This window comes from the organism of the source record quoted next, unplaced genomic scaffold (genome assembly GCF_019419815.1).
Source record: "Pyrus x bretschneideri cultivar Hongxiangsu unplaced genomic scaffold, Pyrus_bretschneideri_v1 Contig73, whole genome shotgun sequence".
Classification (NCBI taxonomy): domain Eukaryota; kingdom Viridiplantae; phylum Streptophyta; class Magnoliopsida; order Rosales; family Rosaceae; genus Pyrus; species Pyrus x bretschneideri.
In genome coordinates this window covers 1699347-1832490 of record NW_025999813.1, presented here as the reverse complement: position 1 = coordinate 1832490, position 133144 = coordinate 1699347, and the positions used below count along the sequence as shown (strand labels likewise).

The window sequence follows — 133144 nt, the reverse complement described above, 5'->3', positions numbered from 1 at the left end:
TCAATTTGTGGAGTTTGAACTTGGTATGAGCATATGGTGTCACTGGTTCTCGCGTCTAAGTAGTAGCATTCCATTCATGAGATCATATCTAAACATGCTTATTAACTCCAGAAATTGCGTTCCTTGTGATACATATATGTGAGTGTTCGTTTTCATATTTACATCAATCTTCTCACATATACTTAGTGTAGGGTGTGTAGTTAGAAAATCTGAGTGAAAATTGAGTGCATATCTTGTAAGGAATTGAGCAAATTCTCTAAGGCATGTTACTACATTCAAAACATGGTCTTAAATGCTTAATTGTGAACTAGTATATGGTGACTATGATTAAGAATGTACTTAAGTGTGAAGATGACTAAAATCTGTGGGAATGATGATTTTTAACTTGTCATGTGCATTGGAAATCCCTAAGACGGTTGTTGGAAGGTTTAGGTGTGTTTTACTTGTTTTGTTTCGTTTCGTTTTGTTTTGTTTTTCTTTCTGTTTTGCTCGAGGACTAGCAAAAGATAAGTGTGGGGGAGTTTGATAGGAGCATATTCATGCGACTTAAACGGCTTGTTCTCGTGCATTTACGTTATGTTTCTCTAGTTATTTTAGTCCTTTATGCTTCTTTTGTGTGTTTTCAGGTTCTAAGGGCTTAAGGAAGAAAAAAGATGCATTTTGGAGCATTTTGGAGCAAAATTGGGCTTGGAATGGATGGCATATGATTGGAGCCAAAATGTTGGACGAATTTGAAGGCCTTGTATTCATTTTGGACATAAAACAAAGGGCCTAGCCCATTCTCTCTTAAACCAAGCCCTTTGCCATGCATTTCCTTCCAATTCCAAAAGCCCACAATCAATTCAAATGCCATGCAAATCCATATTCAACACCCTAAACTACAAGCATGCATCATCTCACCAAGCAATCAAACAAGCCACATGCATGTCCCTTTAATCATTCAACCACATTCCCACTTTCCTAGCTAACCCTACATGCATTCTTTATTCACTCTTCATCATTGCACCACAAATCATTCACCCACATGCATTCATAAATCATCCACACCTTTGTGCCATGCACATTCATAGCTTTCCCAACATAATTCACATACATTCCATTCCATCTCCCACATGCACATTCACCCCTTTCTCCATACCAAAACCGTGCATACACATTTCATTCCATTCATCCATCATTCATCCATCTTCCACCCCTTTAATCATTTAACCCACATACATTCACAACACACTTCACATGCAAAACAATAACCATTCACACACCAAAATATCCATGCCGTGCATCCCCTCCACATTTCAGCTTTCCAAATGTAATTTCATCAACACATGCATTCATTATTCATTCACCTTGCATTTCAACCCACATGCACATTTAATCATTCAACCTTACAGCCACCTTTACACCCCATTCATCCACAAACATGCAACCAACACATTTTCACCAACAAACAAGCATCATTGCCGTGCACTTCACCTTGTGAAATTCCAACATCTTCACATGTATTTCTAGCTTTCCCTTGCATTTCCACCACTCATTCTTCATCATTTCAGCCACCTACATGCATTATTTATTAAACTTTTCATCATTGCATCCAGAAAATGAGCAAGAAAGCTTCCCAAACACATGTTTCTTCAACAAACAAATCAGCCCACATGCATCAAATTCTTTCCTTTGCCGTGGGATCCCTTTGGCCCCCTTGTGAAAATTTCAGCTTTCCACCCACTTTCCTAGTCTTTTATCACATGCATTGCAGCCATATGTTCCCTCCACTACTCCTATAAATACCTTGCATTCTCATCATTCAAGGCATTCCTCATTTTCACTCACAACACTCTTCAAAATCATCCATTCCTCTCCCTTTGGCCGCAAGCTTTCCCTTCCATTTCTCCTCCATTTCTTCCATTTCCATAAATTCCCCAATCCACTCAATACACCAACAACATCCCTTAAACCTTGTGCTACAACAACGAGGAAGAGAAGAGTGCCTAAACGTTCATACAATTCAAGTTTTGAGTTGTTGGAATGTTTAGGTGTTTCTTTGATTTCAAAGTTTCATTTTAATTCTCTTTGTGTTGTATGTATGGAAGAGAAGAGTGCTTAAACGTTCATACAATTCAAGCTTTGAGTTGTTGGAATGTTTAGGTGTTTCTTTGATTTCAAGGTTATGAGGAACTAAACCCCCTTTAGGTAGGGGGTGATTCGAAACTATGTTTATATTTGCAATATGAATTGATTAACTTTCGTTGGAATTTCATAAGTTGTGGATTCAATTTGTTTAACCGTTTGATTGATAGCTTATTTATGAATGTTTATTAAGAATGCGCGCTTAATTTTCATGCATAAATATGACGCTAGAATATAAGTGAATTTCACCTAATCGTTATGAACTTATATTCACAAGTAGTGGAGGTTGCTTATAAACAATCGTGTTAAACATATTCTTGGCACGAGTTTCATGCTCATCATAGTAACGAATGCCTCGTCAACACTTATAGTTTTCATAATGCTTAATGATCTTTGATTGTATCTTTATTGTGCTATTCACGTAAAGGACTTTTGGAGAATGTTGTGAATTGCGTTGCGCATACCCATCCAATTCATTAACTTAAGGAAAACTTGACGGTTAATTTAAGCGGACCTAATTAATCCGGAGTGTTGAGTATCATAATTTATCGAAAGACCAACTGAGAATCAATCTTGTATGTAAGTATAACATATGTGGAGAAGAACCCCTTAGCTAGCTTCCCATCCATTCATTTCCGTCAAATCCATATTCACAATTTGTTTTGTGTCCAAGTATTTATTTTAGTAAATTCGTCCAAATCCAATCCCCCCTTATTTTGTTTAAGTCTTAGTCTTAATCTTTCTTATTTTTAGTTTTGCATTCTTTGAGCATTAAATATTGTTTTATATTGTGTTTTTACGTTTTTAAGTCAAATCCAAGTGATTAACAATCCCTCCAAATCCCCGGTCCAGAACGATCCCTACTTATACACTTCACTACAATTGACAAAAAGAGGGTTTAATTTGTGTGCGTATAATTCTTGCATCACTCTCCAAGCAAATAACACATGGACTCTCATGCCTTTCCCCACCGGCAAGAAGTCCATTGGTTGTAAATGAGTGTACAAATTGAAGCTAAAACCTGATGGCACCATAGAGCGATACAAAGCTCGCTTAGTGGCCAAAGGATATAGTCAAATTGAGGGGCTCAATTACCGTGAGACATTTGCTTCAGTTGCCAAATTAGTCACCATTCGTGTGCTTCTTAGTGTTGTTGCTATTCAAAATTGGCATGTTCACCAACTAGATGTCAACAATGCGTTTTTGCATGGTGATCTTGATGAGGATGTGTACATGTCCCTACCTCTCGTATTCGGACGAAAGGGGGAGACTCGAGTATGCAAGCTTAACAAATCTTTGTATGGGTTGAAACAAGCCTCTAGAAAATGGTTTTTGAAGCTCTCTACAGCCCTCAAAATAGCTAGTTTCAATCAATCAAAGGCGGATTATTCATTTGTCGTCCAATTCCACAAAGGTAGTTTCACTGCCATTCTTGTATATGTGGATGATGTAATTTTGGCAGCCAACAACATACAACACATTGAAGCAATCAAACAGTTTTTATCCAAGCAATTTAAGCTTAAGAATCTTGGTCAACTCAAGTATTTCTTAGGTATCGAGGTGGCCCGATCATCAAAGGGAATTTCACTATCTCAAAGGAAATATGCACTTGAGATACTTGAAGAATCTGGGTTTTTGGGAGATAAACCAGCAAAGTTTCCGATGGATCAAAATATAGGCGAGCTCTTGAGAGACTCATCAACATATAGGCGCCTTGTGAGAAGATTGATCTACCAAACGATTACTAGACCTGACTTAGTTTATCCTGTTCATGTGCTTAGTCAATTTATGGACAAGCCACGAGTCCCACACCTTGAGGCAGCACACGGGGTTCTCAGGTACCTTAAACGAACATCGGGACAAGGCATTCTTCTATCTGCCACAAGCATAATGCAGCTAAGAGCATTTTGTGACGCGGATTGGGCTCGTTGCAAAGATACAAGACGATCGGCAACAGGTTATTGTATACTGCTTGGGCAATCACCTGTTTCTTGGAAGACAAAGAAGCAAACTACAGTAGCACGTTCAACGGCCGAAGCAGAGTATCGTTCCATGGCTACCACCTGTTGTGAAATTACGTGGTTGAAGAATGTTTTGAGAGACTTGAAAATTCAACATGATCAGCCTGTTACGTTGTTTTGTGACAACCAAGCAGCATTACACATCGCTTCGAACCTGGTCTTTCATGAATGTACGAAGCACATTGAGATTGATTGTCCTTTGGTACGAGAAAAAAAATCCATGAAGCCATGATACGAACAACTCATATTCGAACCACAAATCAAACTGCAGATTTGTTCACGAAAGCACTCAAGTCATCACAGTTTGGAGCTTTACTTGCCAAGTTGGGTATCATCAATATACACTCCAACTTGAGGGGGAGTGTTCAAGATAATTCCAAGAAATAAGCTGAGGAATATTGTAAATTGATTGACATTAGTTTCCTTCCTTTTATGTATGTATAGCAGACGTAATTATAGGAGATAGTCTAGGATTCCTATCCTATATAAAGATGTAATACTAGCATTGAGTTGATATAGAGATTTTATTTTTCACCAAATATTCTTCCTATACTTGCTAATGTTAATAATTTCGTAAAATCATTTAGGTCCAAGCGAATATATAACTTAATAATTATTGAAATAAAAGAAATAGAAAATGAAAATTTATAATACATATTAAAGAACTTTTTAAGGTGATATTAGCTCCTCCAAGTAGGACTCTGCAAAACATGGATTATTATGGAGTAGAAATTTTTAGTTTGTACGGTTAGATAGTGAGGGGAAAAGTTAGCCTAATTTCAGATATTTGGAAATTTTTTTGGTTAAGCGCTCTAACAAAAACGATTTAATCAAGAGAGTTTTAACAAAAAGCCCACGGTACTGTTCACTTTAACAAAAAACTACATTTTTACACTAAAAAGTCAATTCTGATACTATTCACTTTACCTTTTATTTTGTCCTTATCATTAAAACTTAAAGTTTCAAGCTTTTTTCATTAGTTTCCCATTGAAGTCATCCTAGTGGCTTGGATGCCAAGAAAAGTATATGGAGTAGAAGTTGATGCAATCTCAGGACAATATATTAGTATTTTTCTTTTTTCATAACAAATGCAGGTATTTGACCGAAGAAAAAAGGAAAAATTATCCATACATTTAGTACAAGATCATAAAAGAATAAAAGAATTTTCTACTTGTTTGATCAAGAAGAGGTAGCACACGCAAGACCATTTGGCACGCAAGTAATGGTGGGCTTCACGTTAGAACATTGAGAGGTAAGAGGCCTTTGTTTCCGCTGTAGATGAGATCGATGTCAGACAATTCCACATTCTAAGCCCTTGCTGCATACAACTTGGATTGCAAGTGGTGTGGCAGATGAGCCCTTAATGTTCTTGAACCATGGGGGCGGACGCTGATGCATAGATTCAAGGCAGCAACAGTTCGAAACCATGGGATCATACAGTAAACAACGGATTAAGGCTCCGATGGCTTGGTGCAACGAGTTCAATTTTTGTGTTTTTTTCTTTTTTTTCAATGACAAAACTTTAATCTGTTAGAAATTTTGAGTAGAAATTTCTTTGTCCCACATTGATCATTCCCAAAAGTTTTCCTCACTTTATAAGGCTTTGTCCCTTATAAAAAGTAGGGGATCCACACACCTCATTTTACTTCTCACACACCTTTTTAATTTTCGGCCATCTGATCGGATGAATTGAAGAAGATTAACGGACAAAAATTATCAAGGGGTGTGTGAGAAGTAAAATGGGGTGTGTGGATAGCACACCCCTAAAAAGTAATTGAAGTGATAGGCTTTGGAGATTGAAATTAGGCTCACCCTTAGGGTTGGGCTTTGGGGTGTACTAATTAATTGGTAATTAATATATAATTATCAAAAGATGCTCTTGGGGTGTAGTAATTAATTAATTATATATTAATTATCAAAAGATGCTCTTTTTCTCTAATAATTAAATTAATTAATTATTATCGGATTTAAGTAATTATTTTTAATTAATTATTTTTTACCAACAGACTCATCTTTTCTCTTTTCAGATGAAGTCTGAAGTGTGAAAAAACGCAGAAAGAAAACACCCCTATGAGAAGATGTCTTCCAACAGATGCATCCCTTTCTCATACCTGTTGCGAACAGGCATAATCATATTATATATACATCTATCTGCATGACATTTAGAACATAGAAAATACAATTCTTCTTGTATAATCCAAAACATCCTTACTAAGAGAACCACATAGAAATTTGCCAGAAGCCAAGTTTTCCGCTACTGGAATTTTGACTTAATCGTTGAATCTTGGTAAAGCAGACGTCCGTAGAACCACAAGCACTGAGTAGGGACGAAATTTCTATTTCAAGGACATTGCGGTACGCAAGTCTCGATCTTCAATATTTCTATTCAATATTATTTCATTGTTCATACACTGTTAATTTCCTATTTGCATTTATTATTTATTAGCATATATGATTTTATCACAGATTGTTGACATATATCCAACATAATCTAGGTATAAAGACAAAACAAACTACAACCGAACTGATATCTGGCGACTGAAAAACAAGTTGATACCATCAAGAACAGATCAACCCCGAAGGACCGAATCTGCTTTGATACCAAGTTGAATATCAGAGTGTGGAACGAACAAAACTACAAAATAATAAGAATATTATTAATAGACAAGAATGCAGGAATGGCTACAAAACCCTAAAATGCTACGTCGTAACTAACTTATTATATCTGAATAACAAAACTCTCTATTTATAATAAACTAACCCTAGTCCCTAATAAGCAAGAAAACGAAAACCTAATTCAAATGGGCTAAGCCCAAATCCAAACAGTAAATAAATAACTATTTTCCTACAGGCACTAGCTGCACTTTGACGAAAGATGGAGGGATGCATGGATTTTGGACATTGATGATACGCTACTTTTGACTATGCCTTGCTACAAGAAACGAAATTTTGGGTAAGACATTGTATGTTTGATTCAAAACTACGAGATCATATACTAATTTTCAGGCGTAGTAATTTTGTAAAGCAATTTCTTTTTGGGTGAGAAGTTGAACCTGACTTCTTTGGAGGAATGGATGGGTTGTGGAAATGCGCCTGCTTTAGAGAACTCGCTCAAACTATTCAATGAGATGAAAGGCAGAGAGCTGCAGATCATTTTGATTTCTTCAGGGAGGGAGCTTCTAAGATCAGCCAGATAACCGTGTTATTGTTGGCCTGGTATTATGGTTGGACAAGCCTTATACTGAGGTCAGTTCTCTCTCTCTCTCTCTCTCTCTCTCTCTCTCTCTCTCTCTCTTTTCAACCCATTGCGTTTTAAGTTTAAACCTCTCCTTTTTTTCTTTTAGTGTAACTTAGAATAATAATATCGTTTGTAATAAAAAATGTTGGCTATTATGGATGGACAAGTTTCTTGAATAGAGACTTCTGTGTCAAGGTACTAGTCTGCTCAAGACATTAATACGTGTCTTCTCAGAGGACGGCGACAAGTTTCTTGGGTAGGGACATCCTGTTGGAATGATTTTTTCCTATATAAAGAAAACCATTGAATTGGTGGAGAAAGAATTCGAAGCGGTGGATGAAACGTTAGTATCTTTTTTTTTTTAGTACATTGATATTTTTACATCAAGAAAATAGAGAGTTCGGTTAAGTCACACAATGGACAACTTAATTTGGTATCGAATTCGCCATCTACGATATTCGATCCTAAGATCTCTCACTTTCAAGTGAAGAAGAATACCACCAGACCGTAGTACTGAATGACAACGTTAGTTAACTTTGAATAATTGCTAATTTGAATTCAAATGGCAGTTATTTATCCCACCACTTGGTGGAGAAGGTTGTGTCTGATAGCAAATTAAGTCTTTGATCAATTTTATGGATTAATCCTATGATTAATATATTGCAACTCTTGATAAAGATTTGTGACCTATTATTAATATTGCAAATTGGTTCAAAGGCTGTATTCTGCAGATTTCGACCAACCCAATTTCTCTCTCTTTGTGCATAATTCAAAGCCTCCTCCATTGTTATACAAAAGCTGTAGACATTAAAAGCTCCAATATTAGTCTCTAGTTAAATCTTGAGTTTTATTATCTATTTCTTTTGAGTGTTTAGTGTTTGTCCTAGGAGTGTGCAAAACTTTGACAAACAACAAGCGTAAGCCCCACTTTAGTATATCCACAATGCTTATTCGCATATCCCTTTGTACACTGAATGTAAGAACAAATAGTGTGAGAGATAGCATATACGAATAGTCTGAAAGCGTATTTATACGTGCCTTGGGTCGCCCCTTTCAGGGATGGACATTTTTTATATAGATGTCTAGCATCTAATTTGTTTTCACTTGTTTTTGTTGTTAGGGGTGTTGAAGAACTGGGAGGAGTGCAAAATTACAAGACTACTGTGACAAAGCAACTGATCGATGATGTTACACCATTTGAGGCTTTGTAGGAGACCAATTCAGCAGCATCAATGGACTTCCCAGCGCCAAATGGACATTCAAACCCCGAAACCCAATAGACTACATATTTTGAAAAATTACGGCATTTCACTTTTAATACCTTGAATTTTATTGCATTTGCATCCAATTCAATTTCTTTTAAGTGAAGAACTATAAATGAAAAGTTGCAATTATGATCATTATTTCATCATTTGTTAAACCGTGAAGGATCATCCCTCAATTATTACAGTTCCAACATCTCAAACGTAAACTAGATACATTACATGCATACATATACATCATTTTGGTACATAGCTTCCATTTTCTTCTACTCCATCTTGGCCCTACCGGCGGCATTCATCTTAGCGCAATAATCGAACAAGCTTCCATCGAAGCAGCGTCTAACGGCTTCTTTCGACAGCAAACCCTCCTCGTCCCTAGCAAGCACATACAATAGCCCCCATTCCAGCTTACTTGTGATCCTGCCAAAATCAGGCTCACGAGTTAGCTAAGTGAAGAACAAAAACTACTTACTCGTATCAATATTATATTTGAAATGTAGCATACTACGGACCAAGAATGCTTACCATCCAAAGAAATCAAGGGCAACTCTGTTCCCCTCGGTCATGGCCCAAAGCTCTCCCAACGTGAACTTGTCAGGCACAGTATGGGCATACTTACTAAACATGTTCTCAATGTTGGCTGGGCTATACCTGGAAAATGATTGCACATAAATTCTAGTGATTTCTTTAGCAGCCAATATTGAAGATGGTTACTTTGTCGCATTTTAACTTATAATTACATACCTTCCTTCTGTGTCATATGCCCCGGAATCGCTACCGTGCTTTGCCTTGTGAATGTTGTAGATGTATATGGGAAAGAAGGGAGAAGGAATCCACCCCTGTGATGAAAATTACAAATTCAAGATATACAATGCAGCTTTAATTAGTCACGCTTTTTCACTTCAAATCGCTTTCTTCTCTACCACATTTACGCTCATTTCTACCACAGTCGCGTAGCACATGATATGGCAGTTAGTAAGTGCTTTTTTACATCATTACAACATCACGTGGTGTTTGGTCTAAAAGTGGAAGCTCTATATTCAACCAACTATCGAGAAATTGTCTTCTTTTTTTTGTGACGGTACCCGAGCACCATATTACAACATCACGTTGTGTTTACTCTTAGACTGGCTGTTAGTAACTAATTAATGGGCTCTTAAATAATTACGGTCCCTTTCTAATGAAAAAGTGTGAAAACAGTATGCAACTTACAGGCAGAGTGGGATAACTCATAGCCCCATTGATAAGAACAGCCATAAAAACGGCGACGATTGGGTTGAAACCTATGGCCCGACATCCTGATTAAAGGGAAAAGAATAAAGCACGCATGAGAAGCGACATTAAATCCACTACAAGGTTGCCTGAGGTTGAATATGTACAATTAATTAAGTAAAGGTACGTTGAAGCCAGCAAGATTTACCGGTAAAAGTTTCCCACGGATAGACGATGCCATTGTCGTCCTGGTCGAAAAACGCAATATGCTGCTGAAGAACACTCATGTTACGGTGCTGATGGCCAACTGTTCCTGTTGGATGGTTTGTGTCTGGAGCAACCAATGCTCTGGGCATATCTGAAGTTGGGGGTGTGTCAAAGATAAAATAAAGAGTGAATTAGTGTCCTGAAAGGCTGTATTAGCATTTTATTTTCTTTCTAACCTACCTGAGCATGTTACAATTTCCAGAAATTAGATAAAAGTTGTGGGGTTTCAATTGGGTACATACTTGTTCAATTTAGCGCAGAAATTCTTAATTAATCCTGTTATATTTTGATGTAATATTATTAATTAAGAAATTCAAAATTTATCTTGTAGAAATTAAAAATCAAAACTATACAAGCAGTGTCTTGCTTTTGAACCCCACAAAATAAATTTGGCCAAGTTGGCAAGAGCAGTGTGCATCGAAGTTTGAATCCCCTCTCAATGATTCTAGTGCAATTACTCTATCGTTCGTCAAATTGAGAGAGAGAGAGAGAGAGAGAGAGAGAGAGAGAGAGAGAGAGAGAGTAACAGAAATGAATTGAAACTGGTCTCACATACATGGTTTAGGAAGTTTGGTTTCCAAGTCACTCCTGACTCTCCTCTCTATAGTCACAGGTGCATATGGAGCTTCTGTTGCCAATGCTTCATTCTCCATCACAGCACTCGCAGCCATAATTGATAAGGTTTTCTGTGATCTTCTCTGACCTCTCTCTCTCTCTTTCTCTCTCTCAATAGCATAAATAAGGGGGTGGTGCAGAAATATAGGAAACTATCTAGGTGATGTATATTTTGGTTATAAAGAGCGGTGGTAGAGAGAGAACTAACATAGGAAAGGAAAATAAGAAAGGAAAGTCGTCCTCCCATACCCCCAGCCAGCTAGTATTACGTTCTGCGTGGCAAGAAATGCAAACACCACCTTATTTTGGGGAGCAAGATGTGGCTCGATGTGAGAAATGCATGCAAATCTTGTATCACGCCCTTCTTACACGTGGCCACACCATGCACGTAACTCTTTCTCTGTGTGTCCGTGTGTGTTGTAATTTGCTCGACTTCAGCTCAGCTACATACACTACCAGAAATTTGGTCTTGCCCGACGAAATTTCAGTCTGAAAATGTGTTTATTTTTTAAGTATACACCTTTCCGACACAAATCATGATTAAGTTGAGATAATCCTATAGTAAATAGAGATATTGCAAAGTAGTGTCCATGGCTTCGATATGAACGTAGCTCAGAACGAATCACCGCAGAGAGCCTTCTTGTTCGAATCACCAAACTGACCCTTAATAAAGAAAGGGAGGAATAGAGGAGGTGGGAAAAAAGTATGGACACCTTCTTCCCATCTTTGCTCATCCATACCTTTTTTTATTATACAATTGATCGGTTTAAATTTAACTAAATTTCAATTAGTTAAATCTTAACAGTTCATTCGTGAAAAAATATCGGTTTAAAAGGTAAGGTGATAAGGTTTTTTTATAGCAATAATATACTTCAAATTCACGAGAATCGAACCTTAAATTTATCGCTTAAAAGTAAAAAAAAATATTACTAGACCGTAGTACTAAATGATAGGTACGCCAATACTGAGACATTTATAATAATAATACAATGACGTATAAAATTTTTCTTCAAACAACATTGTATTTTTTTGGTCGGAGGGTATTGGTTGTCGGCCCATCTAGTTGGTCTCATGCGGGCCTTCCCAACGGGTCCAGCCAGCGCATAAAACCCAAGCCCGTGGATCCTCCAAATATAAAGACCCGATTCCAAAACCGCTGCCTCTCTCAATTCCCCTCCTTCCAATCAACAAAACCCAGACGCTCAAGCGAATCAAAAGGTTTCCACAAGTGACAACAATGGCGACAGAGATTGCAGCAGCGGCGCCGCCACCAGCGGTAGACACAGAGGAGGATATTTCGGCGGCGGTGGCCGCCGATACCAAGATACAGGCAAGCAGCGGTCCCCACAAGCTGGAGAGAAAGTGGACCTTTTGGTTCGATAACCAATCCAAGCCCAAGCAAGGCGCTGCGTGGGGCTCCTCCCTCCGCAAAGCCTACACCTTCGATACCGTCCAGGAGTTCTGGTGGTAAGAATTAGATTACATAACCTAAACCTAAATCCCCATCTCTTCCTCTTTTATTAATTTGGGATTTTTAATTATTGGGTTTGAATATTGGATAATTTAATTTCTTTTAGTTTGTGTTTTTGTATTTGTTAGTTTTGTTGGAGATGTGGGTTTTTGCTGAATTTTGCTTGTTTGTTGATTGGTGCTGTGATTTATAATTAGATTATGTTTGGTTAATGACAACATTTAGTGGAACTTTTCCAAATACAAGTAATGTACCGGAGTCTTTGGTCCCTTTGTTTCCAAAAAAAAAAAAAATGAGCTTTGTATTTAGATTATGTTTGGTTGATGAGAAAATTTAGTGGAGAATTCTGCAAGTCCAGTCCATTAAGTTACTCAACTGCATTTAGTTTCATTGTGGACCTACAAACTCAGATTATATGCAAATTCACTTCATTCAAGTTCTGAAATTTAATCTGATTCGAAATCCCCTATTTGACGTTGAGATGCAATATCTGTTTGCAGTCTGTACGATCAGGTATTCAAGCCAAGCAAGTTGACACCGAATGCAGACTTTCACTTGTTCCGGGCTGGAGTTGAACCGAAATGGGAGGATCCCGAGTGTGCTAGTGGAGGGAAGTGGACTGTCATCAGCAGCAGGAAGGCCAACCTTGATACCATGTGGCTAGAGACTGTGAGATTTTGATTTCCTTATCAGTATTCATGACATTGGTTCACACACACACACACCCCCCCGTATAGGAATGAAGTTTGGCATACTATTGGCAGACATTGAATCAAACATAGGTTTATACTTGATTTCACCTACTTAATGGTTTTGATTGACATTGCAACATAGCATGCCAAACTATGTGGACACTGAATATTACTCTATATATAATTATATATATAGTCACCATATCCTCCTCACCGGTGTGAATGGTTGGTGTTTCTTGCTCGCTGTGGGCTGAAGCGACTGTGTATTGGCCTAAGCACTTTGATTCATGTTGCATTAGGTTTATTGGAAATTTGATAATAATGGGTTCTTGTTTTATTGCGCAGTTGATGGCACTGATAGGGGAGCAATTTGATGAGGCGGATGAGATTTGTGGAGTGGTAGCAAGTGTGCGCCAGAGGCAGGACAAACTTGCACTATGGACTAGGAATGCTGCAAACGAAGCTGCACAGGTGTGATTTGGATGGTTTTGCTATCCTCGTGTTTGTTTGATTTATACTCACTCCTGAATGGATTTTGATCTGCTTTGCTATTAAACAATGATATAGCTAAAGCCCCAATTTATATGCGATATAGATCTCTGCACATCCTAAAAAGAAGCAAAAGCATCCATGAAGACATTGCGACCCAATAATGCTCCATTAATCAACTGAAATATGATTACTAATACAAGATATGTTTGATATATATAACTCGCTTGATCTCTGCCCCATCAGCAATAGTTGGATCCCTATAATTGATTACATTTCCCGTGGTTTTGTTGCAAATTTAAGATGTTGCAAGTGTCTGAATCTTGTTATCTTGTCATGCAGATGAGCATTGGGAGAAAGTGGAAGGAGATAATCGATGTTACCGATAAGATGACCTACAGCTTCCATGTAAGTTTCAGTCGGTATTATTTGTGTTGGAGTACTCTTAATCCTATTTCTCACTTCTTCTGGTATTGCAGGACGATTCCAAAAGGGAAAGATCGGCAAAGCCTCGATACAATGTGTAACTGATTTGGCGCTTGGGTCTTCACTCTCCATTACTAAAGTTGTGAACACCGCGACATTTGTCTACTTATTTTTATTAGTGTAATATGATCTCGTTCCTTATGTTACGATTTCGAAAATTTTCTGAAGTACGCGGATACTAAGTTTTGTTTGTAACATTGAAAATTTCTCTGAGTACGCTTAAAAAGTAAGTTTTGTTTGTAATACACCCATGATTTACTTGAGTTGACAATCAAATGAATCAGATCTGCATGTTTGCTAAGAACTTTCTGCAACCTTATTATCGGTATCGATGTCATGAAAATGGGATCCGAACTTGGATCCAAGGGGTGGACAGGCGATCCTAGTCAACTGACGTAACTTACATATGCGTTTTTCTGTTGATTTAGTGAAGGAACATTGCAACAAGAGTGAGAATGATCATGAAAAGTGCATATATTATGGAGACAAGACATGGAATTCTACATTGTGGTGATGTTTAAGGAATCCCAGCAGGTGGAGACTGGAGAGTATATGTATGTGGAAGTCGTTTAAGAATGAAGTATGAAATCAAACTACAACATCAAATTTCTACTTGTGAAAAAAACGGGAGGCCATCCAAGGTCTACTGATTCTATCACGCCAGGAACCCCAGCCTCTCTCCGTTCTTCTTCGCCAGACGAATCAGTCCTTGCCTTTGTTTCGCGTCTGCTCCTATCGATTTGCAGAACTCGGTAATTACCTGCACGGAAAATAGGGTTTGTCAATAATTCTACAACATCCATATGAGACCACCTTTTTTCTTTGTTTTTAAAATTGTTTTGTACCAACCAATTATGTTTTTAAACATAATTTGTTTTGTACGGAAAATAGGGTTTGTCAATAATTCTACAACTAAAATTGTTTTTAAACAGAAGGCCTCATTTATTCGACAATTTGTTTTGTACCAACCAATTATGTTTTCATCTTAAATAATTGAAAAAGAAGCTGGAAAACTGAAAATTTGATAGTTACTAATTTGTAGCATTTCGAAAGTGATACTTCTCTTATTCGAGCGATATTCTAATTATATTTAAAGTAATCTACGAGAAAGGAGTTCAAATAGAGAAGCACATGAACTAGGCCGAAAATCGAACATCTAACACCAAAATTTTTATATAAATATTCTTAGCTAGACAGAGTCACACAAATGAAAGATTTATATTAATTACCTGCGAGTGCAAAGCAATAGCTTTGCCTCTAATCTGATTGAACCTCTTCTTGCCAACAATGTTACGCGTGACAACAACAAGAGGTGCAAAGACACCTTTGCCTTCATTGACGTTCTTCATCATCGGCTGCGCTCTCACCGCCTTCCCAACTCTCACTTGGTTCGGGACCGCCTTCACCAACGTCCCATAATCTTCTCCGACAACCGAACTCCCCCAACTTCCATGGAACGACGAACTCAAATTTGCAGAAACTGAGGTTGCCATTGAAACAACAGTGCCTCTAGTTTCTCAGACGCTTGTGAGCTTTAATGTTTTTTGCAATGGTCGTTGGTAGGGAGGGTTTTGTTGTGGAATTTTAAGAGCCTTTGGTTTCTTTTAAGGATAGCAAGTTAGGAACCACATATATTTATGGCCTTGGTTTTTTCTGTTCAAGTTTTTTTTTTTTTTTTTTTTCCACGTGTTTTATTTGTACCGCGGCACTGACGGTCCCTATTTGTTGGGAGGACGATCTGAATCTGAATTCCTGGTGGGTTTGGTCCACTTGTCACCTTCCTAGAAGCCACTCTGTCATGCGTGGGATGATCTTAGCCGTTGGTTTTAGAAACCTTTCTAAAATTTTCATACAGGGACATTTTAGAAGGCAAACTTTGAATTATATTGAACGGTGCATAATAACAACGGACTTCATTGGTTTGAACTTTGAACTACACTGTTCAAATTTGTATACGTAGTTTAGGTGTCGGTATGGACAAGCACTCAAGTTCGGATTCTCTTTTTCATAAGGTAGAGTAGGTTAGACTCTGGTATTGACAAAAAGAAGTGACCGTTAGAATTGGAAAAGAAAAACACCTAGCTTCTGGCACATACGAAGTTGTATATCAATGACTGATTGACTTACATGTAAAAAGTGAGACGGTGTTTATTGTGTAATTGTATGTCTACAATTCAACTAATTCCTAGTAGCTACATGTGAAGAGCGTGAATTTTCAACCATTGATGGTTGAAGTCACGAGAAGAAGATTGTGGAAAAGGGTTTTAAATTTGCTTCCCGCGGACGGTGTTTGATGCACACCGTAAGTGTCACTGTTAGAAAAAAGTGGCAAAGCTGTTAGAATTTGGAAGCCACAGACAAAAACAGCATGATTAAACGCTGAGAAAAGTATTTCCACGTCAGTTTTTCGTCTTCAAATTCCACTAATTTAGAAACAAAAGAAAAATCTTTCTTCCCAAGCAAAGAAGAATTTCTAAAACGTATATTGTTATTTCTTTTAGGAATTCTGAAAGGGAAGAAAAAGAAAGTGAAGAAGAAAATCAATCTTACACGAGGGAGAATCTAGAAGATCATACATTTCAAAGAAAGAACACTTCCAGCAAGAGATGAACGCTGAATTTCTGGAACTCGGTAAACCTTGGAAGGTATAACCGATTCCCATGATGCGTTTTTCCAGCTCTTCCTGCACGTTGAAGAACATGTAACGAACATATGTATCTACAAGTAATTAGAATGATAAGCAAAGACAATCAGTTCGCAACCAACAAAACATGATATCTTGGCCATCTCTTTTAGAAGGGCCGTGCAATGTTTCAAGTGATCAGTAGTTCCTTAGGTGAGAACTACACATTCTGTTTCTAGATTGGAGTGCCACTACATAGATGTTTCATTTCGAAATACGAGTGTTAAAAATGATTTGATAGAAAAACGCACGAACAAGGGAAGAAAACCCTAGGGAACATCGTTTCCAAGTACTTTCTGCGTAGAAGTTAAACGGATCAAGATTCAAAGTATCATTACAGACACGAACAAACTGCACCGTAAAGTACTGCTCACCTCCAGTCTTATAGCAGTTGTAGAGTACAAGATGCAGGAATAACAAAAATGAATGACTATTGTTTGAGAAAGCGTAGCAACGTACATATGTTTTTACATACTCGTCATACTGTCACAGTATAATTGCACCCAATCACCGAAGAACGCAAATAACACACGTGCAGCAAAGTTTAAAAAACGAAATGATGACTGAACTCATCTACCTAAAGGCAAAATAATTCTACAACAGATTTAAGTGTAACGGCATAAAGCAGTGATATCCTATGATTGCTAACAACTTAGAGGGAATATATGCCAGTTGATGGGTTTTACTGCTCTTGGCTAAACTGTTTGATGTCTTCTACCTATGGGAAAAAGGTAATTGAACTTTCAAATCTATATATTGGAAGACACAACGATGTAGCAAAAATGTATTCTTGAAAAATTTAATTCGCCAATATTAGCATATATAGCTTCCATGGATTCATTTAGTAAATTTCATCCCAGAAAACATCTTGTTCTATAAAAAGATACAAAATAAATAAGAAAATGAATGTAATACACAAGGAAAACCTCAGTCCAAGAGAGAGAGAGCAAATCTCCTTTCTATAATAATTCAAAGGCTTTTTAGCCAAAATAGTCCATGAGATTGAAAATCAATAGAAATGGTCCCTGAGATTATCCACCATCCATTATTTTGGTCCTTCCGTTAAACTCCGTTAAGTGTCCCGTAGCTCTTAGCCGGAAGTTTGGGCAATTTTCAAAGCTTCGTAACTCAATCGTTTCTTAATCAAATTCGATCCATAATATATCAAAATGAAGATAGGAAGGTGTAGAACAAGATTATACCTATGTAGAAGACCAATGGTTTCCGGAGATAACCGAAAAATAGCCTGAAAGGTGACTGGTCCGCGGGAAAACTGGAAAACTTGCCGGAAACTGGGTAAACTTTAAACGTTCATAACTTCTTCAATACTCAACGAAATCGGGCGATTCAAAAATGAAAATCATACTTCTCAATGATATGAAGAGAATGGTATCTTTTTTGATGGCCAATTATCCATGGTTTGGCCGTAAAATGGATCAAAAGTGTCTAACTCGAGACCAAAATAGCCACTTTCAAGCTGTTTTTAGGCCAAACCACCGCAATTTAGCTGTAAAAAAAGGTACCATTCTCTTCATCTTGTCGAGAAGTACGATTTTCGTATTTCCGCGTACCAGTAACCTTTCAGGCTATTTTCCGGCCATCTCCGGCAACTAGTGGTCTTCCAAAGAGGTATAATCTTGTTCTACACTTTCCTATCTTCATTTTGATATATTATGGATCAAATTTGGTTAAGAAATGATTGAGTTACGAAGTTTTGAAAATTGCCCAAACTTCTGGCCAAGAGCTCCGGGACACTTAACGGAGTTTTTAACGGAATAACCAAAATAATGGATGGTGGACAATCTCAGGGACGAAAGTGATATGTTATGCAAATCTCAGGAACATTTTGGCTAAAAAGCCTAATTCAAATTTGAAAGGGGAAAAATACAGAATGAATATAATATCAATGCATTAGTTTATGTACAAGTATACGTTTCCTTACAAGGTAGCACCAACATTCATATAAATTTCAGCAATGCTTTTCGCCACTGCCACAATAAACTCTAACACTTTGGAGGTCGAGGACTCAATACATACACCTTTATGGGAAAGATGAAACGTCATTGACCACAACAGTCCCCGAAATTAGATCTCCATTAAAAAAAATTTTGTTTGCCTGCATTTCAAGCTGCTATGAACCATGAAAGGGAAGGATTATGGCATCAATGCAAAACTCTTCTTCCAGGATTCCAACTCTATCTTCTCACTTGTGTATATGTTCTATTAAAAGCATTGTCTGGAAGGAGTCTAGACAGCCAATACAGTCAACAGCTTCAATGCAAAGCAGTAGTCTCAGGTACATTGGATGCATGCAATGTCCTTGATCAAAAAGGTTTTCAACATTTAGTTTGTTTATGAGTAGGAAATAGGTGTCCACTCTATAACAAGCCTAGCACAAAAGGTCATCAAGTGATCTGCTGTTATGTGTGAACCATATATACCATATCATTCGATACAGAGTGAGTTATTCAGATGGTATGCCCTTACTACTATCTTCTTTTCAATAGAAATGATGTAGGTGGAAATGGTCATGCATTCCAGATACGGGTATCGGTAATTTAGAAGCTGTACAAATCATCTTTCAACTACCTATCATCACTACTCACCATTTTCGTTCCCAACTCCTTCCTTGGCTTAGCTGAAAGACCCCTTCCTAGCATCTCTTCCTTATACTGCCTAGCCGTGTCTAACATTCCTTTCTCCACCAAAGCATCGATTAAAGCATTGCAAGTAGAACCATCAAGACTACACCCAAGTGTTTCCATCCTATTCCATACGAGACAAATTGGTCTCGGGAATCCCCATCTCCCAAACTTCCTCATAAGCATCACGAAAGTGTCCATCCTTGGCTGAACCCTGTAAATGTGAGTTACTAAAATAATTATGTAAATATATTGTAAATATTAAGAGTCCTTTATTAGGAATGATTTATAGTTGTGTCCTTTATTGATTATTGTTTCCATATAGAACAAGGATTGTATATGTATATATTTCAAGGAAGTAATACAATGAAAAATTATCCCATAAACTTCTAATTGGCATCCGAGCCTAGGTTGTCCTAACCCTAGAATATTTTTCTTCAGTTGCTATGCACGGCCGACTGTTTTTTTTTCTGCAATTCCCTTGCAGAACATCAGGCTACATGTGTGTGTGTGATATTGCCATGTGTGAGTAGGAGTATTGTGGTGTCAAAGTATCCCCATGGGTGTGCTGTTCTGCTGTGTAGTTTCTTGTAAGACAGAATGGCGTCTTTGGAGGATAACGGGGTTCTGGAATTGAAGGGAAGTGCTCGTAACCCAACCAATAATCCAATATTGAATCATATTGTTATTCAGAATGATGTGTTTACTGTACCAAACACCGTGAAGCTAAATGGATCGAATTATCCTCTTTGGTTCGAAGTTTTAGAGATGCACATCGCTGGACGCGGTAAGAAGGGCTTTGCAACAGGGAGTACCAAGGAGCCTGTTAATGATAGTGCTGAGTATAAGACGTGGGATACAAAGAATGCAATAGTAAAAGGGTGGTTGATCAATTCCATGGAACCTGCTATCATGGGATTTTTTATTCACATGCGTATTACTAAAGAAGTTTTGGAAGATGTGGCTCAGACCTACTATGATGGCTTAGATATTTCTCAAATTTATGAATTGAAGGTTAAATCTTCCAGACTCCATCAAGAGGGTCGGTCGGTTAATGTGTATTACATTGACCTCAAGTTCGTTTGGCAGAAGTTAGATCAAAGAAGACCAATCAAGATGGAGTGTGCTACGGATCTCAAGACCCTTCGAGAAGAAATTCAAAATGATCGTGTGTATGGTTTTTTGGCGGGTTTGGTGATAGGAGCATATTTAGGCGACTTACTTAGCTTGTTTTCGTGCATCTATGTTGTTAATTCATAGTTGTTTTAGTAGTTTAAGCCATTTTCGTGTGTTTTTAGGTTCATATGGCTAAGGAAGCAAAAAGATGCATTTTGGAGCATTTTGGAGCAAAATTGGGCTTGGAATGGATAGCATATGATTGGAGCCAAAGTGTTGGACGAATTTGAAGGCCTTGTATTCATTTTGGACATAAAACAAAGGGCCTAGCCCATTCTCTCTTAAACCAACCCCAAGGCCATGCATTTCCTTCCAATTCCAAAGCCCACAATCACTTCAAAAGCCATGCAAAGAACCATCCATTCCATAAAAAAACAATCCAACAATTCACATGCAAAACCACCATTAACACACATGCACCCAAACAAAGCCAACCTAGCTAACCCTACATGCATTCTTTATGCAACTCTTCATCATTCCACCATTCATTCTTTATTCCACAAACAAGTCACATGCATTTCCACCTTCCTACTTCATCATTTCACCACATTCTCCCTCTTTAACTCATTTCATTATTCATTCACTTTGCATTCATTCAATTCCACCCCACATGCACCCTTTATTCTTCATCATTGCAACCATGGCACATTTACACCAACAAAACAACTCCCATGCCATGGCCTACTCATATTCCCATTTCCTTTCCAACATCTCACATGCATTTCCACCTTCCCACTTCATCATTTCACCACATTCTCCCTCTTTAACTCACATGCATTCATTATTCATTCACTTTGCATTCCCTTTGCAATTACACCCCACATGTCCATTTAATCATTCAACCACATTCCCATTAACCACAAAACAAATCAAACAACACTACCCATGATTCCATCCATCTTCCACACCTTTCCAACCTAGCCACACCCTTTAATCATCCCCCCTTTAATTTATGATTTTATTTCCTAACCCTACATGCATTATTTATTCACTCTTCATCATAACAACCACATTCACTCTTAAACAATCATCCACATATTCTCCCATTCCCCCTATAAAAACCCATGCATTCATACACAAAGGGTCATCTCATCTCATTTCACAACACAACACCCCTCAAACACTTCCATTTCTTCCCTTCCCTTTCTCCTCCATTTCTTCCATTTCCATAATCCCCCAATCCATTCAACACACCAACAACATCCCTTAGTCCTTGTGCTACAACGAAGAGGAAGAGAAGAGGGCCTAAACGTTCATACAATTCACGTTTGAGTTGTTGGAATGTTTACGCGTTTCTTTGATTTCAATGTTTAAATTCAATTCTCTTTGTTTTGTAATATGAGAAGAGGAAGAGAAGAGTGCCTAAACGTTCATACAATTCAAGTTTGAGTTGTTGGAATGTTTAGGTGTTTCTTTGATTTCAAAGTTATGAGGAACTAAACCCTTTTTGGCTAGGGGTGATTTCAATACCATGATTATTTATGTAATATGAATTGATGAATTCCGGTTATGAACTCTTGATTCGTGAATGCAATTGGCTTAACTATTTGATGATTAACTTATTTGTGTTTGTTGATTAAGGGTCGACACTTAATTATCATGCATGAATATGTGGCTAAAGTTTAAGAAGGTTTCACATAATCGTTACTAACTTATACTTGAAAGTAGTGAAGGTCGCTTGTCACGATCGCGTTAAGTTTAATTCTTAGCATGAGTAACATGATGTCATAGTTGCAAGTGCTTTGTCAATGCTTATGGTTTTCATTATTCTTAATGATCTTCGATTGTATCTCTATTATGATGACATGTAGGGAACTTTTGAGAATGTTTTGGGTTGTCGAATGATGCCATCCAATCCAATAATATAAGGAAAATCTGAGGGTTAACTAGTGATGTCACGGTTAATTTGGGGCATTGTCGTTCATAATTCAATGAAGGAATAACTGGAAATTGATTCATATGCATAAATATCATGTGTGGAGAAAGAACCTCTAGCTAATTCACCAACCATCTTATTTCATCAATTACATTCTTGTTTCGTTATTTCAATTTTCATCAAACCTCAATCCCCCTTTTGCTTTAATGTGCAATATAGTTAGAAATCAATTTAGTTTGTGTTTTTAAAGCATTTTGATTCTTTTGGTTTGTCTTAGTGTTTTAACGTTTAGTTTCACATTCTTTGAGTCTAGTTTAACGTTTTATATTGTTTTTACGTTTTAGTTTAAATTCGTCCAAATCCAATTCCCCCCTATTTCGTTGAAGTCTTAGTCTTAATCTTTCTTATTTTTAGTTTTGCTTTCTTCGAGCATTAAATAGTGTTTTATATTGTGTTTTTATGTTTTTAAGTCAATTTAGAAGGTTTTAGCAAGCCCTCCTAATCCCCGGTCTAGAACGATCCCTACTTATACTTATACTACAATTGACAAAAAGAGGGTTTAATTTGTGTGCGTATAAATCTCGCATCAAATTTTGGCGCCGTTGCCGGGGATTAGCAACTTTGCTAATCCCTTATCTTTATTTTTATTTTTATTTTTTTTTTTGTTTTTCGTGCATTCTTATTTCAGATTCTTAGTTTGTTTGTTTTCTTGTTTTTCAGGTACTGTGTATGACTCGAAGCTCTCGGCCTATTATAGAGAACATCTCCAACTTTGACGGTGATTTTGAACGCACTTTGAGGAGAACGAGGAGTCAACAAGAGCCACCACAACCTCCACCACAACCTGGGCTTGAAGAAGACGAAGAAGGTGTAGAAGAAAAGCCCACGGATCAGATTTTTGAAGAAGAACAAGCCATGGCAGCAGATAATAGAACCATCAAGGAGCTTTCGGCCTCGGGTTTGGATAATGCATTGCCTCTTTGTATCCAATACCCCACGGCTGCAGAGGGGAAGACTGAGGTGTTTGAACTCAAATCCAGTTTGTTACACCATATTCCGAAGTTCCATGGCTTGTCTATGGAAGACCCCAACAAACACTTGAAGGAGTTCGAGGTGGTTTGTTCGAGCATGACCCCCGTCACTGTGGATGGGAGTATAATGATGATGAAGGCCTTTCCATTTTCACTTATGGACAAGGCCAAAGATTGGCTCTACGAACTAGCCCCAGGAACTGTGACTTCGTGGGAGAGTATGAAGCGTGCTTTCTTGGAAAAATTCTTCCCTACTTCGAGAGTGATTCTCCTACGGAAGAAAATTAGTGGTATTCAACAGAATCATGGTGAGACATTCCCGGCTTATTATGAGCGCTTCAAGGGCCTTGTAGCTTCATGTCCTCAACATCAAATGAAGGAGGAACTTCTCCTTCAATATTTCTATGAGGGCCTCCTTCCTATCGAACGTCAAATGCTTGATGCATCAGCGGGAGGAGCATTGGTGGACAAAACACCAAGGGATGCCAAGATGCTCATAGCCAACCGAGCGCTCAACGCTCAACAATATGAAGGAGTGGGCCAAAGGGAAGCCCCACGGCAACAAAGTGTAAATGAGGTGAGTGCTATTTCTGAAATTCAATCACAACTTGCTAATCTTACTTCTCTTGTTTCTCAGGTTGTGATTGGTCCAAAAGCACAAGAACACCAAGTTTGTGGCGTGTGCTCAATTCAAGGGCATCCATCCGACAAGTGCCCTCAACTAATCGAGAATGGTGGGTGGGAATCTGCCAATGCAATTGGTTTCCAAGGACAAAATCAAAACAACCCATACTCGAACACTTACAATGCCGGATGAAGGGACCATCCAAACTTCAAATGGAGGGAACCACAACAAGCTGCCCAACAAGGAGGATTTAGGCCAAACCCCCCTGGTTTTTATTCCAAGCCGTATGCACCCCAACAATCCCAACAACCTTCGGCATCATCTCATTCAGGTACGTCTTTAGAAAGTAATCAAGCTATGCAATTACTAACCTCTATTTCGCAGGGGTTGCAAAATCAAAACAACCGGATAGAAAATAACGAGAAGGAGATGATGGATATGAAGAAACAAATAGGGCAGATTTCTGAGTTCCTTGGACAGATTAGAGAGCAAGGAAAGCTTCCTAGCTCAACCACAGTCAATCCAAAGGGAGGATTCGAATCCGCCAAGGCCATCACCCTAAGGGATGGAAAAGAAGTTGGGACCGAGCCAAACAATCCCAAATCTGCCCAGAAAGTAGATGAAGAGACGACACAACCTGAGGAAGTGTCTAGCTCACCCACAGAAAGAGTGAAAAACCCAATGTCGCAGGCCCCCAATCACCCTAACTCGGCCAAATCAGGTAATTTAAAATCAAATTCATGTACTTCACATCCTAATCTTCCCAATGTACCTTTTCCTCGCAGGTTCATGCAAGAAAAAAAGGAAGAAAGCGAGAAGGACATTCTTGAAACGTTCCGGAAGGTGCAAGTGAACATACCGCTTCTCGATGCAATCAAACAGGTTCCAAAGTATGCTAAATTCCTCAAGGACCTATGCAATACAAGGAGAAGAAGGGCAAACAAAGAGGTAGTGAAGGTAAGCGAGAATGTGTCCGCTGTTTTGCAACGTAAACTGCCTACCAAGTGCAAAGACCCCGGTAGTTTCACGATTCCTTGTGTGATTGGACATAATCGTTTTGAACATGCCATGCTTGATTTAGGTGCATCCATAAATGTCATGCCTTATTCTATTTATGCATCTATGAATTTGGGTGAATTAAAACAAGATGGTGTAATTATACAACTGGCCGATCGTTCTAACGCGTATCCAAAAGGAGTTTTGGAAGATGTGCTTGTGCAGGTGAACCATTTAATTTTTCCGGCTGATTTCTACGTCCTAGACATGGAGGATTCAGCCCATTCTACATCTTTGCCGATTCTCCTTGGTAGGCCATTCATGAAGACGGCCCGAACGAAGATTGATGTATACAAAGGCACCTTGACAATGGAATTCGATGGGGAAGTGATTGATTTTAATATTTCTGAAACTATAAGATATCCCGTTGATGACCATTCTTGTTTTTCCATTGATGTTATCGATTCTTTGGCACAGGTATACCTTGAAGAATTGAACGAGGACGCCCTGGAAACAACCATCACTAAGGCCATAGAGTGCAAAAATGACGGATTTGGGCCAATGCAAGGCCACGGCAAGGAGGAAGAATTCTTTGCCATGGGTTCTAGTGAAGAAATAATTGAGGTTGTGGCAGCCTTTGAGTCATTGCCACAACAATATGGTAAGGTTCCACTCTCACTTTCAAATTCAGTTTCCACTAAGATGCTACCTTCTGTTGTTCAGGCACCATCGCTTGAACTTAAGCCGTTGCCGGACCATTTGAAATATGTGTTTTTGGGAGAAGGCGAAACATTGCCCGTCATCATTTCATCAAGTCTCACGGCAATGGAGGAGGAGAAGCTTGTGAGGGTGCTGCGAGAACACAAAACGGCCATAGGGTGGACTTTGGCCGACATTAAAGGAATAAGCCCTACCACATGCATGCACCGTATACTTCTTGAGGAAGGGACTAAGCCATCCCGAGAGGCTCAACGCCGTCTCAACCCGCCGATGATGGAAGTAGTGAAGAAGGAAATAATCAAGCTTTTGGATTGCGGAGTGATCTACCCTATCTCCGATAGCCGTTGGGTCTCTCCAGTTCAAGTCGTTCCCAAGAAGTCCGGAGTAACTGTTATCAAGAATGATGAGAATGAGCTCGTGCCTACACGCATTCAGACTGGATGGCGAGTATGTATCGATTACCGGAAGCTAAATGCCATGACTAGGAAAGATCACTTTCCTCTGCCATTCATCGACCAGATGCTCGAAAGGTTAGCCGGTCATGCTTTTTACTGTTTTCTTGATGGATACTCTGGATATAACCAAATTGTGATAGCCCCGGATGATCAAGAGAAGACCACATTCACATGTCCCTTTGGAACATTTGCTTATCGTCGCATGCCATTTGGCTTATGCAACGCACCGGCCACTTTCCAAAGGTGTATGGTAAGTATATTTTCCGATTTTGTTGAAAAGATCATTGAGGTTTTCATGGATGATTTCAGTGTGTTTGGGAATTCATTTGATAATTGCTTGGATAATCTGACCTTAATTTTGAAACGATGTGTTGAATCTAACCTTGTCTTGAATTGGGAGAAATGTCACTTTATGGTGAAACAAGGTATAGTTTTAGGACATATTGTTTCAGAAAAAGGAATTGAAGTAGATAAATCAAAAATAGACCTTATACGTCACTTACCCTCTCCTACTTCGGTTAGAGAGGTACGTTCGTTTCTTGGCCATGCAGGGTTCTATAGGCGTTTTATCAAGGACTTCTCCAAGATGTCCAACCCGCTTTGCCGATTGCTTCAAAAAGATGTGCCATTCAAGTTTGATGAAGAGTGTAATTCGGCATTTAACCAACTCAAGGAGAAGCTAGTCTCGGCCCCCATTATTGTACCTCCAGATTGGAGCCTTCCGTTCGAGCTCATGTGCGATGCATCCGACTATGCATTAGGAGCTGTTCTAGGACAAAGAAGAGACAAGCGGCCGCATGCCATATATTATGCCTCTCGGACTCTCGATGATGCCCAATTGAACTACTCCACGACGGAAAAAGAACTTCTAGCTGTGGTTTTTGCTTTAGATAAATTCCGTTCATATTTAATTGGTACTAAAGTAATCGTTTATTCTGATCATGCAGCTTTGAGGTACTTGCTCACGAAAAAGGAAGCAAAGCCGAGGCTTATCCGTTGGATTCTTCTTCTTCAAGAATTTGATATTGAAATCCGGGATAAGAAAGGAAGCGAGAATGTAGTGGCTGACCATTTAAGCCGAATGATCCACGAGGAGCATGAACATGCCGTACCTATCCCTGAAACTTTTCCCGATGAGCAGCTGCTATCCATTGAGGTAAGTGAACCATGGTATGCAGATTTAGTGAATTACTTGGTGGTTAAACAATTTCCAAATGAACTAAACAAGCACCAACGTGATAAGCTTAAAAATGATGCACGTTTCTATGTTTGGGATGACCCTTATTTGTGGAAGTATTGCTCAGATCAAATTGTACGTAGATGTGTGCATGATTCTGAATTTCACTCAATTCTAAGCTTTTGTCACACATATGCATGTGGTGGTCATTTTGGCACACAACGCACTGCCCTCAAGGTTCTAGAGTGTGGTTTTTATTGGCCGACTATATTTAGGGATGCTAGAACCTTTTGTATGTCTTGTGATCGTTGCCAACGAATGGGTAACATAGGTACCAAGGACCAAATGCCACAAACCCCTGTCTTTAATGTTGAAATTTTTGATGTTTGGGGCATTGATTTCATGGGCCCTTTCCCTCCATCTTATGGTTTCACTTATATCTTGCTAGCCGTTGATTATGTTTCTAAATGGGTGGAAGCAAAAGCCACCCGTACTAACGATTCTAAGGTGGTTGCAGATTTCGTGAAAACTAACATTTTTGCTAGGTTTGGAATGCCGAGAGTAATCATAAGTGATGGAGGGTCTCACTTTTGCAATCGGACCATTGAGGCGTTGCTAAGAAAGTACCATGTCAACCACAAGGTCTCCACACCTTACCATCCTCAAACAAATGGCCAAGCCGAGGTGTCTAACCGAGAAATCAAACAAATTTTGGAGAAGACCGTTGGACCAACAAGGAGGGATTGGAGCTTACATTTAGATGATGCACTGTGGGCATATCGTACAGCGTACAAAACACCCATTGGGATGTCACCTTTTCGGCTCGTCTATGGTAAGCCATGTCATTTGCCCGTAGAGTTAGAGCACAAGGCACATTGGGCCGTGAAGACTTTCAACATGGACATAGATGCAGCGGGAGTTCATAGGAAGCTCCAATTGAATGAACTTGAGGAGATTCGGAATGAAGCCTATGAGAATGCCCGGATGTACAAAGCCAAGACCAAAGCATTCCATGATAAAATGATTCGAACCAAGACCTTCACAGTTGGGCAGAAAGTGTTGCTTTTCAACTCTCGCCTACGTTTGTTTCCTGGTAAGTTGCGTTCTAAATGGATTGGCCCGTTTGTTGTTACTAACGTTTTACCTTATGGTACAGTCCACATAAAAAGCTTAAGGAATGGCGTAGAATTCAAGGTGAACGGGCATCGGTTGAAGCCATATTACGAGCATGATGTGGGGCAAGTGGTGGAAGACATTCCTTTCCATTCCGTGGGCTCAAATAAAGATTGAAGAGAGTATTCGTCCGGCTGCAAGACGTAAAAGAAAGCGCTACGTGGGAGGCAACCCATGCATCCGAATAGAGAAGAACTTGGAAACCCCTTTAAGAGATTTATTTTTATTCCTTTCCTTTTCTTTACTGCCTTTACTTTGCTTTCTTTATTGTATTTGTTTATTTGCTTGCTCTTTTGTGACTTTATGCTTAAAACATTGAGGACAATGTTTGATTTAAGTGTGGGGGGGTAAACAATTTGTTTTTGCATGAATTTCGTGGGATTTATTCACCTATCACTTAGAATGTTGTTTCTTGCTGTTTTAAACGTTTTTAGAGTGTTTTAGTGTGTTTTATAGTGTCTTGGCATAAAACTCCGAAAATTTGATAAAAATTTGAAAAAAAAAAAAAAAATTCTTTTGAAAAACCCAAAAAGATGTGTTTTTAGAGTCATTTGAGTCATTTTGGTGTTTGTTTGTGTCTTAGCGCTACTTGGGAGGCAACCCAATACAGTAAATAAAACTTTTGCTTGTTCATTGATTTTTTTTCGATAAATTACAATTGTGTCTAAACATGGCAGAAAGATGGAGCCTTTACAAAGGTTGTGTACGTGAGGCCCCACTACGTGGCAACACTCTCGGAGCAAGAGGTCTCGGAGCAGGAGGCATCGGAGCAGGAGGCATAGGAGCAGGAGGCATCGGAGCAGGAGGCATAGGAGCGGGAGGCACCGAGGATAGATCATTCAAGGCCCCAAACCTTGGTGGAACGCTGGATGACCCAGGAAAGAGGTGCATCTGGAAGAAAGCTGCAAACCGTTGACGGTCATCAAGCTCATCAAGCTTCCTCTTCATGCCTGATGAATAATTATTTGCAAGCACGTGCAAAGTTCTATTCTCGTGCTTAAGTTGTTTTATCTCTTGCTTCAGGTTCTCCACCTCCGCCATCAATGATTCAACCTGACGGGAGCGAGCAAGGAGGCGTTGGCCCATGTTTGACACAGAACCAGCGCACTGAACGCTGAGAGCCAGGGACTCTTGAACGGCCAACTCATCGGACCGTCCTGAAAGCAGCTGACTATCTCTGGGAGTGAGGAGGTTCCGAGCTACTATCGTAGCTGTTGTGGCGTCCTGCATCACGGAATCTTCACCTGTAAGAGGACCGTTAGAAGATAAGAAAGAAGGGCGCCATACGTTACCTTGAAGCGGCACGCCCGTATCACTGCGGAGACTCAATTCTAAGCTAAGGTTTGATGGGTTTGCCATTTTTTTTAAAAAAGTGTTCAAAGAGAAGGGGTGGACGGAGTAAATTTTCAAAGGGCCGGAAACGAGTTTCAAGAATGGGAAATCTTCAGAGTGTGTAAGTTGGCGGTGATCGATAGCTCTATAAAAAGCCAAGGCAACGCGTCCACCGATTCAAAAAGCCGGAATTTGAGGCGTAAAGTTCGGCGACGCTCCCTCAGCTTTTCAGAAAACGCGTTCAACACGTGGAGGCCATCATCGCAGCTACACGTCTTTAGCCGACAAGCGCAAAGTTCGGCGACGCTTTCTCTGCTTTTCAGAAAGCGCCTGCTCAGAAATCGAAGAGGCGTCTTCAAATATCGAAGAGTCGTCACTATTTCAAAAGGCCGGATTTGCGGGATCAAAACGTTTGTCGACAAGGGTAAGAGAACAGTACCACCACTTGCTATCCCTATATTTGTCGACTTTCATCTTTTATGGCAAGGCAAACCTGAAGAAAATGCCCAACTCTTTCTCACCTCTGAGGGCGCACTCCCAGCAAAGCCTTTCGAAACACTCACTTCTTTCTTCTTCCCCAAAGATGATACCAGATGCCTGGAGTACAGATGACCCAGGAGGAAGCAGCACAACAAATACATGTGCTGATTCATTCACCGCTTCTTCAAAAGCAAAGGTATCTCATATCATCAAGGTCAAAAGCAAAAGTATCCCATATCATGCTCTTTCCCTGTCTTTTCCTTTGTCTTTGTTATTAATCGCATAGCAAAGTGAAAGAAGCAATCAGCCGGCACTTGGAGTCTATCTAGACTCTATTCCCTGGTTGCTTACCTAGCTTTGCTGAGCTATCCTCTAACCCTCTTCAATACGAATTGGAGAGATTGAACAAAGAAACAGATAAGAGAAGGAAGCTCAGACCTTCGGGGGAGACCAAAGGAAGCCTGCTGCCCAGTTCAAGAGTAGCACAAAGGAAAATCAACGATGGGAGCAGCGCAGTTCAAGAGTAAGCCTGTGGAATCACAAAGATCCAAGCCTCACTGCAATCACCAAGGAGAAGATGGAACGAAAACTCCATAACCAGATTTGCATCTCTAAACTCTTCTCTTTGTTAGATACATTCTGCCATGTTTAGTATGTTTAATTGCTGTTTATATGTTTGTTTGTGTTTAGTGTGGTTTTTAACATTGAGGACAATGTTTGATTTAAGTGTGGGGGAGATACTAAAGTGTTTTGATGCAAATTCGTAGGGTTTTATCCACCATAACTTCAAATGTTGTTTCTTGCTGTTTTTAAGTGTGTTTAGTGTGTTTTGACTTAAAAATTCGAAAATCACATAAAAAATTTGAAAAACATGTTTTGAAAAGCCTAAAAAGAGTGTTTTGAGTCGTTTTTGTGTCGTAGGTCACCTTCCAACACAATGATAAGGATTTGGTTTCTAAGTGCATGACTGTTAAAAAGAGTTATAAACATAGAGAAAAGTTTGATTTACTCTTGGTATATGCTTGGTTATGGTTATAATGTATGACTTCACATGCAATCATAAAAGAAAAATTCGTTTTTGTAACATGCTTGAAGGAAGGAACTCAAACAAACGCTACAACCCTGAGAGACTTGAGCCTATAACGTTCTTTGGAGAGTATAATCTGTGATTTCTTGTTTTCTAAAGTCGTTGCATGATCTCATTATTCTTTGCTTGGTTACTACTTAGAAGGCGTTTCATCATATAGTTCCAAATGCTAGAACTCATGCCCATTTCATTCAAAGCATATTATTGATTTGCATAACACATATTCAAGATGAAGTTGTGTAGTGACCACCATCAAAGCCAAAAAGCCATGTGCCCTTAACTCATTTTGTGTTTAAGTTTAACCCCATTGAGCCGTGTTAGCCCATGTTCTTTGTTAACCCACTTTATCCTCACCTAACCTAGAATATGACCGTCCTTACCCTTGTTCTTGAAGCATAGTAAGCAATGAATTCCTTTTGATTAAGGTATTGCAAGAAAATGAGTTTGGGGGAAGGAATGCTTGTTCTTACGTTTATATGTATGTTTTGAGATTCAAAAAAAAAAAAAAAAAAAAAAAAAAAAAAAAAAAAAAAGTGAAAATAAGTAAGAATGAACTCACGAGCGTTGATGGTTGAAGAAAGGGTCCAAAAAGTGAATATGGCCCTAAAGTTTTGTGTGACTTTCCCTTGGGTGTTCAAAGTTGACTTCTGCGTTCTTAAGGGAATTCTAAGTGCCTGATTCAATACTTTGCTCACTATTGCTTTAAGAATGTTTGTTTACCCTTCACCTTTCATTGTTAGCCAATACCCTAGCCCCGTTACAACCCTTTGACTTCTATCTTGAGTGTTATGTATTTCAATTTGTGGAGTTTGAACTTGGTATGAGCATATGGTGTCACTGGTTCTCGCGTCTAAGTAGTAGCATTCCATTCATGAGATCATATCTAAACATGCTTATTAACTCCAGAAATTGCGTTCTTTGTGATACATATATGTGAGTGTTCGTTTTCATGTTTACATCAATCTTCTCACATATGACTAGATTAGGGTGTGTAGTTAGAAAATCTGAGTGAAAATCGAGTGCATATCTTGTAAGGAATTGAGCAAATTCTCTAAAGGCATGTTACTACATTCAAAACATGGTTTTAAATGCTTAATTGTGAACTAGTATGTGGTGACTATGATTAAGAATGTACTTAAGTGTGAAGATGACTAAATTCTGTGGGAATAATAATTTTTAACTTGTCATGTGCATTGGAAATCCCTGAAACGATTGTTGGAAGGTGTAGGATGTGTTTTACGTGTTTAGTGTCGTTTTGTTTATTTGTTTTTATTCTGTTTTGCTCGAGGACTAGCAAAAGATAAGTGTGGGGGAGTTTGATAGGAGCATATTTAGGCGACTTACTTAGCTTGTTTTCGTGCATCTATGTTGTTAATTCATAGTTGTTTTAGTAGTTTAAGCCATTTTCGTGTGTTTTTAGGTTCATATGGCTAAGGAAGCAAAAAGATGCATTTTGGAGCATTTTGGAGCAAAATTGGGCTTGGAATGGATAGCATATGATTGGAGCCAAAGTGTTGGACGAATTTGAAGGCCTTGTATTCATTTTGGACATAAAACAAAGGGCCTAGCCCATTCTCTCTTAAACCAACCCCAAGGCCATGCATTTCCTTCCAATTCCAAAGCCCACAATCACTTCAAAAGCCATGCAAAGAACCATCCATTCCATAAAAAAACAATCCAACAATTCACATGCAAAACCACCATTAACACACATGCACCCAAACAAAGCCAACCTAGCTAACCCTACATGCATTCTTTATGCAACTCTTCATCATTCCACCATTCATTCTTTATTCCACAAACAAGTCACATGCATTTCCACCTTCCTACTTCATCATTTCACCACATTCTCCCTCTTTAACTCATTTCATTATTCATTCACTTTGCATTCATTCAATTCCACCCCACATGCACCCTTTATTCTTCATCATTGCAACCATGGCACATTTACACCAACAAAACAACTCCCATGCCATGGCCTACTCATATTCCCATTTCCTTTCCAACATCTCACATGCATTTCCACCTTCCCACTTCATCATTTCACCACATTCTCCCTCTTTAACTCACATGCATTCATTATTCATTCACTTTGCATTCCCTTTGCAATTACACCCCACATGTCCATTTAATCATTCAACCACATTCCCATTAACCACAAAACAAATCAAACAACACTACCCATGATTCCATCCATCTTCCACACCTTTCCAACCTAGCCACACCCTTTAATCATCCCCCCTTTAATTTATGATTTTATTTCCTAACCCTACATGCATTATTTATTCACTCTTCATCATAACAACCACATTCACTCTTAAACAATCATCCACATATTCTCCCATTCCCCCTATAAAAACCCATGCATTCATACACAAAGGGTCATCTCATCTCATTTCACAACACAACACCCCTCAAACACTTCCATTTCTTCCCTTCCCTTTCTCCTCCATTTCTTCCATTTCCATAATCCCCCAATCCATTCAACACACCAACAACATCCCTTAGTCCTTGTGCTACAACGAAGAGGAAGAGAAGAGGGCCTAAACGTTCATACAATTCACGTTTGAGTTGTTGGAATGTTTACGCGTTTCTTTGATTTCAATGTTTAAATTCAATTCTCTTTGTTTTGTAATATGAGAAGAGGAAGAGAAGAGTGCCTAAACGTTCATACAATTCAAGTTTGAGTTGTTGGAATGTTTAGGTGTTTCTTTGATTTCAAAGTTATGAGGAACTAAACCCTTTTTGGCTAGGGGTGATTTCAATACCATGATTATTTATGTAATATGAATTGATGAATTCCGGTTATGAACTCTTGATTCGTGAATGCAATTGGCTTAACTATTTGATGATTAACTTATTTGTGTTTGTTGATTAAGGGTCGACACTTAATTATCATGCATGAATATGTGGCTAAAGTTTAAGAAGGTTTCACATAATCGTTACTAACTTATACTTGAAAGTAGTGAAGGTCGCTTGTCACGATCGCGTTAAGTTTAATTCTTAGCATGAGTAACATGATGTCATAGTTGCAAGTGCTTTGTCAATGCTTATGGTTTTCATTATTCTTAATGATCTTCGATTGTATCTCTATTATGATGACATGTAGGGAACTTTTGAGAATGTTTTGGGTTGTCGAATGATGCCATCCAATCCAATAATATAAGGAAAATCTGAGGGTTAACTAGTGATGTCACGGTTAATTTGGGGCATTGTCGTTCATAATTCAATGAAGGAATAACTGGAAATTGATTCATATGCATAAATATCATGTGTGGAGAAAGAACCTCTAGCTAATTCACCAACCATCTTATTTCATCAATTACATTCTTGTTTCGTTATTTCAATTTTCATCAAACCTCAATCCCCCTTTTGCTTTAATGTGCAATATAGTTAGAAATCAATTTAGTTTGTGTTTTTAAAGCATTTTGATTCTTTTGGTTTGTCTTAGTGTTTTAACGTTTAGTTTCACATTCTTTGAGTCTAGTTTAACGTTTTATATTGTTTTTACGTTTTAGTTTAAATTCGTCCAAATCCAATTCCCCCCTATTTCGTTGAAGTCTTAGTCTTAATCTTTCTTATTTTTAGTTTTGCTTTCTTCGAGCATTAAATAGTGTTTTATATTGTGTTTTTATGTTTTTAAGTCAATTTAGAAGGTTTTAGCAAGCCCTCCTAATCCCCGGTCTAGAACGATCCCTACTTATACTTATACTACAATTGACAAAAAGAGGGTTTAATTTGTGTGCGTATAAATCTCGCATCATTTGGATGATATCTTTGACAAAGTACGTAGTGATATTCTATGCCCTCAACCCTTACCATCTGTTAATGAGGTGTTTTATGTTGTTCCTCGTGAAGCACAACGACATGCCACTATGATGGGTGGGAGTAACAACCAAGGAGGGTTGTCGTCCATGACCATAGTCTCTCGGCCAGCTGCTGCCCCTTGTCCTAATAATCCTTCTAATCACTTTTTAAATTCTTATCCCTTTACTCGAGAAAATAAAGATGATTTGAAGTATACTTTATGTGGACAAACCCGTCATATTGAGGATACATGTTTTGCCAAGCATAGGGTACCTAATTGGTTTCCAGAATTAAAGAAGAAGCTGCGTGCAAATGAGCGTGGGAGTGTGGGAAATAATGGAGGCCGTGCCTCTTTGGCTATTATTCCACCAAAAGCTAAGGAGGCTGAGACTACCTCCACTGACCCAAGTTAAACTTTGTTGACTCGTCCTCCACCGTAGGTACTGTAGGGCATGTTCTTTTGGCCTTTGATACTAAGCATCATACAAGTTGGATTCTGGACTTTGATGCAACGGATCATATAACATACAATAAGATTATGTTTCAATGTATGACAACATCTCACAGGGAATATATTGCAACTGCCAATGGTACTCGGGCACCTATTGTTGGTGCTAACATTGTGTATCTCACGGCATCTCTCCCTTTGCACCAATGTTTACTTGTTCCATCTTTATCACATCATTTACTTTCCATCCACAGGTTACTGAACAATTGGATTGTGTTGTTCTCATGTATCTGTCCTTTTGTCTACTTCAGGATATTCAAACCAAGGAGATAATTGGGCGTGGCACTAAGAGAGAAGGGTTGTATTATATGGATGATGTCGTTCCTGGCAGAGCTCATGCAATTCGAGTGTTCTGTGATAGTAATCTACAAGAAGTATGGTTATTGCATCATCGATTAGGCCATGCATCTTTTAGATATTTAAGGCGTATGTTGCCTAGTTTATTTAGTGGAATAAATGAATCAGACTTATATTGTGAAGTATGTATTCTTGCTAAAAGCCATCATGCTTCGTTTCCTCCTTGTATGAATAAAAGATCTTTTCCGTTTGATCTTGTGCATTCTGATGTTTGGGGGCCTTCCCCAGTTGCTACTTCTTCTGGATATAGGTGGTTTGTTACATTTGTTGATGATTGCACTCGTATGACATGGCTTTATGTGTTGAAAAATAAAAATGACGTTAGTGTAATATTTCGATCATTTGCTTAGATGTTTCAGACGTAATATTCTTCAGTTATTAAAGTGTTACGTTCTGATAATGGAGGAGAATACATCAATTTTGAGTTGTCAAAGTTTCTCCATGAAGCCACGTGTCTGCATACCCCACAACAAAATGGGGTTTCGGAGCATAAAAATCACCACATTTTGGAAATAGTTCATGCCTTGCTCCTTGGGGCCTCAGTTCCTCAACGTTTTTGGCCTGAAGTTGCTACCTATGCTGTGTATGTCATTAAACGTATGCCCTCTTTGGGGGGGGGGGAGAGGGGAGGTTGGGTTTCAAACACCTCTTCAAGTCCTCACTCAACATGCTCTAGTGGTGTCAAGAAATACTCTCACCCCTCAAGTATTTGGTTGTGTGGCTTATGTTTATATTTAGAAAATACATCGTAGTAAATTGAATTCGTGTGCACTACAGTGTGTCTTTATGGGCTTCTCGTCTCACCAAAAAGGGTATAAATGTTACCATCCTAAGACCCGGCATATGTATGTAACCATGGACGTGACCTTCTCTGAAACAGAATATTTCTACACTTCTGTACCTTCAACTTCAGATCACTAGGTGGAGAACATTGTTGGTAATCTGAGTTGGTTAGATCCAAGGGAGATGTGATTGTTAAACAGTGTGTGGAACCTAGAACTATTGGTGCCGAATGTACAGTGGGTACTAAGTGTATAGACTATTCGGCCAGAGATGTCGTGGCTGATGTTGATGATGTTCGGCCGATTCTGACCTAACTGATAGGAGAATCTCGGCCAGCTACTACCGAGGACCACCTTATTGTTCAGCAGCCTCTTGCCGAGCCTAGTAGACCATCTCTTTCTTTCTAGTTCTGAAGTGTTGCCTAATACACCGTCTCTGAATATGCCTGAGGTAAGTATCGTAAAGGATTGTGTAACTAATCTGAATAATAATGTGAGTACTTATAAATTGCCACCAAGACAAAATCGAGGTGTGCCTCCTGATAGGTTTTCTCCTGAAGGGAAGGTGAAGTATCCAATAGCCAACTATGTATCATGCAATAAGCTTGCACCAGCGCATCAGACATTGGTGAGTAATATAGAGTCTATTCAAGTACTAACTCGAGTGAAGGAAACTCTAAAAGATCCAAAGTGGGCAAAAGCAATGGATGAGGAGATGTTGGCATTATCGAAAAATAATACTTGGGAGGTGATGATGCTACCCGCAGGAAAGAAGACAGTGGGATGTTGGTGGGTATTTACAGTTAAATATAAGGTCGATGGAACAGTAGACAGATACAAAGCAAGGGTGGTGGCTAAAGGGTATACCCAAACATATGGGTTGGATTACCAGGAAACTTTCTCCTCGGTTGCCAAGATGAATACGATACGTGTTCTTATCTCTTTAGCTGTAAATATGGACTAGCCATTAAAACAGTTTGATGTGAAGAATGTGTTTCTTCATGGGAATTTGGAGGAAGAAGTGTATATGGATTTTCTTCCTGGTTATAGCAATGGTGGGAACACCAGAGTATGTCGGTTGCATAAGTCACTCTATGGACTTAAGCAATCGCCTCGTGCATGGTTTGATAGATTTACTCAAGTCGTGAAAAGGAATGGATATTGTCAGAGTCATTATGATCATACTTTATTTGTGAAGCGTAGACAGAATAGAGTAACAACCTTGATTATCTGTGTAGATGACATGTTTATAACAAGAGACGATGTTGACGAGATGTCCAAGTTACAAGGAAACCTTGCGGCCGAATTCGAGATGAAAGACTTACGAGATTTGAAGTATTTTCTGGGAGTTGAAGTTGCTCACTTGTCTAAAGGGATATTCTTGTCTCAACGTAAGTATGAACTAGATTTATTAAAAGAAACAGGTATGTTTGGGTGTAAGCTAGTAGAGACCCCTATTGTTGAGAAGCATCATTTGTGTTTTGATCTGAATCAGAAACCGGTTGATAAAGGTAGATATTAGAGGCTTGTAGGGAGACTGATTTATTTGGCTCATACTCGTCTTGATATTGCCTATGCTATAAGTGTTGTGAGTCAGTTCATGCATTCACCAAATGTGGATCATATGGCTGATGTTATGCGTATCTTGGCATACTTGAAGTCGGCACCTGGAAAATGAGTCTTGTATGGAAAAAAAGGGGCAATTAAGGATTAAGGGGTTTACTGATGCAGATTGGGCAGGTGATGTAACTGATAGACGGTCGATTTCTGGATACTTTACCTTTGTTAGAGGGAATTTGGTGACATGCGAAGTAAATAACAGAAGGTGGTGTCAAGATCTTCAGCTGCGGTCTAATATAGAGGCATGTCTCAAGGAATCTGTGAAATCCTTTGGCTACAAAAACTTCTTTGGGGACTTGGGTTTAAGCTGAAGGATACCATGAAGTTATATTGTGATAACAAGTCAGCAAAAGATATAACTAATAATCCAGTACAACATGATAGAACAAAGCATGTAGAGGTTGATCGACATTTTATCAAAGAGAAGCTTGAAAAGAAGATTGTATCAATATCGTTTGTGGATTCAGAGGAGCAACTTACGGATGTTCTTACTCATGTAGTGTGTAGTCGAAAGTTTGATGACCCACTTGTCAAGTTGGGCATGTGTGATATCTATGCACCAACTTGAGCGGGAGTGTAAACGTGAGTTATTAAAATAAGTATGTAAATATATTGTAAATATTAGGAGTCCTTTATTAGGAAAGATTTATAGTTGTGTCTTTATTGATTGTTGTTTCCATATAGAACAAGGATTGTATATGTATATATTTCAAGGAAGTAATACAATGAAAAATTATCCTGTAAAATTCTATTAACCCTACTTTCAATCATCCTATCAAACAGTCTAAGAATCTCATTTGGCTTTTCTAGATGCTTAAAAATGCAATGATACGTGATCACATCCGACACACAACCCAACTTCGGCATTTGATAAAGCCTCGAGAATGCCTCCTTACATCTCCCATTCTCACACAAAAGCTTTACAACTGTATTATACGTCCCAACATTGGGTTCGCACCCAATTCCTTCATCTCCCTCCAGAGTCGCTCTAAAAAATCAACACGGTCAGAGAGACCAATGGAACGAATAACTGTATTACACGTCACCACATCTAGTTTAATCCCCTTACTCTTCATCTCCTTATACAACTGCACAGCCTTCCACGGCTTTCCACTCTTGCACAATACATCCATAGAGAGAGATTGTGTTTTGCTAGGTTTGTTGGGTATGTTGATGTGTGTACTAGGCTAACTTTTAAATTTTTCTAATTTTTTAATATCCACAGGCTTTTGCAGCACTAAGTCATTGTCGACGTCAAGTCACATGTTAACTACTGTTTTAACTGAAAGTTTAACGGATGTATGAAAATGTCTAAGAATTATCACTTTAGGGCGCCACCAAGGGTAGAGCCAAGTACAAGGCTCCCCTAGGCTATAGCATAGGGAGAGTTTGGTTCTTCAAGCTTAAAAATATTAATTTTTAGGTTAGTTTATGATTTTTAATTATCATATTTCACATAAGAAATGAATTTTTTTATTAGTAAGCCTATTTTTAAGAATAATAAGAGCTAATAGATGTTAAATAAACTCATCACTTTAACCAATATTATATTTAATAGTAATAAATTAAAACTTCCATATCACAAATGGTTCCTTATTTTATTCACTTGAAAGCTTTGAAGGCTAGAAACCTAGAAAACACAACATAAAATTCTTGCTTCAAATTACTACATTCAAGTTTTTACTATTATATAACTTCATGTAGGCAACATAGGATTAAAAACTTGATTTCGTAATAATAATTTTAGCTTAACCCACCCACAAAATAATTTCTAGCTACGCCATTGGGCGCCACGTCACAAGTTAATGGCTGTTTTAACATAAAGCTTAACAGATATATGAAAGTTTCTCAGAATTATCACTCAAGGTATCATACTGGGGTGAAAAAACTTTATGTATGAAATGTTGAAAATCAATCAACTTAAGGCCATCTCCAACCGAAAAAGCTAAACATAGCCCCATCTAGAAGTATAGTCTTGCAAAATATTATTTTTAAATGAACAGTGTTAGACCATACTCATTACCATCTCCAACCGAAGGGGCTAAACATAGCCCTCTCAACAATTTATTAGTCTTAAGTTTATACTTTAAATTTATTAGTTAATTTAATTAAACTACCTTTGGATGTTGTCAAATCTAGCTATTGAATTTAAATCAATCATTGCACCTAAGAAGCTTGACCTTAAAAAAGGGTTAAGAGGGGGCTATATTTGGCCAACATGATGCCCCTTTAGCCAAATAATAGTCATGTGGGCTCCATAGAATTATAGCCCAGTCTTCGGTTGGATATGAATTTCTGGGCAATTCAGGTCATTTTTCGGCTTTTAGACAAATAACCCTCTCAATTGGAGATTGCCTAAAAGTAGTAAACTGAGAATTACCAAAAAAAAAAAAAGTGAAAGTGAAAACTAGGACAACTTTCACCCCAAAAAAGGAAGGATAATTTGTGGTAGACTCGCAAATGGTACTTTACCCAAGTAATGAAAATCAATTGCGGAGGTCGAAAGCATAGTGTATAACATTCAAGCTATTACAACTGATGTGGCGATTGTTTTGTTCGAGTTTGTTTGTTGAGAAGGCAACTGAGCAGCACATTTTGTTGCAACGTTTATTCAAAACTAGAGGTTCTGTTAGATGAGATTGCATTGGTCTTGAGTTTCTTTTAACATCTCGATTGAAGATGTAAACATTTCAATTAAAATTTAAAAAAGTCTATCTTTTGATAAAATAAAATAAAAGTAATGAAAATCAATTATTTATTACTAAACAATTAACCTACTAATGCTATCATTTGTGTAAAAAAAAATTAAAAAAAATTGTAATTTTGTCAATATTTTATGTTTTTAACCTTTTCTGAGAGTAAGGACAAAGGGTAAAAAACCTCTCTGAATTTCACGGCTCTCCTCACAACTTCACAAGAAATCACAACGTCAACGAACGAACGAACGAACGAACGAGGGAACCAAAACAAAAAAAGGCAGGAAATTCACCAACACGTACCAGAAGGAGCAAACACAAGAAATTCAAAAATTCACATGGCATCACTAGCAACCCATTTCTCCGCCTTCGTCCTCCTCTTTCCCATAGGCCTCCGCCGCTTCATGTGCTCCTCCTCCCTCTACCTCAAGAACCCATCTCTCTACCAATCCAAAGCATGGTACTGCTCAGAAACCAAATGGAGAAACTTCGATTTGTACTCTCTCACCATCGCCCTCCCCATCGCCTGCTTCTGTGAAATCTTCCTCTTTCTGGCCTTTTCCGGCCACCACCCCACCTACCGCTTCGCCTTCTTCCAGCAATCCGCCGCTATTTTCATGTTCTGGGCACTCGTACTTCTGATCATCTTCCGTGAAAACATCGACCCTTTGAATTTCAATGAAGGGTTCGTCTTTGCTTTCGCAGCGGTTTCGTTTTTCATTGAGTACTCTGTGATCGGCAAGGGAATTTCGGGTCTTGGTGGCGCTGTGTATGATATGCTAGGTGCATTGACTCTAATTTGTGCATTTTCTTGCCTGTATTTGTCGATTAGGCCCTGTTCGTATTTCGCCGAGTTTTTCTTGTCCTCTGGATTGGTTTTTAAGGGCACTTGGATTTTGCAACTGGGTTTATCCTTGTACACTGATGTATTTGGGTTAAAAGGGTGTAAGAAAATGTCGGTTTGGCCTAACCAGGACAGTGCTGAGTGGAAATGTGACCTTGAGGAGGACGCTTTGAGGGGTTTCGCTGTGATGAAGCTCTTGTTCATCGGGCATGCGATTGCGATCTTGGTATTGAGCTTTGTGTTGTTTGCTTTGTTGGCAAGTAACTGCAACTTGCAGGGTGGCGAGGCCAGTGGTCCATTGCTAGCGCAGCTGGAGCATGTATTGATTCATCCTGGACCTGAGATTGAACTGGAATGAAGTGTATGTTCTGCTTTTGTTAACTGTCAATTTTGGTACAAATTTTCAGATAAAATGGAGATTTTACTCATTTGTTCATTCTTTAACTTCAGTTTGTAGTGTTTTCCTCTTTTTTAATGGCATGCCGTCATTTGGTTTTTAGATTGTCTCCAGTTGAACTTAATTATTATATGGATAACTTCGTTTTTTCGGTGTATCAGTAATCTTCATAAAGAGTTTATGACTTTCACAAATTAACTGCTGCCTTAGCGATCGTTTCTTTTTTCTTTTATTGATGTTTCCACAACTCTAGTTTTGTTTTATTTTCTTTAATTTTAGAGCAAGCTGAATTATTTGGGACAACATGTTATCTGGCTTGTTAATCTGACTTACTGAGAATGATTATTTTGGATTATTCTAACTGCTATCATAAATAGCTAACATATCAGGTATGGAAATAACTTAATTTAGTTCGGTATATCCCATTGAAGAAGAAAACTTTGGCATTTTCAACCATCGTCAATGAAATTGCCCGAAACCATGAATTTTTATCTGCCAACGGATTCTCTTGATCTTCATGCTCAAGTCATCATATCTTCGTTGTAGGACTGCAGGTTTTGATATCTTGATCAGTTCTCTCATGTTCATGCATCCTGCATTTGCTTGAAAGCAAACAATGAGAGATTTGTAACCATTTAGAAAATTTTGAGTTGTTATTGGTCTGAATTAGTTCGGTTACAGAAGTTAATAAAAATAATGTAATAACCAGTCACTATGTCATTGTAAAGATTCTATTTTTGATAACTCTCTAGATTACTCCATTCCATGGATTTCATGGAAGCCGTCGTAAGAATTTTGTTTTTGTCTAATAAGATGAGAGCGGTAATGAAATTAGCTAAGTTCTTTTATATACTTATCGTTGGTGAGCTTGTGAAAGCATACAGGCTTAAAGCACACCTGGAACCTTGTGGCTTCCCTCTTCTTCTTCTTCGACTTCTTCTTCTTCTTCTTCTTCTTCTTCTTCTTCTTCTTCTTCTTCTTCTTCTGTGCTTCGCTTACCCAGGACTGGCAAGCATGTAAAGAATATTGGTTTTCTCGTTGTGTTGGGGTATTCTATTTAAAATGCCTTTTTATATGACAGAAGGGAACTAGATTGTATACTGGTAAACATCAGTCTTGAGTTGCTTTGGTATTTAAGGGTTTTACCTCAACTAGTCCTTCCAAACACTTTCTCATCCTTCTCTGAATAAAACTTCCGGTGCTCTGCTTGAACAAAGTTTTTAACTAAAGATGTAACCGTGAAATTCTTACAAATTTCTATAATAACGCAAGAATTTTCTCAACTAGGAAAAGTAGAAAACCCATAAAAAAATATGAAGATTTTGCCTTTACATGGTATATAACACAAATAGAAATTCAGTAAACTCCATACTGTCTTGTCTAATCTTTTCTATCGACATGACGTGAAGAAATCTCTGTAAATAAGTTGATACCAAATGTATTAAACTGAGTATACCTGATGTTTTATCTCGTATGTGGAAAATCAACCATAAGCTAAATAAGCAACTTAGTTACCGGAAAGTTTATAATCTGTAGTGATTAAGAGGAAAGTTTATACTTTTAGTACTTAGATTGGAGTCTAAGAAGATACCGAAAGAGACAAATCCTCTATATGTTCTCAAATCTTCGAAAGTTCCTCCTCTTAAATCTGGAGCTGGAATGGGTGATCAGCAACAAGGTGGCGCTTTCCTCCATTTTTCAGAACTTCCAACATCCATAAGTTCCTGTCTCCATTCCCCAGAAGGGAATCAAATAGAAAACCGAGAAAAAGAAAATATGAACCAAATCTTGCAAGGAATAGCAAGAAGAGTGATTTCATCAACAGTGCTAACAAGAAAATCTTTACTTAACTGTATCGGTCACAAACCTGAAAGAATGCTGTTACAATAATGACATCTATTTTGCCTTCGAAACGTATCGGGAATAATGCAATGACTTTCTGTGGCTGTCAAAACATGAATATTGTCATTGTACATTAGAAATATGCAGTAGATCAATCAGATCTCAGTTGAATCAGCACTTTTCTTGATTTTGCTAATGATTTCATTGTGGAAATTATCTGTCTAATAATAAAGAAAGGCTCTTTTGGGTGATATTCAAGTTTGAGTGGCTTATACATTCCTTGGGATGTATCTTGAGAGTTGACATTCGTCAACATTTCTTTCAGCTGGGAACTTACCATTACTGCCTGCACGGCAGCAATCTCTGCAATTACCTTCGCAGAATCTAGAGAAAGAACAAAAATAAACGCATGAATACATTGTTAGCATCAACGGTACAGCAAGAAAACTTCGTTATACAGTCATACTGGTTAAATATATGACATAGCTGCCTTCCAATATACTTGTCAGACTTGTTTTGAGACTTTCCCCTTGGCTCGTGGTGTGTTGCCATGTTGACACGTTCTGTCATCTTTATTTAATGCCTGGTTTTAGGGATTGGAGGAAGAAGAAGCTTGGAATTCAAGAAAGCATTGTTAGTGTAAGTGGTTACAGAATTTCATTATTTTGTTTATTTTGTTCTTTTGCTATCAAGGTGAGCATTGATCTGTACAAACTGAAATTCGCAATCATCTCGGTGTGATTCATATATATTATTTATTGGGATGATGTGAACAATTATCAAACCTTTTCCATTTGAAATTTTAGAAAAATCAAGTCTTAAAGTAAGGTGGTATCCTTCTTTTGCAGGTTCAATGATCTCCACAATGTCAGGACGAATTCCCTTTACCATCTGTTTAGTATTATGCGAAATCCCATATGGAAGCATGACTCCCTGGGAAAGGAGCGGGATTGACACTGACGAGTAGATATAATGTGTATCTGATGCTGAAGACTGTTTTATTACACAAAAATCATCAGAAAATATACCAAAATACCTGCTTGGAAACCCATATAAGATGAGGTATTTGTCACTCACAAGTCACAACATATTACTTTCTTCATATATTGAGTAAAGAACAGGTTAAATTCCTAGATTCTAGAATGCTAATATTGCGAAAGGAAGCAAAAAATGAACACTGAACATAGAGATCAATTAGAATATTTCGAATTCAGTTTGCGCGTACTGAGGACTCACCTGGATATGGTATTCCACGGACCCAAATTCGTACAAGTGATGATCAATCTCTATGGACTTGTTGTCACTGTTATGAAAGCAACAATACTAATATCTGAATGAGTATTAGTTTGCGTACAGCTCCAATGTTTCACTATATTGGTTACCAAGTGGATTGATGAAAACCGAAGACTATGTAAGCTTTAGAAATTGTATATCATCTGATATGACCATTTTTCTTCCCATATTTGTTGATATAAATTTTCCTTCTGTTTACAGTTGTGGAGGGTCAACGATTCTGCAACTGTCTGCCAAAGGTTTCGTTAGGCGCTGATTACGATGGATGGAGCTGCTGTTGTTTTCTGCTAGTTCAGCAAATAAAGTGGGAAGCGCAAAAAGTTAACTGTTTTGAACACTTTTCATGCATCCAAACATGAAACAGTCTTCTGCTTTAGATTTTCAACTCAAAATTTCAGTGTGCATATCGCAACACAGCTGTTAATTAACTCTATAACATTTAAGGTAAAAAATTTGTTACAGTACGTATCTCGATTAGGTAATGTAAGCATGACAACTCAAAAGTACTTACCAGTGTCGTTTGAGCAGGATTCCCTTCAAGGCTGGCGATGCCCTCTCCAAGCACGCCCATCCTGACTCCTGAAAACTTTTTACCCGTCACCTCTCCTCCTAATTTCAAATGGGTGGTGGGATGTAAATACACACAATGTCACAGCCAACAACTTTGTGAAGTTGGAGTAAAATTTAAGTTCAAAGTTGCACTCAAGTTTTCCAACATCTGAAGCAACTGCACACACACTCTCTCTCTCTCTCTCTCTCTCACTGCTGCCAACTTCGTGAGGGAAAAAACACGCAGTAAAAGTAATTGTCCGTCAGTTGCTCATTTCTTGGTAGAGTTTGTTGTATTAGTACCTTTGCATCCGAGTTAATGAAATATCTTCTATGCTAAATCCTCGATGCAATCCTCATCGTCTCATGAAACTTCGTTGTGGAGTGAACATAGAATGATTTGTGCCATAGTAGGTTATTCATGGTGTATAATTGAAAGTTATTTGTATATCTTCTACTCTCAATCGTCCACGCATCTGAACAAGTTTAGATTATTGAACAACGCTAAATCCATATACAATGATTGCTAAGTTGAATATACACATGGGTTGTGGTTGGCTATTGAGTATTTGACCATCTGATGGGAATTAAGATTCTCTCCCCTCCTCTTTCCATCCCCTTCCATCCTCTCCTCTCACATTTTCTTATTTTGTCTTTCTCTTGCTATAAAAAAATTAATATAAGATGTTGACGTGGCTTAATCGTAATCGTTCAAATAAGAGATGAGCGAATGAGAGTGAAAAAAAAGAAGAAGAGAATCCTACTCCATGAGAGATCCAATTTAAAGCCATGCGGCCAATCCCATCAGTTCTTGATATTGAGTTTTTGGCCCCACCACTATTTGGAAAAGACTTATTCATACACTCACTCTACCAAGCGCCAAATACAAATTTACAAATCAAAACATAAGTTTATCTTATATATAAAGCCAACACAAAACAGTGATTTTGGTGTCACCAAGTTTCAACAAAAATACCCCCAAGGCAGAAAACTTCAAGGGCATCTCAAAATAATGCATCAAATAAGGCAGGGTAGGGTCATTTTCGTCTCTTTAACATTGTTTTTTTTTTTTTGTGCTTTTTTTTTAATTAGTACCTCACAATAGGCTAATAATAATGTGATTCAATTTCTCTATTTGTAAATACGTTTAAAACATCTTAAGAGACGTGTAATACCGGTTATAAAAAAAAGTCTTTCACAAACAAATACTAATGTGATTAAATTAGTTGTCAAATGATTGTTTTTTTTAACAAACGAAATTATCTACACTAAGGGGGAGGGGGTGGGCTTAGCTTCACAATGGGCTAGTAATAATGTGATTTAATTAGTTGTTCATTCAATGTTATTTTCTCTATTTTTAACATGTTCAAAACATCTTAAGAGTGCGTGTAATGACGATTATAGAAAAGATTTTTTGTACGCAGATAATAATGTGATTAAATTATTTGTCAAATGATTGTTTTATTTATTTATTTTTTATTTTTTTAACAAATGATATTATCAACACTAAGGGGGAGGGGGTGGGCTTAGCCTCACAATTGACTAGTAATAATGTAATTCAATCAATTGTTTATAAAATATTATTTTCTCTATTCTTATTGTAAATTCTATAGAGACCGATTTTATAATGTGAATTTAGCTTCTTAAATTAGTTTATGAGAGATTTCTTCTAGCATGATCTAAGATTATTCATTTACTTCAAATATTTGACTTTTCCTTTGTCAATTTACGCATATAAATACATTTAAAATGTGTAAATCGCGCGTAGCATGTTGTGATTCAAAAAATACCTTCTGCACGCCTGTGAGCACGTGCATGAAGGCTGGTATATATTAACTAGATATTAGTTTAATAGTACTTCTTGTCAATGCTTGAAAATGGTTTCCAATCTCTCACACTTCACGAACAAATGTGTTTCCACTATTCCTGAATTGAAGAAGAAATTGGGAAAGACAGTTTTGTTTTCAGGGTTTTGACTTTCTTCAATTGGATGAACATTCAAGAACTTTCAATGAAAGTACCAATTTGTGAGAGCAAATTTCAGTCTTTGATTGAATTGACATAAACCTACACACACACACACATACACAAAAGAGACAAAGGGAGTTCGACTAACACTAGTGTGGTGTTCGTCTAACTCTGTTCTAACACCAGTGTCGTGTTAACCGAAGGGCATCTGATGCCTAAGTCTGAAAGACTGTAGAAAGTAATAAGAGTGTAGTGAGTGTTCTTTATTACCGGAATACAATGGTTGGCCTGACTATTTATGGAGAACTGAGAAATTAACCTTAGTGCCCAGGTTTGTTAAACCTATTAGTCGAGTGTTACTTAGTTTACACTTTGGGCGTGGTACAAAGAAGAGAGAGTTGTATTGTATCGATGATGTGGCATCAAGGCATGTCAGTCAAGTCCGTTGTGGTGACAGTAACAAGATCAAGACAATTTGGTTATGGCATTGTCGATTGGAACATAAGGAAGTTACTTTTGTCATTATTCAATAATGTTTCAGACTCTAGTCTTAAACTAGAAAATTTTAATTATTTTGTACACACATAAACACACACATATTCAAACACATAGAAATCAAAATGGAAACTACAGAGCGAGAGCAATGTCTAAATTTATACAATTTATAGAAAGAACATTATCAAATGTCTTGCTATTTACATACAAAAATGGTTAGCCTGCTATTCCCCATTAGCAAATATCCTAGTTTTTCTTTAACACTGCCACTTGCAGATAAAACATTTCAAAAGATGAGATTGTTTATATACACAAAAAAAATGGGGAATTGATGTTACGATGGGCTATTCACACGCAAAAAATAAAAATAAAAATAAAAATAAAAATGAAGGAACACTATTCTTGTTTATACAATGGATGAAAATATTGTTCAGTACAGCACCAAATGTTTTTTTCTTGGAGCAACGACTGTAGACAACAGAGTTTGTGTTATTGGAAAAAAAAAAAAAGGGAATGTTAAGAGATATGGAATAAGTTTTGTATATGAATGGATTTACACTGCTGAAAAAATAATAATACAGTAAAACTACCTAGTTTTTCTTCTGGAGAGGAGGGTCTGTTTTTGAGCTAGTCGAGGAGGATTTTTTTCTTCAGCAGCTTGATTGGAACCTGGTCAAAATCTTGCATATCTGCTTTATAAATTTATTCTCCCTCATTACTTTAAACACATTAAAAACAATAAACAATGAAATTTAGATTGGATTGAGAGTAATTTGATAGGTGAATAAAAACATTGTTACGTAGAATACAACCTTTTTTCAGCTGTTGTGAAATGAGCTTTCCTGATAGATTATCTTTTTCTTTTGTGCGATTCTCCAGTTGTTTCAGAAGGAGTAGTGGAAGACGAAACTGTTGTAGAGAAGATTGTGATTTCTCGGCTAATTGACTGCGGAGTTGCTTGCTGGATCATTGTGTCTTCAGAAACGTTATAGATCAAGAAATCATTTGAAATCAATGAATTTCTTTTGCTTCCAAATCGGAGGTGAAAAAATCTTTCTCTAGCCTATGAGTCTAAGAAACTCACTCAGCAACTACGTTTGATCCACCGATCTTTGATTGAAGACTAAATCCTTACAGGTTGTCCCGAACACTTTTTCCCTTGATTTGCCAATAATAAAAGCGTTGATCTCATTTGTTTCATCTTCAATGACTAAAAACACTTTGTACCTTCCTTTAAAAACAAAATGTACATATTAGAAAGTATAAATTGTTTAATGAGTTTAAAACTGGATCTATATAAATTTTTCTATGTTGCAATTTAATTTAACACAAAGCACATGATAAACAAAAGGGTAGCTGCATAAAATTGGTTTTCAAAATTGAATGAATCTGTGGTCAGTTTTGTGGTTGCATGACTAAATGCAATGATTTTATTGCACTTACAATTTGATGTTTGGTTGACTAAATTTTGATAGTATTTTCGTAACCAACCAGTGATCATCAGTTAAAAGGGATTAAGTTAAAGGTGTAAAAATTAAATAAGCAGTAAATGTTAATGCAAGAATGACACGAGGGAACAATTAATTAGTGGAATTGAAATATACCGTTTAAGTTATTACCAAGGAGTTGGAATTTGATTTGGATGTTTTTGGCAAATTAGTTGACCGCTTGTTGGATCCTTGTATATTTGTTTGGCACATGTATGGCAAGTAGTGTACGACCATTCATACCTCGTGTTAAACTGCTTGATCGATGCTTTGCACAAAAACATGTCATCCTGTAAATATTTAGAAAACTATTTATATATGTGATAATTATTAAAGAAATAGCTTTTGTTAAAGACGCAAAAATCGAATAAGATGGCTTTGATTCAATATGACAACTTGTATATACCTTATATAAATCTGGATCCAAATAACCTAGTTCCTCGATCTTCACTCTCTTTCCAGTTTGTAAAATATCAGTCTCATTCGCCTGATTGGAATGAGGGAGTGTTCAAATCGGGTGAGGCCAGTTGGAAAATATGCAATAGTTTAGATTGAATATTAGCTAAATAGGTGTATACAAATAACTGTTTTTGTTTAACCGTGCTAACCATGTTATGATTTCGATTTTATTGTAATGAATGGAGTTACACTGATTTGTACGAATTTAAATTTGGAGTGTCTGAATCAATGAAAAAAAGTGTTGATCCAGTTCTGTTCAAGATAATGTTGTCCATAGAATAAATAAATAAAAATAGTAAAACAGAAATAGAACGTATACACTGCAAGCAGTTTTATATGTATTTGAAAACAAACTGTAAATTTAATTTTACAGAGGTTAAGGATTTTGTAGTTAAGTGTTTTGTGTACAGTCTTAATATTTTGCGAGATAACAAATCATGGTTTACTAAAAAAATAGTAGCACAAAAATTAATTTTCTTAAAATTAATGCAGCTTGTCCAAGGTGTCTATTGTGAGAATGCACTGTTAACAGACTGTTAGACATTCCTGGAAATTTTTTATTTGGTAGAGATTATATCATAGAAAGTAATTTTTTAACCATTGATAAAAACTCTTAAATGTGGCATCCCACATCGCCTAAGGGAGTGATCCTTATATGTATATTCCCATCCCTACCTAGCACGAGGCCTTTTGAGAGCTCACTAGCTTCGGGTTCCAATGGAACTCCGAAGTTAAGCGAGTAGCGCGCGAGAGCAATCCCATGATGGGTGACCCACTGGGAAGCTCTCGTGGGAGTTCCCAGAAACAAAACGGTGAGGGTGTGATGGGGGTCCAAAGCGAACAATATCGTGCTACAGTGGAGTCGGGTCCGGGAAGTGGTCCTGCCCGTGTGCAGGATTTGATATGAATTGATATAATGTGTGATTAGTTATGAGCTATAGTTTCAGCTGTGTTTGATCACATGGTTGACATGTTATTATTTATGATGAGTTATAATCAACCGTACAGGCCACTGAGGTGGATCTGGCTTCTGTGATTTGATTTGAGATGCATCACCTATTATTACCTTTCTGTCATATTCGAAGTATGAACATGGCATACACTTAGTGGTATATTGATAGCATGACTTGAGATATGATTTATGATGAGTATATATGTATATATGTTATTTTTCTGGGAAATTATACAAGTTTTACGGCGAGGGGTTAAAACCTTTGAAAAGAGAAAAGGTTTTGAAAAGTTTTGTTTTTGCCCACTCATGCGTTTTGTTTTTATTGTGGCATCCCACATCGCCCAAGGGAGTGATCCTTATATGTATATTCTCATCCCTACCTAGCACGAGGTTTTTTGGGAGCTCACTGACTTTGGGTTCCATTGAAACTCCGAAATTAAGTGAGTAGCGCACGAGAGCAATCCCATGATGGGTGACCCACTGGGAAGTTGCTCGTGAGCTTCCAAAAACAAAACCGTGAGGACGTGATCGGGGCCCAAAGTGGACAATATTGTGCTACGGTGATAGGCAGGCCCGGGAAGTGGTCCGACCTAGGCCGGGATGTGACACTTAAGGATCATGACATTTGCGAGAAAAAGTGGATAAAAGCTGAGAGAAAAACAATAACATTTAGATCTCATCTTATAATTAGTACATAGCACAATTCTTTGCAGAACAATTGATTCAACAGCAGATAAATATTAAAATTAAGCTGTAAAAACAATCATGACAAACATAATTAATTAGAATAGAGACATCAAGCCAGAAAAAACTACTAAGTTAGAGATGGACTGATTTTTAAAAACAAAGTTAAAACAAAAGCAATGGATATCATACATAAACAATACTGTGCACTAACGCACTATCATAACATAAGAATTTTTTTTTTTTTTTTATGCACCAAATTTTTTTAGCTATTTAGGTAGAGTATATTTTAAGCTATTCTGAAAAACAATTTAACACCAAATAAAATTATCCAATACTGTGTTGCACGGAGAAAAAACCAAATTAAAGCTAATCAAACCAAATTATCCAATACAAAACGAATAAATTTTTTTATTAAACTAAATACCTGCAAATAGCTTGACCCTCAAGCTTGTAAAAACTGCAACGATTGGTTGGGGCAATGCTTCCAGTGAGACAAGAGAAAAACTGTGTACAATGTCTAACCATAGCGTAAGCTTAGCTTCTTCTTTTCTGTGAAATAACACGATTAACAATAAAAATTAAAAACTAATTAAAAGTGTATATAAGTTCTTATTTAAAATGTGTGAAATTACTTTTAAGAGAAGTATATAAGTGTTCAATGATAGACAACAACAAAACAACATTTTGGGTATCTACAATACAAGCATAATTAACAATTAAAACAATTTATAATTTTATTATACAAAATAAATAACCTGATATTTTGCATGAGTACATTTGCGATCAATTCTTTGATTAATTTTTACTGAAAATATGATTTTAGCCCTGAAACTCAAGTTTTTTTAACATAAAACCCGACATAGTCTTTTTACTTGAATAAAACCCAATGACTAGGCACCACATAAGCAAATTCATTAATTATGTTTGACTTTACACATTTTACATTTTCCAGATGCCTAAAATACCCCTAATTACAATTTTAATGTATACATTTAATTCTATGCATATTTGAAGGGAAGGATTAATGAAAAAATGTATTAATGTTTAAATTCATGCGTATTAATATATTATAACAAAATTTTATGTTAATGCTTCTGGAAAAAAATAAAATAAATAAATAAATAAACATTAATGTTATACTTTCCTTCAAATTTTGTAATTATTTTCCAAATTTGCATAAAATTAGACAATTTTAATTTAATCTTACCATTTTCTTACCAAATGGAAATTGAAAGGGAACTATGGAGTAATTTACATAAAAACATAGGTAAATTATTTGGACATATGTGTTAGTAATAAAATATTCCCAGTATGCAAAATAATTTAACTACAAAATAAAAAATTGTTATTTGATTTAATATTAATTTATCTACATTTGATATAATAAAATATAATTGTGCATATATATTACTAAAATGTGCCCAATATATGTAATAATGCATGTAAAATTATTTACGTACAAAATAAAGGTATGTAAGTTGATTAAAAAATAATATATCTACTACTTTTTGTTTATGAATTTTAATTTACCTATTGTGTGTTTTTTTTTATTTTGTTCTTTTTCTACAAACATAATGTACCTACAATATATAATTCCTACTAAAACTAATATACATTTGCACATAGTAAAATGTGCCCGGTATATGTAACAATGCTTTAAAAAAAAATTTACCTACAAAATAAAGGAATGTAATTTGATTGAAAAGATAATATATCTACTACTTTTTGTTTATGAATTTTCAATTTCCTTTTTTTTTTCGAAACATAATGTACCTACAATATAATTTACCTATTGTTTAATTCTTATAAGTAAATAATGTACTTATAATTTACCTATTATTTAATTCTTATAAAAAAATTAATTTACTTATACTTACATATAAATATAGATAAATTATTTTTGACACGCATATATAATAACAAATCAAAATGGCTAGTGTATGTAATAATCTGTGTAAAATAATTTACCTACAAAATAAAAGAATATTAATTGATTCTTGTTTTTTTATCAATCAATATTATTTGATGCAAAATAATTGATTATATAAAGGATCCTTTTTTTCATATGAAAAATGTGCCTATAATTGTTTATGAATATGGGTAAATTAATATATATATATATATATATATATATTAATAATATTTATGAAACAAAAAAGGTAAAATTTCCATATGGGGTTAATTGCTAATCATAATTAGGGTGAGTAATAATATTTATTAATATAATTAGGGTTTTGTGGCATAAGTTGTAAATATGTTGTAATAATTGGTTATGTACTTATCTAGGTGGTAGTCTATTTCAAATTTGGGTTTTATTTGAATGTTTAATATTAGTTGGGTTTTTGTTTGAAAAATAAGAGTTTCAAGGGTCTTTCTCTAAAGAACCCTAATTTTTATGGGCTCCAAATGCTGGACTGCAACTATGTGACCAATAACACCTTCAAATTTGAAAGAAAAAAAAAGAAGAAGATAACTAAGTCATGAGAAAATCTTTTATAAAACAGGTAGCAATATATCTTAGTATACATATACATCCACATACATACACTATTATCTGTAAGGAGATCAAGCTTGTTAAGTCGGGGATACAGCCTATTATAGTCCTGCAAGAAGAATCTATGGCACAGAATGGCAGAAAAACACTTGCCAACTTGTTAAAAACTGTTTTAGAAGTAAACATAATGTGTGTGTTATGTGGCACCACTCTATACTAACCCCTTATTTTGTTAGTGGCGAAATTCATAATTTCTTAGCAACTTCCTGCTTCAATTTTTGGCAATATTATCTCATAATTCATCTCATTAGAAGATGCTTCAATTGCTTGTTGCTTGATAATTCAACATGGGAAAAGGCAAGAAAACGAATTGTTAAATATAGAATGAATAAGTAAATCATGCTTAATTTTGCACTTGAAATAACATGGAAACAATCGTAGATGACAAACGTTAAACAAAAATGTCCGAAGTAAACAGCAACAGTGAAATTATAACTATAATTAACACTTTAAAGGAATTGGATACGCAGAAAAAAAAAATATATGTGTTGTTCAGAGCCAGTATGAGAATTTACTTGACAACAGAAATCAGTGAATGGAAACACTGAAAATACATTGCATAAACTTTTTATCTCAGAAAGCAGAAAATATTATATCATATGTATTAAAAACCAAATAAAAAATTGTTAACAGACAATATCAAATATGCATGAATTAATATCATCAAAGAATGACTGTTCATCTTTTCATCGACCAGTATATAATGCAGTCCTGCATATTTATCGCCTAAGCCCAGATATCTTGGTCTCCATATTCTACACACACATTTTAATTTTCACAACCTTTTTATACGGTATCAATCAATCAAGAGGAGTTGGACCTTTGTCTTCCATTTTAGCGAATCAAACCAAACAAATTTTTTGTAAATTTAGAAATAATCTATACAGAAACCTTGAAACACTAACCACATCATAATATTAATTTTTACATCTGTCATAAATGTAAAGAAAAAAAATTATAATTCAGTTTACACTGATACTGGTTAAAAAATAATTATCATGAAATGAAAAACATAGATACAAAGGGTGTTTAACAATTAAAATATTGCCATGTAAAAGACTGTCAACATCATTTCATCAAATAACAACATAAGTTAAAAAAGAAACTGAATGACTGAATAAATTATTAAAAAAAAAAAAAAAAAAAACCCTCAAAATACAGTCAACTCAATAAAATGTGTACAAAAATTGCTAGAGAGATTGACAAAGCAAACAGAAAAGTAGATAGACTCAATAAAATCCAAGAACACTAACAATCTGAGGCTACAAATTCTCACCCAGGTTTCCTTTGTAATGCCTAAACAACAATACAAACACAAAGAATTAAACTTTACAATACACACTGATATATATTAAAATGTTGCATGGCAAAAAACTCCAAAATACAGTGAACAGAATAAAAAGTTAAAAAAATTGGCAGAGAGATTGACAGAGCAAAGAAAAAAATAGATGCGCTCAATAAAATCCAAGAACATTACAGTCCGCAAAAGGCATCCAACAGTAACACTCTCAAGCTACAAATTCCAGCCTAGGTTTCTTCTTTAACACCCAAACAGAGATACAAACAAAAATAAATAAACTTCACGATATACACTGATATATATTATAACATTGCATAACACCACTTAATTCTGATCGACCAAATTGAAATATAATTACTTATCAGTTTTATAAACTCTAATTATATAAAGTCTACATCGCACCAAATGAGATTAACAATTCTAATACACCAAAAGAAAGATCAATTCAATAGTATCAGTAAATGTATATATTGACAGCTCAATCTAATTCAAACCGTAATTTTCATATTTAAATTAAAGGACTAAACTGCAACAACAAATTAAAACTCAAAACAAGAAAAACAAATCAATTTCAAATGTTTTATTATTATTATTATTATTATCATCATCATCATCAATTTAACAATATGGAAATCCTTCGTCAATTTAATAATATGAAAACGTTGCATACAACTTGTTGAAAAGAAGATAATCTTTCCTTTTCAACAAACACCTCAAGCCATGAATAACCGTGGTATCCAATGTTTACATTCATTACACAGAGCACTTGAAAATATGAAGAATTCCAGTCAACACTGGTGAGAATGCAATAGACCCTTTTTTTTTTTTTTTTTCTTAATCATTTTAATAACATAGAAATCCTTTATCGATTTAATGATATTCAAAACACTGCATATAATTTATTGAAAAGAAGCTCAATGTTTCCTTTTCGCCAAACACCTGATGCCGTGAGCAATTGTGGCATCGAAGCAGTACATTAATTACATAAAGACTTGAAAAAACCAAGAATGGCAGTCAACACCAGTCAGAATCTAATAGACTTAAATTAAGTGCACACCACACCAAATCACATTGATAACCATCATATACTAAAAGAAAAATCAATTGAACACTGCGAGGAAGGCGTCAACTACATTGCCATTCACATGCACTGCCAATAACTATATACAAATTGCTACATTCATTATATAGAGCAGTTGAGAAAACCAAAAATGGCAGGCAACAGCAGTCGGAATGTAATAAACTTAAATTAAACCAAGACCGCACTAAATCACATTGATAACCATCATATGCTACAAGATAGATTAACTGAACACTGTGAGCAAGGCATGAACTACATCGCCATTCATACACACTGCCAATAATTATATACAAATGATTAATCACAAAAAAAGCAAACAACAACTTTTTCTAAAAACCAGAAAAATATCACAATTACGACTGAGAATACCAGGAAACATAAGATTATATAAGACTTAATAATCTGTAATGCATCAAAATTAAAAATCCATGAATAGATCGATGCTTAGATCTTAGACAAATTTTTCATTCAACCTAAAATAGAAAAGAGCTAGGATGCATGGACACGGACACGGATACGGCGATACGACACGATACGACACGGGGACACGTCAAATTTCTAAAAATGAAGACACGATACGTCAAAGATACGGCAATTAAAAATATATATAAATAAATAAATATATCTAAAATATTATAAAATAAACATTCAAATTTATTACTCAAGTTTAAATTTATTTCAATAAACTCCTAACAGTTAGAAAGATAGTCCATCCAACAAGCAATTAGTCTTCAAACTTGAAAAATTAAAATGAAAATCCAAACGAAAATTAAAAAAAGCAAAGTCTCATTCAACTTCCACATTCATGATGTCTCCTCCAGTAACTAAAGTAGTCTCCAATGACGGTTCATCAAGTGAAAGGTTAGCTATTTCAAGCATCCCGACACTTTCTTCACCCAAGTTTTCAAAGCCATCTCCTCCAACATCCCACAATTGGGTAATACCTTCCTTGTAGGTTGAGCTATTCCTTGATAAAAGACGAAGATTATTATGCACAAATACCAAATCCTCAGCTCTTTGTGGTGTAATCTTGTTCCTTCTTAAAGAGTGAATAAAACTATAAGTGCTCCAATTTCTTTCACAACAAGAGGAGGAACAAGGTTGTCCAAGTAGCTTCAACGCTATGGATTGGAGACTAGGTGTAGAAGCTCCATGGACAATCCACCACATCACTGGTTCCAAATGAAATCTATCATTCATAGAATCAATAGCTCCAAAGTCATTCAAGCACATAGAGAAAGAGGCATACTCCACATTGATATTTCTTCTAATTTCCTCATTGGAAAAGTATCTCTCAAAGCACTTTTTCCTTTCAATTGTAAGTTCAACATCTCGGTGTGGAGCAAGACGACTAGGGTCTTCTTGGAGCCATTCTGAACTATAATACCTAAAATAAAAGAAATAACAGTTTAAAAATGTACTCATAAAGCTAAAAATTAATCTAGAAGAATTTATAAGTAAGTTAGCAAAATCATTACCTTGGATTTAATGAATGTGCCAAACAATGAAGTGGTGTGCTACTTTTAGTCCATCGCTCCAATAAAATGCGATACACCGCATCAAAAAAGCTGCTTTTTTCATGTAATGCCTTGCGCTCATTCCTGTATATAGCAGCTTTCACCTTTTCAATCATAGCATCCCACCACTCATACACCAAGTGAAGACAAGGTTTATCTGTGTCAGCCATTCTAATAACCTCATATATTGGAGCTGTAAAGAAAAGAATATAATCAATCTTCTCCCAAAAATCCTCATCCAATATCTTTTGCTTCACCATCATTGCTTTAACCAAATCATCTTCTTTGTACAAAGCCCAATTCAGGCTAATCACCATTTGTTGTAAACCTTCCTTTATTTCCTTCAATCTTCTAAGCATCACAAGTGTGGAAGCAAATCTGAAAAATTTAAAAATTAGGACAACTTATAATTAAATAAGGAAAGAAAAAAAAAAGTGGAGAAAACAAACCTTGTTTCGGCAATGGAAAGTAACTTTAGTTTGCAATGTTCATTAAACATTGACAATCTCATGCTATGGTTCATAATAAAATTTTTTATGGACCAAGCATCACTAGCAATAGTTGAAATCCAATTGCAGTCATCATAGGAAACTTCTGTTTGTTTCGGAGTACATATACTCTTCAAAGCAAGATTAAGAGTGTGAACAACACAGGGTGTCCAAAAGATATGGGGATAGTGGGCCTCAATAAGTAACCCAGCAGCTTTACAAACAGGAGCATTATCGGTGATCACTTGAACAACATTTTCATGACCAATTTCTTTAATAGCTTCTGTAAGAAAGTTGGCAATACAATGCTTGTCTTTGTATTCACCTTCACAATTAATTGCTCTCAAGAACATTGGCCCACTTTCACAAGCTGCCATAATATTAATAAGTGGTCTCCTTTGAGCATCTGTCCACCCATCACTGCAAACACTTACACCTTTAGTGCTCCATGTGCGCTTGATTGGTTGGAGGCACCGCTCAATGTGACTCTTCTCTTGTTGCAGAAGAGTAGTTCTCAGTGCGTTGTAACCTGGTGGGACATACCCTGGAAGTGTAGAAGCACGAACATATGAGTTCCGATAGTGCGGATTTCTTGCAAGGTTAAATGACAAGCCACCTGTATAAAACATCCTTGCAACTTCGGCATCACATTGATCTCGAGCCTCCTTGTTAAAAGCTTTACTGATAGGCCCACTTGTTCCCTTTCTCTTCTTTGGATCAAGATTTGCTTCAGGTAGATCATAACAGAATGAACCAGTATTGGGCAACGAAACATGTTTAGGAGCAGAACTCTTCAACTTGTATTCACACTCTCGAACTAACTTATTCATTTCCGCAAGAGTTTCATAAGTAACCTTGTTGCAAGGCGCGATCCCATTTCCAGACATTTTTAACAAATGAAACTTGACCCTAGAGTAGGATCCTTTATAAGTTTTTTGACAATAATTGCACTCAAATTTAGTATTTCCTCCTCCTCTATTTCCCACTTTTTCGAGCTTTTTGACATACTTCCACAGCGGAGCATTATAATTTTCAACAATCTCATCCAGATTAGCATTATCATTCACATGATTATCAGGGTGATTCATTTTCCTAAATTAACAAACATATAAACAATAAAAGTCAATTCATCGTACAATTGTATAGACAAAGACTAATACATGAAAAATTTATATTAACTTAAGAAATAAAAAATGCATCATGAAAGCATATACATAAAATATTATAATCTAAATATCTAGAACATTGTATTCCCAATTTACATAGCTAAATATCATGAAAGCACAATAATATCTAGAACAATGTATTATAATCTAAATATCATGAAAGACTATTCTAATAAAAAACTGTTGGCTGGAATCCAATAATAATAATATATACAAAAAGCAAAAGGCATCAACACTCATTGAATCAGTCAAAGGCTCAAAACAAAAGCTTTTTAGCTTTGAAATTAAAAACAGTCCTTTCAGCTGCTTTTGCTTTGAAATTAAAAATAGGAAAGCAAGCTTTCCTTTCTGCGCTTTTGCTTCGAAATTAAATACAGGAAAGCGAGCTTTCCTTTCACCTTCAAAAGCCTTTTAGCTTCGAAATTAAAAACAGGAAAGCAAGCTTTCCTTTCAGCTGCAGAGATGGGTTCTGCTTCTGGGAATCAGATTGAGCTTCAAAATTAACATAGTGAAAACGAAGTCAAAAGCTCTTACCAGCAGTTGCAGACGGAGACTATGGAGACGACGAAGCAGTTGGACGGAGACGACGAAGCAGTTGGACGGATACGACGGAGCAGTTGCAGACGACAAGTCTGATTTATGAATTCTGAGGTTTGAGTGAAGAAAAATAGGTAAATCATTATTTTATACCCAAAATCGTTTTGGTTTTAGCCAAACAATCGTTTCAGTTTAGCTAATTGGAATCAATCACGATTTTGTGCGAATTTCTTGATTTATTTTTTATTTTTTTTCTTCTGATTATCCTCTGATTTAGTTGGATTATCCTCTGATTTAGCTGAAAACGTATCCGAAAAGTGTGATACGCGTATCTCGACAGTATGATACGCGTATCTCATCAATAAACAACGTATCCATTCATGCCGATACGTATCGGGCTCGTATCCACACGTATCCTATGCGTATCCCGTATCCCTGCGTGTCAGATACGGGATACGGTGGCTGTTACCCGTGTCTATGCATCTTAGGAAAAGAGTAATAAAAAATTAAAAATTAAAAAAAAAAAAAAAAGACAAAAGAAGAACAATCACATCCACACCCATCAACATGTGCATAAATAACATAAAAACAAATCGAAAGAGCAAAACACATCGACATCATACTGTAAAAATGAAAGTGAATGAATGGTCTAAAATAGTCAAAACGCAACCAAACAACAAAACAAACAGGCAAAAAATAATCAAAACCCAAACACAACACCCAAATCAGTTGATAAACCGTGGCTAGTCAATCTAATAACTGAGAGAGAAGTTGATCATTGAGAGTGCAAACCCTAACCAGAAGACCTTTCAAATGCTGCAAAACTATTAGTGTTTGATTTCTGGATTGAGTTTCTTCAATGGAATAATGAATGCAGAAATGTACAGAGAGAAAAAGATTAGAAAACCATGAAAGCTTCAAGGTTCATTGGATTCCCTTCTCTCCAAACAAGGAATCCAGAGAGTGTAAATTTTCCGTTAGAGAAGTGAACAACACACTCACTTTCTCACATCATTACAACTCAATCACAACCATCCATTCTTAAGTCATCATATAAGATGCTTACACATGTCATGAGTTATGACTCATTCTAATCTAGATGCCATATGGAATATGATCCAAAGGCTCACATTACACCTTACAACTTGCATATAATAAAACCAATATAGCAAATACATTTATACACCAATACTCCATTCTAAATGTTTTGCTGATTTCACTCTGAGTGCAGCTCTTAAGTATTCAAACCGATTCTTAGGAAGAGCCTTGGTAAAAATGTTTGCCAATTGTTCCTTTGTTCTATAGTAGTTCAACTCAATGGTGCCATCTTGAATAACATCCCTTATGAAGTGATATCTCCTATTGATATACCTTGTTTTCTGATGGAACATTGGGTTCTTGGACATGGCTATGGTAGAAGTGTTGTCACATAGCAAAGGTGTAGCCTCCACTTGTTCCTCTCCAAAATCAGATAGCACAAACCTCAGCCACATTGCTTGTGTTGTAGCTTCTATAGCACTTACATATTCAGCTTCTGTAGTAGATAGAGCCACTCTGCATTGCTTAACTAAAGCCCAAGAAATATCCTTAAGCCAAAACTGAATGCATAGCCTGAGGTACTCTTCATATCATCCAAGCTTCCTGCCCAGTCACTATCACAGTAGCCTATCAAAATAGTAGCTTTTCCCTTCACATACTCAATCCCAAAATCCAATGTTCCTTGTACATATCTCAAGACCCTTTTAGTTGTCCCCATGTGTTTTCCTGTAGGCTTATGCATAAATCTTGCTAATAAATATGATGCATACATCAAATTTGGTCTAGTAGCTGTTAGATATAACAGACTACCAACTATTTTTCTATATAAGCCTTCATCAGCATCCTCACTACCATCAACCTTGGATAACTTCTCATTGATTGCAAGTGGAGTTTTTACAGCTTTACAGTTTTTTTAAACCAAACTTCTCAAGTAAGGACTTGGCATATTTCTTTTGATGGATGAATATGCCCTTATCCATTTGAATTATGCCTAAACCAAGGAAATGGTGCATCATTCCCAAGTTTGGCATCTCATATTGTTTCATCATATCCATCTTAAACTCTTGAATCATTTCATCAGGGCTTCCTGTGTAGATAATGTCATCTACAGACAGAGACACAATAAGCACACCTGCATCACTGAATTTAGTATACAAAGTAGCTTCACTTTGACTTTTCTTGAACCCAGACTTGTTGAAGTATGTATCTATCTCATCATACCAAGCTCTGGGAGCTTGTTTCAGACCATATAAAGCCTTTTTCAACTTGTAAACTTTGTCTTCTTGCCCTTTGACTTCAAATCCCTGTGGTTGATCAACATATACTTCCTCATGCAATGTACCATTTAAAAATGCAGATTTGACATCCAATTGGAACAATTTCCATTCCTTTTGAGATGCCAATGCAATTAAGGTTCTAATGGTATCAAGCCTTGCCACAGGTGCAAATGTCTCATTGAAATCAATCTCAGGCTTCTGAGAGTAGCCATTTGCCACTAATCTTGCCTTGTTCTTCTACACTGAGCCATCCAGATTAAGCTTTGTCTTATAGACCCATTTGATACCAATTATTGGTTTATTAAATGGCCTATTGACTAACTCCCATGTGTCATTCTTCTCTATCATTTCAATCTCTGTGAACATAGTTTTTCTCCAAGCTTCATCCCCTGATGCCTCTTTAAAACACTCAGGTTCTATTACACAGAAATTGCATCTCTCATACATATCCTTCAAGCTCCTGAACCTGAGAGGTGTGTGATCATACTCTTGTGGTCCAGTGTGACTCACTTGTTCCACTTGACTTGGACGAGAAACAATAACTTGGTCTTGTTGCTCCTGTAATGGTTCTGTGCATTCTAATTCTTCATCATTCTCTGTAATTTCAACATCACTCCCTTTATCTTCATATACTTCATTTGAGACTGAAATGGGCAAATTCTTTTTAGCACACGATTTCCAATCCCAGCAAGAGTTCTCATCAAATGTTACATCTTTGGAGATTAGTTTTAGGATTGAACAACCTGTAACCCTTCTCACAGGTTCCATCACAGATGAGACAGAACCTGTAACCCTTCTCACAGGTTCCATAACCCTTCTGTCTCATCTGTGATGGAACTTATGCATAACATAGAGATCCAAACACTCTTAAGTGTTTCACTTCAGGCTTCCTTCCATTGTAAGCTTCAAAATGAGTCTTTTTATTCAAGGCTTTGGTAGGACATCTATTAAGAATATAGACTGCAGTGTTAACTGTTTCTGCCCAAAACTCAAATGGAATACCTTTCTCTAACAACATACATTTAGCCATTTCTACAATGGTCCTATTTCTCTTCTCTGCAACACCATTATGTTGAGGAGAATAGGCCACTGTGAGCTGTCTTTCCACACCAAGATCTTCACAAAACTGAGAAAATTCAAGTGAAGTGTACTCTTTTCCCCTGTCACTTCTTAATTTTTTCAGTTTATACCCACTTTGTAGTTCAACGGTTGCTTTGAACTTTTTGAACACACTAAATGCTTCAGATTTTCTTCTCAGAAAATAAACCCATCCCATTCTAATACAATTATCTGTGAAGGTGAGAAAATACTTGTTTCCAGATTTGGTAGATGTTTGCATTGGTCCACATATGTCAGTGTGAATCAATTCCAGTGGTAAGGCAGCTCTCCACTTTGTTTCTTTAGGAAAAGCATCTCTGGAATGCTTGCCAAGTGCACATCCCTCACATACTGTGATATTTTCTTTTAGCTCAGGTAGTCCAGTTACCATTTTCATATGCTTGTAGCTGCATTAAAGCAAGAGCATTCATGTTTAAATGCCTGAGTCTTCTATGCCATATCTCAGCAGCTTGCTCAACACTAGCTTTCATGGCAATTTGGATTCCTGGTTGCAATTTCAAGGGAAAACTTCGATTTCCTTTCATAGGGATCTTGATAACAAGGTTAGAGCATGTGAAATCATCATAGATTCTGACTTCAATTCCCCCAAATACAAGGTAGTACCCATGCTCCATCATCTGTCCCACACTCAACAAATTCTCTTTCAAACCAGGTACCAGCATTATCTCCCTTATATACTTTTTGCCTTGCTTAGTTTCAACCAGTAACTCACCCTTTCCAACCATATCAACCAATTGTCCTGTGCCCATCTCAACTTTGGCAGTGACACTTCTATTTATATTCACCAATAAATCTTCTCTTTCTGTCATGTGGTTTCTACAGCCACTGTCAACATACCAAATATCTTCACCTTGCTTCACAGCAGCTGCCATACAAACATAGAACATGGTTGAATTGTTCTCCACTTGACCGACATAGTTTGCTTGTTGAGTAGTTTTCTTGGACCTACAATCCTTGGCAAAATGCCCTGGCTTATCACAGTTATGACATCTTGGTTTCCTCTTGAACCAACACTCTCCAAAATGTAATTTGTCACAGTGTTTGCAAGGGTTCTTAGCTCCATCAAAAGATCCAACAAATTTCCCTTGCTGGTGCACAGGTCTGTTATCCCACTTCTTACCCTTTGTCTTCCAATTCTTTATGGGTTTTAAGTTTTGATTAGCATTGTAATTGTTCTTTTTGCGGGCTATACTTAAACTAGCAAAAGCTTTCTCAGTACTGTTTTCAGAATGCCTCTCAATTCTCTGTTCATACCCTTTTAAAGTTGCAACTACATCTTGCATATCAACTGTCTCCAAATCCCTAGTATTTTCAATCATAGCTACAATACTATCATAAGATTTAGGGAGGCTGATTAATAACTTCTGCACAATTATTTGATTTCCAAGATTTTCACCATAACTTTTCATTTGTGTAATATGATCAATTAATCGCACAAGATACACAGAGAATGTTTCATGCTCACTCATCCGAGTATATTTAGAATCACGACTTAAACTTTGAAGTTTCACAGATCTCACCTGTTTGTCTCCAATGAACTCTTGCTTCAGTATATCCCAGGCCTCATTTGCCGTCTCTAGTATAGCGATCCTAGGGAAAATTTCATCTGACACAGCTCCTTGAATGATGTCGAGAGCCTTAGCATCTTTAACTATGGTCTCCTTCAAGAACTTAAGATCAGTTGTAGTGAGCTATTCCTCTCTCTTCACCGAAGAACTGTACCCTTTTTCAACCATGTCCCACAGATCGTGAGATCTGAATATGGTCTTCATCTTTATCTGCCAGAAATCAAAGTTTTCTCCATTAAAAACCGGTGCCCGAAGATTAGCACCACTCGATCCAGCCATATTAGACTTGTTATCGAGTAACCCAGAAATTTTCAGAGTTTTCTTCGATCGTAGCAACACCCAATTCTCCTCCGAGTTCCGTCGCTATCAACCATGTCATAGTTTCATGCCCAGATTAAGATCCAACCTGGCTCTGAGGCCATATTAGTGTTTGATTTTTGGATTGAGTTTCTTCAATGGAATAATAAATGCAGAAATGTACAGAGAGAAAAAGATTAGAAAACCATGAAAGCTTCAAGGTTCATTGGATTCCCTTCTCTCCAAACAAGGAATTCAGAGAATGTAAATTTTCCGTTAGAGAAGTGAACAACACACTCACTTTCTCACATCATTACAACTCAATCACAACCATCCATTCTTAAGTTATCATATAAGATGCTTACACATGTCATGAGCTATGACTCATTACAATCTAATCTAGATGCCATATGGAATATGATCCAAAGGCTCACATTACATCTTACAACTTGCTTATAATAAAACCAATATAGCAAATACATTTACAACCATAAAAAAGAAAAAAAAAATCATGGTCTACTAAAAGACTAACAAAAAATAACCAAATCAAACATTCGTGCCTACAATGAAAGACTGCAAACAAAACAGCAAAAAACCCAAAGCTTAAAACCCATTGCACAAATGACAATTTAACAACGGCACAAAGGAAGAAGAAAAACCGAAGGTCCAGAGAGAAATTAACAACAACAGAAAAATGCAAGGAAAGAGAACAAATCTCACAAAACCAAATTTGACTGTGAGAAAACATAGAGGTCGGAGAAAACACAGGAGTCCAAACTAAAATGAAAGTCGAGGGAAAGAAGAAAATAAGGGAGGTAAGCCGAAAAGGCAAACCTCTTTAGATCATCGACACGTGATAAACATTCAACCTACAAAATGAAATAGTAGTTGCAAAGGTTGGACAACACGCGGCAGCAAAGATAATAGAGGGGTAAAGGCACCAATTCACTACACAATCAGGAAAAAGGCTAAAAATTGTTCAGCAACTTAGGGGCAAAACCGCCCGCACACGGTTAATGAACAGTTACCATCCGCTGAGTTTTAGTAAAGAAATAATGTAGTGATTGCACTTTAGCTAAAAGTCATCGTGCTTCATACCAGTTAAGTTTCAATTGTACAACAATATCATTTGAGTTAATACATTATGATGTATAGGGTCCCTCCCATGTTGCTACACAATGTGGAATATGTTGGTTTGTTATATTTGTGGATGATTGCACTAAAATGACTTGGCTATATACCATGAAGCATAAGAGTGATGTTAGGATTTTTTAAATGTTTCACCGCATGATTTGCACCCAAGATTATTTGCCTACCAAGGTCCTATGGTCCAATAATAGTGACGAATTCTCAATTCCGAACTCTCTCAGTTTTTCAAAACATGGCATAATTCGTGAGACTATGTGTCCACAAACCTTAGAACAAAATGGGGTGGCTAAATGTAAGAATAAGAATATTTGGAGACCACTCGATCTTTGCTTATTGGTGCCCAAGCACCGCGGTCTTATTGGGTGGATGCATTACCTATGTTGTGTATCGCTTGAATTGGATGCTCTCCAAAGTTCTTGATTTTCAGACGCCAATGCAAGTTTTGGCCAACCATGTTACTTTGTCGTCAACTCTTCGTTTGTCCCCGAGTATATTTAGGTGCATAGCGTATGCACATTTCCCAAAAAACCAACCCAGTTAGCTTAGGCCCATGTGCAGTTAAATGTGTATTTCTTGAGTTTAGTCCACAACAAAAAGGGTATTGTTGCTATCATCATTCTTCTTGGCACATGTATGTTGCAATTGGATATCATATTTTCCAGGGCCAAAATGTTTCTTGCCTCGGATCAATCCACTTCCAATCATCAAGGGGGAGATGAACGATGAAGATTTAGGCTAGATTGATCTCTCAGCTCAAATTGTAGATGCTAGTCCAAGTAGACCGAGTGATAGACTAATAGACTAGGCCTCAGACTTGGGTTTGGAATTAGGGGGAGCGAGCCTAGACATCATCGCCAACCCAATTCCTAGTGTTGCTAATGATGACACAAACCCATTGGGTGAAAGTAAACAAAGAGAGTATGTGTAGGACTTGGTGTTCCTATTAGTGATGGTTAAGCACAATTGAGTATTTTGAGCTGAGAACAACAAGTGATTCTAACAATCCCTTTTCACCTACTAGTGATGCGTTAGACACGACTGAGTGTTTTAGGCTAGGAACAACAACAGGTGATTCGAACAACCCATTTTTTCATCACAAGTACCCATTCATGCTCCTACAAATATCTGTACGATTTTAGGGGGTCTAAATATTGTATTGAAGTTGCTTGTTCCCGTGATGGTATTTAATTATCTAAAGGAAATATATGTTAGATCTTTGATCTGAGACTGGTATGTTAGCATGTAAACTTGTAGAAATTTCAATTGTGCAAAATCATCACCTGGAAATTTATCATAGCCAATCTCCTACTAACAAAGAAAAGCACCAAAGGATAGCGGAAAGGTTGATTTATTTATCTTTTACTAGGCCATATATTGCCTATGTTGTTAGCCAGTGCATCCATTCGTCCAGTGAAAAGCACATGGCAGTTAATGCGTATTCTAAGCTACCTAAAAGGAGCACCCAAGAAATGGTCAATCTTCAAAAAGCATGGGTACATGGAGGTTAAGGGCTATATAGATGCAGACTGGGTTGGTAAATTATTGACCAGCGTTCTACATCAGGTTATTTTACATTTGCAGCAAGTAATCTGGTGACACGAAAAAGTAAGAAGCAGAATGTGGTGCTTAGGTCTATTGCAAAGGCAGAGTACTGGAGAAGGACACACGGTATTTGGGAACTGTTATGGCTCCAGTACTACTTACAGAGATTGGGTTTAGACCTAAGGGAAGTATTTTGTTATACTATGACACTCAGGCAGTGCCGAAAATTGCTAACAATCCAGTTCAACGTGATTGAACAAAACATATTAAAGTGGATAGCCACTTCATCAAGAAAGAAATTGGATACCATACTGGTTGATATAACGTATGTCAAATTTGCAGAACAATTAGCTGACGTGTTGACACATTAGCATCAACTAGAACGTTGCATGACTCACTAGACAAGTTGGGTTTATGAGACATTTCCGCACAAACTTGAGGGAGAGAGTTGGCGTGAGTTAATGTACTTAGAATAGGGATTTAATGTATGTTGGTGAGAGCCAATGTACCATAGGGATTCAATGTATGTTGACGTGAATCTATAGGTTCCCAATTTTAGAATTTAATGTACCAGACGTCCTTGTACTTGAATATAATATATATATATATATATATATATGTATATAATATCATATATAAATATTGTGTTCCTATTGAGAAAGAAATAAGTCGAAACATATTCAAAATCCTAAATCAATTTTATCTTCACTAACGTTTTCAACGATTCAAATCATCTTTATTTTAATTCATCATTCATAAATTATTTAAAAATAATAAAGAAATTTAAAATCATTAAGGCATTCATTTAGAATGAAAAAAAAATAAACGAATAAGGCTTTGAATCTTGGAGAAAAAACCTAAAAGACAAATAGTTGGATGGTTGATATACATTTCGAAATAAACATTATAAAATGTGTACAGAATTCATGTGTCTCTAATCTGAACCATTAATAAATAAAAAATAAAAAGTAAAACAAAATCGAAAACTCCCATTATTCTTAGGGATGGGCATAGTTCGGTTTGGTGCGATTTTGAGTGAAACCAAAACCAAAATGGTTTGGTTCGGTACGATTTTGAGACTAAAACTAAAATGAAACCAAACCATTTGGTTCGATTCGGTTTGGTTTTAAACGGCTTTGGTTTAGTTTTATTGTTTGAAAAAGCTATTATGATTACCTAGTTGTATCTCATTTCATCCAATTCAATAAATAAGTTTTGGTGTTTGAACTTTTGACAATAAAACCAAGTCATTTGATGGCCCAAATGCAACATTATTTATTGTAGTCAACAATCAAGCATGCAATACACATTCAATCTTAAGTTCAAGAGAGTTCACATCATGATGCAGGGATTGAAAACAACATGCAGCCCTAAGTAATGCGAATATCTCCTTAATCAAGGGGGCAGATTCAATTCATGTATGTGTGTGTAATTGTGTATATTGGGCGGAAACCTATCTAGTATCTACCCATTATTCGCATGTTATATAAAAATTGGAAGAAAATAAAATTTCAAGGCATGGCCATTCCAGTAAGCAACAAGCCTAATTAATACTTAATCTGCTAAATTTAATACTTAAATCTAATAAGAAGTGGATTATATCTACTAATCTAGGAACAGATATGACATTTTGTCCTTTCTTTTTTTTTTTTTTTTTTTTTTTTTTTTTTTTTTTTTTTTTTTTTTTTTTTTTTTTTTTTTTTTTTTTTTTTTTTTTTTGCAAAACCCGTGAACTTGAATCATATTCAATTTTACTTTGATTTATCAGGTTTATACGTATGAATAATTTATTTACCGATCAACAACATTATGACATTCTGATATTCATGAATGAAGAAAAATTGAAGACTAGCCAATGAAAAACCAAATACCCTTTTGATTCAAAACCCAACCATTAACCTAACCCTAAACTTAATCTCAAATATATATGTAAATTTAACTAAAACAAGTTATAAATCATAGTTCTTACCATATTATAACATTCTGAACTCTAGAGGCTAGGAGCTGGAATGAAGGGGGGCCCAAAGGGGAGACCGAGAGAGAGAGAGTTAGAAGCATAGATGAATAAAGTTGAGCAGTACATACTAGAAGAAAGAAAAGATAGAGATTATGTGGAAATATTATGATGAGGTTGTGTCCACACTAAATGTATAGACTCAATGAAATAACCAATTATCAGAAGAAAAAAAAATAAAATTAAATAACCAATTAGAATTTAACATTTATTAAAGTTATGCATTTTGGGTTTCGATGCGGTTTTCAAAGGCCAAAACCGAAATCAAACCGTATCCTACGTTACGGTTCGGTTTTAAAACCAAAACCGTTTCAAAACCGCAAAACCAAACCAAATGCCCACCCCTAATTATTCTTACGTATTCGCACCCAAATCGGTTCAGAATATTGGATCACGTTTTCCCATTATGCAATGGACAAGTACTGTCTGCCCTCCCACTTCCAGTACCCTCTTGTGCCCTCATGTTTTGTGTGATCATGGTTAAGTCACGTCAGCATTTTATATATATTTTTTTATAGAGATAATAAGACAAGGGGTGTGATATCTATACATCATTTTTTGCTTCTCCCACATCTTTTTAGTTTTCAACCGTCAAATCAGATGAATTGAAGAAAATCAACAGATATAAATTAACAAAGAGTGTGTGAGAAGTAAAAAGAGGTGTGTGAATAGCACACCCTTAAGATAAAAATGAATAGTAATATAAAATATTGATGTGGTTTAACCATTACCATACAAACAGGAATGCACAGTAGGACACCGGAAATGGAAGGGCAGACAATACTTATCCTCCTGCAATAGGATCTAATAAGAAAAAGAAACTGTACGTTTTCCGTCAGTTCCTCGGGAAATGTCAAGATTTTCCCAGTGATTGTATTTTCCCAGATTAATAATTGTCAGGTTATCCTTTTTACTCTCTTTCGGTTTCGTCGTTTTTTCCATTTCATCCCATTTCTGTTCGAAGCCCTGCGTCGAGGATGGGCGTTGACTTTCCGCGGAAATGGCGATTCACATCCGCCACGACCCGCAAGATTTGAACTTCAAGGGTTAGGGTTTGCGAATTTGTCCAAATCAGGGATTTGGGTCAATTGGGTTTTTAATAAATTTCAGAGATTGGAAGGTTTCTTGTTGAATTTGGATTGTTTGGAGGTGCCATTTTGTTGGGTCGGGCTGTGAATTTGTTGATGGATACGGATGCTAAGGATGCTTGTACTACTAATGGGTGTAAAACTGAGGCGACGTTGGATACCGGAGACTCTCAGAAAGTTGAGGAAAATGTTAATGGAGATGAAGATAGTGAGTCTAATTCTTTGTTGCCTCCTCGGAGAGGGGGTATGTCGAGGAAATCGAATAAAACTCGGCGAAAAGTGCAGTGGAATGATAGGAATGGGAATAACCTTGTCGAGGTCCTGGAATTCGAACCGAGGTAATGCATTTGCTGAATTCTATCTCTTTACATGTGCATTGTTTTGATCAAAGTGTGAGATTTTTTTATTGCTTTGTTTAGTTTTCGTTGTTATTTTCGTTGTTGCTGTTCCTATTGTGATGTGGCTGTTCGAATTTTTATCAACTGTTGGCCAATATCTTTGTCTTTTAATTTCTTGGTGCTGTTATGCTCTTTGTATTGACTTTGATTTAGGGTGTTATTTCGGCCGCAGTTAACTCTATAATTCACCACCTCCATCCATCTTTTAGTTAAATGTCCACTTTCCTGCTCTGTCCAACATATCTAATTACAGGGGTCAACTTACTTTAGCTTCTAATGGGAGACCTTAATCCCATTGGAGTTTAGCTAATTACTTGATTGATTATTGGTCACAAATTGTTGTTGCAGTTATGATCTACAGTTCATACTCTTGGAAACCTATTTGATTTTGAGGCAGTGGATTGTTAATAAGTCTATAAGAGTTGATAGCTTCAGGTTCCATTTTATTATGGTCGACGAGTTTATTTTATCATATGTTTCATTTAGGTTTGGTTAGTTGAATATTGAGGTGTTTTCCTTTCAGTCTGTAAGTTTTGAGAAGGTCTCCATCATGTGGGGTGATATGCATCTGGGTCAACTCAAGTCATAATTTCTGATAGTCTCCTTTTCTGCCGGGAGGAGAGCTGTATTTGGCACTCTACAATAGTTATCTTGCACTCCTCCATAATTGGGAAAAAAACAAAGAGTAAAGAGTGCAGGATTACTATGTTGGCGTAAAAAATAGCTTTCAGTGCCGAAGTTCTCCCCATCAGACTTCTCGTGGACGCATCATGCCTTTTCCTTTTCTACCTAAGCCAACTGGTTTCAAGTTTTGCCTTGTCCTCTATCTGTCTCTTTCTTTTGGCCTGTCTTTCTCTATTGCTCACCCTTAGGTCAATTCATTTAATCACCTCTTTTTTAGGTAAGTAGACCTCCTTTTCATCTCATTGAAAATTTTACCTTAGGAATGTAAGGCACCTGCTGTGATGTTCTCTCTGCTATATACAAGTCATTGTGGGAATGTAAGTTAATATAAAACAAGTAAAGGAATTTGGTGAATTGTATTTCTTTGTTTGTTCTTGTGGGAACGTAAGTTAATGTAGAACAAGTAAAGGAATTTGATGAATTGTTTTCCTTTGTGTGTGTGTGTGTGTGTGTGTGTGTGCAATTACTTTGGAGAAGAAGTTGAATGGGCCAAACATAGGATGCCTATGCCAAGTTTGCATGGGCTGTATCCTGATGCTATGGGTCAACTTTAACAACACAACGTTTTGTGGCCCATGATTCTAGAGCAAAGTTTTGTGTCTGTAATAACAGGAAAGTTAATCGGTGGCATTTTGGTTTCTTGGTTTGTTAAGTTAGATTTACTATATTGGAGGCATTTAATGCTCTTTCTTACGTGTTGGATTGACTAGTACTGAATGTACCCTAGGGAATTTGTGTGTTTACTAAACAGCCTAACCTACTATTGGCGCCAAGATATTTTGATTTCGTTGTGATTTAATTTTTCTGACCTTAGTTGATCATAAAATTGATTATTGTTACCTGGTAAACTTTTTGCTTTTTATGAAAATGCAGAGAGAATGGTCACCTTCATGTCGGTCTGTTATGGACATGGGGTCCTTCATGTCTGCCATATGCTAGTCAAGCCTTATACTGAAATATCCCTCAATCGAGCACACAATTGTCTGCTTAAACATAAATGCACTCTGCGGTTTACTGTATACAGGAAGTAACTTCTCATGTGTGTCATATGTTAGTGTGTCTATGCTTGTCGGTGTGTGCACGCGCGCACACATACACGCACACACGCAAGGAATTGGAAAAGCAATTCAGGACGAAGAATTGTTGGTTTAGCACTTCTTTTATTAAATTCCATAACAGTTTCAAGATATTCAATCTACTTTGTTGCATTTCCATAGATTGAAGTAGTCTCCCATCACGTACTTATCTGCCTGTAATCCTGTTAAAATTGGAAAACAAAATTACAAATAGAGTAACTTTTTGCGATGTTAATTTCACCAGTATTATGTCACTGTTATATTTATTGCTGATTTGCTAGTCTCTAACCCTGTCTCAATGTTCATCTGCAGCGATGTTAGCGATTCTGATGAAGATGCAGATTCTTGCATATGTATTATTATGTAGATATTGTTCAGTACACCATTTACCTGGATACGATTGCTGGGTAAATCAAGTATGAAATTTCTCCGAGCTGATTTTTATGATTTTTACTGGCTCCGTTATAACTCAACAGTGTCAAGGATGGACCCAAGGTCCTGAGACCAAGGCAAGACTGTCAGTCTCCCATGTCTTGCATCTAAGTATAGACTGTATAGTACCATTTTTTGGGTTAAGTTTCTGTGATTGCCGTTATAACCAGATGCAAACTTAGTGGACCATCTTCCAGGGATGAAAGCAGATACAGATAACGGCAATTTGGCTTCCACATTATGTAATATATCAAACACATATGCATAAGTTGTACTTTGTATGTAATTAGAATTACAGCATACTTTGATAACCATATCCTGTTCAATAAACGCGCTTCAATTCTGCTTATTCCTTTTCTTCTCTATTCCTTCAGCACTTGACAGAAGGGAGAAAAGATATCATCCATCCTAGCGTGTAAATATATCAGTCTTCCTGTTTGATTGTCTGCATTCGTTCCCGGAAACCCCGATAAAATGGTGAAAACAGCTGCGGTGGTGGAATTTAATTTCAACTGCCCTTGTATATGTAGTCGGACATTATTCTTGTTCTTTCAAGAGTCGATTCTGCTGTGGCATCAAATCTTTATTCGGATTCTATACCTCCATATGCCCCATTATTTGGGCATATCTTATGCTATGCCTTTGCATTATTAGGCAGACTGGCAGAGTGAATTTTAAAACTCATCCCACCAACTTGGCCCACTCAGCTTCTGACATAAACAAGAAAAATGTAAGAGAAGCCTCCGAGATCGGGGGCAGAGTGAATTTTTTGCTTATTTTATGTTTTGTTTAGTATTGTAGCATTGAACTCGCACATACTTTACTAAGATACTCCGAGTAGAAGTTAATTATTAGGTTTGAAAATTCGTTGCTCTGCCCTTGAATCAAAGACATCCAAGACCAAAATGGCCAACGGATCTTTTGAGGCAAAGCCGTTGTTATTTAATATGGAATGATATCAATTTTTATACCAGAATTACAGTAAATTTCTTACACAAACAACCAAGGCCCCCCAATACAAGCACAATCTATCAGACATCCTCTTTTACCAGAGTCAAGACACTCAGAAATAAATACACACACATATCCAACAAATCCCCCAAAAATTCACACCTTTTGTATCAAAATTATCTTTTTGGCCATGACTGAAATGTAATCTGTCCAGTGTACTAATTTGCTGGATGAGATGGTCCCAGTTGTAGCAACTGTTTGATGATCTAGATTCCATTCGGTCTCCACGGACTAATTAGTACTTCGCGAATTTAACCAACTCGAAAGACTGGCATGAACTGGGATTTCTTGCAGGAGCGGTTTGGTGGACTGGTTAAAATTTGATCTGGTGCTGTAAGGCATCCGGGGTTGTTGAAATAATGCAGTATTCTCCTTTTGGTGCTTTGGTGCTGCTGCTGCTTTTGCTTTGGCTGCTTTCCACTGTGTGAGATTCTCTACTGGACTCAGTACAGAATTTACATACCGGATATTATCTCTAGCATCTGGATATTCCGATTCTCCATTTCGCGATGCGGAGCATAGTTCCTCCGAAAACCCTTCTCGGCTTATTTGTTGTTCATCAATCTCACTGTCTTCATCGTCATCATAGTACTCATCCTCATCATCAACGTCGATATCATTGTCATGCAACTCACTTTCCTCTTCTCCATAGCTGTCCCAAACATTTTGGTACCTGTAGTTTGAAGGAAATAGTCCTACTCTCAGTGTTGTTGAATTCCCTTCAGACGCTGAAGTGGAAAGTCTTCCCTTTGACGTTTCTTCGACATTCTTTTCTCCGATTTCTTCCTCCTCACAACTGTCCAAGAAATGGTAAGCGGTTGAAATAGGCTCATACGTCTGGACATTCAGATTGAAGCTAACTTTCTTCCGGGTTTTCAACCTCTTCTGCTCCTTGGCCTTATCTCTAAAACAACAAATATTCAATGAAAGCAAATGCCGGTAAATAACCATTCCACAGATCAAATCTCAGTACAAAGTAGGAGACTAAAAGCAAGAACTGACCTGTATAGTTCAGATATGAGACTCTCTCTTCCACCATCAACACCAATAATTCTCACAGATGAGTCCAATGGTACATAACTCACACTTCTCTACAGCATCATCATAAAACCAAAAATCAAACATCCTGAATTTGGGTTAAATATTGTGACACCAATACAAACACACACAAAAACAAAATACTGAAACTTGAAAGCATGGTTTGAGCCTGAAGATAAAGAAATGTACATGGTCACTGGAGGCGGCTTTAGTAGCGGGGTATTGCCGCTTTCTCTTCTTAGAAAAACAGAAACAGGCAAGAAAACACCCCATTAGAAGTCCCTAGGTAGCAGCAGGAGGAATGAAGTTTGATATAGGCAGACAGATAGAAGGAAAAGGGGGTTAGGAGGTGACGGTGAACAGGAAGTTTTTAAATCCGTTTGGCTCCAAAGGGTTTTTGAAAATGGTAACGTTGGAAGGGAGTGGAATTATGATGAAAAGGGATGTGGTGGGTGCACGAGTTTAATAAGGGAAGGAAGCAGAGACAACAACACAAACCTTATTTAATTGTGTGCCTTTTTGTTTCATGGGAGTTTATGGAAGGAGTCACGTTTCTTTGGTAGTTTGGACAAGTTATTCGTTGGCTTTTTGCGCTTTGCTCGACACAATCGAAAGATGTAAATCTACTTGACATTTGAAAATGTTTTTTTCTCTCCTCAGGTTGCTCGTCTATACCACTACATACTAGTATTGAGACTATTGATTTTTATCAACGAAATCATGTGACCCATGAAAATTATTCCTTCACCGCTATAGTGGGTGGTGTGAATAGTGACAAACCAATCGTTCAAGCTTTCAAGGCTGGTGGAGACAAACTAGAAAAGCAAAAATGTGAAATTTAATTATGTCACAAGATACTGACATCATGTAGATATCTTAAATTAAGCCGATTTAAGTGTGGCATCGATGATGGTTTTATATGTGGTCCAATATTCTAATGGATGTGTCCTAGATTGAACATTTATTTCTTTTAAATTATTGTAATAGTTTCGAATCTTGTCCCCTCCCTTTAATAATAAATTTTTTATTTTTTATTTTTAAAAAGTGTGATATCGATGTTGTTGGACTAAGCCGTGTCTTTTGCACTTAGCTCCTATTAGACTCTCCATCAGCACTTAAAAGTTGCACCACATCTTAATTTTCAACCTCGAGTGTTTGAGGGTGTTACTTGGCACACGTTTACAAGCACCAACGGAGTAAGGTATGGTTTGGGGTTGAGGTGATTTAAAAAAAAAACTGGTATCAAAAATAGCTGGTGGTCATTTTTGAGTTTGGTAAACTTCCAGCTTCAGCTTTTTTTCACAGTTTTGGGTGAAAAAAAGCCAAAAAACAGAAGCAGCAAAATGCAGCTTTGAAAAGCTGGCTTTTTAGCTTCTACGCAAACCTCTAAAACATGGGTGAACAATGACTCTTTAATGAAAGTTTTTGGCAATCCTACCCTGAGCTCTCTCTTCTGCCTCCACACTCCTCCATCAAACCCACCACTCTCCCACACCTCTCTGCACCCCCTCCGCCTCTCTTGCTCCTTCAAACCCACAAAACCCCCCAAACCACCTTCTCTATCCACCTCAACACCATCGATTGCCAGAGACAGGGTCATCGACTTTGGAAAATACAAGGGCAAGATGCTGGGCACCCTTCCTTCAGCCTACCTCAAGTGGGTCTCCAAAAATCTCTGCGCTCGCGACTTCGAGGACTAGGCGAAGCATGCCGACCAGGTCTTTGACGATGCCGTTTACCGGGACCAGATCGAGTGGGAGCTGACAGAGAACGTCCTGAACGGAAATCAGAGGAAAATAGACCTAGTCTCTGACGTCGTTTCGTCCACCGAGCTATGATGGCTCCAAACCTGACACGCCTCAATCTTGATATTTCCCGAATACCAGGATAGACATATGCTGGCCGACACCCGAGGGTGATGAAAGCCATTTATTGAGTACAAATGCTGAAAACAAGGGATAGATAAGACTTATAAATATAAGAGAATAATGAATATGCATTTAAGGAACGTGTTCAGAACATACAACTAATCCTAAAACACTAAAGGAAATAATATAAAATTGAATGAATAAAAGAATGGGTCATACGCCGAGAGGACTCGAAGATGCCAATGCGGAAGTGCCTTGACGTCGGGATTGTATGCCTCGATTCTAAGTCCTGAAAGGGGCGCAAAACAAACATGAGTGGACCAAGTTGATATATATATATATAATAAAATAGTTATCAATGTATTAACCCCCAGGTTTTATGAAAACACTTATATATCATGATAAACATAGGTTTTTCGAAACCTAGCATGCTGTGCAATGTCTCAAATCATAACTTGTATATATAATAATCACTAGTGAATGTCCGATGCCTTATCCCGGCTCCCCATCTCTGAGCAGATAGTCAGAGGAAAATACACTTCAGGCCCCATGCCGGCTCCCCGTTCCTGTGCTAAATAGCCAGAGGAACACACTTTAGGACCTATGCCAACACCAAACCATCGCCCGAGATGGACCGGATCTATCCCTACGTCCCGTAGCGGAAAGGACCACTAGGTAAGTACAAAACCAGTGGACATACATATATTGAAACGCAACTTCATAGTATAAAGTCATCCATCATCTATACTATAAAAGAGGTGTTCTAAACATGTTCTAAATATCATATCGTCATCCGTTAGATATTCTATAAGAACACGGGTTATAGGAAAAATAGTAATAATTCAAACTAGCCTCAGTAAGCCTGTTATCGCATAAAATATTTCATAAAACATAGTCATCAAATCATGCTTTTCATGTATGCATTTCTATTATCAAAACATGCATTTTTAGAAGGGGTCCACTCATAGTACTTAGCTGCCGAAGAGCCACGCAACTAGCGAAGGCAGAAACACCACAATTAATTGCCCCTAAGCACATAAAGGGTACATTTAGTCAAACTGTACTCAAATGATTGAATGTGGGAAAAGGGACTTCAAAAAGAGGTTCAGGACGTCGAAATTAGCCTAGGAGAGGTCTCGAACAAAAACCCCCAAAAAGTCAACGATCAAAGTCAACGTTGAACGTTGACCGCTCAAAGTCAAGGTCAACGTTGACCGTTAACTGGGTCAACGGTCAGACCGGGTTTGGGTCAACTGGTCAAACGGGTCTGGGCTTGGATCCGGATTGGGTTAAAAGGTTTAGACTTGGGTTTGGGTTTTAAAAGGGATTGGGCTTGGGTCACAAAGGGTTTAGGGTTTTAAGGAAATGGGCTTAAAGGATTTGGTTTTAGGGTCCGGCCTCAAAGGCCAAAGGCCTAAGGTAAAATGACATGCCTCGAGGGCCTTAAGCCTTTAAAGGCTTAGTTTGAAAAAGATGACAGGCCTAAGCCCGAGTCTTAGACACGGCCCAAAGGCCTTTAATCCAAAACAATTAAAATTAAAACAAAACAAAAAGGGAGACATAGGTTTGGGTTGGGCTCGGCAGGAAAGGCCCAAAAGGCCTATGTTTGATGGGTCGTCAGACCCAAGGAAGAAGAAGGCCGGAATTCGGCCAAAATTTAGACAAACTTTGAACGTCCATAACTTTGTCAATACCAAAAAAAATCAAGTGATTCAAAAATAAAAATCGTAGCTCTCGAAGAGACGAAGAGAATGGAACCTCACATGACGTCGAACTTGCCGTGATTTGGCCAGAAAATGCCTCAGAAGTCGCTGGAAACTGGGTAAGATTCAAATGGATATAACTTATTCAATACTCTGGGTAAGATTCAAATGGATATAACTTATTCAATACTCAACGAATTTAGGTGAAACAAAAAGGTAAGTTGTAGTGCTTAGTGAGACAAAGAGATTGATACCTAGCACGCCAGCCAACTCGATGTGGTTTGGCCGAAAATTAGCTTGGAAACCGTCGGTTTCTTGCTGGAAATTCGAGGAAGTCTCCCCGACGTGTTTCTTCATGCTTTGACGTCCAAAACACAACCACGAGGTCAAAATAGAACTACATGGATGAAAAGAGAAGCATTTGGAGTGTTTTGAGGCTTACCCAAAACGAAAGGACGAGGAACTCATCGGAGTTTGTCTGTGCTTCACAGAGACGAAGAGAGAGAGAGCTAATGCGGTGATGATGGTGATACTATTGTCGTTGATGAGGTGTGGGCACGGGTGTGTGTGGGTTGGTCCTCAAGGAGAAAAAGAGAGTTGCAGAGAAAGCCGAGAGAAAGATAAGGGAGAGAAGAAAAAGAATGAGAGAAAAAGAAGAGGTTGACTCGGGGGAGAACCGAGAGGAGAGAGACCGGGGACACAAAAGCAATGTGGGCCCTCCATGCACACCTATTAAGACCCAAAAAACAAAGGAAAATATCCCCTTAACTTAGTGAAAAAACAAAAATACCCTTTTACTTCCATAAAACCCAAGACCGGTTGTTTCAAAACCCATCAAGAACCCTAATTTCCCAAAACCCATTTCTCCATTTCACCGATACATTCACTCAACTCAAGCTCAGGCGGTTGATTATGAGGATTTCAGGAGGAAGAGAAAGTGCAGAGAGAGAGAGAGAGTTGAGGTGAGATGGTCTGAGATCAAAGGTTTGTGTGTGGGGTTGTCTCAGTGGAGGAGAGAGTGCAGAGAGAGATAGAGCTGAGAGTGCAGAGAGAGATAGAGCTGAGAGTTTTTGAGAGAGTTCGAGAGTGTAGAGGGAAAAGAAGACACAGGGATAAGGGAAATGGGGTGTGGGCCCCACGGTCACACAAAATCCTCACATAAAATAATAATATTAAATAAAATATCATAATAATAATATAGTATTATACCTTTTTTGGTCATTTCATACAGTCACAGCTATTTTACATTAAAGTTTATCAAACACTATCATCCTGCATTTTTTTCCAAAAGCACTTTTACAAAAAAGTTTACCAAACACTCTGCTGCTTTATTTCATAGCTGCTTATTCTCACATCACAGCAGAAGCAACTTTTTTCAAAGCACAACAATACCAAACCAACCCTAAATTAGACCTTTGTGCCGCGAAGTTTGTATTTATAGAATATGTTCTTGATCAAACGGGGTACCGTTGCTATGATATGCCTACTAAAGGATGTATGTAACCATGAATATGATTTTTTAATTTTTTTTCACATGGGCAAAATCAGAGTCTTGAAAAATTAAGGAATTAAATTCATTGTATAACATCATTTATGAGCCTTTTCTAGATTTTATGCCAGAACCGACTTGTTGCCGTGCCCTTCACACCTCTTGAAAACTAAATCTTTGCCTGAATTGACCAATCGATCACAAATTGACGACCATCGTCTCCTTGTTTAACTTTACAAGTTCACAAAACAAAACATAAAATTCATTTTAATTTATTAGTCATGTCATAGCTCAAAATAGGAAAAGACTAAACTAATTTTGGTGCATAAACTATATTTTGAGGAGGATACTTCTTCTCTAACAAAACATCATTTTATAGGTATAAAAGCGACAACTAAAATTGTTTAAGTCGCTTTATCATCACTTAAAGACTATCTTTAGAAAAATCACTCGATTTAGAGACCACTTAGTCATTCATTTATGTTGAACAAATCAACGTTATAATAACAAGTAATATCTTCATAATGAAACACAAATTCTTTATTCATATAAAATTGGTCCATCTTCAAAGTCAAATGATTATAACGTTTTTACATTGAAATGATGCCACACTCACATTGTATGACTGACTTTCCTGCTTTTACCACTTTTCTAGGAATGAGGGAGTAAGTATTGTCTTTTGGGGACATTTTTAGCTCCAACAAAGTAAAGAAGGGACCATATGTCATCTCTGTGCACCTCACCTGACAGAGAACCAACCCTCTGGCGGATTTCTACTTACATCAAATCCAAGCCGTACAAAACATCAAAATGATTCCCGACCAACCAATCCAGCAAATCTCATCCGTCCAAACGCTTCCTTCCATTCCCCAAGTCCCAAACTTGCTCCCAATCGCGAAGCATACATACACGCTCGCCCCTCCCCAATCTATCGCTCTTTTATCTCTAGTCGGCCACAAACCCTTCCTTCCTTCTTCTCCCAAATCCCAAACCCCCAAAATCCAAAAACCCACTTCCAAAATTTAATAAAGATCGAGGCTTTCACTCTCACACGCAGTGAGAAGGAGAGGCAGTGAAAACCCACATGGATTCCGATCAGGGGAAGCTTTTTATTGGTGGGATTTCATGGGAGACCTCCGAGGATAAGCTTAAAGAGTACTTCAGCAACTACGGCGATGTTTTGCAGACGGTGGTCATGAGGGATAAGACCTCCGGCCGCCCCAGGGGTTTTGGGTTTGTGGTTTTTGTAGATCCTGCTGTTCTCGATAGGGTTCTTCAGGATCAGCACACCATCGATGGTAGAACGGTGAGATTCAGATTCCCAACATTTTTCCTTTTTTTAGTGGGTTTTTGTTTAATTTGGTGTTGAACTAATTGGGCATCTGTGTCTGTGTGTGTGCTTAAGCTGGTCATTGTTTATTTTATTTTATTTTTTGAGATTTATTTTCTAGGCTTTATAATTCTGCTAGTATTGTAGTGTACGTATCCGTGGAGTTCTTGTGTTGAGCTTTATCTTGTTAGACATTTTGCAGTGTTTCTGGTTTGCTGGTTGCTAGTATGTTTGGAACTTTAAAAATTCGACGTCTTTGATTAATTTGTGTTCGCTGTATTTATACCAAGGAGCAAGAGTCTGATTGTAATGAAGCTTGCTAATGTAATTTTCTAAGCTGATGGTGTAGAGGTTGTTCCATTGTACCTTTATTGGTTTGCAGTAGTGAGTAATAGAGTTGTTCTTGTGAACGAATGTCTGGATGTGTATTTATTTTCATGCTATGAAATCATTCTTTGTTATGTATGTGAATTGCTTTAGGGTTTAGGATTTATGACTCGTTTACATGTCGAGTGTTTTACAACCACAATGATAATGTTGCTAACATTTTAGCTTGCTAGTACTATTGGAAACTTTTTATAGATTGTATGGTCTTCTTGTACCACTTTTCAGTTGCTGAGGGTGAATCCCTGAGATAGCATTCATGTATAACTGGTGGGTGCTTTCTATGGTTATAGTTGGTTGTAGATGGTAGGATTTTAAGTAATCAGAAGAACTATAGAGTAAAGAAGATGGTTTTGGGTTGCTGTGATTCCATAGAAATTGAAAGTTGTAAAAGAAAAATGAGGAGAAAAGAGGACAATATAGATGGAAAAAGAATGAGAAGAGATATGAAAATATGGATGGAAAGATTTAGTTGGCGACTTGCCATGCCTATCAACAACATAATTTTAATGACTGTTAATGACTTATATAATTGACTCAGATTATATATTGTAGACCAACTCCTAGATCATTCTGGACTCATAAGGTTTTTAGTATGGACATAACATATCAATCATATAAAGAAAATTGCGTAGAAATAGAAATTGTTTCATACTTCAATGTGTTAGGCTTCCAAAGATGATATTTCTTTCTCGCCTCAAAAGAGGAAATGCTAACCTAGTTGTTCAACTGCAGTATTGGTAAGTTATATGTAAAAATAGTGGTTCTTGTATGAGGCATGCCACTATTAGTCACCTTTTAACCATTATGTACTGGCTGCACATGGTCTGGTCGGTAACTAATTTAAAGAATGGTCCTTAGGGACGTATTCTTTTCTTGTCAGTGTGATATATGGACACCATTGAAGCTTTGATGATTATTTGTAAACAGTTTCTTTGGCTCTTTCTTGTGATGTTAGATCCACACACTTGACACCAAGGTATTTTTGCTTCTGCTGCTTAACGGTTTTAATTTTCAGGTTGAGGCTAAGAGAGCCCTATCAAGAGAGGAGCAGCAAACCACTGGGAGAGTTGGAAATGCTTATCCTACTAGAAGTGCTGGAAGTGGGGGAAATGTTAGGACCAAGAAGATATTTGTTGGAGGGTTGCCCCCCACTCTTAGTGAGGAAGGATTCCGTGAATATTTTGAAGCTTATGGCCATGTAACTGATGTAGTAGTAATGTATGACCAAAGTACTGGACGTCCTCGTGGGTTTGGGTTCATTTCATTTGACACTGAAGAAGCTGTTGATAGGGTTTTGCACAAGACATTTCATGATTTAAATGGGAAGCAAGTGGAAGTTAAGCGGGCTCTTCCTAAAGATGCCAACCCTGGTGGGGGTAGCCGTAGCATGGGTGGTGGTCAAGGTGGCGGAGGTGCTGCTGGAGGTGGTTATCAAGGCTATGGGGCATCTGCTGGTAACCCAAATTCATATGATGGTCGAATGGACTCCAACAGGTACATGCAATCGCAGAGTACTGGAGGTGGGTTTCCACCTTATGGTTCTTCTGGGTATAGCACACCTGGTTACGGGTATGGTCCTACCAGTAATGGAATTGGCTATGGCAGTTATGGAAGTTATGGAGGTGCTAATACTGGTTATGGAGGTCCAGCAGCTGCTGCATACGGAAACCCTAATGCTGCAAATGCTGCTTATGCTGGTGGTCCTCCAGGTGCTCCTAGAAGTGCATGGAGCTCTCAAGGTCCCTCTGGATATGGTGCTATGGGTTATGGGAATACTGCTCCTTGGGGTGTTTCAAGTGGCAGTGCAGGTACAGGAAGTGGTGGCCCTGGTTCTGCACCTGCTGGTCAATCACCTAGTGCAGCGGCTGGGTATGGAACTCAAGGGTATGGTTATGGTGGGTACAGTGCAACAGATGCATCCTATGCAAATCCATCTGGATATGGTGCTGTTGGAGGACGTTCGGGGAGTGTCCCAAATAACAATGTTGGTGCTCCAGGTGGGGAGCAAGGTAGTGCTGGTGGCTATGGTGGAAGTGGCTATGGCGATTCAAATGGAAATGCAGGTTATGGAAATACTGGTTGGAGATCTGATCCATCACAAGCTTCTGGAAATTATGGTGCTCCGGCAAATGGTGGACAAGTTGGTTATGGTGGTGGATATGGCAGTGCTCAGGCACGGCAATCCCAGCAGCAGTAATTTTGATGGTCGACTGTCTCAATTGAAATTGCATCCTGTTTTATGGATCTGTATCTCTTTATGCATGAGGTAGTAATGGTTTCTCATGACCAGCGGCAGTAGCAGGAACAGCTCAAGTTGGATGACAATGCTTTGGGACTGGTTGGATTGCTTAAATTCTAGTAGTTTGCAGTTTCTATTTTGGTAGCCTATAATAAGTAGTATTTTAGTGCGCACTAGATGCTTCTATTTAAGTTTTGCTTCTGAGTGGTGTTAAATTGGCGTGCTTATAATTGTCTACTTGCTGCGAATTGCATTTACCATTTTGGTCGTAGTGTCAAAGCTAAAGTAGCTATATAACCTTATCTATGTTGGTTTTATTGCATTTGAGTATTCTGTTGTTTGACATCTTATCATTGCTTTATTTTCTGTTTATTTTTTGATGAAGGTTAGATGCTTTAGTAAGTTTAGCCACTAGGTGCTATGCTTGAATTTGATATGACAAGTAGGAGTTACAAAGATGTAGTGCGGGTAGTTCTCTGATAGCAATGGAGCCATGGGCTGGTCACTTCGGTAATGGGTAGCGATAATCGTAGTGGTAGTTGACACTTTGACGATGGCATAATCATTTTCCCCCTGTATTTGGCCTTGTGTTGTACAGGAGGAGGTGCACGAGTTGTAAAGTGAAGTGTCCATCATGGCTGAACATGAGCTTCATGGTGGGGCATGTTCATTGGGGGTATGTTCAACATGGAATGAAACTTTGGGAAGTTTGTTCTCTTGAAATTAATCAGGTCATTCTCCAGTCAGGCCATGCCAACACTGTCAAACTCTGCAGAGTCCTCGAGCTCACTTCATTGCTATCGTGAACTTCACACCCGGGTTTGTGGTTGCATGACAGATTGTGAGGTGAACAGCCGACGGTATGTTGACTTGAGCAGCTTTCCCAGTATCACTTTAAAATTTGATTGTGGACCGCTGTGTTTTGATCGTAGGATAAATTAGAGAAGCAGAAAGGTGGTGTTTCTGTTAAAATTAGTTATATAGAACTTTAGAAGGAAGTAGAAAACCCATTGCATTTTCATTCATTTATTGTTCCAGCCTGAGAACGTAGGGTAAGATTTTATTATACATTTTTTTCATTAAGAGTTATGACTATTGTAACGGTACAGACTGTTTTGTTTTTCTCCTACCCTGTTTTAGAGTACCCTGTTTCCTGTTTCGTGCCTTCTTCCATGTGTTCTGAGCTTGTCTTATTTTTGTGTTGGGAGTGTTTTGTTGTTTGGACTGAAGTGCATGAAACACAAATAGAAGGTTCGAAGACACTGAGCTTCTTTCTACATCGAACTTATCTTCCCATGTTTATCTTCTTCCATAGCAGCTTAAGCATGCATATTCGTCAAAGGAAAAACCAATACATGCCCAGGTTGTGTTGACAGGGTACGCATGGAACATGATCGATTTGGATTTAAACGAGTCAATCTGACCCCCTGTTCACCTAAAAGTTGAATCTCTTGATGTTAACAAAAGTTTTCTCCGTCCACCGGAGAGGTATATATATATATATATATATATATGGCTTGTTTTACGTAGATTGATTAGTTCTGATAGCTCTTCAGGAAACCAACCAAAACACTTTGGGCGTGAATGCGTGGTTGTATTTATCAATCAGTCAACCATTACACTATGTTTAGGTGAAGAAATTTAAGATTACTAAGGAATTTAAAAATGACGGAAATTGAAATGACGAGATTTTACTTTCTAGAATTTGTAAATTTTCTTGTTGGGTTAACTTAAAATAACAATGCAATTGAATGCGGAATTTGTTATTTTTAAACTCTCAATCATAGAAATTGAGAAATAACACATATTTACATGGAATATGAACTTGGGATTTGGAGGTACTAAATTGTAAATTCCAAGTTTTTTTCCACATTGAAATTCTAAATTTCTATGTTTAAGAATCCAAACAAGAGAATTGGTGCCTGTCAATTTATAAATTCTAACTTTTATTAAAATTTCATGTTTATTTTCCGTATCCAAACATAGTGTTAGTTGGCCTTTTTAGCACAACGATGTATTTATGCCAAAGCGTTTTAATAAGGAAAAAGAAACCCAATCCAAACTACAGAAAATGTGTTAACACAGCAGTTTCCATAATTCTCCTGATGAAGGAATAAGTAAAGAAAACGAAGGAATACGTAAAGAAAATGAAAATCAGCAACACTTTGCCCCTGGTTCTCCTGACGAATGTGAAGCTTGTGCATGATAGAAAATCAATATGCAGAATGGAAACCTTTGTACGGAACATTGCCTGGCGCTAAAAGACGATCTGCATCATCAGAGACATATTATGCAACTCTTTACGCTTTACTTGTACCTACAAATAATTTATATCCATCAATGTAAATATGCAGCTTCAAATATCTCAAATTCGTTTGGGAGTGTAGAAATGGACCTTGTAATTTCCAAGAGTATACGTCTTAAAACCGGCCGCGCAATAATCAAAACAATATTCCCACGTCCGGATGATTTTTTCATCGAATCCAAGAGCGATAATTTATCTATGCAGACACAGCAAAGTGTTAGAACCCTACTCTACGTCTTCCACAATTGCACAGGGATGGAATAACAGAACAATACAAACAATCAACATTTCACTAATTGCTTTGCTTCTCTATGGTATTGACCATAGAGAAATCTCTATTGTTTTGCTTCCCCACATGTTGAGTCAACTTCCCCACCTTATCCCCATGAATTTTCAAATAGCCTGTTTCCTTACAATCATTAATGCGACCCTTATTTCCCATAATCCAATTTTCACATATGGAGAGCAGTATCAAACAAATAGCCTCATCTACTACATCCTTAACCAAGCACTCGATTGTAACTCTTAGGAACTCATGTGTCATATGCTTCGGGGACATTCTTTCAAGGCCTGAGGTGACTCGCGAGAGCCATTTTGCAGTCCAATGGGCTATACATGATCCTATCAGGTCTGCTATCATCCCTTTACAATTTAAGGCTTGGATCACTTCGACGAAATGATTTATTTGAAGGAACGAGACATCTTCAAACCACCAAATCTCAGCTGCATCTTGAAACCTCGAGTTCTCTGCATTGTTTGGCAGAACATTGAAGCACTGTATTTCATCAGTTTCAAAACTAAATGCATTAAGGTTTGTACAAGCCTTCCAAGCAATGGTTTCCGCGCTCTGTTTGGAGATTTTCAACTCTTTAGCGCACAAAGAGATCGATTCACAGCCTCTCAAAATCCGGAAGGTGTCCTTCCAAGAAGAAAATATCAAAAAGCTCACAAAGGTCTCGGTTTTGGAAATCAGATTTCCTTGTTCGAAATCATCACTCGTTTCCAAGAAATGTGCAGCGCAATGTAGCAGAGCTATGTTGGCAGCGGTTAGATCAACTGTCCAACCATAGCAGAACTTGACTACAGATTCGGAAACTTTTGCTCCGCCTGGAAGATTGTCTAGCTGGATTCTAGGGCTGGCATCTCTTCCTACACTAATTCTCTGGAATACTAGTCAATTCAAGTAACCACTTCTCATGACCATCGGAAGCTTGTACAAGTAAAAGTTGCAGTTTCCAACTCGTATGATTAAATCATTTGCCACTTTTGTCCTAACAAACCTTAGTACCATCTTATACACAGATATGATTAAGTACCCTCCACCCTTGTCTAGAATTCCCATAAGGTAGTAGAATTCAAAACCAACAACAACAATTGCATCGTTGTAAAAACCACCTAAAAATTGTAGTGCATCAACCAGTTGAGCAGCAGCATTTGTTTGCACCAAAGTGGTTTCAACTTCCCTTGAAGATTTCAAATTGAAGAGCCCTTGAATAGTTGTTCCGCCTTTGTCATGAATGGACACATGGAAGCCAAGCTTCAAAGAAACAATTTTGACTCTTTGCTGCATTCCAACAAACACATGGTGGGCATACATTCCAACCAATTCTTTTTGGCATTCATTCTCAAGAATTGATGGCTGTGCTTTCATAAACTGATAGAAACCCACAAAACCCACTGCCGTTATCTTGGATTCGTCACTTTTCTTATCACAATAATTTGAAACAACCAGTTCAATTTCATCTCGAAGATCCGTAGTACCATTTTGCAAGAATTCACCATTACAAACAAGAAATTTAGAATCGTAAGCATCTTTAACCTGAAATTTGGAAGTAAAATGCCCAGTAATAAGTGTACCTCCAGAGTCAGAAATCGGCATATGATAGCCTAATCGAAGAATCCAATTATTTGTTGAGTGCGGCAATTCGTCGAACATGTTGTGGCCCAAGTGAACGCCATCAGATATAGAAAAATCAGGTATAGAAAAATCAGGAGACTTGAATCTTTCTTTGACAAAACCAACCCTTTCGTATCCATGATCTGTGAAATTCGACTTTTGCACATTAGATACAAGGAATGCAGAACCCAGAATGCAAGTAGAATCAAGAAGTAGCCTTGTTGCTGGTAGCAATGATTGGAAGCCAAGAATTGGTACAGAGGCTTCGCTTTCTTGTCGTTGCGGTGTTGGTCGCAAACAAGGACGACTCTTAGGCTTGTATCTCTGACGAAACTGAGAGAAAAACTCGTCTGCTTTCTCTTAGGCCCGAATCTTTCCCTCGTGGAAGGATTCAAGCTTGAGAACGACTTGATTCGATTTCACAGGAGATAGGAGATGTCATTTTAATGAACGGCTGATGCACCGGTGTAGCTGCAGAAGATTCACCACCATATTTCGCAGTAAGATCACAGCTTGGCATGCTTTGAATTCGTTCTGAAATTTGGCCTGAGAAGTCTTGAATTCATCGAACTTGGTTTCTAGATTGGAAACTCTCGATTCCATGGTCTTGCGCGACGTTTGCCGCGTTATACAACGGAGAAGGATAACAGAACAACCTAGTATTTATGCTAATACCCAACTCTAACTGTCCGGCAGGTTGCTATGTATTGTGACAATTGGGCAGGAATGTAGAGATGAGTTGGCAATTGCTGACTAAGACAAACAGGAATTAGTTAGGAATTGTTGCTGTTAAGGTGGTTAGTGAGCGACTTAGGAAGGAAGCTACCTAGTCACTCTAAGAAAGGAAATATTGTAAGGAGGTGGTTGTTGTAATTGTTGATATCGTAATAAGAAACATACATTTCTATATACATTGAGCAGAAGCAGAGTGTGGGGTTGTATCACTGTCACCACAAGATGATGCTATATGGCATCCTAACACGAAGTTACTTCACCGGCATTAAAATTTAAAACTCAAATCATTTGTAAAACCTTAGCTTCATAGCAAGTTGTAAAATGTTGAAACAACCATATTACTTGTAGGAAAAGAAAAGTACAGAAAACGAGTACAAAATTGGATCCCAAAACACTTATGGTATGTTTGTTGCACCAGACTATCTTGGACTGAATTAACTTCAGGAACTAAGCTGGTTTGACTTAGAATAAACTAAACTAGAAGTGTTTAGTATAGTGTTGGACTAAGAGGTAGTGTAATTTACAAACTCTAATATTGCATTATTTAATTCACAATTATTAATATTTTATTATTAATCCCCTTTTTTCTCCCTCTTTTTCTCCCTTCCCTGTCCCACTTTGGAGAAATTTTTAGTTGTGACAGGAACACGGATGGTACACCACATGTTTTTATGTAAGTGGTGGAAAATTTTAATTTTTAAGTTACTAACCTTTTTAAAACACATAACCCACCATTTATATAGGGACACATGGTGTACCACCTCCTGTGATGGTCACACTGAAAAATCTCTCTCCACTTTGTCCCTCTTTTTCTTCCTTCTTCGTCTTACTCTCTTCCTTTTCCTCCCCAGATCAAACCTCGCCGAACTGGACTCTAGGAAATTTTCATGTCAACTCCCTATCGATTCCACTCTCTATCTCTATATCTCTCTATCCTTCCTCCCTTTCTCCTAGCTGCATGCTATTTGAACATAACCCTCATTGCCAAACCTCTTTTCGCGATGTGTTTTCCTCGGTCAAACCTTGTTGTATTGGATGAAGTTAGATCCACCAACAAACTCCTCACCATCTCTGGACCCAGAGTCAAGCTTTGCACTCTCGAATCTATCACAGATTCAAAGAAACCCAAACTAGCTGAGACTTCCAGGCCATTTTTCGGCCACCTTCGACCTCCGTTTTGGTCCCAATTCAAGTAGAATCCCCTAACTCCCAGCTCCAATTTGGTATTTATGTGAAAACTGGTTGTGAAACAGATTTGAAAATTGGTCGATCTTAGCTAGTCCTATGATTTTTGGGGGGTGTCGCTAAGAATTGCTAGCCCTATGGTTAGTTGAGGTGAGTGAAATTTTGTGTTGTTAAACCCAATCTCTGCAAGTAACAAACATGGGACTAGACTAACCCTTAGTTTAGTCCAGTCCAGTGAGTGTTAGAGAGGGCAAACAAATGCCCCTTAGAGTTTATTCTATATTTTCATTAAGTAGAACGTAAGCTTTTGTTGTAGCCACTAGTGTAGATATTTTAAATTGATGATCGAGTTTGTTCATCATTTTCTTCTAAGGTTGAGGATTGTATTTATTAAAAATCATCAAAATCGAAGCTAAAATGGCTGTTAAATTGTGACTTTTTGTTTCTAACTATTGAATGATTTCACCTCGTTACCTAATCATCCAACGCTTTGACATGCGAGCTTCTTGGGATAACTTCAAAAAATACAATGGATCCAAGGACACCACAAAGAAGTCAATCTCATTGAGAACTTTCTGTCAAAACAATATCACCCAAAACAGTGGTCGGAATCAAGAGATACAATTGAGTCAAAAGTTGCGTCACAAACAAGTGTGGTTGACCCCGCCGCCTGAAAACGCATATGGGCTAGGCAAACTTGATGTTTTCAAAAAGTCAAGGTTTTTCTGATTATGAGGTTCAACTTTCTATCTGTAGTATCTGGCAAAAAATCAAAATTCCCTCCAATTTAAACCACTTCTAAGTTATTCGTTTTAACTTGGAATTGGGCTTCGTTTGCTCCAACACGCTCGTTGGATCTATTTCTATTCATCTATTATAAACCAATCTCGAAACATCATAGTAAAATTTAAAATGATCAAAGTGCCCTTTAAATCACTTTTCTCAGAATTGTAAACTATATAAGAATAAATTTCAAGACGGAAAATCACATATATGTCCCTCACAGTTAAGATTTGTCCCTCATAGAAAAGCGAGAAACCTTAGCCAAAATTCCCTAGTTTGCCGACCGTAATTATTCCAAGTGAGAGATCATGCTAGCACAATCGAGTCCGCACTCCATCTTCCATTGTTGGTTTATCAATATAGATACTCCTCAACACTTGGAAAGCTTTCTCGTGAATCTTCATGAATACAAGCACAAGAATGATCATACAAAGTGGTGCACACACAACTAAGAATTCACATAAGTACTAATTCATTGGTCTTCTTCATTTATTGCATTATCTATTTACAACCAACCCTATATGTAATTGGAATTATAAATCATAATTCTTATTTATTTTTCATTGCATATTTAATTATTAAGATTAGATTAATCCCAATTATATACCGGAAATCAACTAATAGTATCAGTGAGTCATCACCAATTCTTTAGATTCACCGAGATATGCCTGGGACTGGCTCGACACTGCTTAGAAATGGCTGAGGAGCAACTTGGAATCATCAGTGCGGCTTGGAAGGCAAAAGTTGCCGCGGTAGGAGGAAAAAGGGCAAAAAATTAAAATGCCCTAAACCAGAAATGACGTCGTTTTGCTTTGTCCAACCACAAATGAAACATGTGTTTTGTTTGAATAGTAGCTTCTTTTTAAGACTAGGAGTAGGCGAACCCTTGTTTTAAGATTAGAAAATAAGGGTTTAGATATTTTGACCTAATAAACATTAAAACAATTATTAAAAATTTCCGAAGACTATAATACATCTATAAATGTAGTGTTTGGAGGACAAAAATTGGCCGCTTATGCTTGATTTGGATTAAATGTTAATTGCGCTTCATCTTCAATCGACATTAGTATATCAAAGTTCACATTCGAATTGACATCAACAATTAGCTTCAGTTTTATTCTTAGCAAACTCATGTTCTTTATCATCATGAGTCTGAGAGGGGTGTTTAGAAAAAAATAGCAATTTAGTGTATTTTATGTTAGAGTATTTTATGTATTAGGGTTTGCAGTATAAAAAATACCAGATAATGAATACAAATGTAGGAAACAATTTTCTGGCAAGTAGGTGTATGAATCTAAATCATTCTTCTCTCAATGAGCTGGAGTAGTGTAAGTAGTATCTAATCTAACTAACTAGCTAGCTAGCTAGCTTTTATTGTTAGTGATCAATCTGTTTGGTGATGAACAGATTCCAATTCACCCTAATCCAAGTATCTTTGCCAATCATTTTCCCACGTCACAATACGTACGGACGTATTCCAAATTATTTGGAAAAAGTATTCATATGATTACAATGCAAAACGATGACAAATCAGAATTTAATTAATTAAATTAAAAGAGAATATTAAATTAAGAAGCAGGAGCAACACAGCAAATATTCGGAAGCGACTTTGCTATCTATATCGCATTGCTTCTCGTTTTCTTCGCACAACAGCGTTGGCAAAGCCATCGATCGACCGATATCCCAACACTCCACACAAACAGCCCTCCTCCTCCTATTTGGGTCCTTCCTCTCTCCCCTCTCTCTCTCTCTCTCTCTCTTCTTTCTCTCTCTCCCAACACAAACCCGCTGGCATCAGCATAACCAATCGCATCTCTCCCTAATTTATTTCCTCGCTCCTTGTTCTCCTCTCTCTTTTAAGAGAAATGCCCGTTTTGTCTCTTCCGCCGGATATCTGACTTCCGACCGCTACATCATCTCCCTCTCCCTCATCCGCCCCCGCCCCAGCTTCCATGGGACCCCACCACCACTCTCGCCGCGAGTCCCTTTGCAGCTCCCTTCTTGCCCCCCGTCCGGACTACCACGACTCCGACCCTGACCTCGTCTGGCCCTTCGGCAAGCTCGAGGGCATCGACCGTGATGAGGTGCGCGAGACCACGTACGAGATCTTCTTCACGGCGTGTCGGTCATCCCCTGGCTTTGGGGGACGGAACGCCCTCGTGTTCTACTCCAACCACCAAGATAACAACAACAACAACAACAGCAATAGCAATGGTGGGGAGGGGAGCGGGTCCGGATCGGGGTCAAAGGTAAACGGGGTGGTGACTACACCGACAAGCCGGGTGAAGCGGGCGCTCGGGCTGAAGATGCTGAAGCGGTCTCCGTCGAGGAGGATGACTTCAGGTGCCGGAAATGGTGGATGGTCAAGTCCCTCCTCGCCAAACGGATCGAATAGTAGTGGCTCCCCCGGGATGTCGTACACCCTGCCGCCCTCGAGGCCGAGGCGGCCAATGACGTCGGCCGAGATCATGAGGCAGCAGATGAGGGTCACGGAAGGCAGCGATAATCGGCTGCGGAAGACGCTCATGAGGACCCTCGTAGGCCAAGTACGTATTCATTTCAATTTAGATATCTCCATGCATGCAAATGTTCCATGCATTTGCTTTATAATTAATTAATGAATGCAAATTATGAAATTTAGCACAAAGTAAAAGTTTAAGGTAATTGATGAGAATGAGCACGAAAATCATGACAATTCTGCACTCCCAAAGTAAAAGTTGAGTTTCTCACTCTCATCTTGTTTAATTTAACTTGTAACAAATGATAATTGCTGAGAATGTTACATTCCGTAGTTTCTTCAAAATCCCATAATCCCCATTTATATAAACAACTCTCACTTTTAAGACTTGTGATGTGGTCTGTAAATATGATACAAATAATTTTACGAAGTAGGAAAATGTGATGCATCATGCATGTAACACTAGTTCAATGACATTGAATTTGGTCTCTAATTAATCATGTTCTTCCTAATATAGATGGGTAGGCGAGCAGAGACCATAATCCTCCCACTAGAACTCCTTCGACATCTAAAGCCATCCGAATTCAACGACTCCCACGAGTACCATTACTGGCAAAAGCGGCAGCTCAAAATCCTCGAAGCTGGTCTTCTTCTGCACCCTTCAATCCCACTAGACAAGTCTAACACATTCGCTTTGCGTCTCAGAGAGATCATCAGAGCGGGTGACACCAAAGCCATAGATACAGGAAAGAACTCAGACACCATGAGAACCCTTTGCAACTCTGTAGTCTCCTTATCTTGGCGTAGCTCCAACGGAACTCCAACAGATGTGTGTCACTGGGCTGATGGCTACCCCCTCAACATCCACCTCTATGTTGCTCTCTTACAATCAGTCTTCGACATCAGAGATGAGACATTAGTATTAGATGAAGTCGATGAACTGTTGGAGCTGATGAAGAAGACATGGTCGACCTTGGGGATCACTAGGCCAATACACAATGTGTGCTTTACATGGGTGTTGTTTCAGCAATACGTGCAAACCGCACAGATTGAGCCCGACCTTTTGTGTGCTGCTCATGCTATGCTTGCAGAAGTGGCGAACAATGCCAAGAGGCCGGATAGAGAGGCTTTGTATGTCAAGATATTGTCTTCGGTGTTGAGCTCAATGCAGGGGTGGGCGGAGAAGAAATTGCTTCGGTACCATGATTATTTCCAAAGAGGTACAGTTGGCCAAATTGAGAACCTTCTCCCTTTGGCCTTGTCATCCTCCAAGATCTTGGGTGAAGATGTTACAATCACAGAAAGGGGAGGAGGAGTGAAAGGTGATATAAAGGTGGTGGACAACTCCGGTGACCGCGTGGACTACTACATTCGATCTTCTATGAAACATGCTTTTGCAAAGGTTTATATGTTGCAGCCCATTTGCTTGTTTGACACGCTTCTTACATATCATTATAGATGAGTAATGTTCTTTAACCAGATATCCGGTATGTTATGTTATCCAACAGTGAATCAAGACCGGACATGATTTCACAGTTTGGTAAAATAGCATGCCAATGTGACAATAGGCACTTCCCATTACACCGTACAAATGTAATAGAGATATGCTTCTTATCTTCACATTTTTGTGTAGATTATGGAAGCTGGAAATGTCACTGAAGTGGCAGAAGATGCAGTGACTGATACGTTGTTTCAGTTAGCTCAAGAGACAGAGGAGTTGGCCTTGAAAGAGAGGGAAAGCTTCAGTCCTATACTCAAGAGGTGGCACACAACTGCAGCTGGTGTCGCGGCTGTGACACTGCACAACTGCTATGGAGCTGTGTTGAAGCAATACTTAAATGGAGTCTCCACGCTTTCAGGTGAGACAGTTGAGATATTGCAAAGGGCAGGAAAACTAGAAAAGGTTTTGCTCCAAATGGTGGTTGAGGACTCTGCTGAGTGCGAAGATGGCGGCAAAGCAATCGTTAGAGAGATGGTTCCGTATGAAGTTGATACCATCATAATGAACCTCTTAAAAAGATGGATTCATGAGAGATTAAAGAGAGGGAAAGAGTGTGTTCACCGTGCGAAAGAAAGCGAGGTATGTTTTACACTTGCTTTATAACCGTATTTGATAAAAATCCATTTTTGAATTTGAGCTTAAATGAACAAGATATTTGTGTTGTAGACATGGAATCCAAAGTCTAAATCGGAACCTTATGCGCAATCAGCTGAGGAGCTAATGAAACTGGCCAAGGAAACCATGGATGACTTCTTCGAAATTCCAATAGGAATTACTGAAGATATAGTTCAAGATCTTGCAGATGGGTTGGAGCATCTCTTCAAGGAATATACTTCATTTGTCGCATCTTGTGGTAAGAGCCATTATTTCATATTAGGGATCAGTAATATGATGTCATGTTATGTTTTGGTATAAGATTAAGATTTTGGTAAAATTTTGTGCTGATCAAGGGATATTTCTTTCTCAGGTTCAAAACAGAGTTATATCCCTACACTTCCTCCTCTAACAAGATGCAATCGAGACTCAAAGTTCCTTAAGCTGTGGAAAAAAGCTAGCCCTTGTAGCATTGGAGCTGAAGGTTTTCACCCAAATGGAACAAATGACGGTCACCATCCTCGTCCATCAACGAGTAGAGGAACACAACGCCTCTACATCCGCCTTAACACTTTGCATTATCTCCTTCCCCACCTTCATTCTCTTGACAAAAACCTCTCCCTCTCACCTCGAATCATTCCTTCAACACCTCGCAGTCGTCCTGCCAAGAACCGCAAGAGTCACAGCAATGCCTCTTCCTACTTTGAATTTGCAGTGTCAGGTATCCAATCGGCCTGCCAACATGTCTCGGAAGTCGCTGGCTATCGCTTGATCTTCCTCGACTCAAACTCAGTCTTCTACGAGAGCCTCTATGTTGGTGATGTAGCCAATGCAAGAATAAGACCTGCGTTGCGAATTATCAAGCAGAATCTCACTCTCTTGGGAGCAATTCTCACCGACAAAGCTCAGGCCTTAGCGATCAAGGAAGTAATGAAGGCCTCTTTCGAAGCATTCCTCATGGTTTTGGTTGCTGGAGGAAGTTCCCGAGTGTTTTATCGAACTTACCATGAGATGATACAGGAAGATTTCGACAGCTTAAAACGTGTTTTTTGCACTTGCGGAGAAGGGTTGATAGCTAAGGATGTGGTGGAACATGAGGCAGAGACAGCAGAAGGGGTGATAGAGCTGATGGGGCAATGTACTGAACAACTCGTGGAGGACTTCAGCATTGTGACATGCGAAAAAAGTGGGATTGGAGTTGTGGGATCAGGGCAAAGGCTGCCTATGCCTCCGACAACAGCGCGGTGGAACAGATCAGATCCAAACACAATATTGAGGGTGTTATGCCACAGGAATGACAAAGCAGCAAACCAATTCTTGAAAAGGACATTCCAGCTAGCAAAGAGGAGGTGATGGGAATAGTTTTTCATGTACATGTGAGGCCAATGTGTAAGTATTTACGGAGCATTTTAGAACCAACTTCTGGCGTTGTGACTAAAGAAGAAATATTCAAGGGAAAAGTGAGGGGGCGCATGCATTGTATCCAAGCCTATAGAACTTTCAATGCCAAACCAAATATATTGCGGGGGATCGCGATGGAGAGATGATTGTACAAATTTTTCATTGTGATTTGTAGGTATTGATTGTTAATCCTCGTCCCCAATTGGGACATTGTTGTATTGAATCATAGCCGTTGTGCGCAAATGGAGTTTATGAAGGTCATTTTTCGCAAAACAAATCAACTCTTAATATATTTTTACGCCATAATTTGTCTGCAAAAGCTAAACAGATTCAAGAGTTGTTTCTATTCAGATGTTCTGATGTTTATATTTTATTTTTCTTATTTCATTGACAATTTTGTAATACAATCAAACATGCACAAAGCTGAGAACAATAACAAGGGTCACCCTTTAAGTCAGTTATTAGTTGGCCTATTTCTTGAATCGCCTTCGTTGGACGCCTTGTACGTCGTCTCCCTCAGTTCTTCCGTGAGCACTTCTATCGAATCTGAAATTTCAGCCTTGTACACATACATCTTAGTCATAAACAAGAAGAAAATAATGTTCAAGATGTTTAGTACCGTGAAAAATGCGTAGTAGTAATCAAGATGAGAAGCATTAAGGTTGTTCAGAATCCATCCTTTGTGGCCATGCTTTTTGGTTATGTGAGAAATTGTTGAAAGAAGGAAACTACTAATAAAGTTTCCCATTCCTAAAGTGGTCATGGAAAAGGATGTCCCAAGACTCTTCATGCTTTCTGGTGCCTGATCGTAGAAAAACTCAATCTTGGCAACCTCTAGAAAAGCATCAGCTGTTCCCATAAGCACAAATTGAGGAAGTATAACAAATATAGTGATTGGAACTTGTCCTCCACTCTCGACTACTCCATGTTGCTTCGCAAGATGAAGCCTGTACCTTTCTGTTAGAGATGCAACGACCATAATCAAAATGTGGAGAACCATTCCAATTCCCATTCTTTGAAGGAGAGTGATTCCTCTAGGGTTTTTGGTCACTCTTCGCATGATCTTGACAAAGAATCGGTCATAGAGCACGATGCTTACAAGCATGGAGAGGGTCACAAATGCGGCTAAACTTGCAGGGGGGATTTTGAAGCTTCCGAGTGATCGATCAAGGGTTGTGCCTTGTTTGACAAATAGGGTATTAATCTGTGCAACCATAGTGCTTGGTACAAATGTGGCTACCAAGATTGGAATCATTCTTAGCATTTGCTTGGTCTCTTCTACTTGGGTTACCGAGCATAACATCCATGGACTAGTTGAGCCTGTTTTCACAGCAGCTTTGTTGAGAAACCTGCATGAATGTACACATTAATTACAAAAATCAAAATCTTCATGGGAACTGTTATTAACAATCCGAAAATCTCAATCTACACTCCTTACAAGTGTATTTTTCTTTCTAATTATAGAAAGCTTGGAATGCCAAATGAGATTTTTAGAGTGCCAATAACAATTCTCAATCTTCATAAAAGAGACGGCTAACTTGAAGGCTTACTCTACAGTCACAACTAGACCTGATATTTTAGACCCGACCCGTTAACCTAACCCAACCCGCCCGTTAAGATTAGTAATTGTACAAGGTCTAGAATTTATATGTATACTGCATTGAAATATATTTTAAGCTCAACATCAACATATAGAATATCAAATGTCTAAAGGAAAATGATTATCACATGACCTTTTTCTCTTTCTGCACACCCTTGATTATTTTTGTCCATTGATTTTTCTTTGATTTTTATTCATTCCAATGACTAGAAATAAACAAAATGTGTACGTGGAAAAACAGTGTGTGAAATTCATTTTCAATGCATAAACCAACATTAATGTGGTAGTTATGGGCGTAACCAGGATGACAACAATGTGGAAACACTTGGCTGTGTTGTGTTAGGGTAGAAGTTTGTGCCAAGTTAGAGTTAAATTGAATAGGTATATATCCTCACGCACAAAAGTTTAGAACATAAAAAGTATATTGGGCTTTTGTGTTACTCGTTTAGCCCTCCATGTAGTTACGTCCCTAATAGTAGACAAGATAGTATAAGCAATAGCTTAAAAGAAATGTATATACACAAACCTTAGGGTTGGTGTGGAATCAATCCTGAATTTTCCCTTCTTTTCATACTCCTCCAAGTTAAGCTCATGGAGCTCCTTAGGGTCAATAGGGAGTGTCACACTTCCTTTCCTCAATGCAGCCACTATGACCTCAGCCATCCTTGTGAAGGGACTTCCACTTGGCACCTTGTGCCTATAAAATGGTGTGCCAGCCAAGAATATCAAAACAGATAAGAGAAGCCCAAGAGTTGGAAGCCCATATCCTAAGGCCCAGCCCACATTGTCCTGAATGTAGACAAGCACCGTGTTGGCAAAGAGTGTCCCAAAGAAGATGCTGAACATCCACCAGTTGAAGAAGGAAAGCTTATATTTCTTCTCCTTGGGGTCAAAATCGTCAAATTGTTCTGCTCCAATGGTTGAGATGTTGGGCTTGGTCCCACCTGTTCCAATGGCAAGAGTGTATAGGGCCCCATAGAACACGGCTAAATGGAGTGTGGAGGCCTTCTTGCAGTTTTCCACATGGGGATCTAGGCAAGGAGGTGGTTTGAGGGAAGGAAGTGAAACTGCTAGAGTTAATACAGACATTCCCTGCAAATTATTCAAAATTTGTTAATTAACAACCACAGTTCTTGTATCGGGAACATTATCACATACCGTTTAATATTCTCATGCTCTAATATGAAAAACGACATTGTTGAATGTTCTACTTTTAAAGTATATTAACAAAAAAAAAAAAAAAAAAAAGAGACAAATATGTGTATAATTTGAGTAGAATAATAACATTATATGACAGTAATTCAAACAGACATCAAAACTGCTGCCTAAATAATTAATTAGTGTTTTCAACAAGATATAGCAACTGTCATGAACTAATATTGTTGATTGCGTTTGACCCCAATCAGATGTCACAACCAATTAGTTTTTTTTTTTGTACGTCCTGATCCATCTGCCAGAAATACTATTTTTTTATGGTTGTTTCAAAGATGATGGCGGTGGCGGCATCATTCGCGGTGGCAATGGAACAATGGTGGTGGTTGTAATTGTACGTGGTGGTGACAACGGCGGTGACGATGGTGGTGGCGACAGTGGCAATGTTAGCAGCGATAATGGTAGAAATATGGTAGTGGTGCCAATAATGAGGTGTGGTGGTCGGGGTTCAAAGGTAACAATGGTGACAGTTGTGGTTGTGGTAGTGGCGGTTGCAACAATGATGGTTTTCTGGTAATGGCAATGGTGATGTTACGTTGTGGTAGTTGTGGTGGTGGTGGTGGTGGTGGTGGTGCTAATGGCTGGGGTGATGTTAGGTGGTGGCAATCACTTTGTTCTCCAAGAGATAAAATGTCTATAGAAGGATAACTAATGTCATTTAAAAACTAATAAGGATGTTACAGAAATTAAAAATATTTACTAAATGTTCAACTCTGTTTTTTATGAAAGAACCTTTTAAAATTAACCTGCAAACTACTTTTAAAAGTTGCTGCCTCTTTTTTTTTTTAAAACATGCATGATATTTTTAGCTTTGCCAAACATTTTTATTGCTTAATTTAAAGTGAAGTAGTTTTTAGTGAAAAACAAAACCAATCAGAGCCTTAGACTTTGGGAAAAAAAAAAAACCTTTTAGAGTTTAGAATGTGTTATCCAAATACATTTTTTTACTTTCCACATACTCTTCTAAATTTTCGATCTCGTATCAAATAAATTGAAGAACATCAAAGAATAAAAATTAATACCAATAAACTGTAATTTGGACCAGATCCGCATGCATATGTTTTTGTGGACATGTGGAGTTGACTAGAGGGACGTACAAGAAATAAAGAGGCTAAAACGTAGACGTAGACAAAGACCCAGATGTGGATGAGGACGTAGGCTAGTACCGGCGCCGGCCAGAGAAATTGAAGATAGAAAAGTCAAGTTGTGGCATCAACACTCTAGATGACAAGGACGTCCTTAACCTTACGTATAAAAACAGATTTTCCAAGTCAAACTTTCACACATCAGTAATCCAAGTATTGCTGACCAATGTGATTCATTAGTTTCTCGATCTATATATCCAAAGTTTGAAGTTTACCATTAATTAATCTCAATAATTATCTAATATAATTTAAATTGTGAGATAGTTCCGTAATTAATAATTAAATTGTGATCAACTATGTATTGATCAATTGGTTTGGTGTAGGACCTACGTCAGTTCTGCACTAATATAATAAACGGTTCGTTGAAAACACCTGTAATGGAATATATTTGCATGTTGTTGCAATTTTCTACCCTAATTAATAATTACCCATTATTTATTCAAGTACGGGATTTTTCATACTAAATTACTAAATAATTGAAAATAGTTTCTTTCTAGACAATTGTCTGATTTGTTAGGTTTGTTAGACTGTTAAAATAAGAATAAAGTGAATCTTTGTTTAAAATATGATCCGGATTTACGGTTTGATAATATATCATACTGAGTTGAATATGACAATATAAAGTATAAACATTTGTATGGCAACTTAATTTGATACTAAATATATATATTGTTTACAACTAATATTATTACTAAGTTAAACTAAAGGATTGGATGAAGGTTTGAAAGTGTGAAGCTGTGTTGAAGAGAAAAGTCTTATTCACTATGACAATCTATGTTGTGAGCCAGAAGTTTCATTTTAAGAAATGTTCTCTTGTTAGACAGTAACCTCACATCAATCGATTGTGAATTTAAATCAAAGTTCATGTGCTTTTATTCAAAATGTATGATTCAGATTAGTATTACATAACATGTATATTGGACTTAATTAGTATAATATCGGCGTTTTTAAGTTTGAAACGACGGTAGAAATTGGACTAGCCAGTGCAGTTTTGACAGAGATAACTGAAGTACGTTGAAGTTTGAAGGGCATACGTACCGATAGGTAGATTAGGGAAGCGATGAGGAATGTCCAATAACGACCGAGATGAGCATCGGCGACATATGCGCCCAAAATAGGAGTGATCCAAATGGTGCCAACCCAGTTGGTTACATTATTAGCAGACGTGACAGTGCCTTGATGAAGCTTCTTTGTCAAATACAAGATCAAGTTGGACGATATTCCATAGTATGCCATGCGTTCAAACACCTCATACACTGCATGAAAATATTATAAAGTCAAACCAAATCAATGGGGAAGCATAAGGGTTACACACACAATTCAATGACTGGTGGGCATTCAATATTGCATGTAATAAAGTGCAAGTAGGGTATGAATGGATAGGCGAAAATTATTTCCGGTGCATGGTATGCATCTAATAAACGAATGGTTGATTATACAGTTATAAGGATCTAGCTATCAAATTCAATTCATATCTGAATTTGACGATTGGTGGGCATTCAATATTGCATATAATAAAGGGCAAGTTGGGTATGCCTGGATATTGATATACGAAAATTTTGTTTCGGTATATTGTATGCATCAAATAAAAGAATAGCTGGTTATGCAGCTAAAGATCTAACTATCAAGATTTAATTGGGAAGAGTATAGGCAGTTAAAAATCTAACAAGAAAAATTTAGTCCCCAAGAATTCAACACCCGTGAATACTAAAAAAAACTAGTAGATATGAGGTGGAGGACAGAGTGGTACGAGAGGTCGATCTGCATTCGGTGCATGTGAATATTATCTACTTAGGGTTTTTTTTTTCGAGTGTGCTAATGGATTTGCGTGTTTTGACTGACCGAGTAGATAGCTGAAGATAAAATAAATATCTAAAGCAGCAGGTATTGTTTGTTTGAAATATCAAACTGACTGCCATTAACAATTTGCTTTGAATCGCTAAAGCAATATATCTTTAAATATCTATAGAGATATATCTATTTGATTCAGTGGCTAAGATTGATTAGTGTGCATGTTTCATTTAAATAATTGTGGGTTTAACTTGTAGTGTAATGATGTCAAGTTGTATTTTCCATGAACGTGGCCGGACAAAAGAGAAGAGCAAATATATAAAGAAGGATTCTATATCCTACATGTGAATAACCTATGACATTATGGCAGGTGCAAGGTTTCTTTTGTGTGCATGTGTTTTTGATACAAACGATATTAGTAAAATGAACAATTTAACATCGAATCTCAGTGTATTAACCGTTGGGACTATATGGTTTTTTCAATGTATGTGCATATACTTATTTATGTATAAACGAGTGAGAGAGAGATGGGTCGACCAGTGTAAATGCAAAGAAAATTAATATCAGCATATCTTTTTCTCTCTCTGCACACTTTTTTTTTTTTTTTTTTTTTCAATTAGAAGGCCAAAAGTAAACATAAATGTGTGGAGGAAAAAAATTGATACGAAACAAATCACTTATTGATGCAAGAGAAATACTATGAGACCGCTTTCAAAGATGAGACTCTCTATAACCTCTATCACCTCATATTTTTTACACAATATAGTATAATATTAATATGAAAATTAACATTAAACACAAAAGTATCAAACGATCTACGTAGAATCCCACTTTAAAAGTACTCTCAGCATTTCCTCATCGATGCTAGTGTTGGCCAACCACGTTTGACTTAAAACTGAGAAGGGAAATAAATATTACGAATTTAATTTGCAGCTGAGACAAGAGAAAATGAAACTGTAGTTAATATGAAAGTATGGACTAAGATATATGGATGTCGGTCGTGCAGGGATTAAGATTCTCTTCCTTTCTCTTTCCATCTCATTTCATTCCCTTCTCTCACATTCTCAATTTTATTCTTTTTTTTTTCTATAAAAGAAAAAATTAATATAAGATGTTAACGTGATTTAACCGTGACCGTTCAAATAGGAGGGAAGGGAAAAAAAAAAAAAAGAAGGAGAGAATCATATTCCGTTGGGCAGTGGGTAGACCCTCATTCAAGGGCCAGATCAGTGAACTGTCAAATAAATAATGCACAATTTTAGCTTGTCAACCAGTAACCTAATGAAAGGCTAAAGCAAAACTATGTATGTAACTAACGTTTTAGTTTCTTCTTCTGCGAGTGCATTTTCAGGCATAGAATTAATGAATTCTCTGTAACTATTGTCTCTCTGAACATATTCCAAAGTAGTAAATCACTGCTAATGGAGAAGTGGAGAAGAGCAATCCGAGCTTAATTTGGATCATCTTCGAATATTGAGAAGATAAATACCATTAGAAAAAAAACCTATTTAAAGCGTACTCTCTGAGTCTGTGTTAGTCATACCATTAAAGAAAGACCTATTTAGGATGTACTTTCTAAGTCTGTATTGAGGACTCATGCCCACTAAAACATCAGAGCAGGAGGGATATATTAGTTTCGAATCCCCTCCAAGTTTCATGGAGTCACCTACCACCTATAAGGCCGACCTTGAGATTTCTGAGAATGGAGCACTAATAACTATAGACAAATAGACTCTATAATCCTTTGAAGCATGAGAGTGTTGAAGGAGAAGAGAGGGAGATAAGTTATACGTACCAACAACAAAAGAGCAAGCATTCCATCCCCCTCTCTTGGATCGGAGGACGGGGTTTCCTTTGAGATCCACAGTCCCATCTTGTGTATACTCATCAACCCTCCTTTGCCCAGCTTCTTCACCTTCCATTATCCCTAGCTTACTTGTTTTCCTTTGGCAGCACAAGAACTAGCAGTTAGCTTCTGCAGCTAGAGCAGAGGCTAGAGCTCTCGGTTTTATTCTTCACTTGCTTAGTTGACCTTTTTACACAGACCTCAAATTGAATACTGCGCTGTCGGGTTAGACTACTTGAAGCATTTTCATGTTAGAGAAAATTGTAGCAATGACTCTTTAACTTTAACGCAATTGGAGTAATGATCACTCAACTAAAAATTTATGACCATTGGTCTCTTAACTCATCAAAATATGTAGGGTAAATTACAAAGAACTACCTCAACTATTGGTATCACGATACTTTCGTACATTATCTTTTAAAATTGACAATGTCATACCTCATCTTACGAATTTGTGCCAATGTCAAAACTCTGTCAGTTTTTCTGTTAATTTCTCCATTAAGTGCTGACGTGGCTAGAGACGGAATCCTTTTTTTTTATTAAAAAAATTAATTAAATATTAAAAAATTAAAAACAAAAACCAAAAAAAAAACCTATCAACCCATGTCCCCCCTCCCTAGATCCCCTTCTCTCCCACCCAACCCTCTCTCTCTCTCTCTCTCTCTCTCTCTCTCTCTCTCTCTCTCTCTCTCTCTCTCTCTCCCTGCAACTTGTTATTATTTGTATAGTTAAATGAATAGTAGACACTCCCTGTCAATTGCCGTACATGTTAAAAAGCCTCTTATACCCTTTCGTAACTATCTCACTCATCCTTAAGCTAAACATAAAAAAAATCCTCAGTAGTCAATACCACACTCGAGATTCCAATCCCGAAACCAATCGGCAGAGGTAAATTAATAGAAATTAAAAATTAGATTAGGAAGGAACTTTAATCAAAGCATGTGGCTTTGAAAATTGTTAGTTAATAGATTGTACGTAAATATCACGTTGTTTGGTAGTATTACTCTGACAAAGTGGCCAGCCTAAACAAAGTTTTGCCGATTCACGCCGTAAATGATTTGCATTCTTCATGCCGTAAGTATATACGTTTAGCTATAATCATTCAATTACAGACTTAAAAAATATACAATTAATTGATATATCTAATAATGTAACAGATAATGCATTCCGTTGAAAAGACTGGTGGGTAATGAATGCCCACAGTACATTGGTAAAAGTTTTCCAGCATTGGTAGAAGTTTTCAATGCCCATGCAGAATAAAATTGAATTTGTAAATGCATGGAGGTTGTATTGTCAAATAAAGTGTTGTAAACTTCAATGAGCAGTTAATGCATCAGTTTGGAGTTGCTCTATAAATAGAGCACTCTGTATGTTTTCAAGTGACAGAAAATATAAAAAGAAGAGAACGAGAGAAAAGATCTGTAACATCATCTATTCCTCTGTATTTTATTTGTTATCCTCTTGTGCTATAGTTTTAGTGTGACATTTTATATTTACCTCGCACATACCATTAAAAAGGTTATCTCTCTAACTTTGAACTATTTATAACACATTCTTCATTCGCAGTGCAAGCATATATATTCACCACAGTAGTTGGAGTATCACAAAATAAAAAGTAAAGTGAATAGTATTATGATTGATTTTTTAATGTAAAATGTGGTTTTTCGTTAAAATGAATAATACCGGAAACTTTTTGTTAAAGTTCCCAATACATACATACATATATATACACACGTATATATATACGTATATATATATATATATATATATTAATGAGACCATCTAGTGACTTTGCCTATGCAATCCACATTTTTGAGGGTTGGAAAGACTCACGAAGGGATTTCAACTTTTCCCTAGCTACCATCGTGTGATTCATTAGTGCCAGAAATCAAACCCAGGATACTCTGTATAGAATACGGATCTGAAATTCATCCCCAACAAATGAACCACCTTGCGGTGGTTCTACCACAAATATATTATAGAATGATTGCTAACCTGTGATCCTGTATCTACTGTGTGTGTATAATGTTGTGTTCCCTCTTGTGAGTGAATTTAATCAGTGATATGTCTGAACGTTTAGTAAGCGATTAATTATGTGGGACAAAATAATACAAATATTTAGATACGTCTGCTCATAAAAATTATGATGAATTTTGCTAATGTTCAACTAAGTTTTTAAAGTTTAAGCTTTAGAATGTGGATTAACATGCTAACAACATTAGACCATCAAAGAAGTTGTATTATGCGATGTTTTTCGAGGTGCATGGATGTTATGTAAACTTTAACCCATTAATTTATAATTACTTCAAGTTAAAGAGTTTATCATCAGTAAATATGTTAATTTTGTGTCAATGTCCAAACAGTTTCACTCTGTACACCTTATATATGAATTAAATTGTGAATTTTACACATTCAAAAAAAAAAAAAAAATCTAGTCAACCATTCAAATTAAAAAAATGAAAATTCAGATTTGAATAATTGAAATCAGCTATTAAACCCCTCTAAACTATTCAATATATAACAGCTCTGATGGCTTCCAGTTAATTAACAACTGAAAGTTGAACAGTTTTGTGAGCCCGAGAATATGCAGTTGTTGGTTTTTTAATAATGAGTGGTACAGAGGAAGACAGGAGGGGGAGAGGTGGCGGCAATGGTTTGAAGTTGGGAGAAGGGGCTGCATCGGGGGAGTTAGGGACAGGGAAGGAGGTGGTGTTGGAATAATTTTATAAGTATAAAGGAGAAGAAATTCGAAGTGGTAATGGAACACATTATGAACGACATAGTTGATATGTTCTACTTTAAAATATATTTTTCTCTACTTATATTATGACATATAATGCATATACCTTATGTTGCTAGTACACAGCAAAATCTCTCGAAGTAGTGGAAAAAATTTGGTTGAAGGCAGTGATTGGTTATAATTGGAACTGGAACCAACGGTTCAATTTGAACAAAGGAACTCGAACCAACGGTTCAATTTTTGAACAAATAAATTTGAACTCAAGTAGCAGATACTTCTTTGTTTTGAATATGATTAAGGAAGCCGCCGATTGGATTATATTTACAGAATTGTGGCGCAAGTTATGGTACCTTTTGGTAGTTGAATAATGGTCTATGATTTTGCATTTGATGTAATTTAGCGGTCATTATATTATAGGATCTTTATGGAGAGGGATTCTCACTTGTTACAAGAAATTGAGACTAGTTGCGGGACTTATTTTATATTCTTATCATCTTATTTTTGAAGTCTCCATTTTATCCCTTTGATTCGCATGATAAAATTTTCATTTATTTTAGATCACTATGTTTGTCAATTTCTTTTAACATAATTAGATTTCTCAATCATTTTTTATTTGACTAATATTTTAGAAATAAAACTTGAAATTCAATATGGAGTGAACTCCGCAAGTAGTTCACATTTTTTGAGTTGAAATTCAATATGCATTATATTATGACATATAATGCATATACCTCATTTTTTGAGTTGAAATTCAATATGGAGTGAACTCCGCAAGTAGTTCACATTTCTCACAAAATATGACGATCCCTTTTGGTTTTTTAGAATAAGTACGATATTAATTGGTACATTAAACGAATACATACAAATTGGAGGATAGGGTGCAATTAGATGAGCTTCGATAAAAACCTTGCTGAGGATTTCAACCCGGTCGAAGGAAAAAAGAGCGTCATGTACCAAAAAATTACAAAGAAGTATTATCCCTAACCATGAGATTAGTGATTACATCAGGTGATTTCTCAAGCCAAAATAATTGTTGCTCCAAAGACAATCACAATCTTGCTAATCTGTGAGCCACCTGATTTGCCTGTGCCTCCCATCTAGTGCAAGTGAGCTTTATGTGAGGAATTGTACGCAAAAAATACCGAGCATCATTCACCACATGCCCCAACGGAGAAGTATCATCCACTCCACTGCCTTCAAATTTAACACAGCAAGGACCAGTTGCGCATCACCTCCAAATTCCACCTACCTTGTAGACGCTTCCCGTGCAAACATCACCGCTATTCTCGCTGCTTCCATCTTAACCTGCAGCGGCGATGAAATCCAACCATCTTCAACGTCATCGCAGCCACAAACGTTTCCGTTTCATTTTGTATTACTACACCCACTCCCCCTACACAATCGTGCTCCTCCCAGGTCCCATCAAAATTGCATTTCAACCAGCCATCCAATCCTTTTTGTCTTAAGGGACATGCATTATGTTATACAACAAATTTACAATTCTTCATGAATGGCTAGTTTTAATATAACAATTCTCCATGAATGGCTAGTTTTAATATAACAATTCTTCATGAATGGCTAGTTTTAATATATATAATGGGTATTAATTATTTGAAGAGACACATCAACCATTATAAATGAAGAAGGTTAGGTTTTACTATAAAATTACTGAACAATCTTTTGTAATGTGAGATTTACTTTGTGGACAATATGAATGGATCATATGGAGCACGTTTGATCGTTAGACTTCAACCTTCACATGTGGGTCAACTTGCTTAAATACCAAGATAAAAATTGATATTCCACTATAAAAGCAATTTACAATATGGCATGCATCTTTAATGTTATGGAGTCAAACGATAAAATAGGTCGACTGAACAAATTTTTGATCACCAAATTATTTTTTTCTCCAACGATGTAGTGCTAAAGTTAGAACCTTAGCTATATTAAATATCAAACAACTATTTTAGCCTCAATTTTTTTGTTACTTTTTTTTTCAAATTTTATGTTGTTAATTTAATTTTACAAATATTTAAACATAAAAAATTAAATTGTCAACACAAAGTATGGAAAATCACATAGATTTTGTTTGATTAAAACAATAATGTGCTTCCACGTACGCTCCATACTGTTGTCAATATAAGGGGGCGTTTGTTGCACCGGATTATCTCTGTCTAAGCCTCTATTTTTCTCCGCCCACTGTTTACCTCGTTTCTCTGTACCTCTGTCTTCTCCCAACTCCCTTTTTTCTTCCAATCCACCTCAAATTACTTTGGCCTCCTTCTTATTTTTCAAAGTTTGAAACTTTGTATTTATTTTGTTTTGCCTCAAAGAAAATGGCATGGTGCGGGTGCTAGAGCTGTGGGTAACGGAACGAGTTGAAATTTCAGAGTTCGTTCTCGGATCCTGGCGGCGATTGTGAGGCGTTGGAATTGAGGGCTCGAGGACTTTCTGGGAGAGGGTAGAGAAGTGCATAGGCTTAAAGCTATAGTGTGGGGGATTATGTTGTTTAGAGCTTATGCCTTGTGAATCGTTTCTTTCGGATATATGGGGCGGGCTGTGGTAGTTGTCTGTTTCTCTGCTTTTATTCCTCAGTCGCGGGAATGAGGTGGGAAAGGAAAAAGATGCAGTTTGTGCCCAAGTTCTTCATTTCTCTATTTTCTGGGTCGGAGGGCGTGACCGATGAGGTTGGTCTGAGTGGAGGTGAATCGAACGATGGAGCTCGTGAGTTCTACGATTAAAGTTCGAATCGAGGTCTTTGTTCATGATTCAGGGTTGGGGATGAGGAGAGGTAGAGAACGCAAGCAGATAGGAGAGTAAAGGACGCGAGCAGAGAGCGATCGAAGAGATTAGCTAGTCCTATGGTTTGCGACATCTCTCGCTAAGACCATCTAGCACGGTCCTTTGTCGAGGCGAGTCCGATTTACTCCCACTAAAGCTAGTCCCGTGAAGTAACAAACATGGGACTGGACTAACTATTAGTCTAGTCCAGTCCAGTCCAATGAGGGCTAGTGAAGGGAAACAAATACACCCTAAGGGCCCGTTTGTTTGATAGGATTAAGGAGGACTGGACTGGACTGGACTATAGTCCTTTGTTTGGTATGCTGCAGGATTTGGTTTAATGAGATTAGGTGGGATTCGTTCGGATTAAACACCTCCTTACGAGGTCTTACCCAGGATCCCCAAAATTGGGCGGACTCGTAAGCCCAGAGAAAATCGCGAGGGTGACTTCCTGCTCGTCCTCCTTGCCGTCGCTCATCGTCGTCTTCCCTCATCGTCGTCTTGCCCTCGCTCATCGTCGTCTTCCTCACCCCTCATCTCTGCGTCTTCCTCATCTGCATCTGCTCGCCCTCATCTGCTCCGAGTTGTCTGGTAAACTTCGAATCTTCGATTTATTTCGTCATTTGTTTTGCAGATCGTGATATTACTGAACTTTATTTGATTTTGTTGTTTTGGGTTTGAGAAATTTTGAATCCTAGACCTCTGCACTTGAACAAATTAGGGTTTTGATTTTTAGGTCAAATTGAGATTGATTAGAGCATCTGAACTTCACTAAAATTCACTGTCAATCTGCAACCTTGGTAGAAGTAGCCTGCTTAGCATGTTGGGTATGTTGATTATGATGTTGTTAGGATTCGGAAGTACATTGGCTTTTGTGGGTTTTATTTGGCTTAAGAAATGGTTATCGGCTTGGTAAATGGTTATCTGCAACCTTGGTAAATGGTTGTCGGCTTAAGAAATCATATGTGGGTTTTATTTGGATTAAATCCTATTTTAGGAGTTTGCTGCTGCAAAAGCAGATGTAAGTGAGATGAAACATGAAACTGGGTTTGGCAGTTGAGAATTGAGCTGAGAAAATGGGGTAGTGTTTCACTTTATCATCCTTTTGTGTTCAATATGATGTTGTTAGGATTCGGAAGTACATTGGCTTTTGTGTTTTGGTAGTTATAATGCTTTGATTTGTTCGCTTTAATTTTGGATTTCCATATGAATGTTCATCTGTTGAATGCAAATTATGTTACTTTTGGTAAATGGTTATCGGCTTAAGAAATCAAAGTGGCTTAAGGATCAACTTTGTTGTTATAAAATTGCCTTTGCTAGGTAACTCGTGTATACAACTTACAAGTACTCCTATATTAATTTGTTTAGTGAATATGATAAATTGTTGTATATTTACCAAAACCAGCAAAAAATGCCCAATTAGATTCAAAGAAATCCAGCCTTTTTTCAAGACGAACTTCAGAAAAATTCCATTTGTACCTAAAAGAGTTCAAAAGGAGCATTAGCACACACTTATCTAGGAAATTAGATTAAGCCAAAAATGTATATGCACCACGTACTCGAAACAGTAATAGGCATACATCCAGGACAGAAGCAGAAAATTTACTGCCTTCCCCACATATGGTATATATCCAGTCACATATACCTGCAGAAGCCATCGATTCTGTCATCCAAAAAGTGGCACATAAGCCATGGAGCATATTGCAATTTGAATATAAACTCCTCTCTCTCTATCGTTCTCTAAGTCTAATAAGTATGAAAACTAAATCCTGTTCCTCCCTTTATGAATCCATACACCCAAATAAATAAAGAATAAAAGATATCTATACCTTACCTGTGCTCAGTTCATACCTATGGTAATTAAAACAGAATCAAGTAAATAACGTAGGGGTAAAACAATTAAGCAAAAGGGGATAATTTGGTAGTACCAGAGGTTGCTTAGGATAATGCTGAATATGTACAGTGGGTAGAACCAAGTTACCTGCAAAGCAAAAATAAATAAATGAAAATTATGTATTCCGTGAATTGAGAAAGGAATTGAATCCCTTCAGTAATTCAGGCATCTATAGTGATAAAGAAATATTTTGTAAGATAACAAACAAACCAAGATTACATACCAGTACAATAATCAGAAACAAGAGAATTAAACATCCAATATTACATGACACATACACTTTCTTTAGCCATATCACGAAGATTACAAAACTTAATGAGGCAAAACATTACACAAAAAATGCATATTCATCCATTTTGCCACTAAGAAATATTCAATAGAATGCCATCCATGCACAAAGTGAGGATCTTAAATTGGCTGCATACTTACATAAAAGAGTTGTACGAGTCCATGCCGCAAGACGGAATAAAATTTCAATGTACCAACAAATGAGCAGAGCTCTTGAGAACTATATTCTGGGCATCTATCAGGTAATATCCAGTGTAGAGTTGGGATGATGACTGAGTTAAGGATAATTATACTGCAAAGATACAGAATAAGGAATTTGAATGTCAATACTAACGCATGCAGATTTAGAATGCACTTTGTCCAGCAAAACACTGAAAGCACTTTTATATGTAGCTTCTACGTTATGTGATGTCTATGTAGAGGTAATACTGGGAAATGGAAACTAAGATAACCAGATATAAGCATCTATAAGCATCTAAAAGCTATTATCGATTTTATATTACATATTCATCCATGATTCGTACAATATCAGTACTTGCACACATTCTTTCTTTCACATCGGAGTAAGTTAAGCTTTTGAGAACAGCATGTCATTGAAAACTCATGTTCAGGTAACGTTGCAAGGTGATGTCCAAACCAGGTTGAACTAAAATTTGTGGTCAGGAGCTGTATCTTTGTCCATTTGTTTTCACCTATGAGGAAATGTATCTGATATTTTGAACATTTCTGAATCTATCAGTGGCTATGATTTATGCACTGTTGGAAGAGATGTTTCTCTTAGTCTAGTTGTGCAACTTCCTTTACTGATATTTGGAAAATGTCTTGAGTTTGAATCTTCATCCCTAGTTTAAAACTGCTCGAATCTTCTGCTTCATATTATCTGACAGCTCTCATTCAGATTTGTTTGACATGTTTTGTTTGAACCTCTCATTTAGATTTTTCGTACATATTTTTTAAAACCCTCTTCTCTACACCCCGAGTTGTATTTTAAACTAGAACACTGCACGATTGATTAGTTCAAGTGCAACTTGTCATTTCCCTACCTATTTTTCCATGATTTCTGTTTTTCTAGGTATAAGTATACCTAGAAATTTTGTACTTGTTTCAGTTTGCTTTTGATATTTGCGGTAATGTTGTTTTATCAGCTGATATAGCATAGCTGGATTATATTATTTGGTTTGTTCTTTGTGCCAGATGGAAAGCATGCAGTAGCATAATGTCCTTAATATTTTTTTCCTTTTTTTTTTGTTTGGATAGATATGGATCGAAGGAAGCTTTTATTGATCTTATTGTTAGAGATGTCTCATTTAGAGACGATTTGCATTTGTACGATTCTTGTGTTGCTGATGCTAAAGGCAAAACAGAGACATGTTGAACGACGCACCTTGACTAACCGTTCACTTGTTAGACGAGAGATTAGTTTGTGTTATCTGAATGGTATAATAGGGAATACTAATGTTGAATGTGTCAACGAATTGAGAATGGATAGAAGGACTTTTGGCATATTATGTGACTTACTTCGTCAAGATGGGAGGGTAAAAACGGATGGTTTGGTCTCTGTAGAGGAGCAGGTGTGTATGACTTTACAAATACTAGCACATCATACTAAGATTCGTAGTGTTGGTGGTAGATTTTATAGGTCGGGAGAGACTATAAGTAGGTATTTCAATAGTGTGTTGCAAGGAATTTTGCGATTACAAGGTATCCTACTAAAAGTCCCTCAACCTGTGCCTATTGATTCTACAGATCCTAGGTGGCGATGTTTTAAGGTATGTTGATAATTATTTTCATTTTCCCTAAGCTTTAACTCTTCATTCCCTTTGTATAAATTAACAAAAGCTTATTTTTTTTTTTTAGAATTGCTTGGGAGCATTAGATGGAACACACATTGATGTGCATGTACCTGAAATTGACAAACCAAGATACCGAACTAGAAAGGGTCGAGTCGCAACTAATGTATTAGGTGTATGTTCAGGAGATATGCAGTTCATATATGTGTTTCCAGGGTGGGAGGGTTCCGCATCAGACTCTAGAGTGCTACATGATGCAATTACTAGGCCTAATGGTTTTAAGGTACCAACGGGTAAGATTATTAGTTAGTCTCAACTTTGTAAGTTAGGTCTAGTTTTGTTTGTGAACTACAAAATACTAATATAAGGTCATTTTTTTTATTAGGTTATTATTACCTTGTAGATGGTGGTTATACAAATGGTGAAGGATTCCTTGCACCCTATAGAGGAATACCTTATCATTTATCTGAATGGGAAGGACGAACACCTTCTAATAAGGAAGAATATTTTAACATGAAGCATTCTAAGTCAAGGAATGTAATTGAACGTTGTTTTGGCTTGCTAAAAGGAAGGTGGGGGATACTAAGGAGTCCATCTTTCTATCCGATAAGGACACAAGGTCGAATAATTACCGCTTGTTGCCTACTACACAATCTTATTAGGCAAGAGATGTCTGTAGATCCCATGGAGAATGTGCCAATAATAGAAGATGGACAAAATACAGAAGAAGGTGAATATGTTGGTAGTGTTGAAACATCTGACCAGTGGACTGCAAAGAGGAATGCCATGGCTCAGGAAATGTATAATGAGTGGAGAGCAATTAGGAACCAGCAACCGAACTAGCTATATGTGTTAATGATAAGATTTTATTTTAGTTTTCCTTTTTATCATGCATATGTTGGATATTATTAAAATGATTGGATATTATGCAAATTGATTGGATATTATGCAAATTGATTCTTCATATTGTATTTTAGTACATTCAAATATTTTTTGTTTAGGTATGGATAACCACAATAATTTGAATGCTTCTCAAGAGCCAAAAGGAAGAAGGCGTAAATGGGAAGCATTTGAGGAAGAAGTATTACTATCCGTTCTTGAGGATTTTGTTGCTCGGAAGCAATGATGTGACACAGGTGCTTTCAAACAAGGTACTTTGATTGAAATAGCGAAAGCTGTCAATGCTTTATGTCCTAATTCAAATATAAAGGCAACTCCACATATTGAGTCAAAGTTGAAGAAATGGAAAAAAACATATAGTTTGGTCTTTGACATGATAAACACAAGTGGATTTGCATGGAATGATGTCAAAAAGTGCGTTGAAGTTGACAGTGATGACGCATGGCTTTCTTATGTGTAGGTTCATATCCTATTTTATTTATACATTAGTTATATTCTTGCTGCTATATTTGTTATGCATGCTAAATTTTAGTTTTGCTATGTTCATATAATCTTAGAAAAATAAAGAAGCTGATGGATGGAGAAGCAAACCTTTTCCACTGTACGATAGATTTGCATATATATTTGGAAAAGATCGGGCTACGAGTAATGTAGCCGAAACCCCTGCTGAAATGATGGAGGAACAAAGTCATGCTCAGGTTGGTGCAAGTGATATTGGAGGTGAAAATGTTGTATCTTCAATGAACCAACAAAGCCAACAAAGCACCCCATCTGAAAATAGCCAAAGAAAGAGGAAAAGAGCTATGGGAAATTCAAGTGATGGAACCGAGGCAATTATTAGTGGACTGAAAGAATTTTATGTTGAAAGTGGGAAGAGGATGCAAATGGTAACTGAAGCTTTAGTTCAAGGTACTGCAAATCATACTGACATAGCTAACGAACTTGAAGCAAGGGGTCTTTCTCCTATGGATCAAATTGATGCATTGACTCTTATTTTGGAAAAACCACAAAATGTGGGAGTTTTCAGGGCAATCAATTCGGGACTCAAGAAAGTGTTCGTCCAAAGGCTTTTAAGCGACAAAGCAAGCGGATGAGTATATTATGTGGTGCCCTTAGACATGGATGTATTTTATTAATCGTACAATCTTAGGTTATGGCTTCTAACTTAGCTTTGCACTATGACGTATTTTGGCTAATGTTAACTAGGATTTTGTAAAGTATGGAGATCTACTTTGGAATGCTATACTATAGTTAACTGGCATTTTGTAAAATATCCTGGATGAAAATTTAGTGAATGATGTATTTGTCGGACTAAGAAATCCTTGGATCAAGTTATGTTGATATAAGTATTTGATGACTAATGACGTTTAATGTGTGATAAGAAGACAAATTAAATCAACTTTTAATGGCAAGTTGTGGATTGATTACAATAACAATTCAAGAGATTAAACTCAGGGCAATGTGCCCAAATATTTGTAGTAATTTGTAAGATTGTTATTCCCATTTCAATTTCAATGCTGCTACACCTATGCCAACCCCAATTCCAATTCCAAACCCTCCAATTTTTAGGGCGTTGGACACATGTATTGGAGCTATTAAAATAGAACAATAATGTAATCCTAGTCTAAGCAAACACAAATATGGTGAATAATCTTGTTTTCATTATCCTGCTTCTTAGTCCGACACTGCACCAAACGCTTCACTAAGTTAGTCCAGCTTAGTCTAGTCTAAGCCAGTCCAACTTAGTCCCTGCAGCTAGTCCAGTCCGAGACAGTCCGGTGCAACAAACGCACCCTAAGTGTACTAGATTGGACAAAGGCCCAGTTTGCTTTTTTTTTTTTTTTTTTTTTTTTTTTTACCAAAACTGTTTCATTTTAAAGTTAAGCAGTAAAAAAATATTTGGTAAAAATAAAATATTTTGCTTATTTTAAAAGCAATGATATTTAGACAACAGCTTTAAAGCAACCAAATTAAATTTTCGACAAAGTATGGAAAGTCACATATATTTATTCATTAAAACAACAATGTGCTTCGACGCTCCACCTTGTTGTCATCCATAACAAAAGTGTGCTAGACTGGACTCAGCAGTTTGGTATTGTTTTTTTTTTCTTTTTTTTTTTTTTTACCAAAAACTGCTTCATTGTAAAGTTAAGCAGTAAAAAAATGTTTGATAAAAATAAAATATCTTTCTTATTTTAAAAGCAATGACCTCTAGACAACAGCTTGTAAAAATAACCTCCAATACGCTCATTAATTATAAAAGTAATATTATTTATCCTTCTAGACACATTTTATCCTTGGAGCACAATGTGACCACCACCTACCACTACGAACTCTAATCTCTTACATGACCATTGCCATTACCACTACCATTGTTACAACAACCACACCATAATTGCTCCACCACCACCACCACGACTACAACCACAATCACAACTATACCTGCCACAACTACTACGTACCACAACCACAACTGCCACTACCAACATTGTCGTCACTGCCACCACCACCACATAAACACAATTGCCACTACCAACGTTGCCGTCACAACCACAACCACAGCTGCCATGATCTTGTTGTCGCCACCCCTCCATCATTTTTTACCTCTAAGCCCAACCACCACACCCTTTTATTGGCACCCCCACCACCATCACAACTAATGCCCTTGCCACGTTTGTTGTTGTCATCACGCACTCTATCATGTCCATTTTTGTCACTATATGCAATTATATCACCTTTACATTAAGATTTATCAAACGCTCAACTGTTTTATTTTTTTAGCTGATTATTCTCAAAGTACAACAGAAACGGTTTTTTTTTTTTTTTTTTTTTTTAAAGACAACAATCTCAAACTGACCCTCAATCTCAATAACGTCTTAAGCCATTAACTAAAGGGCTGAAGGGGATTGGATCGGGTTAGTCCTTGTAGTTTGGGTCAAACTTCAAACTACAAACTGAGTTTCTTCAAATCATAATAATATTTTTTTTGACAAACGATTCGAGCATCTTCAAGAGATTTTTAAACCTCCTAAAAAGCTAGTTGAAAGAGTCAAACCCATGAAAATCATCTTCAAGAGACTCTTTAAGGGACTCTATATTTTAGCATAGTGAATAGTTGCTTTTAGTTTATAGAGGATGAGAGACAAACTAAACAAAAGCTAAATGTTAAAAAATTATTGGAAAGACCACATTTTGTAAGCAACATTTAAACCATCTCTCTCGTAGAGGTGGAACTTACTTTTGCCCACCTCTATTAAAGAGATGGTTTAAATGTTGTTCACAAAATGTGGTCTCTCTAGAATAGTCGTAAATAAATAATTTATCTTTCTTTCCAAAATTTGGGTAATTAATAAAATATTGAGTATTGTTAGAGATGTTAATTTAAAATTTATAGCTAAAATAGTTTTTTTTACATTGATGGCTAGTGAATTTAACAAAAAATTAGAGAATCTCTCAGAGATGCTTTAACAATGTTTTGTCATATGAAAACTGAAAACTAAAACAATTAACAAACAACCAAAGAAAGTAGCTCTCAATTTCAGAAAAATGTAAAAATATGAAAACTGAAAATTGAAAACAAATAGTTATCAACAACATCACCAAGACACTCTAAAAAACTTATGGTAGCTATTTTAGCAAAAAAGGGAATAAAACCTTGCTTCAAGAGACTCTATAAATGAATCCCTCAATTAACATTGTGAAAAGTCACTCTATAAACTAATAGAGGAGGAGAGAGCATAACCATCTCCCAGAGAAACTCTAAATTTTGTTAAATTAACGAGTGAACAGTGGTCAAAACTATTTTAGCTACTCAGTTTAACTTTTATCTCCAACAACACTATATTTTAACAAACTTTGAATATTTTATTATTAACAACTCAAACACAACCCAGTCATTTTTAAACAACCTTCTGTCTCTTCCTTTTCTCCTTGCTCAAGGGTCCATTTGAGTTTTATTGTTTTTTCAATATTTAGCAAGTGAATAGTTGCTGTCTAAATTTAAAGAGTGATTGTTGTGGATGCAAATTTCTTCCTCCTTATTCTTGGACAAAATTACACCTACAAAACAAATAACACCTTAGGTCAAGGCCAAGAGCCTCACGCGCCCACGATGAATTTTTGTTGGGGGGGGGAGGGCTTTGGCTGAATAACCTCCGATGCCAAAGTTAGAATTTTGAGGGAAAAGTGTTTGGAGAATTTTGAGTGTTTAGCAAGAGTGACGACCTAGCTTTTTAGAGAAAATGAGATCAAATATATAATGCATGGCCGGTCCCCTTGGGAGAGAAGGTGACCGGCCTCTAGTGTATTTTTTGGTTGTGATTGATAGTTTAATTGGTAATTAATGGATTAATTAGGTAATAAATCCATTAATTAGCCAATTAACAAAATTTAAAAAGAATGTTTTGGGGGTTACCTTGTGTAAAAGATGGATGAAATAGGTTTTGAATAAATACCTATTTTGGGCACTTTTGACTTGATTGTGGGATGTTTGTCCACTACTCGCGCGTAGGAATTCCTGTGTGCCTCAAGGGTAATTTTGTCCTTTTCACCCAAAAATCCATGTGTTGCCTCTTGATTATTTTTGACTCCACAAATGCCCCCACACCTGTTGGGCTGCTTGCAGAAAAGGGCAACAGGTGTAGAGATTTTCTTGCTTCTGGAAACTTAGGACTGCTTCCTATTTTGATGTTGATTACCTCTTTAATTAGAAATTAGATCCTTCTAGGAAAGAGAAATAAATTTCTCTCAAAGCCTATTTAAGTCCACCTTAAGTGGATTATTAAATCAACTTTGGAGAGCAATTTATTCTACCTTACAAGAGAGAGAAAGCATAGAGGATATTTCTTCCCCCTCCTCTAGCAATCTTATACATCTTGCCCGTGCAAAGGATCGTCTTTCGTTGTTTGCTTTGTCTTCTCCGCACAACACATAGGTAAGAAAAATTAAAATTTTCTCGTCTTCTTCTTGGATAGTGCTGTCGTGGGGCAACTATCGAGGTGGTGGGGTACATCGGTTGGCAGGGGCCAGGAGTCATCTCGGCATGGCCCAATGAGGTGTTATGGCAGGGACCACTGCTTGAGCTGCATAGCTTGGCTAGAGCCAAGGTAGCTTGTGCGGCTGGGGTCGTGGATTGAGGCGCTGAGGCGCAGTGCTAGGCGAGTCGCATGGCTCATGTCCTTTGGTCTCTTGGACCTAACGAGTGCCATGCCGATGATTGAGAGAAATGAGGAGGTCGAGAATGCTGGGCAATGTAGGCCTCCTGCCTGCTAGTTTGAGAGAAAAAATGAGGGAAAAGCCAGTATGGGTTTTGCTCCCCTGCTGAGTATTGTGAATGACATTGGCTTCTTAGTTCTTTTTGTTGGGAGAAAAGTAAGCTACTCTCGAAAGATGAGGTAAATGGGATCAAGGCGGATGTATTGGCTCGTCTGAACGCTATCATAGAGCCTATTATGAATGAAGGTGGAATGAAGAGATCTTCCCCGCCTGCTTAAGAGATGCTGGTTGAGAAAACTAAAGACTTCCTCCGCTACTTGTGAAGGTCTGCCTGCTGCCGAGAGCTCTATGATTAACATGACTTCTTCCAATGGGAAGAAAAATAGGACTGCTAGATCTAAGCATGTGGCGCCTACCATGTCGAGAATGGCTTGTACAATTGCTGATAAGATTACTCAGCGTAAAGGTCCTATCATGCCTCCAATGCCTAAGTATGTACCAAGATGTTCGTTGGGAGCTAAGTCTTGTTCACATTTGGAGAGGCTTGCTGTTATGAAGAGTGATAAGGTGGACTCTACTGCTAAAGTGGCGCCAATGCCTACTCCCTCTGCTGTTGAGACTGATTCGCCTGCTGGGAAGGAGGAGACTGCTCGTATGGGCAGTTGTGAGAAATCTACTAAGCTTGCTTTTAGGGAGGCTGCTGAGATATGTGTGCTCTTGAAACTATATCTACTTGAAGACATAGATGTTTGTGCCGAGTTTGTTGATGACATTAGAAAGGCTTGTTTACCCAAGTTCCTTTGCGAAGCATACGACCTAATATAGAAGAACTGCTCTGCTTGCTATGATGTAAATATAGCAAGGCTGCCAAGAAGGTGGCGAAGACTATGGCAACTGAAGCTTATTCCTAGGTCGAGGAGATCAAGAGGTTAGATTCTGAGCTCGTTGCTTTGAAGGGGTCTAATACTTCTGCCCCCATTTCTCTGCAGCTTGAGACCACTCGGCAAGAGATCGTTGACTTGAAGACCATGCTTAACGTGATCCAAGTTAAGTATGAAAATGCAGAAAAGGAAATTGGATGTTATATACCTCAGATTTAAGATCTTGAGTTTGCAGTTTCTGAGCTTCGTTTCGCTGCTTATGCAAATGATGAAGAGTTTGATTGCTGCATATAATCAAGTGATCCATTTTAAGAGAATAATCGATAGACTTGAACCCCAAATGTTGGAACTTCCAGGTGTACTGAAGATCAAGGAAAGTCTGAAAAAGGAAGTGGATGAGGTTTCGAGACCTTCTCTATTTCTTAGGAAGACTTGCTTACTTTTACTTTTGAGGCTTTCATTGGTGAAGTAAGTGGAGAAGTTGGTGTCTGAGGCAGCCGGGGGTGAAGCGCTGGATGATGTCATTGCTAAGAGCGTCGCGGTTGTTGAAGGTGTGGCAACCAAGTAGTCGTGGGATATCCAAGCTATTGAAGTGTAGTCTTTTAGGTAGCTTTTAGGATTTTCTTTGTTTTTCCTTATAGCTCTTGTTTTGCTCAAACTCTTTTAGCCTTTGCTAGTTGTTTATAAACTTGCTTTCTTCACTTTTCTTCATCTTCACTTCTTTTGTTAATGACCTAACCTTTAGACTTTAAAAACCAATGGTAGGCATGCTACTTTTCTATAAGCGGATATGCCCTCGCAGCCTATGCAGCCGTATATGTTGGTGTAGAACTTTGCAAAGTTGTTAGCCATATGGTTGGCAACCGGATGCCTTACTTACAGAAGCAGACAAATTCGCGTAACCACTAGGATGTTTAACCTTGGTTTTCTCCAATTTTGTAGGTTACGTAGCAATTATCACAATACTTTAGGACTTGGGTGTAGGTTATTCCACGCATGGCAGAGGTGAAGCTTAGCGACAACGTAGCATGGCGGCAGTGGATAAAGCTTCATATATGCACGCTAGCTTGTTTAACCTTTCACAAGAATGTGCAGTTGTATAAGTCTAGCAAGGTTTTACTGCTCGAAGGGTAAGTCGTAGGCAGTCTTCCGAAAACTGTAAGCTACCTTAGTGTACTCGGTAGCAGCTTTAGGGTTCCAAGGCAGCTGTCTATATAGTGTACTGCATAATATGCCCCCTCCGTCTCTAGGGCCCGGTTCCTTGCAGATTAGGCCAAGAAACCTAAAATCCTTTTGTTAGCTAAGCCTTGAAAAAGACCATTGTGGCTATTTCTAGGAATCTCGGCATAAGCCATCGTGCATCTAATTATACTAAGGCAGTCAAGCTCATCCATGTCTGGATATTTAGAGTGTAGAGTTTATCCTCCCGTCTTGGTGAGTTGACCCATGTGGGTGTTGGGGAATTGGTTTACCCTCTCGTACTGGAAAACAATTAGTTTACCCTCTCGCACTGGTGAGCATGGTTGGACCTTCGAGGGGCACAATTCTTGCTATGAGTCCCTAAGAAGGGCGCAGTCTTCTTTTGAAGTGCAGGAGTGATCAGTTGTTGTAAGCATGCAGCCGAGCCAAGTTGTGATTACTTCTGAATACTTCATTAAAAAATGAGTGAAACAAATGAGAACTTAGCTGTAAGGTAGGAACTGCATAACAACTGGATAGTCCTCGGCTTGTGAGGTGGTGCCCATTGGGCTGTTTGAGTTTTCGGTCTTTGATGTAGCGGGAGGTCATACATAGTACTTCCTCAGATTGTAGGTGTTCCACTGCTTTTTGATCTTTTTGTCATTTCATGGTGGCGAGGGTGTAATTACTTTTACCGCATACTCTGCTGATCTTGTACGGACTTTCCCAGATGGGATCCATCTTTTTGGAGCCTTCTCTGCGGGCAGTGATGAAGGCTTTTCTTAGGACTAGATCTTTGGACTGGAACTACTGGATATTGGCCCTTTTGTTGTAGCTAGAAAGGAGCTGCTGCTGGTAAGCTGCGATACGGGTGATGATCTGCTTGTACTTTTCCTCTGCCAAATCTAAGCTTGTGGCCATCTCCTTACTGTTCTGCTCAATGCTTGGTAGTAGAGTGGTGATACTTGGCTTGATGACATTAAGATGAATGATTTCTTCTGAGCCAAATGACAAACAGAAAGGAGTTTCACCGGTTACTCGTCTTTTGGTGGTGTAATATACCCACAGACATTAGGGGAATTCATCTGGCCATTTTCCCTTCTTATTGGTAAGGGATTTCTTGAGGCAGTCGAGGATCAACTTGTTGGATGCTTTAGCCTGCTTATTACCTTGAGGATATTTCGGTGTGGACATGTGCTGCTTGATGCCATACTTTTGGAAGAACTTCACCACCTCTTTGCCCATAAATTGAGGGCCGTTGTCAGTGACGATGGATTGAGAATGCCAAATCAGAAAATGATGTTCCTCTATATGAAGTGCTCTATGTCTGTTTGAGTTGTGGTCGACTTAAGCTCTACTTCTATCCATTTGGTGAAGTAGTCGGTTGATCATCATGCCTCTACCCCTAGTAGCAGGTGGCATAGGTCCTACCAGGCCGATTGCCTACTGCATTAATGGTCAAGGATTCGTCTGCGGGTGTAGCTTGCTGGCAGGCAATACTGGTACCGGCTTATAGCGTTGGCAACAGTCGTACTTTTGTACTAACTTCTTAGCATCTCAGTGCATGGTAGACCAGTAGTAGCCTACGTTAAGAGCCTTCTGTGCTAAGGATTGACCTTCAAAGTGATTTCCACGTACATCTTCATGGATTGAGCTTAAAACCTTCAAGTTATCGGGAGGTGTTAAGTGATGGAGATGTGGTCCGGTGTAGGATTTTTGGATGAGAATGCCGTTCCATATGTAGTAGCATGCTGCCTTGATTTGAGCTTTTTAGACTCCAATATTTCCGTGGGGAATGTGCCATTGACTAGGTAATCTACAAAGAAATCTTGTCATTTTGGAGTTATACTAACCTGTGACACCTCAACTGCTAGCTTCGCCTCTACGCTTAGCTCATCTAAATACTCCACCGGAATAGAGCATTTCAGTTAGGGGTCAAGGGTAGAGCCTAAGCCGGCTAGTGAGTCCACATGAGCGTTGTCTACCTGTGGAACTTGAGTGAGAGTGTAAGTCTGAAATGTCTCAGTAGTTTAGCTAGTGAATAGCTAAGAATCAAAATGAATTGTGAGTTTTTTCACCACCAAGTCTTTTGCAATTCGGAGGCTTGCTAGTAGGGTCTCGTACTCTGCTTCGTTGTTAGATACTTTGAAGCCCAGAATGATCGCTTACTTGGGCATCAAACCGCCTGGGGTGACAAGGACTACGCCTGTTCTCGAACCTTTGTAGTTAGATGCGTCGTCGACATGCAAATGCCTAAAGTCTCCATCGGGTAGAGCAGGCATAGCTAGGGCATGCTAAGCTACCTCTGGGGCGTCGTTGGGCCATTCTGTTGCATCGTGAATGTGTGGTATAGAGTCTTGGAGCTAAGGCCATGTTACACGTAATAGGAGATGCTCAACTGCCGGTATTGGGCAATTTCAGAGCTAAATTATAGAGCAAGGGTTTGATAAGGCCGTGTGATACGCATCAGGAGGTGGTGCTCAACTGCCGATACATGTTGCTCCTATGTAGAATCTTTTAGGGCGACGAGGACAAAACTTGCTTCCGAGTGTGTCCTTCCAATGTTCGTCTGCCCTTAGCGTGTCTTTTGGGCCGAATTGTTGCTTTCGTTAGAAAACTTTGGATCTGTCAGGGTCTACGCCTTTATCGTCGCGCGTCTGGATTGGGCGAAATAGTACATCATGAGGATGATTGCGTGCATTTGAAAGTAAAACTTAAGCTTCCAGGTTGCAACAACTATCACCAAAGTTAGATTTTGAATTTCTGGCAGCATCGATGGGAGCTTTTGAACTGTGGAATACAAGTAGTCGGGCCCCCAACTTTTCTCATATGATGGTAGAGCTTATTGCTGCTTTAGATATCGTCAAACATGCGAATAAGTCCTTCACTGCTTCCGGTTTGGATAGTAGGAAGGTGATGTCGGGTACTTCTTCAAGTCCATAAATGTGCATTGGCAAGCCTCGTCCCAAATTGCATGCTTCTTTGCCAGAGCGAAAAAGTTTGCCAGAGTTAGATCTTCTTTCATGATCAAGTTTTTGAATAACAGATGGTATGCTAGAAGTCATTTTTGGAAGGCTGCTCTAGCTATCGAGTCGTTGCATCTGACTATCCTTGCCTTCTCTGCTTTGAAGCTCTTCATATAGTCGCAAAGCAACTCATTTGGGTTCTTCTTAATGTTGAACGAATGGTCAAACTTCTTTTTGATCGAGCAATAGGATGAATATTCTTTGGTGAAAACCAAAGAAAGTTCGTCAAAACTCTGGATGGATTGTGGCGGCAGGGTGTAAAACCAATCTTTCGCCTCGCCTTGTAATGTGGTGGCGAATATCTTACACATGAGATCGTTGTTGTTTCGATAGAGGAACATTGATTCGGTAGCGCTTTAGGTGTCTTTCCGAGTCTTCATTTCCTTTGAAGAACGTGAAATGTGGCATGTTGAACTTGCATGAAGGCTCAGCCTGTTTGATCTCATCCGTGAAGGGTGACCTGCTTATGTTGGTTATGTTCTGTCGTAGTGCCTTATCAGTGACCTCGTTGAGTTGGAAATTGCGTAATCACTTGGTCAAGAATCTCTGTACTTCTTCCTAAATTTGCCTTTGTTAGGGTAGCAGAGCTCACAGCTGCCCCAAGCCTTGACTTGAAGGTCTAGGCTGCTCTTCCATGTGTTTGGCTCATCTATGCCGTGGATACGGTGCGTGTGGTACGTTCCTAATAGGCGAGCAAGTTCTTCATAGGCTACCAGTTGAACTTGAGCTAGATTAAGTGACTGCTTCTCTTCGTCCAATGTGAGCTGGATGATGCTCCTTACGGGTTTAGCAGCGAATGAACACTTCGCTTGGAAGGTTGCTCATGTTGACTATCGATGTGTGATCCTAATCGTGAATGTATGCTTATTTGTGGGCTTAGTCAAGAGTGCACGCTCCTCCGCATGCTAAGACAAGAGTATGCACTATCTTGGGGGCCCAATCGAGGAGTGCACACTGCCCAAACGCTCGGTTCGTGGCTGGTCGAGTGGCTGTTTGCCAAGACGCTACTGGAGAGGTTTTTTGTTTGCCCTTGTCCTACTTCGAGACATCTCGTCTGGGGCACGTTGCATTTCGGTGCGTTGCAAGAGCTGGTTCACCAAGGTCGTCTACTGTGCGAAGGCACTCGTCAACTTTATGACTTGTTGAGACAAATGTTGTTCTCTATTTGGGTTGGAATAGCTAGGAAGGAATGCATCTCCTTAAGTAGTGGAAGTGTGGTAGACTCCAGGCGCGAGATTTGAGTTGGGAAATGTCAAATCTACAGAAAAATATGGTGAAAATGCTTCCAGTTCGATCGTTGGTCTGGAAATTTGGAGTTGGGACGGTTGAACTAATCTTGGATCAATTTGGGCTACTTGGAAGGCTACAGGAGAAGACTGGGCCGCAGGAGTAGGCTAGGCCACAAGAGTGGGTTGATCGGTGGGAGCAGGTTGGGCCACAGGAGTGGGCTACTCAATATGTAACGCACATGGGTGTAAGGCTAGGGCTCGTCTTGGCAACGCGTTGGGCTCGCATTGGGCTTGGAGTGACATGGATTAGGCATTAGCCTTGGTGCCGTGAGCCTTGGATGGCACGTCTTGGGCTTGCTTAAATGGCACAGCTCGGGCCTTGGTGATGGCACCATGGACCTCGTCGTAGGTGGTTATCGTGGTAGTCGTCGCGGTGATTCCCGCGGTGGAAACTCGTGGTGGTGGTACCGCTCCACTTATTATCACATTTATCCTTGTGGATCGCCGCGATCCTATATCTTGAATATTGGAATTTTCACTTGTTGAATTTTCTACATTTCTAGCCATTGTACTTCTCTTTTACATTTTATCAAAGAATTTTTGCAAATAAAAAATTCTAAAAATAAGAATGTACGAAAATTCTACAAATGGACAAGAAAATAGAAAACCTTAGATGCAAGAGTCTTCTACGAGTGTGGGACTCAACTCTCAATGAAAGCACCAATTTTTGGATGCAAATTTCTTCATCCTTGTTCTTGGACAAAATCACACATACAAAACAAATAACACCTCAGGTCAAGGCTAAGAGCCTCACGTGCCCACGATGAATGAGGGGGTGGGGCACTTTGGTCGAAGAACCTCCGATACCAAAGTTATAATTTTAAGGGAAAAGTGTTTGGAGAATTTTGAGTGTTTAGCAAGAGTGAAGACCTAGCTTTTTAGAGAAAATGCGGTCAAATATATAATGAATGGCCGGTCCCTTTGGGAGAAAAGGTGACCGGCCTCTAGTGTATTTTTTGGTTGTGATTGATAGTTTAATTGGTAATTAATGGATTAATTAGGTAATAAATCTATTAATTAGCCAATTAACGTAATTTAAAATGAATGTTTTGGGGGTTACCTTGTGGAAAAGATGGATGAAATAGGTTTTGAATAAATACCCATTTTGGACACTTTTGACTTGATTGTGGGATGTTTGTCCACTATTTGTGCGTAGGAATTCCGGTGTACCTTGAAGGTAATTTTATCCATTTTACCTAAAAATCCACGTGTCGCCTTTTTATTATTTTTTGCTTCACAACTGTTGATCTTGTTATAATATAAACTCTTTAGCAAACCTTTAGCAGCCTCTACTTATTCAAAGAAATCCCAATAAAGCGAAACTTATCCAAACAAAACCCAACATTCACTGGATTTGGGCCTTCCTCTGAAAAATCCGTAAAGCTCCCAACAGTGACACTTTTGTACGCGCCTGTAAGCCGACACACATATTGACAGAGGGACTCAGAGAGAGAATCCCAAAACTGAAAAAATGGCAGAGAAGAAAGCAAGCATTACCCACCAGCTTCAGGCCGCGAAGCACAAGTCCGGCAAGTCCTACAGCCAGCTTGCCAAGGAGACGGGCCTCACCAACGTTTATGTTGCCCAGCTTCTCAGGCGCCAAGCTCAGCTCAAGCCTGAGACTGCCCCTAAGTTGCAGGCTGCCCTGCCCGACCTGCCCCAAGAACTCATTCAGGAGATGATGATTCCACCCTTGAGGTCCTACGATCCTAATTTGATCCAGGACCCCACTGTTTACAGGTAGGTCTTCTCAATTTCTTCCCCTTAATTAACTTTTTTCTCATGAGTTTAGATTCTAACTTCTAAGTTCTAGCCGTTTAGTATTATGGTTTAGTAGCATTTCTCTTGACTTGTAAGTGAAGAGTGTAAGGTTTGAATCTCATAGATGGTGAGTTCGAACCAATTTATTGCCCATTGTTGCATTTTCTTTTTGGAGGCTGATTAGCAGTTTGGATGGCTAATACATTTAATATCTTGTGAGAATTGATTAAAGGCTCGCAAGCTATGAAGGTATCAATGGATTGTATGAGTTGTCAAGGTATCACATTGGTATATTATTAAGTAAGAGAACACTTAAACCCGACGTGATATACTTAAAATGCAAAACTGGAGCGAAACGCCAACGAAATGATTTGAAACAACCTCTATATGATTCTTGATCAAGCCCAAAGTTTTAATACATTCCATCATTTTATTTGCTGAGACTCGTTCATGGGTTGAGTTCCATGGGTCAATCCTATATTACGTGAAAGAGTTGGGAAATATGTTGGGTAAAGAGTTTGGTTTGGTACTAACGAATTTTCGTACACTAAATTATACATTTAATCTTGTAAGTAAAGTTCGATTTCACTTCAAAATTTTAATTAGCATAAGCCCTTCTGGTTATGAATATAAGATTAGTTCCCCTGCAGATGGCATACTGCGTGCTTATTATTTTATTTGAGCATAATTGTTTAGTGCAGTACTGGGTGGTGAAACATTAGAGAATTCTAAAAATGATAATGTTAATGAAATAAAGATGTTATTTGAAGGGCAGTACAAAGTTTATATCATTTGTTGGAAGGTGTACACCTGCGGTGATAGTTACATCTATTACCTTCATGACTCACGAAAATCCTGATGTTAAGAAGTCAAATGAGCTTTCTCTGATTGTTTCCTCAAAGTTAATTATCCTTCTAGCTGGTATTCCTTTCATTTGCTGATTTTCAATTCTGCAGGTTGAATGAGGCAGTTATGCATTTTGGTGAAAGCATTAAGGAGATTGTCAATGAGGAATTTGGCGATGGAATGTAAGTTTGTGTTTTGTGTATTGATTTTAACAAAATGCTACTGAAATTGCAACGAATTTTGACATACTGGTAATTGATGATTGTCACTGAGATTGTTATGTGATAGTTGTATGATTGGTGGCTGAGAAAACTGTTGTAAAATGTGTATGCAACTATGTGTTATTCAATTTACCTGGCTACAGAAATTTATAATACCTTTATGTTTCTTTAACATTCTCGTTTTATGATAGTATGTCAGCTATAGACTTCTACTGTTCAGTCGACAAAGTTAAGGGTGTGGATGGCAAGGATCGGGTAGTCCTGACATTTGATGGGAAATATTTACCTCATTCTGAGCAGGTTAGTTGCTATTCCTGCCTTATTTTGATAGTAACTTGTAAAAAATAGAATTTGAACAGAAAAGTTAATCTAAAAATCTGCAGTGAATTAGTAAGATATTTCGGCAGCAGAATTGATATTCAACTTTTTATAGTTCTTCATGATTGAAAATGATCAACTCTAATCTTTAGATTTAACAAAGAACAACATTAAACTAAAGCGTGCAAGTTTGACGTATCTTAGTTGGCACAATATTCAGCTCATGTGACAGATTTTTTTTTTTTTCTTTTTTTTTTCATATGGTGAGTTAAAAGTTATAAATGATACACCAACAGCCTAGGTTAGATGATAATGCTGACCTTCATTTATTCTATTTGGAAAAATTCAAGGCCTGCTAGCAAGGCCGGTCCTGTTTAAAATGTAGTATGTATTTGTCTTGTCAAAAGCATGTATATTTCTAGACCGAGTCACTGAGAGTCTAGGCCTACAGTTCCATCCTCTATTTCGAATCTGGGTGACAATTTGGGCCACAACCGGAGTTGATTTCCAATAATCTGGATGAGTTTACGAGTTAGCTCATGCTATGGAAGGTGCTACCTTTTGTGCTTCATGATTGTTGGAGTGGACACTTGATGTCCCTTCTAGGACAATACTTATAGTTGAAAAGCTTTACCAAATCAATCGTCTACATCCTAAGTGTTAATATAGTACCTAAGTGCCTCGGACAAAAAGTAAAGTGGCTTTTTTATGAATCTTCAAATTGTGCTTTGTGTCCTCGTTTGGTATTGAGCATTGGATTGGACTGGATAAGATACTATTGTCAAGGTATGTTGAAGGAGGAAATGAAAAAATTGTGACCAACTTGGAGTTAGGAAATGGATTACTCAAGATGAAACTTATCCATTCCAATCCTCCCCAAAATGCTAGGATTAGAAGAGAGAAGTTCCTTCATGTCTAATGCTCAACCGTCAATATGCCTTGAATTTAGAGGGTTCTTCACTCTAATCCAATCCTCTAGCAAACAAAGCATATGTGTCTAATTTATGACTCTTCTTGACTATGAAGCCCTTCAAACTGAAAACATAAATTAAAAAAGACCGGCAAAATCCCATTGACGTCGTTGATTGATTCCAGAAGATGCAGTTTTGGAGAGCTTATTTTCTATTCTTTTCTTACTCTTTCTTTCAATTAGGGCACTTTTATAAAGCTTGAAATATAGAAGGGCATTTTTATTGTGCACCAGTATAGTTTGGTTGGGGAGACAACGCCAGTATCACAAGTGCATAGAATCAGAGTTGTTCAAGAACCTTGAATAAGTATATTCATCCTATACATCTCCTTGCGCTTGGAAATACTGCATAGTGCATGTTAATTAGTCTGAACCACGTTATTTCGTTCAGTTAATATCCTTTTCTTTTGCTTTATTTATGCGTACATTGTTTCATTCCTATTTACAGAAGTCAGAGCACATGGTTTCAAGGTTGCGTTCGGAATGATAATGCACAGCCTCATGCTGAAGCAGGTGATCCATACTTTATGTTTCCTTTATCAATAAAGTCCTTGCATCTCCCTCGAGTTGTCAGTGCCGCCTGGCCTTTTTACACAAAATTTCATTCAGTTGAAATCGTTCGTAATCCTTTGCTTTAATATTGCTTAAAATCTTCACTTTTGATGGACAGAAGCTGGAGCAAATGGTCATGCAAGGGAAATAATATGCCGCATACACAGGCAGGTGTTGTAACTTAAGTGTCTTTATCAATAAACTCCTTGTATTGTATGCCATATAGGTGTTTGTGCTGCCTGGCATTGTTAAACAAAATCTTAGAAGTATCGTGTTGTAAGAAAGTATGAGCACAGCCTCAATCCGAGACAAGTGTTGTCAACGTTGTTCCCTGGTCAATAATTTTTTCTGCATTTCCGTTCATAATTCGGAGAGCTTCTCGACTTTGTTAACAGGATCTTAATTAGTCAATTAGTTGTGTGGTACTTGCATTTCGAATATGAAAAGGGCAAGAAGCTATTTGCGAAGTAGTGCATTTGTACTTCCAAACAGACTCCTCAAGTTTCTTCATCTTGCTTGGCTTCTCTTTGGGTTTAAGACCCTTGTCGCATGGATGGTTTCATTGGAAGGCAGAGTAT

General features: G+C 37.7%; 13 protein-coding genes, 3 long non-coding RNA genes and 1 pseudogene across 20 annotated transcripts; 7 read left to right on the top strand and 10 right to left on the bottom strand.

The window, feature by feature from the left end:
* Positions 1–8784: 8784 nt before the first annotated feature.
* Positions 8785–10795, bottom strand: LOC103927016 (peroxygenase). The gene is made up of 6 exons (XM_009335913.3): positions 10681–10795; positions 10066–10215; positions 9858–9943; positions 9390–9484; positions 9171–9296; positions 8785–9065 (listed from the first exon to the last, which is right to left on the bottom strand). Exons 1-6 carry the CDS (start codon positions 10793–10795, stop codon positions 8912–8914), a joined length of 726 nt encoding a protein of 241 aa, XP_009334188.2. The 3' UTR covers positions 8785–8911.
* Positions 10796–11895: 1100 nt separating this feature from the next.
* Positions 11896–14178, top strand: LOC103927034 (eukaryotic translation initiation factor). The gene is made up of 5 exons (XM_009335934.3): positions 11896–12206; positions 12711–12879; positions 13248–13373; positions 13734–13799; positions 13871–14178. Exons 1-5 carry the CDS (start codon positions 11977–11979, stop codon positions 13916–13918), a joined length of 639 nt encoding a protein of 212 aa, XP_009334209.2. The 5' UTR covers positions 11896–11976; the 3' UTR covers positions 13919–14178.
* A 155-nt stretch (positions 14179–14333) lies between these two features.
* Positions 14334–15448, bottom strand: LOC103927033 (protein PROTON GRADIENT REGULATION 5, chloroplastic). The gene is made up of 2 exons (XM_009335933.3): positions 15107–15448; positions 14334–14637 (listed from the first exon to the last, which is right to left on the bottom strand). Exons 1-2 carry the CDS (start codon positions 15368–15370, stop codon positions 14533–14535), a joined length of 369 nt encoding a protein of 122 aa, XP_009334208.2. The 5' UTR covers positions 15371–15448; the 3' UTR covers positions 14334–14532.
* A 25990-nt stretch (positions 15449–41438) lies between these two features.
* On the top strand, positions 41439–42302 carry LOC103927059. Its single transcript, XM_009335958.2, has one exon. The coding sequence runs from the start codon at positions 41439–41441 to the stop codon at positions 42300–42302; it is 864 nt and encodes a 287-aa protein (XP_009334233.1).
* Positions 42303–43626: 1324 nt separating this feature from the next.
* On the bottom strand, positions 43627–46953 carry LOC103927060. Of its 2 annotated transcripts, XR_007254671.1 has the most exons (5): positions 45988–46953; positions 45566–45760; positions 44209–45486; positions 43933–44065; positions 43629–43756 (listed from the first exon to the last, which is right to left on the bottom strand). It is a non-coding gene; the product is annotated as an uncharacterized LOC103927060 (long non-coding RNA). The 2 variants fall into 2 exon arrangements; XR_007254670.1 differs by having other exon boundaries at positions 43627–44065.
* Positions 46954–48601: 1648 nt separating this feature from the next.
* On the bottom strand, positions 48602–50866 carry LOC125472792. Its single transcript, XR_007254690.1, has 2 exons — positions 49079–50866; positions 48602–48956 (listed from the first exon to the last, which is right to left on the bottom strand). It is a non-coding gene; the product is annotated as an uncharacterized LOC125472792 (long non-coding RNA).
* A 1369-nt stretch (positions 50867–52235) lies between these two features.
* Positions 52236–52878, bottom strand: LOC125472798. The gene is made up of 2 exons (XR_007254698.1): positions 52829–52878; positions 52236–52622 (listed from the first exon to the last, which is right to left on the bottom strand). It is a non-coding gene; the product is annotated as an uncharacterized LOC125472798 (long non-coding RNA).
* A 4783-nt stretch (positions 52879–57661) lies between these two features.
* On the bottom strand, positions 57662–60101 carry LOC103926556. Its single transcript, XM_009335356.3, has 3 exons — positions 58975–60101; positions 58487–58903; positions 57662–58395 (listed from the first exon to the last, which is right to left on the bottom strand). The coding sequence occupies exons 1-3, from the start codon at positions 60099–60101 to the stop codon at positions 57795–57797; spliced, it is 2145 nt and encodes a 714-aa protein (XP_009333631.2). The 3' UTR covers positions 57662–57794.
* An 11405-nt stretch (positions 60102–71506) lies between these two features.
* On the top strand, positions 71507–74747 carry LOC125472747. 2 transcript variants are annotated; one of them, XM_048574530.1, is made up of 2 exons: positions 71507–72146; positions 74279–74747. In XM_048574530.1, exons 1-2 carry the CDS (start codon positions 71905–71907, stop codon positions 74331–74333), a joined length of 297 nt encoding a protein of 98 aa, XP_048430487.1. In that variant the 5' UTR covers positions 71507–71904; the 3' UTR covers positions 74334–74747. The 2 variants fall into 2 exon arrangements, with proteins under 2 accessions (XP_048430487.1, XP_048430486.1); XM_048574529.1 differs by lacking the exon at positions 74279–74747 and adding an exon at positions 73764–74272.
* A 575-nt stretch (positions 74748–75322) lies between these two features.
* Positions 75323–76871, bottom strand: LOC103927037. The gene is made up of 3 exons (XM_048574636.1): positions 76637–76871; positions 76412–76500; positions 75323–76313 (listed from the first exon to the last, which is right to left on the bottom strand). The coding sequence occupies exons 1-3, from the start codon at positions 76718–76720 to the stop codon at positions 75641–75643; spliced, it is 846 nt and encodes a 281-aa protein (XP_048430593.1). The 5' UTR covers positions 76721–76871; the 3' UTR covers positions 75323–75640.
* A 5561-nt stretch (positions 76872–82432) lies between these two features.
* LOC103927038 (heterogeneous nuclear ribonucleoprotein 1-like) lies at positions 82433–86622 on the top strand. Of its 2 annotated transcripts, XR_007254672.1 has the most exons (3): positions 82433–82813; positions 84240–85562; positions 86062–86622. XR_007254672.1 is itself a non-coding variant. In XM_009335937.3 (2 exons), the coding sequence occupies exons 1-2, from the start codon at positions 82592–82594 to the stop codon at positions 85419–85421; spliced, it is 1404 nt and encodes a 467-aa protein (XP_009334212.2). In that variant the 5' UTR covers positions 82433–82591; the 3' UTR covers positions 85422–85808. The 2 variants fall into 2 exon arrangements, 1 of the variants encoding a protein (XP_009334212.2); XM_009335937.3 differs by lacking the exon at positions 86062–86622 and having other exon boundaries at positions 84240–85808.
* A 901-nt stretch (positions 86623–87523) lies between these two features.
* On the bottom strand, positions 87524–90529 carry LOC103927062 (annotated as a pseudogene).
* A 3491-nt stretch (positions 90530–94020) lies between these two features.
* Positions 94021–98628, top strand: LOC103927039 (protein unc-13 homolog). The gene is made up of 5 exons (XM_018642537.2): positions 94021–94914; positions 95344–96228; positions 96460–96906; positions 96994–97180; positions 97295–98628. Exons 1-5 carry the CDS (start codon positions 94321–94323, stop codon positions 98272–98274), a joined length of 3093 nt encoding a protein of 1030 aa, XP_018498053.2. The 5' UTR covers positions 94021–94320; the 3' UTR covers positions 98275–98628.
* Positions 98629–98647: 19 nt separating this feature from the next.
* On the bottom strand, positions 98648–106145 carry LOC103927040 (protein NRT1/ PTR FAMILY 5.2-like). Its single transcript, XM_009335938.3, has 4 exons — positions 105866–106145; positions 103318–103535; positions 100449–101014; positions 98648–99671 (listed from the first exon to the last, which is right to left on the bottom strand). The coding sequence occupies exons 1-4, from the start codon at positions 105990–105992 to the stop codon at positions 98777–98779; spliced, it is 1806 nt and encodes a 601-aa protein (XP_009334213.2). The 5' UTR covers positions 105993–106145; the 3' UTR covers positions 98648–98776.
* A 5766-nt stretch (positions 106146–111911) lies between these two features.
* Positions 111912–114094, bottom strand: LOC125472776 (protein EI24 homolog). The gene is made up of 7 exons (XM_048574600.1): positions 114072–114094; positions 113761–113911; positions 113366–113418; positions 113267–113288; positions 112997–113100; positions 112834–112916; positions 111912–111997 (listed from the first exon to the last, which is right to left on the bottom strand). The coding sequence occupies exons 1-7, from the start codon at positions 114092–114094 to the stop codon at positions 111912–111914; spliced, it is 522 nt and encodes a 173-aa protein (XP_048430557.1).
* A 995-nt stretch (positions 114095–115089) lies between these two features.
* On the top strand, positions 115090–116331 carry LOC125472794 (protein ALP1-like). The gene is made up of 3 exons (XM_048574642.1): positions 115090–115388; positions 115477–115702; positions 115795–116331. The coding sequence occupies exons 1-3, from the start codon at positions 115101–115103 to the stop codon at positions 116250–116252; spliced, it is 972 nt and encodes a 323-aa protein (XP_048430599.1). The 5' UTR covers positions 115090–115100; the 3' UTR covers positions 116253–116331.
* Positions 116332–129199: 12868 nt separating this feature from the next.
* LOC103927041 (cyanate hydratase) lies at positions 129200–132932 on the top strand. Of its 2 annotated transcripts, none has more exons than XM_009335940.3 (5): positions 129200–129638; positions 130616–130687; positions 130918–131026; positions 132463–132527; positions 132688–132932. In XM_009335940.3, the coding sequence occupies exons 1-4, from the start codon at positions 129370–129372 to the stop codon at positions 132499–132501; spliced, it is 489 nt and encodes a 162-aa protein (XP_009334215.2). In that variant the 5' UTR covers positions 129200–129369; the 3' UTR covers positions 132502–132527; positions 132688–132932. The 2 variants fall into 2 exon arrangements, with proteins under 2 accessions (XP_009334215.2, XP_009334214.2); XM_009335939.3 differs by having other exon boundaries at positions 129355–129638; positions 132685–132932.
* The last annotated feature ends 212 nt before the right edge of the window (positions 132933–133144 follow it).

Coding starts and splice junctions, on each gene's coding strand:
- LOC103927016 (XM_009335913.3), bottom strand. CDS start 10,795: ATGGCTGCGAGTGCTGTGATGGAGAATGAAGCATTGGCAACAGAAGCT. Junction 9,485..9,857: donor TGAGTTATCCCACTCTGCCT/GTAAGTTGCATA, acceptor TTTTCATCACAG/GGGTGGATTCCTTCTCCCTT. Junction 9,066..9,170: donor GCCCTTGATTTCTTTGGATG/GTAAGCATTCTT, acceptor TGATTTTGGCAG/GATCACAAGTAAGCTGGAAT.
- LOC103927034 (XM_009335934.3), top strand. CDS start 11,977: ATGGCGACAGAGATTGCAGCAGCGGCGCCGCCACCAGCGGTAGACACA. Junction 12,207..12,710: donor ACCGTCCAGGAGTTCTGGTG/GTAAGAATTAGA, acceptor ATCTGTTTGCAG/TCTGTACGATCAGGTATTCA. Junction 13,374..13,733: donor CTGCAAACGAAGCTGCACAG/GTGTGATTTGGA, acceptor CTTGTCATGCAG/ATGAGCATTGGGAGAAAGTG.
- LOC103927033 (XM_009335933.3), bottom strand. CDS start 15,370: ATGGCAACCTCAGTTTCTGCAAATTTGAGTTCGTCGTTCCATGGAAGT. Junction 14,638..15,106: donor CTATTGCTTTGCACTCGCAG/GTAATTAATATA, acceptor TTTTCCGTGCAG/GTAATTACCGAGTTCTGCAA.
- LOC103927059 (XM_009335958.2), top strand. CDS start 41,439: ATGGCATCACTAGCAACCCATTTCTCCGCCTTCGTCCTCCTCTTTCCC.
- LOC103926556 (XM_009335356.3), bottom strand. CDS start 60,101: ATGAATCACCCTGATAATCATGTGAATGATAATGCTAATCTGGATGAG. Junction 58,904..58,974: donor CTTTCCATTGCCGAAACAAG/GTTTGTTTTCTC, acceptor TAAATTTTTCAG/ATTTGCTTCCACACTTGTGA. Junction 58,396..58,486: donor GCACATTCATTAAATCCAAG/GTAATGATTTTG, acceptor CTTTTATTTTAG/GTATTATAGTTCAGAATGGC.
- LOC125472747 (XM_048574529.1), top strand. CDS start 71,905: ATGGATACGGATGCTAAGGATGCTTGTACTACTAATGGGTGTAAAACT. Junction 72,147..73,763: donor GTCCTGGAATTCGAACCGAG/GTAATGCATTTG, acceptor ATGAAAATGCAG/AGAGAATGGTCACCTTCATG.
- LOC103927037 (XM_048574636.1), bottom strand. CDS start 76,720: ATGGGGTGTTTTCTTGCCTGTTTCTGTTTTTCTAAGAAGAGAAAGCGG. Junction 76,501..76,636: donor AAGCCGCCTCCAGTGACCAT/GTACATTTCTTT, acceptor ATGATGCTGTAG/AGAAGTGTGAGTTATGTACC. Junction 76,314..76,411: donor CTCATATCTGAACTATACAG/GTCAGTTCTTGC, acceptor TTGTTGTTTTAG/AGATAAGGCCAAGGAGCAGA.
- LOC103927038 (XM_009335937.3), top strand. CDS start 82,592: ATGGATTCCGATCAGGGGAAGCTTTTTATTGGTGGGATTTCATGGGAG. Junction 82,814..84,239: donor ACACCATCGATGGTAGAACG/GTGAGATTCAGA, acceptor TTTAATTTTCAG/GTTGAGGCTAAGAGAGCCCT.
- LOC103927039 (XM_018642537.2), top strand. CDS start 94,321: ATGGGACCCCACCACCACTCTCGCCGCGAGTCCCTTTGCAGCTCCCTT. Junction 96,229..96,459: donor TGAAACATGCTTTTGCAAAG/GTTTATATGTTG, acceptor ATTTTTGTGTAG/ATTATGGAAGCTGGAAATGT. Junction 96,907..96,993: donor ACCGTGCGAAAGAAAGCGAG/GTATGTTTTACA, acceptor TTTGTGTTGTAG/ACATGGAATCCAAAGTCTAA.
- LOC103927040 (XM_009335938.3), bottom strand. CDS start 105,992: ATGGAAGGTGAAGAAGCTGGGCAAAGGAGGGTTGATGAGTATACACAA. Junction 101,015..103,317: donor CTTCCCTAATCTACCTATCG/GTACGTATGCCC, acceptor AATAATTTGCAG/GGAATGTCTGTATTAACTCT. Junction 99,672..100,448: donor GATTCCACACCAACCCTAAG/GTTTGTGTATAT, acceptor ACATTCATGCAG/GTTTCTCAACAAAGCTGCTG.
- LOC125472776 (XM_048574600.1), bottom strand. CDS start 114,094: ATGCTTATAGATGCTTATATCTG. Junction 113,912..114,071: donor CTTATAGATGCTTATATCTG/GTTATCTTAGTT, acceptor GTATCTTTGCAG/TATAATTATCCTTAACTCAG. Junction 113,101..113,266: donor ATGAACTGAGCACAGGTAAG/GTATAGATATCT, acceptor TTTGGATGACAG/AATCGATGGCTTCTGCAGGT.
- LOC125472794 (XM_048574642.1), top strand. CDS start 115,101: ATGGATAGAAGGACTTTTGGCATATTATGTGACTTACTTCGTCAAGAT. Junction 115,389..115,476: donor CTAGGTGGCGATGTTTTAAG/GTATGTTGATAA, acceptor TTTTTTTTTTAG/AATTGCTTGGGAGCATTAGA. Junction 115,703..115,794: donor TGGTTTTAAGGTACCAACGG/GTAAGATTATTA, acceptor TTTTTTTATTAG/GTTATTATTACCTTGTAGAT.
- LOC103927041 (XM_009335940.3), top strand. CDS start 129,370: ATGGCAGAGAAGAAAGCAAGCATTACCCACCAGCTTCAGGCCGCGAAG. Junction 130,688..130,917: donor GAGGAATTTGGCGATGGAAT/GTAAGTTTGTGT, acceptor GTTTTATGATAG/TATGTCAGCTATAGACTTCT. Junction 131,027..132,462: donor ATTTACCTCATTCTGAGCAG/GTTAGTTGCTAT, acceptor TCCTATTTACAG/AAGTCAGAGCACATGGTTTC.